Source organism: Siniperca chuatsi, linkage group LG14 (genome assembly GCF_020085105.1).
Source record: "Siniperca chuatsi isolate FFG_IHB_CAS linkage group LG14, ASM2008510v1, whole genome shotgun sequence".
In the NCBI taxonomy this organism is placed as follows: Eukaryota; Metazoa; Chordata; class Actinopteri; order Centrarchiformes; family Sinipercidae; genus Siniperca; species Siniperca chuatsi.
This window is the reverse complement of record NC_058055.1, coordinates 17,969,612-18,113,790: the sequence shown is the minus strand read 5'-3', so window position 1 is coordinate 18,113,790 and position 144,179 is coordinate 17,969,612. Positions and strand designations below refer to the sequence as shown.

General features: G+C 39.6%; 2 protein-coding genes and 1 long non-coding RNA gene across 5 annotated transcripts in view; 1 reads left to right on the top strand and 2 right to left on the bottom strand.

The window, feature by feature from the left end:
* Positions 1-8,577: 8,577 nt before the first annotated feature.
* yipf5 (Yip1 domain family, member 5) lies at positions 8,578-19,058 on the bottom strand. 2 transcript variants are annotated; one of them, XM_044222785.1, is made up of 6 exons: positions 18,901-19,058; positions 18,004-18,121; positions 16,778-16,950; positions 12,515-12,660; positions 11,807-11,988; positions 8,578-10,736 (listed from the first exon to the last, which is right to left on the bottom strand). In XM_044222785.1, exons 2-6 carry the CDS (start codon positions 18,111-18,113, stop codon positions 10,574-10,576), a joined length of 774 nt encoding a protein of 257 aa, XP_044078720.1. In that variant the 5' UTR covers positions 18,114-18,121; positions 18,901-19,058; the 3' UTR covers positions 8,578-10,573. The 2 variants fall into 2 exon arrangements, with proteins under 2 accessions (XP_044078720.1, XP_044078721.1); XM_044222786.1 differs by lacking the exon at positions 18,004-18,121 and having other exon boundaries at positions 18,901-18,979.
* A 15,481-nt stretch (positions 19,059-34,539) lies between these two features.
* Positions 34,540-122,048, top strand: kctd16b (potassium channel tetramerization domain containing 16b). Of its 2 annotated transcripts, none has more exons than XM_044223166.1 (2): positions 34,540-36,246; positions 115,977-122,048. In XM_044223166.1, exons 1-2 carry the CDS (start codon positions 35,409-35,411, stop codon positions 116,438-116,440), a joined length of 1,302 nt encoding a protein of 433 aa, XP_044079101.1. In that variant the 5' UTR covers positions 34,540-35,408; the 3' UTR covers positions 116,441-122,048. The 2 variants fall into 2 exon arrangements, 1 of the variants encoding a protein (XP_044079101.1); XR_006380724.1 differs by lacking the exon at positions 34,540-36,246 and adding an exon at positions 112,266-112,326 and having other exon boundaries at positions 115,977-116,114.
* Positions 122,049-143,509: 21,461 nt separating this feature from the next.
* The window catches only part of LOC122888335, a 13,268-nt gene continuing 12,598 nt past the window's right edge, over positions 143,510-144,179 (bottom strand). Inside the window, exon 4 of the long non-coding RNA XR_006380681.1 lies at positions 143,510-144,179. This exon is cut by the window's right edge and continues 747 nt beyond it. This is a non-coding gene — a long non-coding RNA (uncharacterized LOC122888335).

Below are 144,179 nucleotides of genomic sequence, written 5' to 3'. Positions count from 1 at the left end.
AGGTTTGCAGGTTATTTGGTTACATTATAACTACAACAATCTGGATATGAGACACATGTTAATGACAGGTGTAAAGGGGTCCTACTTACATAATATGCAGACTTACCCGACCCAGGACCCCTAGTACAATGACTATACGATAAGAATAAGATAAGGCTTTATAAAAATAGTGTATATCAGCAGGCAAAATGGAGTTGCAGCAGATCAGATTGTATCAGCTCCCTGTGGATGTCCTAAATTAATTTCGTTTTTTTGTTCTAGCTACACTTGACCTCTATCTAATGAAACCTGGACCTTGCAGCAATGGTTGACTCTATACTGTAGTTTTTACATTATCCACGTCATAAATCTGTATTTGTTTTTTGCAGTAGGCTGTAGATGATGCATAGGCTTGATTTCTGTCTGTCACTCTCATTTAATCTGTCTTTTTTTCTCTCTGGCTTGTCTTTGTCGTCCTCTGTGTCTTGGTCCAGCATGTCAAACCCGGTATTATGTTTGGTTGCTGGCCATTTTATAAATAATTAAAGCCACATGGTTATACAAGGCGCTGTCAGGATTTTTTTCTTCTGCTTGAGCTCTTCCCTTTGAGCTGCAATACGGTTCACAGATCCCTCTGCAGCTCCCTGACATGCTGCCAATTACTTCTAGGTTCCTGGAGGGAAGAGGGAGTGAACTACTGCTGCTGCCATCGCATATGCTACTTTTAAATACGGAGCTGATGACTCCTGAAATAATCATGATGTTATTCTTACCCCACTGAGCAGTATAGAATAAATTTGACTGCTATATCACGGGTAGGATTTGACAAAAAAAAAGTGATAGAAAAAAAAAGGAATTACAGTACAGTCTTCTTTATTTCATCCATTGGGGCAAAAGTTATTCATTCAGAGAATAAAAAAGCTCTGTGCTCTCTATTTACTACAGATCAACATGAAATTCCATTGCAGACCACCTGCATTACACCCTATTATGTAAGTTGTTGACAAGTTCAGGGTCATACCACTGTACACTAATGCTGCAATGACTATAATGTAAAAATACTCATTGCTAAAGATAATGAACACTATATATGTTATAATGCATTGCGTATTCAACATGCTGTATATTATAGCATGTAAGGACTGCTTCTAAAACTTCATAGGACAAATGATTATACACCAATAATGAGTCAGATCAGCGTAGAAACATATTTACCCTGTTCATTCTTCTATTTGTGAGTATATCTGATCGATCATCACGTAATGGTATAGGGGTTTTTACATAGTTTATAGAGAAACACAACCCTGTCTATAAATAGAGCAAATAGTTTTCATTAATTAATAAATAGGCAAGATGATTGAGTAAATTTACATTTTATTTCATTGGATACTGCAAGAAAAACGAGACAGGCAATGCTAGGTTTTTTAATGGAGGTCTATTATCCACAAAATATACAGTCAGGTGCATTTTAATGTGCAGGACTAATTCTAATACAAATCCCAGTATGTTTTAAAAGGGGATAAAATTCATAATATTTAATCACAGTAGAATCAAGTCATTAAGACTTTCTTCAATCCAATTTCGCACATTGGTGTAGGTACCATAAATGTGAGCAAAAGTTAGGGGAAAAAACACAAGAATGGAAAATAAATGAGTCACATTTCTACTAGTGAAAGCACAAATATGGAATGATGTTAGCTGAGTTGCTGCTTGCTATGCTGTGGTAAGCTGATGTTCTGTATTATTATGCTTATGTCATGCATATTGAATAAGAATGCCCCCAGCAAGACCAGATGGGTTTCCAGTCTTTATAGCTGCTCTGATCTGAAGCTGCACACAAGACGCAGCTTGGCTTACTCAGCTTCAGGTGCTCTAGTTTATCTTTCTTTATTCCTCTTTATTTCTTTCTAAGGAGTAATCTTATCATGATCCATTCAAAATCTGTTCATGATCCCTTCGTAATTCTTTCCTTTCATTTGCAACAGTGAAAACCTTCTTTGGTGGCGAGGAGACCGCTTTCACACACACAAACACAGAGACACATGCTACATACCTCAAACACACATTTTGTGACAAATCAAGAGTAGTCAGCGGAGATGTTGATTAGGGAATCGACCGAAGGAATGAAGTGTCTCTCCTCCTAGACTGAAGAGGCAAAGTACTATTTCTTTCAAGAAGTGGAACGGTGTCTCAGGAGTGAATTATCACACATTTTTATTTCTCCTTCAGACAGCGTGAAATAGAACCTGGAAATCTGTCCAGGTGAATTGATCCATTGCATCAAACCTGTGCGATGATGTTTTCCATGAATGGGTTTGCCTAGTTGACAAAATCTTTTTAATTCATTTTCATTTTTTTAATTGATTTTCTCTTGAGAATTAATTTAAGAATTCTTTTGAAAAAAAAATAGCTGCACAAATTCACCAGTTATACAAATTCCTCCCCAATTAATCATACGTTAAACACTGTACTCAAAAGAATTTGGACACTAAAGCATTTTATTCCTGTTTAGATGAAGTTATATATATATACACCTCCAAAGGTGGTAGAGAATGACCGAGCCAAGATCCTGTGGGACTTCCAGATTCAGACTGACAGAATGGTAATGGCGAACCAGCCTGACATCGTGGTGGTGGACAAACAGCAGAGGAAAGCCGTTGTGGTTGACGTGGCAATACCAAGTGATGGCAACATCAGGAAAAAGGAACACGAGAAACTAGAGAAGTACCAAGGGCTCAGAGAAGAGCTGGAGAAGACCTGGAAGGTGAAGGCAACAGTGGTGCCCGTGGTCATCGGAGCACTCGGGGCAGTGACCCCAAACTGGAGGAGTGGCTACAGCAGATCCCTGGAAGAACACCAGACATCTCGGTCCAGAAGAGCGCAGTACTAGGAACAGCAAAGATACTGCGCAGAACCCTCAAGCTCCCAGGCCTCTGGTAGAGGACCCGAGCTCGAAGGATGAGACCACCTGCGGAGGGTGAAGGACAAAGTTTTTATATATATGTTTTGTGCTACCTGCAACAATTCTTTCTTATACAGTTGTCAAGTAAAAGTTTTAAAAGCTTTTGTGGCTTGATTGAACAAACATTTAACTCAACTTTTTCTGAGGTATTGCACTGAAACTTTGTCTGATGGGCCTTTTTTAACGACAGGAAAAACACATGTCAAAGTAATAACATTAAAGAGGACTCCATTCCATTTAAATGTCCGAGTGAGCCATGCCAGTGAGTTAGCGTGCATAATGCCAGGGCCCTGGAACACCTAGTACATCTCACTTTTTCCTGCTATGACACATCACACTGTCAGCATCCACATTGCGGTCAGATTTGTTGTGATGAGTTAATCTGAAAAAAATCTGCACCATTTCTTCACTGTCAATTCAGAAATATAATTGTGACAACATTTCTTCTTTTCACTTTTCACATGGCGGCTGTTCTTAAACCCATATGTGAAAATAGTGTGCAGCTGTAGTTAGAGAAACATGATGACAGGCTACATAGTATGCAGCTCAGGCAACTGCACATTAATGATCTGAAATCAATGTAGCTTGACAATGAATTCCGTACTAATTACAGATCCCTCTTGTGTGTGTCTCTGCACATGCTTGTGCACATTTATCTGTTTATGGGTGCATGTGAAAAAGCACTGAGGGTGTCATATTTCTGCATTTTTGTGTCTGTGTGTGTTCAGACATGTTTAGTTTATGCAGGCATTTCTTTTTGCACACTGCAATAACATTCACATCTTTTAAATGATCTGTCAAGCACAGCATTACTATTTCCTGTGTGCACCTCCCCTCAGAAACACATAAACATACTGTATGTACACAGAAGCACATGCATAATATGTAATGCTTGTACAGCAATACATGCAGACACATTTCACACCCACCCACCCATTAATACACATGAGCATGCATTCATGTGCGCACACACACACACACACACACACACACACACACACACACACACACACACACACACACACACACACACACACACACACACACACACACACACAGGTTCACTCAGCTGGACTGCTAATCGTCCCTTGCAGTGTTTGTGTTAGTTCATTGAGTTCTGAATCAACTGTTAGAAGAGTTCGCAGTGCAACGAGGGGGGACAATTAGCCTAATGAAGTGCAGGAGCAAATCACACTCAGTGCTGTGCTAACAGTTGCTCAGTGAATATTCATGTGCTGTTGGCTTTGCAGATGCATTAAAAGGCGGCGCTGCGTTGCTGAATACCAATCGTTACATTTCCACCTGTCGCTCGTCTACTCCCTCAGTGAAGATAACATCCTAATCAGCCTCATTGCTGTGAGGCTTTTTGGAGCGCATCGTGTACACAGACCACATCTATTATACTATCCAGCTACATCTGCTGCTGCCCGCCATTTAAAAACAGAACCACCTTCTCACCTTTTAAAAAAGAATTAAAACACATCACAGTGGTTTTTAAAAGGTAGAGTAGATGATGTCAGACTGGGAAGTGGACTAAAGAATTTGATTTAAAGTGATTGTATGCTTTACTCCTGTTAAGATGATGTTTTAAATGTTAAAGCCCCTTTGTGTAGTATTTTATGCTATTATGGCATCTTTAAAACTATTTCAATTTCATAAGTGTGTAAATATTAGACAATCCCACTGAAAATGTCTTGCATTTTTTGCCTGAGCATTTTGACATTGTATTTTTTATATTACCACTAATATTATACATGCTACACATAGTGGGCTTTAACAAGTCAATTCTTTAATTCTCAGAAATCATTTAGCAAAGCTGTTAAGTGCAGTGTCTTTCTTTTGTTTTGAATTTCTTTCCATTCAGACTATCGCTGCTCATGCTAACCAACCAACTGTTCTTCTGTTTATTCTAAACAAAGTTCTTTTGTTGTGGGCATTAAACACAAAACACATAATTTCCTTTGTGGCTGTTTTTTTCCTCTGCAAATAAATTGAAACATTGAATCTTTACTGTGTTATATAGTGTGTATGAAAATGTTATATATTAACCTCCCAGACCTGTATTTTGTAAACGTAGCAAGGCACTGACAGGAATTACACCCACAGCACCGCTATCTTTCCAACCCAGTTATTTTATAAGTAGCAATTATTTACATAGTGAATTTTTACAGCTGCATTAATTATTTTTTTGGCCACTTGGAGGCAGAGGAACAAGTTTACAAACACAACATCTGGCTGGAAAAAAGATTGATAAGAGCGGAGTTTGTGGGTCGGAAAACCAAAACAATGAGCTAAATGAGACAAAAATTCTCCGTATAGCTGTGGGCCAATGCAGAGTTGGGTGATAATTCTCTGTGGGTTTGTTAATACTAGTGACTTTCACATTAGACATTTTATTAATTGTCATATAACAAATATTAATTAGTGCAGCTTTAAAATGTTCAAGCCCTCACCACTAATGTTATATGCATGCATTTGATAATTTTTAAAAAACTTTAATGATGAGTAATGCAGATCTAAAGACCTGATAGAAAATAGTGTCTGCCATGGCTTGGCTATAACAATGTAGTTAATGTAACTGTGCAAGTATGATGACAGGGGAATAGGATGGTAAATAAGAGGAAGAGGAAACTGTGCCATATTACAAAGTAATTTAATGTCATTAGAAATGCATATTGTCTTTACTTTAACTAGAGATTGATGTCACTTTATGTTATATGATACGCTCATGACTACTGTATGAGCTCACATTAAAAAAACATGCAAAATGTCATAAAAATGAATTATACAGCTTCCAGGCACAATAGTATATTTAGATTTTTCTGGATGCTGTGAAGGTGCATTTCTAATAATAAGACATACAGCCCTATAACCTGCTTATGCCAGATTTATGATTCGTTATAGAACACATTTTCTGATGCAGTTATTGTGCAAATCTCATTTTATGCTGTTTTATAACTAAGAATTTAGGTTGTGTTTTTTCTTTTTTTAGTCTTTAGTACAACTCCCGCCTGTTTCCCTCCTCACCTTCTCTCCGCCTCCATTCCTACAGCTTGTCTCGCACCGTGTATTTCTTCCTAGCAGAGCAGGAGACGGTTTCGTCATTAGCTGCTACTCAGTCAGTCAGCAGGGCCAGTTTGCTGGGCAGAACAGACTGTGGCTCAGGCTGGCCAGATGGAGGTGAGATTATCCCCCATTAGATAACATAATGGTACGGTGGCCCTTATTCCATAGAGACAAGCAGACCAGTCAACTTGTTTGCTATTCCTAAAATAGCTTGTAGGCGATGATGAGGATGCTGATGATGATTTGTTTGATTAGTTGCATTGTTAATACTAGCAGTAGTGACGGGAGGAACAGTGGTAGCGTGATGAGCATGGCAATTGGATATATCTATTCCAGTGATGACTAATATTAATATAACTTTCTTTCCAAGAAATAAAATGGTTTATACCATTAAGCAGTAGTGGTTTCTTTTATTGTTTTTCCATTCATCTCAATTAAATGTTCCAACCAAAATCATTTAAGCATAGTAAAAGTAATGGTCTTATATCGTGCAAAAGGTGTTTACAGGGACAAAATTAGGGCACTATTTGGGATTTTTCAGGGCCCACCCATGGTAAAAGTACAGTATGTGTATTTAGGATACTTGACACACTTAAATAAATGTGTCCACTAAATGGCATTTTCTGCTATGTTATGTAAGAGTAGCAGTAAGCCTACAAACTAAGCAACCAAGAGCCAACCAAACAAATGTGTAAACAAACAACCCATAAAACAGTCTGAGTAGAGAGCTGGGTGGGTTAGGCTGTAGCTCCTCATAGATGCGGATCTGGTCCAGAGTGAGCCGTAAATTTCCTGATAATGACTATAAGAAAGTTTCGAAAAAGAAGTGGGGATGTAGTCACTGGGGAAATGACAGGCCGTAGCCAATGAACATAGCAAAAACAATATTCAGTTGGCCAAGAGGACGGACTATATGTAACACAACACTGTCATCTGGAGGCGCTTGAGTGTAAATGTTTCAGGAGGTGACGAAAAACAGGAAGACACAGCTCTTCTCTTGTACTTTTATTGGTGTTGATTTTGTCATTTCAACAGCCATCTGTCTCCCATCACGATTTCCAAACTTTGAATACAGTAAATACTCCACATGGGAAAAGGAATGAACATCCCAAACAGTCAACTAGTTTGAGGTTAGCATTTCTGGCTTCAAGCTTCTATTATTGCATCCACTTTTGCTATTTTGAATCTGTGTTGTCAACACAACTGCTGAATCATTGTCTCCTCACTTGTTAGTGTTGTTAGAAATGGAAAGATACTGGCTAATTAGAACATAAATAATCAGTGGTAATATTGGATAAGTCTGGCTCACAGCAGCACATTCAGCAAATTCTGAGACCATATAGGCCCCATAAAATACTAAAACAGAGCTATAGGTGTGAAAACCAGTAATCAAAGTTCTCTATTGACACTGAATAAGATTTTCTAATCATATTTGTTACCTTTAATTTAGACATTTTTGTTCATATGTAGCACTACACTTTTCTGTACATACGGTATCGTAGGGATTTCAGCGCATCAAAAATAGTCCAGCATATTTTTGAATGTATCATAACTGAAATTTGACTGAAAACCACTGAATATTAGCTAAAAACGGGTTTAAAATCAGGTCTCCACACACGACCAGTTACCGTAAGTGTCACTAAGGCATTTTCTGCTGACTTTGTACTATAGAAACTTTTTCTACGGCTATGGCTGAGTCTAGGATAGGATATTTACTAATACAAGGAGATACGTTTTGTTTGGCTGATTGTTCTTTGCATCTTGGTGAATAGTGATCATCACCACATAGTTCATTATTCACTGTACCCACCTTTTAATTTTAATGTCTCTGAGTGCAACCTGTATATTTACATGGATCATGTAACTGTTGTCTGTTAAACTATTTACGAAGCAATCAAATGTACAGAAAATCTTTTTGTTGAGAGGCTGAACCTGAATGGTAATGTAACCTGTATCCTGTTAATATGCAACTTGTTTTATCAAAAATGTGGGCTTTTGTCATATTTAACCTGATTAGCTGATGTTAAAAACAGTCTCTGAAAAAAGAAACGGCTGATAAAACTTTGAGTGTAATAGGATTTTGAATTAAATTTTAAATCTTCAACAGTTTAGAACTATTTCACACACATAAAATGAGTCACACTATCTTCCTTCCCTAAACATTACCACAGGAATGCATTAAGTAAATGTATCTTAAATGTGAAGTCACAAGAGTTTTCTCACTTCAGCACCTACTGAAAAATTTGTGAACCCCAGGTTAAGGACAATGAGATGGTGAGGAGAAGCACAGCATTTTGTTATGAATTCCTTCTCCAGGCCCAAGAGAGAAAATGTGAGTGTTAGATGCCCCTGAATGAACTCAAATGCAAGATACTGAAACCAGATACTGTACATACACGAAGGGTGCATGAATGTTAACATCCTGCTCACTTCTATCCTACCCACAATGTCTTCAACTGTTTCTGTGATCCTCAGAGCTGAGAAGGCACAGAACTGCAGAATAATAATTTGAAGCACTCCAGACACTCACCACAGTCTGTGTGCACAAAATGAGTTGAGAAAGCAATTCATGACATATACAAGCAATGTTTTATTTAGAGAGAAAGTGTGACACTGAACACTTTCATACATAAAATAATGTAATTAACACTAAAATACAGGTTGATTTTACCTCCTATTTAAATCGATATACAAAACAGATTATACATAAACAAGATGCATATATTTAAACACTGGCCATATGAGAGAGTGGCCTGTGAGAGCAGACTGCTCCTATTAGGTTTGCTAAAAAGTATCTCCTTGATGTTGAGTTTGTTGGAATAGCATTCCATTTTCATTTTTGAATTATTCATTCCTCCTAAGTGGGTTATCCATTTAAGGAGCCCTTTTGTTTAACAGCTAATCCTGTTGCTACGGTCAAATGGCATCACTAAAGTAATCAAAATGGCATAAATGTCATACAGTGGTGTATCATAATTACATCATTATTTGTTATCAAGTTACAGTATTTTTACATTAGCTTGTGAATGAATAGGTCCTGTATTGCGTGCTACGGTGTAAAGAAGGTGATATTTTTACTGACAAACATGCACACGTCAATAACTACTCCCTAATTAATGAAAAAAAAACGTTTAACAGAAAAATGTAATGACATAGCCGCGAATTGCTCAGCAGAAAGCTTAGAAATAACCAAATGCCAATAACCAACCCATCCTGAACAGCCTGTAAGAGTACTTGCAGCTGATGACTTGAGAATTGGAAATGTTCTTAGGGTGATGTGTGGTTAACGTTGCCCTCACCTGAACAAGCTTTAGCGCTGGAGGTGCAAACATGTCCACAGACAAATGTCTGCACTCAATAAAAAGGACAATGGTGTCGATCAAAGCATGCAAATTATTTCCTTTGATCAACCAACCAGCTGTGATAAAATCTCCCCAGGCTGTTGAAAACTGTTATTATGCATCATACACCCACTTCATCCAGTGCACACAAGCCTTTCTTCTGCCACACAGCAGACAGCTAGAGGTCCATAGGCCAAATAAAATGTTTCAATCTCTTTTTACAATTATCTCCTTGACCATACAATGTACCTTTGAATATCACAAGGCAGATAACCTTCAAAGACAACTTTAATGTGCATGAGAAGACATGAACAGATGACACATCAAAGCATACAAAGCAAGTTGACTAGTTGTACCTAGAAATATACAGTATCTCTCAGACTATTAATTCTCAATATCTAATCAAATTTGTTTGGTTTTGAAAATTATAACAATGCTTTTGTGTAAACTGTACTTTTGTCTTCTTGAAAGGCATCAAAACTCAAATGAATTTCAAGAGAATATAATAAAACAATACATAAAGATATTGCAGAGCTGCTGTTTTTACATCAAAGATCATATAGAGGAGCAGACCCCCGTTTTCCTCTGCCTTTTCTGGGTAGAGAAGTAGAATGAGCTACTGTAGTCTTGTGCAGAAGGAACGTGGGTGTTTCCCTTAGACTTGCAGCTGTAGAATCTATTGGTGTTTGCCACAAATGGCTCACAGCTTTTGCAAAAATCATGATACGTGGCGTTTCAACTGGCTCCAAATTGGGCTGCAGGCTATGCTGAGGGTTGGTTGTCGCTCCTTCTTGGTAATCGAGAACCTCGTCTCCTCCGTGTGTGAACTAGTTGCTTGCTTCCTTCCCCTTCATGTCCTTAAAAATCATAGGACTGTACTAGGCCGTTAAAGGCTCAACTTGGTCCAGAGGAGAGTTACTTTTCACTAGGTTTATTTGACAGTCATCTCCTTTAAGATGTATGAGGGGACCGAGGTGGAGAGAAGACATGAGTGAGACAACACACTCCTGCCTGCAGATGGTCAAGTACGAATGTAGTGAGAGGTGGAGGCTTATAAAGGAAAAGGAAAACAAAACAAAAAACCCTTGGTGTCATTTTAGACAGGAGCTCCCATTTTTCTGAAATAACAGTGTAATTAGGCAATAATTACACAAATTACACTGAAATTACAGAAACTGGTGGGCAGTTATTTTAAACTGTGTCTCAATGATTTTTTTTTTTTTTTTTAGAAGACAGAGATGAGTGCAAAGACCCCATATAGGAGTGCACAGGGGTAAGCAACCAACAGCTGCTGCCCATCCATGGCCAACGCTGAGATGAAGATCTTTGAGGCTGACAAACTGCACCAGCCAATGATTGCTGCTGTTAGTATAATTCCGATCATGCCCCTAAAGAGGACAAGAAGGAAGCAGGAAGTTAGTTTTGATTATTTTCAGTTCCCTGTATGAAAGCAGCGTTTATACAGTTTTATTAAATGCACAATGTCTTTTGTGAAAATCCTATCAAACAAACAGCCCTAACCCTAAAGGTGGGCGGTATACCGGTTTCGTCACCGTCACCGGTGTCACGTTCTTCCACGACATGGATTTTACAATTCTGGCATTACCATGATAAATGTCTTAGCATATTAAAACTAAAGTGCTTTACTGTGGCTGCGATACCATGCAGGTAGAGGGCTACGCATGTACTCATAGAACTAGAGTTACATCCAGTAACTTACTATTTTCCTTGATAACGCCAACTGCGGTGTTGTGCACATGAAGATGTGTAAGCTAATGTTACGAGCAAAGCACGGCAATTGTTTGCAGCCAATCTCTGTTGTTGGCTGCAAAAACCAACACAAAAGTCTTCATCTACTCTCACCATTGGAGGAAGTGAAGACCCAGTGGATTAACTTTATTTTTGATGGATATGCCCCCACATCAACTGGAAAACTCTTATGTGTGCGCTAAGTTGACCATTTTACTTCGGACTGCTATGAGGGCCAGTACAAAACAGCTTAAGGATGGAACGATACAGACTTTGGCAGCTGTAAGTTTAGCCATTTTTATGTAGCTTCTCTGTTTATTTTGCAGGTTATCCTGATGAACTTGGCATTAGCATGGTGCAGGTGCCAATAGAGTGAAAAGTGGTAGAATCATGTTTTGAGTGGATTATCCCTTTTATTTTTGTAATACCGTGATATAATACCGTCACCGTAAAAACAAATAAAATACCGTGCTAAAAATTTTATCGCCCACCCCTACATAGTCCTACACATAAAAATCACACTTTAGCTAAGCTTGTTAAGCAACCAATAATCATTTTAAAGTTGTACTATACTAATACAACAAAACTATTTAGGATGTTTATACTACTAGACAGTGCCTAGTTGTATAGTCTTTAGACAAAGAAAAGCCTTTGCTTGATTTACAGGTTATATTAACATTCATAAGTTTCTGTTTTCCTGTGTACTCACTGTAAAGACAAGAGGACTCCAAAGCCGGAGAGGATGATCATGGGGAGGAGGCAGTATCCCAGCACACTGGCCACACAGCCGAAGGAGACGCCCGTCATACTCATTAGGTTGAGAAGGCAGTACATGCCAAGGCAGCCAATTGCACTTATACCGTACACGTAGCCAAACTGGATCTTACCTGACTGTGAATGGAAAGGAAATAAATAAATAAATAAAACATGCATCAGATATAGATATGCACACACCTACATGATGACAGCTGTACAGGCTGGTGTACAGATATATACAGTGGTGTGAAAAAGTGTTTGCCCCCTTCCTGATTTCTTTTTTTTTTTGCATGTTTGTCACACTTAAATGTTTCAGATCATCAAACAAATTTAAATTATAGTCAAAGATAACAGAAGTAAACACAAAATGCAGTTTTTAAATGAAGGTTGTTACACAGGGCCATGTAGGTTTGGATTTTGCTTTCACTTATAATAACAACATTCATTTAAAAACTGCATTTTGTGTTTACTTGAGTTATCTTTGACGAATATTTAAATTTGTTTGATGATCTGAAACATGACAAACATGCAAAAAAATAAGAAAGGGGGCAAACACTTTTCAAACCACTGTGTGTGTGTGTACCATAAGGTGTAGAAGTATGTTTTTACTAACTCAAGTTCTTAAGAATTATTATTCACCAACGTTAACCAAATAATTTACCAGGAGAAGTGTCGCTCCGAAGGCCAAACAGAAGACCATGGGGCCAGCCAGGTCTGTCTCATTCATGATGCTACCGTCTGCTGCCTTCAGCGGATGGAGCACAGTCAGAGTCTTCTGCCAGATGTGGTCAAAGTTGATTCCTAATTCTAAGATAGAGAAAATACACATCAGACACGTTGGATACTAGAACTATGATCAAACATACTGTAGTTGGTAGGAAAACATGACACAAAGTAAGTACACAAATGTTATACTGGAACTTTAAAAAGGATAGTAATGACAGCATTAAGCTTGGAACAGATGGTTTGCTACATTAACACTAGGCCTTTATAGTTACAAACAAAGAAACGTCTCAGTTGCAGGAATACTCAGACTTTTCAGTCAGTGCTTTGCATGAGCATGTAGACAGAAAGGACTCTCCCTGCAATAAAAGTGTGATTTCTTCTCAAAACAGCCTTGAGTTTTGCTGTCACTTTTCTAGGTCACACTTTAGTCTAAAGAGTGTGAAATAGGTTTGGGCAATCATCAACTTTTTCATTTTCATGGTCTCAGTGCATTTACTACAGCTCAGCTTTCAATTTGACATTGAGACATAGCTGTGTGGTGCCACACACGTATATATACAAGTACAGGAATGGACACAGTGAGAGCAATGGAGATTGACCTCTAGGTCAGCATGGTCTCAGCTGGATCAAACCGACTGAGTCTCTAGTTTAATAAAAAAAAAAAAATTACATCATTTTCTCAAAGTGTGAGAAGCAGGAGGTGTAACTATCATACATGGAACCCTGGATGGCTTGATCCAAAGACTCAATGTAAATCCAAACACAACACAATGTAAAAACAGCTCTGTGTTAGTCTGTAGTAAATGTTTGATAATTTATACCCAGAATTTGAGCATTTCCATAATGTCACCGTCCCTCACAGTGTACACTGCACAACTTCTGTAAGGAGAAAAAAATTGATTGAAATTTTGATTGAAAATTGATTATTTAAACTAAACATGACTTCAGCAGTTAAGAGTAGTGACCAGCCAGAGAGAAGTGGCAGCTGGTTGGTGCTTCAGGAGCCCTCCGTTAGATGTGTGAAGGTACCAACACACAGAAAATACACTGCAGGGAGCAGAGCTTAGGCAAGGGCAACAGCAATCTCCAGTTGTCTCTTTTGTTGTCGTTAGTCAATATAATCGTCGATCGACACAAACGTGGTGTGAATGATAAAGGGTTGTGTATGAAATTACCAAGTCTGTTGATGTCTTGTAATTGTATGTAGGGTTGCCACAAATTTTTTCATTATCATTTTCATTATCTATTTATCTGTTAGACGGTGTAGTCCCTCATTCGTCCAGGAGTGTTCTATCGTAGAAAAGGTTTCAGTCGTAGTCATCTGGTCACTGTTTTCAGAATCAAGACGTTTCGGCTCCCATCCGGAAATCATTCTCAATTGTGAAAAAATGTATCTGTTGACTATTGTTATGACTTGTTTTGCTGTACCAACAGTTTAACACCCAAAGATATTCTGTTTATAATGATGTATACAATAGAGAAATGCAGCATACTACAAACATAATGACAAGCTGGAAAAAGCTACAGTAATTCTTGAGGTTTCCTTAAAAAATTCAGTGTCCAACATAAAAATTTGGCCCACTTGGCCAGTAGATCAAAGTTGTTGTATATTTTCAGTGGCCTGGCAGCCAAAAAAATAAAACAACTCTTTTTTTCCCCATCACTTATTAATTATCGCGGGCCTATATTGCAACACTTACTGTAAGATGCCATTTAAATCATTCCCTTACACTATTAGGTAAATATTTACATTTTAATGACGCAAACAACATCTTGAATAATGAGGCAGTCCACAAATTTGGCAAGGATGGGAACAATTAGTCAAACACAACCTTCCAGGCACTCTGTTTAGGAAGTAGCTAACAACACCATCATCTGATGCCAGTCACAGCCCATGGAAGTCACATCACTGTTTAGACTGCTGTCCGTGTTGTTTGAATGAAACTGACCATGAAACATCATGACTTATTGTCTCTACTTGGGAGATTTGACATGGCTAGCTAGCCACAAGTACCTCAAAGTGTCTCATAAGCACTATAATGAGCAGATTTACAGTAGTTCTGAACTTTAATTTACCTTTGCTATGCCACACAATTTACCTTTGATATGCCACATTGGTAATATATTGGGATCCTGCATCCACTCCGTTCTTAAACCATTGGCCCAGACGGACCAGTGACTGGTTAATCAACTGCATGACTGCAACACGGCATAAACATTAACTGGACCTGGGCCATTGGCTATGTCAAACCCTGAAAATGGCTTAATCGATTACTGAAACCAACCAATTCATCAACCAATTATTTCAGCACTAATTGTATGCAACTTGATAATGGAGGCCTATACACTAGAGAGGCTCAAAGTACCTTGGAAAGCTGCTGATACCAAGCAGCGTTGCCCTCCACAAGTGGCTTCTTACATGTAATATCTTCACAGTTACAGGTACTCACTCTTAGTATCTCTCTCTCTAAAAATCCCACTTGTAAACCCTTTCTTCTGAATGAGCATGTAGAAAAATCTTAAGCTACAGTATAAGAGAACAGAAAAAATCTAAAAATCAAGGAGCCCTTAACATCACACACAGGTGAAGCTCTACTACTTTGGAGCTGAGGGTTAAGTAACTTAGAGGCAGACATATTTCAACTTCACACAGCAGAAAACACTTAACACATAATAAATCTTTTTGAGAATCCACATTACCAAACACTGCAATGCACACTTCACCACATGTCAAGTGTCAATAGGAGCATCTATTCCATTTTTTTTTTTTTTTTTTTTTAGGTTTCAGGAATAAAACCACTCAGCGATTCTGAGCATCCGTTTCATTTTTTAATATGAGTGCAGATACAGCACATGCATAGAGGGGGTCAAGATATGATGAGTAAAAGGCAATTTTTGAATCCAAAGATAAGCTGCAGAGCATGACTATAAACTGATTGAACAATTCGGCTACAACCATAAAACTGTTCTGCTGCAGTCACACCACAGAGCCCTTTTCATTAACATTGCTCCCAACTTTAGGTACAATCTACTGTATGGCGAGGATTTTGTTTTTTTACATACAAGCATGAGGCAACACTGAACAGACTGTACATCTGTACGAGCTAATATCACTATATAGACAGTTTATTTAAAATGGTAAAATTATCTTTATTGTTTAGTCTTTCGAGTCATACTTTTTTTACTGCAACGGTACAAACGCATAAGCCTGGGCGACAAAACGATAGTGATATGTACAGGCAATAGACACTTCATTAATAGCTATATGAAAATTGTTCGATAGTTTCACTTAAATGCAATAAATGCAAACAGCCATGAAAGTACATGACAAATATGGCCCGGCACATGAACAGCATATCATATCCCTTGATTATGTAGCTAGCTACGAGTGACATGCAAACAGTTAACAGGCGTTGTTTGGAATTCAGTTTTAAACTCTTAAGTCTTAAATTCTTAAATATTGGCGATTTTAAAAATAGGTCATGAAAAATTATCAATAATTATCAATAATTAATTTCCTCAGCGCTGGTTTGTGTGTAACTGCACAGCATGTTTGCCAAAGCTTTCTCATGTGTGTAAGTAGAGGGAAGATACTGCTAAATTTTAGAAAAGTCACTTTGTCAGGTAGCCTGCCTTTGATCTGTTAGTCCTTTCTTTTATATCAAAACCTTCTTGCAGCTAGATTCTCTGACTCTGCTAGCAACTCGAACAGGTGAATGAAACTTTCATTTCACGCCCTAAGAACAGATCTTAGGTTCATGTCCTAGAAGAGATACTGCAGACCGATTTCAACAGGAACACTACTATAATTTTATATTTTTTTAACTGGTGTCTTGTAAAAGTAACTTGCAATTATTCCAAAAGCTGGTAAACAGTGCAATTAATGATTATTTTCATTAAATGACTGATTATGTCTCCACTTTACTCCAAATTACCTGAGAAATCAAAGGTATTCAAATTTGCAGTAATATAAAGCAACTAACCAACTAATCATTTAAGCACAGTTAAAAATATACATTGTGAAATGTGCTATGCATATTGTTGATTATGCTAAACTGTGCTGTACTAGTCAGCTGTCTTGCAATAGTCCTGGACTCATGAATGTGAAATATAATAAGTAAGTATAGAAGTAAGAGGAGTTGTATAAGAGCCAAAGAGGCAGGAAGAAGACATAGCTTCCAGGTTGTGGTTCACCTACCTTCTAGCAGTGGCGGCTCATCATCGAAGCTGCTACTATACATGGATTGTGATGCGGATGGGGTGTAGGTCTGTGTGGGCTGGAAGATTTGTCCTGTGTATGGCTGCTGGGGTTGCATCATCCCTGGGGAAGAGTAGTCCATGGGCTGAGAGTAGTCATACTGACCGTATGGCCTGGGAAACACATAATGATAATTCTCAACTGTACTCTTTGACTGACATTAGATGACTTCTCAAACTGCCCATTTCTTCTTCAAATTGCAAGTTGCTTCCCAAGGTGTTGTTCCAATTAGGTAGTATTAACATTTTTAAAAGTATTACAAACACTGCAAGCTAGCCCATCAACTTGTCCTATTCTTGTTTAAACAAAACAATCTTTAATACCAAGTTGGATGTAATTTTCAAACTCACTTCAAACAAATGCACTTTCTGAGAGAAAGAGAGAGAGTGAGACTACCTCACCCCTGCTGCTTGTTCAAGTCACAGGGACACGTGTGTGCGTAGTGAGTGTGTGGTTGAACAAGAGAGAGAGCAAGAGGCAGAGCGTGACGGTGAAAGCGAGTGGTGCAAAGGAAAAGGTGAGCAGTGAAGTTGTCAATCTGGCAGTAAATGCATAGTGTAGGTTACAGTTTGTCAACGAATAAAGACTGCAGCTTCTCAAGACCAAAGTAAAGCTCTCGTGGTGTGTTTCCTAACTGCTGGAATAGTGTCGCTATCGTTGAGGGGCACTTTCCACTATCTAAATCACACACTGGGGCAACATTATACCAGGGTTGTTTGTTACAGTGTAAAAAAGCAAAGCAGGCATAATGACAGCTCTTCTTTACGGCAGTATTGCGGGATCTCTGTGTCAAAAAAGGGCTACTGAGTCAGGGCAATGGCGAGCTGAAATCGGTCACAAGTGTGGTTACACTTTTCAAAACTTGAGGCAGAAAACACTCACTGCATAAGCTGGCCAGGGCAACACATCTAACCTGAGGAAACACCTGGTCAAACACAAAATATAAAAAGCTGAAGAGGGTACTATGTTTGATAGCCTGAAAGCCAAGTTCCCCATAGCAGCTGCAGCTAAAGTTAACTTACCCTCCATGGAAGTGAGGCAGTGAGGTAAAATGTTCTAAATAAATAACAATGTTGAAATTGAAATGTGAACGGTACCCAACCCTACTCTTGGAGGTGAGGATGATCTCTGAGGAGTATCAGGTAAGGAGGGCTTTCTTCACTTACTTGTTGTAGGGATTTTCAGCATTGCTGTATTCATAGCCGCCCTGGCTTTGGTCATCTACACTGTAGCTGGACTGGTAAAAGTCTGTGTTGAAATTGTCAAACCCTGACATCTCTCACTCTGTCCGAAACACAGGGGAAGAAACAGGAACACAACTTATCAGCTAGGATGACTGATGGTCTACAGTGAAGTGGTACAATGAGTGTCAATATAAAAATGATATATTCTTAAGTGCCGTTATATTGAACAACTATGCTCTGTGAAGATAGTTCAATCGGCCATCAACAAGTGAAATCATATTATAGGCTTACACTAAGAGTCGTTCATAAAAACATTACATGCTCAGCTACATCTTGTAAACTGATGGGCAGTGGCCAAAACATTTGCGTAACTATCGTTAACTACGTGATAAAAGTCGTAGTCTCATATAAACCATTTGAACGTGTAACGCTATATATTTAACCACTAATCTAACGCTTAGGATAGCGGTAGCATTTACTGCACTGCCTAACTACAGTTAACATAGTTAGGGTAACGTTAACGGTACCTCCGTATGATTTTAGTACAACTGTGAGCTAAAGTAGTTAGCTAACGTAGTCAGCTTCACACACGAAAGCAAGATAAAACTGCATGTTGTTAGTGAAATTACTTGACAATCACACCTACCTAAAAGGATAAATTAACTAATCTTGTCAAAATACAGCCAAAGCTAACTAATCTTTGGGTGGCTAACGTACTCTGCTGCTAGTTGGTTAGCTAATGCTAGCTATTAACAATTGTGGAGACCTGGCTTTCACATCTTGCTCATAATGTCAGGAGTGGCTTTAATATTCCATTTAACGTTTCTTATATTATCATTGTTCCTACGCTATAAAAACATCGAATATGCTAACACTTACCTGTGATGTTTGACAAATCTACCCACAGCCCTGCCAACTTGGTTGCGGTTGCTACGTGTCAGGAGAAAGGTATATCTTCCGGGATGATACGTACCCGACGGGAAGCCGGTAAGGACACTCTCAAATTGCCCTTTGCAGAAAATGTGGCGCAATCCATAGACGACTGGCGGTATTACATAATAGTCACCAACTGCATGGACTGGTGCTCTTTAAATAAAGTTTTATTATTATTATTACTTACAAGCTGGGCTGTATGAATGTGTAAAAATAGTAAATACCATGATTTGTATGTGCTGTAGTACAATTTCCTGGTTGAAATAATTGCAGTGCTGAATGTTATAAGTGTGCTAAAAAAGTCAAACGTCCAAACACTTGAAGTGCTTGGACTTTCTAGTCTAATGGATTACCTTCATGAAAAAGACCATCAGCAAGTTCATGGATGCTGTGCAAATATCACAGGAATAGGCTATTAAGTGATTTTATAGTGACACATACACAATGCAATTACATAAAGCACTCAAAGGTCACTCACTAACCTGTACAGAATAATAATTTCTTATTAGAAATATTCAGTTCTTAGAATGATGCTAAATAAACAAATACAAGACTCGAAAAATAAAAAAACATGTTGAATTCACAAAGAGATATGGTTAGACATCTCAAACTACTGCCTGTTTTGCCCACCACAGGTAGGTATGAGACCCTACTGGGTTCTGACCCTTAGTTTGAGAAAACCAGGGTCTAATGGTAACAAATAGAGACAGAGGATGATTTAACAGGACAAGTGCTAGGCTCCCGGCAAGAACAAAGGTAGTCTCTTTCATTAGGAGGCAGAGGAGCAGATCAATCACTCTGCCTGTGCAGGAGAACTGCACCGCAACCAAATACTGCAGGTGGATCAATCCTCATTGATGATGACAGATAATGTAGAATAATAGGCTGATGACCTCTGCCGAGAGGAAATAGGGACAGGAGGGAATGAGAGATCACAGATGTAAGTTTGACCTGTAATGAATGGAAGAGAACAAATGAGGAACAGCAAGAAAAAAAAATCATTGTTCCTCTCTACTACTCTTTAATCTTTATATTTTAAAAGTCAAGAGAATACAAGAGAAATAGCCAGCCTAAAGAACAAAATAGATATGAATTCAGATGACAAAGAAATAAATATAGAATGATCAAATTGACTTTTTAATAATACTAGAAAACTAGGAAATTCATACCAATGTCATTCTTTTACATCTGTAAAAACTACTATCTTGGCCTCCTACTCAGGGCTTATTAAAACTAGATTATTTCTGCCTCAGTGCTGAAACAAAAACACATTTTGCTTCTGTAACAATAAAATGTTTGAATTTTAGCCATAGATGAACTGGTGCAGTGTGAAAAGGAACTAAATTATACAGACGTGGCTCAGCTTCTAGCCTGGAGTTACAGAATTCTTTACAGAAAGAGCAATGGGTAAAATAATACAGTGCAAAAAGGCATGGAGGAAAACTTTGTCATTATTCAGAGGAGGCATATTGAGCCTCTTCAATCTTTGACAGTGAAACTCTGAATGAGTTACGGGTCTCAGGGCAAAAATACAAAGAGAAACCTTTCAGTCAGTGCTGCACATGACAGTTGCCTCAGCAAGGTTGCATGTGTTAGGAAGAAATTTTCTTGCCAGGAAACTTTGTGACCATCTGTCACATTTTGTTTCCTGTTGAAGGCAATGCTGGCAGCTAAATTCCAGCCTTTATGTTAAATCACTTGTTCCAAGCTAGTTCTATTACAGGCGTCTTTTTATGCTGAAGGACAGGCAAATGCAACTCATGACACATGAAAAATTAGGGTGGGGTGAGAAAAAGGGCAAAAAAATAAAAAAAATAAAAGAAACAAAAGCAAATGCAAAAACCCAATAAACAAAAAAAAACGTCATTAACAAACCTTTCAGCTGTGTAGGCCCGGCATGGACCATTTCTCTGCCTCATAATGAACTAAATCAATTTGATGCATGAAACATGAATTCCTACAGCAAACACCCATGACTAATCATAAGCAGAAATTAGTCGTCTCCCCTCCATTGCCTCTCATCTTCCTTTAGACTTTTAATCATTTCTAAACTTGAAGAACATGTCTCTCTTCTTAATCCATTTAATGAAAGAAAATTGAAAAGTGCCAGAGAGGGTAATTGAATTTAGGGCAGTGTATTGCCATATGCTGTCATAATTGCCTTCTTTTATAAAGTCTCTGCTGTAATCCTGCTGTCACTGCCTGGGTGGATGAGTGGATTAAAACTACTGAATCTCCTCTATTGAAGCAACCCCTCGTCTCCAACCACCTACTGTACCCTCAATTAAGACGTGTCTCTCTCTCTGCCTCTCAGGCTCAAGGAGAGAGGAAAAAGCACTGGATCAAGCTTTCTTATTATATGTTGTTCTTGTCAACAAGAAATTATGCAGATGGGAGATATTTTTTCTCCTTCTGCACAGAACATATTGAAGATGTGAATGAGCGCAAAACACACGCAGCTTTATTTTTAGCAGAAATGGATGCACACATTTCCTCAGAACATTTACAAGATTAAATAAATTCCTTTAATTCATCTAATTCAATTTCCTGCCACCCCACTGATATGACTGCTGCACAGATCATACATTAGTAGGCATCTGGTACTTGCAAGGTCCTTTCTCTGGAGCAGCTTTCTTCACTCTGTGATTAAACTACATGAGCACTAAAATAACAATCAGCAGCTGAAGAGTTTGTGAAGTTTGTTTGTTCCAAAATGAGATTTCCACCCACTTGATATTTAACAGCATCTGACAAAATGATAGTCAACATGAAAATACAACTCATTCTGGAATATAGTGATGATACTGGTAATACCAGAGCATTTAAACAAGACAAAAATATAATAATAGGGTGCAATTGCTCTTATGTAAAACTATTTTGGACTGAAATCAGGTAACAATTGTTCTTCAAAATGAATATGGCTTTGTTTTTTTCAGGAATCAAATTATTTTGAGCAATTCATGCTGGAATAGATGCATTACTAAACAGAGACAAAAAATGTGTACACATACACAATAAAGTGCATAATATAAATGATAAAAATGTGTGTCACTGAGATGCCCATGCTTAATTTGTTAGTCTATATTTTATCCAAAATGAACACATTCACCATTAAATAAGTGTCATTTCATTTAAACCTTTAATTCTGAAATGGTAGGTATGAACCCCGATGCAGGACTGATGCTGTATGACGGAGTGTACTGTGGAGTTTTGCCATCCTTGTCTTATCTGCCTCTGGTTGGCATCAGGGACAGCACCAGTCAACCCACGAGTGTTCTACCTGTCAAAACAGATTTAGAGGCTTCTAAAATAAGTCTCATATTATAAACAGTAGCGTGACCTTGGCTCACCTTCTTCCACCCTACCCTAACAGCCACTCAGCCAAGTTTCACTTCCCAGTTCCTTTAACTTTTGTTACAGGATTTGGCCATACTGATTCTATTCACTCCCAGATATGTCATGCTGGACATAAATTAGTTTTGGCCCAGTGGATTAATGCTGAAGTATTTTGTCATTGCAGATCAAATAAAGTAGAGTCAATATTTTTTCCACATGACTGCATCTTGGGGGTTGCTAGCATTTCCAGAGTGCAGAATCAACATCCTACAATTAAAATCCAATATCATTCAAGTTCTTAAGTTGTTGATGCAATGATCAATTGAGATTGATCTTAGCATCAAGGTTGATGCAAATATCAATTTGTTTGGATAGAGAACTGCTAATAAGCAATATTCTGTACCAAAACATAATATCTTTAAACTAGTACTTTTCACAAGGTTTCAGTGTTCCCCATATTTGTTTCTTATAATGATGGAACAGACTCATAAAGAAAAGAACATAAGTGCATCTACAGTGCTGCAGTGCTCAACTATATAAATGAATATTCAATCATTCTGAACAGGCTGATTAAAGGCCAGTATCATCAGTCTAATTGTAAAGCTCTCCATCTGAAATGTTTCTCAATTCTTTCGGTTTATTTTTCCATCTAACTGAAACTAATGATTTAACAGAAGTAAGAGTGGGTCCAAGACTAAGAGGCAGAGATTTCTTTTGGGACTCTGCTGGAATTGCCAAGTTACATTATCTGATCATGGGTCTGGCCACTCAATGCCAGAAAATCCTCCCTCAGGTGCTCTCACATGGTTTTATAGTTTCAGAAGTTATGATGAAGTGTTGCAATTTCTTTTTTTTTTTTTTTTGTAGGCCTACACACTTTTCCACAAACTGCCTCCTCTATTTCTTCTTCATCCCATATTTCCCAGAATGCCTTTTGACAATCCTTTGAGAACAGGTATGATCTTGTTGCCTTCAGCTGTGTTTTCTTCTCTTACTGTAACTGGATGTACCGTTTCTTGAGCCTCCATTGCAATGTTGCATTATTGAAGCTACTGCCAATGGAGAAATAAATATCTGTCCTTTAATGACAGATTTATGAGATGAGTCTGGACAGACCTTGCTCAGACTCTGTGGGGTCGACACAAAACCTGCAGGTAGTATCTCAGTGAGATTTCACACCATCAGTGAGAATTCGATAAACCAAGGAAATAAATCCACAAATGCAAAGAACCTTGAAAATAACTGATTATCACAATATTTGGGGTGGTCTGTCCTTTAAGTGTTGATAAAGAAGATGAAAATGGAGGAAACTACACAGCAACTCCCAACATGCACAGTGAATGAGGTGTATTTCAAACTGCAAATGTAGCTGCAAACAGCCAAGATTTGTAATTCCTGTTGACGCTCGTTCTTTGTTTGGGGTGACTCCCCCACTGGACGCTCTGCTTTCCTGATGAAATTGCTGATGGCAGGAGTGAAGAGAGACCCACCACACATTCAATTATACATCATCTACTCACTATCTGTCATCTTCACTTTCTCATTCTGACAGAAATGATTCATTTTCCCTGTGTGTGCAAAGAACTTCGTACAGTTCTCGATTGCTCACTTCATTCATCTTACTTTATACTGTATTTTATCTCAGTCTGACAATGTTGTAGTAGACAGAAGGACGCTCTGGAAAGTTGCGCATATAAATTCTATGAGTATATATCTTAGATGAGGAGAAAAATTGGTTACACCATGCAACACATTTGCAGCATCAATCATACAGTATACTGAACATCCTTTAAAGCATTTACAACAAATTGCTGAGGGCATTAGCTAAAGAATAAAATTGGATACTACACCTTTAAAGGTTTTTACTGTTCTAGTTTCTTTAGGAGATTTGGCACCATCAAGAGATTTGTCACACATTGAGGACCTGTGAAAACCACCCTTTAATCCCAAGAGCCAGGGAGTAAAGCATGGAAAATACTGGAGGGAGGGAGCGAGAGAGATGTTGTGCTGTGACACACACACACACACACACACACACAGAGACACTAACACTCTCCTACATGCTCACAGAGACAGAAACACACACTGCAGGAGAGCTGACTATGGCAGTAAACTAGCACAGCTATCTACCTCTCCACAGTGTTCCCACATGGCCTTTACTCTGGCAGAGGGAGAGCGGGTGCTTAGCAACATCTCATCTGCATGGTTTGCCAAATCAACAGGGTCAGGATCCCTTTAGGCTTGGAGAACTCCACTGTGCGGTGCACAGCCAAAGGAGTGGCCTCAGAGATGGATGGAATGGTACGGATATGGGCTGACTCTCTTCTTGGCAAACATCGCTTCTTAAGTTTCTTAATCTCAGTCTTTAGCCTTCAGGATGTATTATTTTTAAAACAGGAAAAAGGCTGCCAATGTGAAGTGATCTGTACATCTGTTCCTGCCTTGATACAAGTGCCCAGATCAAGTGTCATTTTAATTCAAACTGATACTTGAATTAAAACAAAGATTTGAAACAAAATGGCATGTTTTAGAAGCAGGTTGACTTATTAATCTAAATCGTAGAATGTTTTATTTGTTTTAAGAAAATAAGTGACTGGTTAAGAGGTGTTTTCCCCTGGCTAGTTAACTTCTTCTTAATCATCTTTTTGGCAGTGGTGGAATGTAACTAAGTACATTTACTCAAGTACTCAACTTTATACTTCTACTCCATTACAATTATTTGACAGCTTTAGTTATTTTACAAATTAAGATTTTTGCATACAAAGCATACTAAGAGCATCTAAAATTGGATTTTTTGTAATAAATTAAACTACACAACTGTATATACAAGTACAGCTGAAACAATTGGTTGATTAATCAATTAGCTGATTGACAGAAAATTAATTGGCAACTATTTTGATAATCGTTTAAGTAATTTTTCATGCAAAACCATATCACAGTTCCAGCTTCACAAGTGTGAGGATTTGCTGCTTTTCCTTTTATTTATTTTAATAATTATGATTCTTATTTTTATTTTGATCATTCTGATTTACTATTGGTTGGACAAAACAAGCATTGTGAAAATGTCACTTTGGGCTCTGGTAATCAATTGATTAATTGAGAAAATAACCAGCAGATTAATGCATAATGAAAATAATATTTTGTTGCAGTCCTATACAAAATGACCCCCACCTCAACCAACTAAAACAGTAAAAGCTTGCTTTTATTTTAATGCATGAGTAATAATAATCTAATGATATAATATAATATATAATTATACAAAATACAGTCACAGGGACCATTTTTCTGCAGTGAGTACTTTTATTTTGAATACTTTAAGTACATTTTCCTGATTTTACTTACATACTTTTACTTAAGTAACATTTTCTGCTTTTATCTAAGTAAAGGATCTGAATACTTCCTCCACCATTGCTTTTAGGGTATAAACAGAGCACAGTCAGTACCACCCAAAGTCACAGATGAAATCCCCAAATCAAGACTGAATGGGAGACACTGGAAACAAATTATAGTTTTTATGGGCTGTCATCATCACATTTACACAACACAAACTTTGTCATCACCTCAAGAATGTCATTTCGAATAAGTGTTTTCATAATGTTAAATGAATCCTACAACACTACATTCAAATGAAAGCATGTACACTGTGTTTTATTTCAGTTGGGCTATATGGCATGATGCTGAACTGTAAACCACAAAATGCTGCAGATTTAATTTCACTTTTTGGCAGTGAGTTAATGTCCAGTAGTTATACAGTATGTGATTTGACATGGATCTGACTGAATACTCCATCCATGCTCATCACAGCTCATCTGCGTCTGATGCAGTCCAGATATAAAGATGAGTCAGTATACACTTACAAACACTCTGACTCAATGGATGTTTTTTTTTTAAACCAATGAGATTTTTTTCCTTCGTTGTGGAGCTGTCAGATCCTCCGCCCCCTCCCATCCTTTCACTACACCCACAACTTGATCCTGGCCAACTGCTTTCTGAGTCCCACATGGTGCAAATTGAATCAAACGCCAGCTACTGTAAGATACACACAAAACCTCCTGGTTTTATCACTGCGTACAAGTTTGATTATCTCTGTGAGTGCAAATGTGCTATTTCCCTTGTAACAACATGGAAAAGAACATTAGGAGAAAGGCCTGGCTGTTATTATCACTTTTCAGAAACATTACTGTTTGTCTCCATGTGGAAATAAAGACTTATTTCGCTGGTTAATCAGTTCTGTTTTATTTCTAAACCCCAGAATGATCTTTGTACTTAAAACACAAGCTGCAGAAAGGAAGAGTAAATCTGTCAGATATGGTTGCCCTAAAAATCCAAACAACTGATTCATCTACTGTCCATTTTTATAATAGTTGATTGCTTATATTTTAAACCTAAGGAAGCCAAAGCTCAGGGCTTCACAGGCAAAATCGTTAAATAAATAAATGTTCCATTACAATCCATCTCCCATGGGCATTGCAATCATTTCACACAATCACATTCCTGTATATCCAGTCATTGATAGACCCAGATGTTTTTTTAACCTGCTGCTGGAAGTTTTAACTATGAATGCAAAAACATACATTCTGGTTGTCATGAAATGATTTGTAAAGAAGAGAATGGTTTTACTTGTTTCTTCTTCATCGTGACTCAAGTACTGTGTGCCCACACACAAGACTGATATCACTATGTGCCTGAAAAATAAAAAGCATGAAGGGACTTATAACGGTAATCTTCCACTGCTTCATCAGCTGTGCCCGTGATAGTTTTGGCATATACTGACTTCTTCACGATAAAAGCCATACTATATGAGACAGTTGATTTGGATCAATGATCCAAGTCCATAGAGATGTCATTCATAGCCGAGAAAGGCTTCCAGCATAAAAGAAACATGTCCACGCTACACCAGCAAATACAAAACAAAGTTAAAGGGAACTGATTATGCTTTCCCTTATTTTCTGTCATATATAATGTTACAATTTTGGATGCTCATATTAAACATGGCCAAAGTTTAAAATAATGAGGCAAATTTATTTAAAAGTAATCCCTGTGAGGAAAAAGCTCAGGCTTCAGACTGCTCTGAATACTAGGTTTCCAATGTTTTTTTCTACTTTTGTGCCAAGCTGGATGTCCTTATACGGTCATCTGCTCATGATCCGCTCCAGTCACAGCACGCCCAAAGTACAGGCAGTAGGTGATTTGAGGGGGGGCAAGGGGGGATGCCACCCCCCATGTTAGCAAAATGAAAAAATCCATCACCCTTGAAAAAAGGGACAGTTCACCCCAAGAAATAAATTTGAAAAATTCAACAGCAATGTCTCTTTCCAGAAATCATGACCCGGTTACTCAAGATAATCTGCAGACCTTGTTGTGAGCAGTTTCATGTAGGAAATATCAGTAGAAAGAAAATAGTTCCTACATGAAACTGCGCACAACAAATCTGTGGATTATTGTGGGCCTCTAAACCAGAGAAAAGCTGCATCGGTTAAAATAGAAATGCTCCATCAAAACTGAATAATTCTCAACAATTTATCTATATTCGCTATGGCAGACAGGGGGAAAGAGAAAGTGCAGCAGCAACATGACAGAGGCCGGGTCAGAAATGAACAGAGCTTAGACCAGTGACTGCTAACTACTGCTAACTGCAGCTACTGTTAGCTAGTTAGCTGTGCAGTTAGCGGTCCTATTACTTAGCTGACTCTGCCTGGACTGGGAGCTCAGAACCCGGGCCTGAAAACCTCCTCCTGGCGGTCCAAAGCTCCTAGTGCTGTAAACACCAACACTCCCCTGAAATTTTCTTGTCTCATTTGTGGTCTGATAAACAGTAATTTCATCCAATTCAGTGCCCCATATCGCTATCGCTATTTTCCAAGCCTAGTTACTATACCTGTCATATGCCGTTGAGCAAGAAAATGAGACAGTGCAGACGGTGCTCATCCATGGATATATAATAAAACCTGGATACTGTGCCGCCACTCAGTCTTTTCTACCAATTTTGCCCAGTGGCCACATGCGATATTGTTGCAAAAAATTCCCCTGTGGCCCAAAAAGCATTTTCTCCATAGACCACCATTACAAAAGAGATGTCTGTAAAACTGTTGACAGGACACCTCAAACTGCAAACAAGGTCAATTATGACTCTTTCTATTATGAACTTTTTATCCATAGAGGTTTTATATTTGTAAAACTTTCCTCGAGCCAAGAAAAGCGATTAAAAAATTTGCGATGTCATCACAATGTATTCTATGGATTGAACGGGAACTTGCTGGTGGGACCAGCGGGAAAAACACTAATGCGCATATTCAGTGGGACGCATACCCCGGAAGTAAACCCGGAAGCTAGAAACTTCTTTGGCGTATGCGCCAGGTGAGCAATTCTTATTGGACTGAATAGGCGCAATCTCTGGGTCCAGTATCCAGGTCTTATTATACATCCATGTGTTCATCTCACAAGCACTGGGTGCTTCCCCTCGGCAGGCTAAGTTGGCTAATCAAAAGAAAGTGGCCGTTTAGGGAAGGGGCCTTAAAGAGACAGGAGCTAAAATGGCTTGTTTCAGACTGAGGGGCTGCATAAAGGGCCAGTATAAGATAAATAAGGATTTAAAACAAAACTGTGAATCTCTACTGGAGTCCCAAAATAAAAATACGGAGCTGTAAATAAGCATAATAGGTCCCCTTTAAAAAAAGGAAAAAAAATAACCAAGTAAAAAACATCTTGATGCTTACATTCAAATCAAGCAATAAATCTGCAAAACAACATAAATATGTATGAGTAACACACTGAACATAATAATTAATTCCAACTATCCTTTAAGTATTTGTTTAAAAATGTATGTACAAAATAGAGAATCTCAAGTATTTGGATGCATGTATATGTATAATATATATATATATATATATATATATATATATATATAACAGAAAAGACTCAAGAAAACACAGGAATTTTTGTCAAAACAACATCTATAAATCTCACATGCAGAAGTGTTTAAGACCCCGTTGTAAAAAGATAAGAACATTTGATACTACTGTCCTCCAATCAAACATGTGAACACTGAAAATTGTAGAGGATAAGTTATCAATTGGGTCTGAACCAACAAAAACATTATAGAAATGGTCCGAGCTTAATTAAGCATCAGCATCATCCCTGTTGTCAGCTCCACAAATTAGAGGTAACATATAAACACAAGAGTAACTCCTGGCTCAGCTGGCTGCATCCAAAATAGCTTTGGATCCACGTTTCCCTGCTCTGTTTAGACTTTGCGCCAAGGATACATCCTGTTTCTTGATGCCTTCCCCAGTACACAGTACAACACACACACAGAGACACCTGCCGAGTCGGTGTTAGTGAGTGGGATGACAGCTCTGCTGCTGTGTTGCTGGCCAGAAGACAAGCTAAGACGTTCAACTTCTCCGGCTCTCTGTGGTGTCTTGCAGGCTTGTACTTATCCAGGCTCCAGGAGTCGCCTTTCTGTCCCTCACCACCCAGCTCTGCTTCGGCTGCCAAAGCCCTGAATGTTTAGTGGGCTTCCTGTTAAATAGCCTTGTCTCCAGGGAGAGCAGTGGACCTAGTTTAGCAGGGAAAACTGCCTCGGCCTGTGCAGTGGATGAGGAGGGGATTGAGGGGGAGAGTAGCAAAGCGACACAAAGCAAGACGGAACTAATTTTTTGACCTGCTGGTATAGGCAGAAATACAAAGTTTTTGTAATTGTATTGCTCAGTACCCAAGAGAAAATTGCAGAAATACGCCCCCAATTTGTCAGTCTGCTGGCATTTAGTCTGTGTTTTGAGCCACGGAGGAAATTACTTTCCAGTAGAAACTGTTTGTAGATCATAATATTGATGCCATCGGAGAGATGAGATGTGATGATTACAGTGAAGCAACTAAATCTACTTCCTCAATTCAACTGACTCCTGTTGCAGATCTGAGTGAAAGCAATACGTGGCTCTATGTTTGTTAGAATGGGCTAAAAATATCTTGTTTTGATACCAAATCAGGGGCATTGGGACTTGTTGCTGATTACCACAAGGACTTCATAGAGTTTATGTTTGAAGATCAATATTGCATCAACAAGAATCCTCTTAATGATTATGAGTTAATCGTCAGACTTCTATAATAAGCTGAAAACCTTGCCGAGCGGTCTTTGCAGACACATTTCAGATTGATGACTCATTGCATCAGTAGCTGGAGGTGTTGGAGTGTACCAGCTCAGTGGGACAGTAGGAGCTCAGTCTGGTCACCAGTAAGATGATCTCTTGTGGACTGCGCATCAGAACGCTATTTTTGTACTCACGCAAAAACTGAATAAAAAACAAATAAAATGTATTTTTCAAGAAAGATGTGAGGTTCATTCATGGACTTCCTAAAAATAACCCCATAGAAGATTCCTTGACACAAGAACTGTATCTGCTTTAAAATACAAAGCACTGACTTACTGTAAGTTATGTAGTAAGTAGCTATGCACTATTAGTGACGATCTTATGTATTTATTCATATTGTTTATTCATATTGTTGTTTTAATTGTTTATTTTACTTTATTGTATTTGTTACACATTTTGCTGCTTTCCTCAGGGAAGTTTCACTGAGAGCAATTCTCCCTTTTGCAGGAATGCATCACACTCACACACACATTTTTTTGATAAGTGCTCTTTATAAATAAAGTTTTATTATTATTATTCACATGTGGAAGCTTCCCAGTGCTGACTCCACTGGAGTAGGAGGGGTTAAGGGCCTTGCTCAAGGGTAACTCCTTTTCCCCAAGATATATCTTGCCAGTCTGGGGATCGAACCAGCAATTCATTTCAGTCAAGTCAATCCACCTGACAAACACCTTATTCTGCTTTAGTCTCCACTCCTCTCCTCTGATTGGTTTTGTGTTACGTATTGTGGTTTCTCTCATTTTCCACAGCATTGTACCCTGTGTACTTTTTCTTACAAAATCCAAAGCTAACATTCAAAGTTGCTGCCTGTTGAAACATTTGCAAATTGACCAAGTTTACATATGAAATAATAAATGTCCAAGTTTGAGGGATAGCTGAGGCTTACATAGAAACTCATTTTGGTAAATACTCATACTCTCTGAGTCAACTGAATTTATGCATTGAATGTCTGCCCACTGTGCTTGCAGATTTCCCATCTAAGGTCTGGCATCATTCAGTGTGGCTGTAATGCGAGATGGAAGTGGAAGTAGTATGCTGTTTATTTCAACCATCTGTGACTGGCCTGAAAATTCCCTTTAATAGTTTTCTCTGCACTGCACAGGAAGAAAATGGCTGCGCTGTGAGTTGATCTGTGTCAAGGCAGTGAAGTCTTCATGATTTTACTTGGAGTATAAGAAGTGGATTTCTTTTGCAAGTGAAAAATTAAAAATCTCTCTGATATTGTCTGTCTTGGAAAAACAATAAATTATGAATCTTGCTGCTGTGCTTGTGGGGTAAATATTTCATCATATGTTTTGTATTGACTAATATGAAACTGAAATAAGTTTTCAAAGATATAAAACAGCAAAGAAACCAAAAAACCAAAATAGATGTTGCAGCCTGTTTGATGTAAATACTGTATATCTCTCCTTTTAGCTCTGGTATAATCTTTGTTTCACTGACTCAATAAATGGGAATTCTGAAAACTTAATTTCCAAAATGTCTTTTCTAGAATCCTTCTATTAAATAACCATCAACTAAGATGTGATTCAGCCTTTGTTGATATATTTTGAAATGCATACACAACAAAAACCATGGAGGAATGTGTTGTCTGCTTTGGTGATGGTCCTGCTGTTTGTTTTGCAAGCTTTTATGCCATTAAACCAAGTGCTCTATGGGGACAGAGAAAGCTGAGTTGAAATTAATTCTGTCAGCCCAAACAGGTTTAACTCCTTACAGGTGGTCAATCATCTGGTCTTTAAATAGCAGCGCAGCAGGGAGTGGTGTCGTGGCTACATGTATTTATGATGAAGCTACCAGTGTGGCCTACTTCTGGGTGACTGCTCAGGAACCAGCCAGGCATTCCTCCTCTCTCACTCTCTCTCTCTCTCTCTCTCTCCATGTATCTTTTATTCACTTTGTTATATCACTCAGTCGCTTGCCCCAGTTCTCTTCTGTAGTGTCAACTCTGTCTGACAGGATAGTGGGACTTTTTGTGAATAGTCTGGCTGACACAGACTACTTCCCACCTTCATGTTACTAATTCTATAAAGTTTATGCTGTGTTTTATTCTTAATAGTGTACTAGTTTGTCAGTTAGTGTGCAAGAAAATTATGTACTATTCTGTTTTGTGCAAGATATGATGCAATGTGTGTGTTGGCAGGTGTCATACTAGGCTGCAACTTTAGAATAACCACAAGTTTCAAAGTCACAAATAGCGTTTTTTGCCTTTTTTTTTTCTTTGAAACACCACATGACACCACGTCACAGATAAGCGCATTAATGGATCCACCCTTTTTGATAAGTCAGAGGATTCTAGGAGGCACATTTGGATTTTAAAATTTGTCCAGTGTGATTATACAAATTTAAAACATGATTAGAATTAGTATTACCATAAATACAGAGTTGGGAGGAAAGAGTTGTTCATAATTTATGCTACACACAGGGCAGGGCTGCTCAAGGGACATCACCAGAGTTGAGGTCTCGTTTGCTGATTTCCCAGTACAAGTGATGCCCAATATTGCTGAAGTGCCTCTGAGTAAGAGCAACAAATTCCTACTGATTCCTATGACGCAAGTGACTGCCACCATGGCTCTGGCTCTGGAAACTACAGTTAGTATTTGCAAAACAGACTAAAATATAATTTCATAATGTAAAGAGAAAAGCAGTAGCATCAAGTCCTCAGAGGTATAACACAGTTTTGCATGAGGCAAGGTTGGTTAAAAATGCACAGATGAAAGCCAAAGGAAAATAAAAGCAGGATACAGACAGAAGGCTGTAATAATAACACTGTTTAGAATGAACTAGACTTTCTGAGATACAGCAAACTTTGTATATTTTATACTTTTTCCCCCACAATATTTGTATTTAAGACAAGCTCTGATTTGGCCCTGCAGCTGGAGCATGTGCATATGGTGTGTTTGTGAGATCACACTATTTCTGCACTGGTTGTCTTGTTTTTGAATGATCACAAACTGAATTCTATAAAATATCTAATGCTTAATGTCCTGTCCCTGTTAAGTCAAGTCGTCTGGTCACTTTTGTCTTATGACCTCAATGAGTGTTTTCATTGTTTTTTTTTTTTTTTATATTTGTGTGAGGATGTAAAGCGTGATGTAGCAAGAAAATATACAGTAAATCAAATTTCCCTGGAAAATTCAATTGAAAATTCATATAATTTTGTAAATAGCTGTTGTTCCATCTGAAATGCTGCTGAAAACACCAACAGTAATACTTGCATATACACGTACATGCATTTATGCACACTGACTGTATGAGAAGTAAACCAGGTAAACAAAACAGCTCTGTCCATGGTGCTGGAAGAAGAAGTCTGGGCATGTCACAATACAAACAGAGGGAGGAGCTGTTGCTCATTTTACAAAGCCCAAGACAAAAATCTCACATAATGTTCCAACTCTGGCAGTTACAGCCGTTAATCAGGGTCTTGAATATAGTATTTTCGTTAAGAGGTTTTAATTTGTAAAAAGGGTTCCAGAATGAAAACTACAAACATGTTGCAGTCCAACTGTAAAACTGGGATCAAAACACACAGTTTGTATCATGGAAACCAAAAATGTGCCCTGCATGTATGTATTCAAACTAAATGTCATGCAAATTGATTCAAGCTGGGGGTCAAATTGCAGCATTGTGAGCGTTTAGCTTATTATAATAATGGCACAAAGATGGATGCAGCTTTCAATTGCTGTGAAAGTCTAAAAGTTAATTTTTAAACAGGGGCATCCAGTTCTTCTCTAACCTTTGACAGCACCACGTTTCCACATTTGCATGTAGTGAGGGGTAATAGTATACATTATATACATTAATATACCAAACCGATGAGTGATGTATATGAATACAGGGCTTTTCTGACAATATGACTGATTTCTGTTCAATTGGTTCTTGAGACTTGTTTTTGAATCTCCCGAAAAGTCTTTAGTAGCCTGTGTGTGTGTGTGTTATAGGAGGGAGCAGCCATGAAGACACCACCCAGCTCTGTAGGGGAAGGGAGGCGGTGCGAGTGTGTGGGGAAGGGAGGGTGAGGAGGGGGGGTGAGATGCTCGTTTCAGCACCGCGGACAACTCCCGGTAAAAGCAGCCAGCAGCAGCCGGTCGGTCCTGTCCTCTGCTCTGAAAAAAAGAGAACAATCTAAACTGAGATTATTATTTTTTTTTTTACACCTCCCGAAGACAGAAAATAAGATATGCTTTTCGAGGAGGGGATTTAGTTTAATGTAGTCCGGAGCAGGCGACATATTTGTAGTGACAGGCTACATACAAAACCATTACAGGACTCCCGAGGTTTGCGTGTGTAATCTCTGCGAAGTTTCTCGCCACTGAAAGGCATTCTGCCTCTTCCTCCCGCTGGTCTGCACATCCCGGAAAATCTGCTGGTGTTCAAGTGGAGTTGAAGAGAAAACAAAAGTGACAACACCACATCAGCACCTTCTTCTATTTGGACTATATCCTTAAAGAAGTTCTTGGACTTTTTCTTTTTTTTCCGTTTAGCCAGTTCCTGCATCATTTTCTGGTTGTGTTGTGTGCAGGAAGATTTCTATTTGTTGGATAATACTCCTAGTAGCAAAAGGGCAAGCAAGACAAGTTTCTTTTTCATTCGGTGCTATAGGCTTCTTTCAGCCTCCACCGGTTCCCCCAATGATGCAAGCTTTTGTTGCGCCCGGATACATCTCTCCTCTCTCGCAGCACTGATTTCCTTTCCTCCTCCAAGTCATCTCATCTGTACCATTCACAGAGGGACGCCCAGGACTGCCATTTTCGACAACTGCTTAAGACTGGTAGGTGATAATGGCCATGGATCGATGAAAAATGCTTATTGAGATTGCAGTGAGGTGAAGTTGGAGGCCCTGCGTCAACACAGAATAACCGAAGAAACAGTTTAACAACTTTTGACACTGATACATCGGCTTTTTTTTCCTTTTTCTTTTTTGAGACTTGCTGTAGAAATAGGTTTGTAGCCTGCTTGTAGCTGTTCATGACGGAAACGATGGCGCTGAGTGGAAACTGTAGGACTAACCCCAAAGAGCAAGCATCAGTTCAGAACAGTTTCCCAGATGTTGTTGAATTAAACGTAGGGGGGCAGGTTTATTACACGCGTCACTCAACTTTGGTGGGCACCCCGAATTCACTACTCGGTAAGCTATTCTCTTCCAAAAAAGACGCATCTAATGACTTGGCGAGAGACCCCAAGGGCCGTTTCTTCATCGACAGAGACGGGTTTTTATTCCGCTATGTGTTGGACTACCTCCGAGACAAGCAAGTCGTCCTCCCGGACCACTTCCCGGAGAAAGGGAGGCTCAGGAAAGAGGCGGAGTACTTCCAGCTGCCCGACTTAGTGAAGCTCCTGACCCCTGAGGATATCAAGCACAGCCCGGACGACTACTTCCACAGCGACTATGAAGATGGTTCCCAGGGCAGCGACCACCGGCAGTGTCCGCCGCCCTCTCTCGTCCCCGCGGACAGAAAGAGCGGCTTCATCACGGTGGGGTACCGGGGCTCGTGCACCATGGGCCGAGAGAGTCAGACCGATGCAAAGTTCAGGAGGGTACCTCGGATACTGATATGCGGGCGGGTGGCCCTCGCCAAAGAAGTTTTCGGGGAGACCCTGAACGAGAGCCGGGACCCGGACAGGACCCCGGATCGGTACACCTCCCGGTTTTACCTCAAGTTCAAGCACCTGGAGAGGGCTTTTGACATGCTGTCGGAGTGTGGTTTCCAAATGGTGGCCTGCAACTCGTCAGTCACCGCCTCGTTTGTCAACCAGCACACAGAGGACAAGATCTGGTCCAGCTACACAGAATACGTCTTCTACCGTAAGTGACACCTTTGCTTTTTATACAGCAGGTGGCACATGCACACGCACACACACATACAAAGTTGGAGTCACCACTAGAAGGCGCGCCTGGTTTACTCGTCCTGTGTGTGAGAGAGCCATTTGGATAGTGGAATGGATAGGCCTTTCTAGAAAAAGACCACCCTCCTTTTGAATGATGTGGGTGTGCTGAACACTTCAGTGTGGTGACTGCTACAGACAGTGTGATCAGAGCTGCTTCCACCTGTTTCTATGACCTACAGTTCCTGAATTTTTGTCAGTTTTTTACTTGGACAGGGTCAAAAAGACTTAAAGCAGCATAGTGCATTTCCATGGCGAGATTATAAAACTGCCTTGCACACGTTCCACTTGTCCATGACCTGTGGGTAGCCTCCATCACCTTCGTTAAAATGCAAACACAGAGTCAAACTCACACGCTGCCTTAGCATCTGAAGTTTTGTCAGAGCTCTGTGGAACAAAACCAATTAGAGATCACTCCTGGTAATTGGGGTTAAGCCAAGGTGTTGTTATCTCTCCCTGGAAGCAACATTTTGATCTCAGTGTGTTCAAACCTATTGCAGCATGTTGCAGCATTCACTAAGCTTTTGCAGACTAGTTTATATTACATAAGATTTAACCAGATTTGAATAATTTCACTCCCATCTGAGCCATGGCAATCGTCAGAGCAATGATTTGTCAATGCTCGCCATTTCTCATCTTGGTGCAATTTTCTACTCCACCTCCTCTGTGCTTTCATCCATCCCATCCTTTCAACTTCTTGCATTTCCTTCTGGCTTTCCTATTGCTTTCGCCACCTTTGCTGCTCACTGGCTGGTAGGAATGGTAACATGAGTGGAAGTGAAGAAGAGATCATCACGATTTTTATACTAGCTTTTGTAAGATTTTATGAGGCAACAAAATAATCCATATTCTCTGAACTGACAGTGTATAATTTATCCCAAACTCTTTGATAGCTGCACACAATGAAGCTGCCATAAAAGAGACAGAGTGTAAATGATACTGTGAATGTGCTTAAGTTCTTAGCACCTGTTTAAACTACTTAGATGTTATAAGTCAAAGTTTACAGGGGAATAACCCCTGAACCAGTAGCAATGGCCATTTTTGAGATGCCATGAAATATAACTCTATAACCTATAACTCTACAACCTATAAGACTGATTCACATTAATAGTGTCTGACCACATATTGATATTGGACAATGAATAGCTGCCAGACATATTTTTCTGGATTGTGAATCACAAAAAGCAGAATAAACAGTTTTTTTGTAATTTATAATTCATCTGACACTTACTAAACTGTGCAGATGTACTGTAGTAGATAATTCCCATTTGGCTCTCCAAGATAGTTGCAGCTGTCTGTAAATATGTCTTTTTTCCCCACACAAGCCCTTTGAAATGTATTTTTTACAGCAAGTACGCCATGGCTTTGTGAATGTTCGTAAATACTACTGGGCCCTTTTATGTTTTGGTCATAAATATAGTTCCCATAGCTACTACAGTGAAAGCATTTAAACACATATGTGAACATCTGTTAGTGGTTTTCTGTCTTAAAATTCCCAAAAGATTAAATCAAGTCTTGTTACATAAGTGAGATACATGCAATACAATGCACAATGTGCTGGCTATGGCTGCAAATAAAACTGGAGAAGCCACTGACAGTACTGAGATCAATGTGTTGAGGCAGCTATCATGATATTCACTAATAACACACAGAGCAAGAGTTTCTACTACCATTGGCACAGTGCTTGTAAAAATATGGTTTATTTGCCCTTTAAAACATTACACATCAAAAAGAGTTTTGGCAGTGACTGATCTCTCTGCTAACACTTGCATTACTGAAATCTTTCAGTTTTTGTGAAGTGTTCAGTACTGATTAGGTGTGTGTTTCATTGATATTTGATTATATTACTGTATGTAGACTTTATATGCAACATCCCTATGTGGTTCCAAACCGCTTATCAAACCTCAAAACACAGCAGCAATAGCGATTTATGGAGCATTTTGGCAATTGTAATGAAGCGGTGGACACTGTTTCATATTCATAGGAAACATTTGTCAGTTCAAGAAGGAGGACATCTAACCCAGTTTTTTTCACCACTGGCTTTGCTGTCTCATCTCAGTGCCCAAGCGTCCAGATGTTTGGCAAGTAAAAACAGCTATGGGCCGTTATGCAAACATCCTTAAAAGGGTCATTTCAAAGAAGGCTCAAGACTCAAAGAAGGCTCAAGTTATATTTTATGACATGTTAGCATTATCTGTAAAATTCTTCACATCCCAAAAATATCTCTTATTCTTCTTCCCAGATTTCCTTGTAATGACTGGGTTGGGGGCCAGGACTGCTGGTTAGAAACCACTGAGACGTGCGTTGGCCACCACCCTAGGGAAAACTACTGCCAGCCTCATAAATCACATAAGTCAAATGATCACATGGTCTCAGAGCAAACAAGAGTAAAAAAAAAAAAACACATGAGAGTTATTCGCTGGGCTGGGTCCAGGCTAAATGAGCTCTGCATTAATGGCCTGCATGAAGCAGCTACAATGACTGGATGGCTCTTGGCTCTTATCATCTCCAGAAGTAGCACTAACAAGCCAAATCAAGTGGTGGTGGGGGCTGCTGACACACACACTACACGTACACAGACACACACAGACACACACACACACACACCTTGCTTATGCCATATCTGGCAGTGTGTCTGTGGGCTGCCTCTGCAGGCTTCTTCTTGCTTACTGACAAACAACAACTGCTTCCTGGCTTTGTTGACAAATGTGCAGCTTGTTAGAGGGCGCACACTCAAAGGCGAGGGCACAAATGGTGGCAGATGTGCTGGGCCTATATATCTCAACACACATGTTCACACAAAAGCCTACGTGCAGCCGCGCAAATTAATACACACGCAGAGGCAAGAGTGTGCGCACAAATGCAGGCAACCATGCATAATCACAGAGGCAGGGGTGCACACAAGCACGCACTCAGAAAGACACACATACAGAGAGGTGAGCATGCATACACACACAGAATCAAGCAGGGAGCTTGTTTAATGCTACGGTCACCCAGTGGATTAAATGTAGTCACTGACAGTCTCTTGTTTATCTGCCTGTCACATTTTTGGCACGCTCATCTTTCCACTCTCCCCATGCTCCTTCTTCCTCGCCTTCCTTGTCTTTTCTCTCCGTCTTCTCCTTTCATGTCTTCTCATTTTGCTCTAGTCAATCATACCTGGCTTTTCTCTCTTGTCTTGGTTCCCGCCCTCCCTCTTTCTAGCTTCATTTTGCTCCGTGTGCCGCAGGGGCAAGGAGCAGCGCGGCGGTACCAGTTGCCTTTACATGCCTCACTGCACCATCACGCCTCCTGTCTCGCTTCTTATTCATATCTCTGTCTGTCTGCCTGTCCATCTCCATGATTGTTTATTTACCTTCATCTTCGGCTCTCTCATTCTACATTTTAGGCATTTTGTCTGCCTCTTTCTGTTTGTTCCTCTGCTTAATATACATATTAAGGTGAGTCTGTCTTTCTTACTTGTTGGCCCTCTATTGGCCATATTGGAGGTCCTAAGGTCTTGGGCGATGGTAGCAACTGATTGTGTCTCTCATGAGTGTTTGGATCTTGTCAACTTCTTGACAAGCTAAAGACAGTATATAGTCTTTACATACTTTTGATCTGTGGCTGCTTTCATGTTCTGGGCATGTTTTAGACAATAGTGGGCTTTTAACATTGTGCAGACAGTTTAGGAAAGGTTCCTGTTCCAACGTGACAATGCCCCTGTGTCCAAAGAGAGGACCATAAATAAATTATTTTCCCAGCTTGGTGTGCAAAAAACATGACTGGCCTGCACAGACCCCTGACCTTAACCTCATGGAACATCTTTATGATTAATTGGAACGTCAGCTCAGCCAGGCCTTATCCCAACATCAGTGGCCAACCTTGCTAATGCTCTTGTAGCTGAATGGGAGCAAATCCCTGCTGCCAGATTCAAAAATCTTTTGGAAAGAAGAGTGGAGGCTGTTTTGGCATCATATTAATGCCCATTGTTTTGTAATGAGATGTGCAACAACCACATATGGCTATAATGTTCATCTGTCCACATACTTTGACCACATAGTGTAATGTAGTGTAAGATAATGGTAAACATTATCTACAAAAAGCTAACATTAGCATTACTGTCTGCGAGTCATCTGCTATTAACGCTAACATTGGTTGAAGTGCTAAAGTAGTCTGCTGGACAGTAAGCTAGCTAATATGAACAAAACCTAGCTGTTTGTTTAGGTCAGCTGAGCAGACTCATCTTTTAAACATTCTAATGGCAAAACATTACAGATAAAAGAGAGGTCACTGTGTCACAGAAAGCTAATTTTGGGACCTGGTTAGAGGTCTAATCTTGGTCTAATTGTCATTAAAATGCAGCTAATAAATCTGCCTCCCCACCACAACTTTTTTCAGCTATCTCGTTATTATATATTTAGCACACATCCATTTCTCCATGGGACCTTCATAATGGAGCAATATAGTGCTTTGCTTAAGGGCACTACAACAGTAGTTCACTTTCCGTTTGCAATTTGACAGACACAACTTTGCCAACTTCCACTTACAAGCTTCATGTTTTTCTTGCCAGAAGCCTGAACCTACTTCATCTCTTTAAATCCTCTTTTTGCTTGTTATCTATTGCCCTGGATTCTCCACTCCTATGTACCTATCAGTATCTTTTCTGTTTGTGGCTCTAGATGGCCTCTGAAATCCCAGAAGGTAAATGTATTTACCAATTTGTTGCATGGCTGGAGTGACTGATAATTAATCATCACTGCTGACAGTTGGTTCTGTGGTATTTACCGCAGGGCCGGACTGAGCCTACCGCAACACAACCACCGAACAACACAGCATCCTCTGTGAGGCAAAACAAGGAAACATTTCTAAAGTCTGCAGAGAGGATAGGAAAATAATATTTTTTTGGCTCAGGATGTATTTCCCCAGGCTTTATTTTTTACCACAGCTGAACATGCCAGAGTGAAGTGCGTGTCATTACAAATGGCCATTTTGATTTGACCATGTGTGCTGGTGTGTGACACACTGTGCCATTAGCTTGTTACACACAGATGAGTAACTCCTTGTGTAGCAAATGTGTTTTGGCAGGTGGGAAGAAAGGGGTTATGGTAATGGTTATGGTGTTAGTGTGTGTGTGTGTGTGTTTGTGTGTATGTCAATGCGTGACCCATGTTGCACTACCTGAGGCATTTGCACACCCGTTGAGCCACTGGCTAAACACACCTGCACTCCACCAACCCCTCACACACACACACACACACACACACACACACACACACACAGACACATACACCCACTTGAAGACACACACACACTCATCACCATATGAAACATCACGCTCATCCCGGCCCAATCGGTGACAACATTAGCAGCGGCGGTCCCATGCTGCAGGCCTGTAGGAAGTGATTAGCCGAGGAGCAGACAGGCCGTGACAGCTCTGAGGAGAGTCTTGATAGGGACAGCTGCTACCCTGGCCTCAGCTCCACAGGGGAGTCCACCACCACACACCTCAACTCTGCATTATTCAGACTGAGACAAAAAGGAAAGAGAGAGGAAGCAGGTGGAGAAGTTTGATGTATGAAGGAGGAGAAAAACACTATTCTTCTTATTCATGCTTTTCTTACTATGACTACTGGTCTTTGACTAGTACTATTACAAGTTCTACTAGGAGTATCACTATTATTGTTATACTGCTGGATGCAACTACAAACAGGAGTACTTTGTTAATCCAAGTACTGTTATATTGCTACTGTTACAGTACCTACCATTAACATTACTACTGCTACTAGAACCACTGTATTACTATTACTTATCTTGCAATTTTCAAAAAACTTTTTAAAAAAATGTGCAAAAAACAAAGCCACATAAAATCAACAGCAAATGCAATAAAATCAAGGTTAAGAGTATAAAAGCAAGACCAGAACCACAAAAATGACACCATTAAGAATTAATTTCAAGTTATTTACATTGGAGTAAGGCTTCACATAAATGAGAATTTGAAAAGATGACACATATTTACCTTTAAAGGTGGGGTATGCGATTCTAATCCAATACACTTCTTTTTGTCAAATTCAGCGAACATCTCCTAACGGTCTGCTAGCTGTCCGTTCTGTGTGTGCGCTGACAAAAAATTCCAGTGTTTGTACACAGCCCTGGCTCTGTAAATGGGAAATACACAAAGTGGCTCGGATCGAGCCACACAACACTATTCCAGCCATGATTTGTGTGTTAGGTAACGTTAAATGACTTGCCCATGGACATTTAGCTTACTTTCTAGTTTGCCAAGATATGCTGTTGTTGTGATGTTTCCTATAGTAGCAGGAGAGTTGTGAGTATTGCTGTCTGGAGCTGGTTTGCTGGCTGGGACACCGTCTTGTCCTCTCTGGCTGTTAGCTTCGCAGCAGCAACTGTAGGGACAGTTTGCTAACCCACAACTTAGCTAATGTTAGTTATTTTACTTGCTCTGTCGTTGTTCGCTCTATATCATGGTATTTGTCCTGGTATTATACCGACCCTGAAAGCAACCTGGATGATGGTTTGCTATTATAGGTGCAGCCTCCAGCTGCAGTTATGTAGTCTATGTAGTACTCTACTGAATTTACAAATATACATATATATATATTTGCTTTTTGTTGCTGCCTTACCTAGTGATATGTTGCTCTGGAGAGTCAATATAGCTAGATAAAACTACCGTGAGCGTGCCTTTTTTCCAGGAAGATTTGGAGCTGCTGCATTTTGTACAAGCTGTAGACGAGGAAGAGACGTTTGACTGAGTCAAGAATACAGAGAGTTGTAAAGAAATGAAAGCACAGATGACCTTTTCCCTTCCTCACTGAAATGGTAAAAAAAATGCTTTTCACTGGGAATATTCTTCAGTTAGAAGAAACTGAATTATAAAAGTAACTGTTAAATCCTATTTGTCAAAAAAATAACGCCAAATTTAAAGCAGCAAACAGAGCTGTGGTAGAGAGAGAGCGAGAGACAGCGGGAGAAAGAAAAGAGAGTGAACACAGAAGTGTCAACAACAAGCTCCCCTAAGCCCTCTGCGTCTCCCTCCTCTCCTCACCGTCTATCAGCCCATTTTCTCCTCCTCTGTGACTCTTGACACTCTATTCTCTCTGCGGTGGTAGGCACAGTTGATATAATGCTGATGCTCTTCCCCTGTTGTGTTGGAGTAAGTGCTCTGCGGTGCGATGAGGTGTGGAGCGTTGCCATAATGACAGAAACTGCAGCTGGAGAGCCTCTTCACTCGCTCAACCCACCGGCTGGCTGCTGCAATGCATCAATGCTTTAATAGTCCCGCTGTGTGAGAGTCCAGATTGGCTGGAAACCCAATGTAAAGGATGCACAGAGTTACTATCACATCAGTAATTGCGATGCCTAATCATAGCAACGGCTGTTTCCACTGTGGGAGTGCATGTCACAGTTCAGATTAATGCCTGCTACCAAGTGTTAAAGTTTCTCAAACAGAGGATCTGATACTAAAGAGGAGCGACATCCTGTTTGAGAAATTCGAAGAATAATAGAGCACCTTCTGATTGCAGTGCTGTTCTGAAATACTGTGTGCTGTCTTGGGAATGATTCAAACATACCCACGAGTATGATTTACCTCATTTCTACAGGCAAGGTAAGAACATGTTTCTAAACATTTTATGTCAAATTCAGCCCAAATTGAAACTTCTCGAGCACCAATATTACTCATTTGTCATTTAAGCACATACTAATATAGGTACATTTGACCTGGGCATACTGATGGATACCAGCTGCTGTTAAAGCTAGGGTAGGTAATGTATTTGGGAAGAATTTTTTGTTAAATGTCTTTACATCCCGACAGCAATAAAAAAAAAAAAATCTGTTATCTGTTGCTGTCGCAGGCCTGTAATAAGCCCTAAGCCTACCTCCCTGTCTACATACCTACCTGCCTACCTGCACGCGCTCTGCCTGTGCACTTATTGTGCATGAAAATGTGTTTTGGGCGAGTGGCTTTGGAGGGAGGCCTGAAGGGAGGAGGTTGGATTTCTTCAGTTGGATACTTTCCAAATCTAGCTGTCTCTTGTTAGTTTCTTCAGTGTTACCTACCCTAGCTTTAAGTTGCATTTACATGAATATCTTTTATACAGGGGTCAAACAGCACGTTCACATGCAGCAATGAACATCTGATGTTTTCAGGGCACATTTTTACTAGGATGTTAGCTTAAACCCAACTTTCCTGGTTGTGCCGTTGTGTCGGTTCTTGCTATGCCAACACACTGCTAAATTGTGACTATTAGTCTCTTGACAGCAGAGATAACAGAGTTCATAAAACTCTCATGACAGGCCAACAAAAACACAAAATACACATCTACACAAGTGTTTTGGGAGTGTTATTTTCTGTGGGCGCTTTGGGCAAGTCTTTGCTTTACTGGTGTGTGTGTTTTTTTTCTCTCCTCAGTTAGCTCAGCTCCTCATTTACCTCTACCTGCCCCTTCATTCATCTTCTTTAGTCTGAAGATAGTGTGACTGATGAAACTGTCGTTCAGTATTCAGACTATTAGTACTTAAACTTCATGAAACTTCACAGTTTGATCGTGTTTTGGATCATTCCTCAATTCCTCTGTGCCTCATTAGAATCACACATTGTCACTCACGCAGCAGTGGTCCACAGCTTGATAGAGCATGTGGTCATACTGCTGTAATTTCATTCCACAGTGCTTTATAGCTTCCTTGGGCAGAATGTCAGTGGCATTTCATTTGTAAGTGGCAATGAAGTCTTTATGTCCATTAAGAAAGCTAGAGGCACTAATGTAGCAACTCCAGAGGAAATTAACTCAGGAGGAAATTACTGAAACCACCAATGGTAACTTGTGATAAAAGCCTAATGTGTCTTGATGTTTCATACAAATATAATATCACAGTTCTTTTTTTTCATTTGTAGTAAAGGAGAGAGGGCAAGTTTGCTTCAAATTTATTTGTTTTCATTATTGACACAGGGAAGGATAGAATTAAAAGATCATACAAAGACATAAAACTGGCAGGATTTGATTTTTATAAAACTTATTTTTAACATTTCTGCCTGTATTTAATAGACAGAGAGGAGAGAGAATGGAAACATAGGAGGCAGATTTGGGAAGGATTTGTCAAATAATTGATCTCTGGCTGTTGCAGTTACATTGCATGCATCTTAACCAACTGAGACCTGAGATTGATTATTAGTCAATACAGGTTTACTTCCAGAGAACAGTGTCTAGGCACTTTATAACAAATTTTGATAATCACAAAGGACTGTATACTGTATTAAAATAGTTAAATAGTCTTGAGTATGATATAAAACAGTACCTGAAGTTATGACACTGCAGAGGATTATTCCAGACTCCAATACTGTGTCTCATTAGTAATCCCTCGGTGTCATTTCAGATGCTTGCTAGAGCATACTGTCATCACCATTTCATTCCTAAGTGGCTGTGAAGCTCCCTGTCCATTAAAGCACACACATATACTGTAGGCATAAGCATGCCATGCAGGCACACACATGCCCCCTCTCTCACACACATTTGGAGGTGAACTTATACAAACAGCTAACTGATGAAAAATGATTCTCATTAGAAGGGAGATTATATATCAGAACGCTCACTTAAACACACTTGCTCTGTCTATAGATATCTGAAATATCTCTCACTGTTGTGTGGAATCCCTCTTACCTATTAATGTAAAGCAGGAACAGTGAGAGCTTTAACTCTTACAACCCATTTGACCTTGATGGATAAGATGGGTTTTGTTTAATTCTCCTGGATTCATAGCAAAGTGATACACACCAAGCACACACAATATGAGGAACACCATCTTATTACTGAGCTGCACCTCAAGCCACCTCATGGCCCAAAATTTCTACTTTAATCTGTTTCATTTGCTTTCTTCTGTAGCTCCCATTTAAGACTGAAGGCGATTTACTGGGCAAATATATTAGAGTGAGATCAGAGTTATCACCTGAGCCCGTGAGTTCAGCCCTCCCCATTCCATAGAAAGCGCAGATACTGTTGTACTTTATAATATGGTACATCAATCATGGGTACAACTTAACAGCCACATGGTGGTTTTTGAAAACCTAGCTCAGAGTAAAAGAGTACTCAGCCGATTTAGCATTGCACTTTTATAACGGATTCACGATGGATTATTGTAAAAGAAAGGATCCAAATCGACAGCAGATTCAGACTATTCCATGCATTCTTCTCCCTTGTCAAAACCTGGCGACACATTTCATTGCCCAAATGCAACTGGAGATTCAGGTGTGTTATGCTAGTAGCGGCTAATGTAGCCTTGAGCCACTAACCTCAGGCAAAGATGAGCAGCAGGCTACAGAGGTCTGGTAAGCTCACTACTTTCCAACTCCACACCCCCAGTTTTTTTATTTTAATTTCAAACTTGTAGTCTTCAGCCCCAACTGACGTTGCCTCCACTGACATCACTTTGTCAGATTTCGTGCAGCTCCCTCTGGAGGCTTTATACAACTTATACAACAGCAACTAGGCTGACGTAGGCTGTAGCCTGGTTGCCCCATGTGTGCAGGAGCCCATTTTGGCCAGATTTTTTAAAAATTATTTACATTTGGTGAATGGATTTGTGCAAATTGGGAGTGTCCTATATCTGATGATGCTAAATGGGGGAATACCTACAGTCAGTACTAAGGCTTTCAAAAAACAAGTTAGAACTAATGAGAACCAGTTAAAATCAATTTGAATGCAACCCACATAGTCCGCTGGGTTTTTACTTGTCACAGGGATTTTTCCATCCACACATTACGTCCCAGATGGTTTGGTAACAGGATTTTCCATTCAGCATGGCTCACCAGTTTTCTTTGTTTAGCGTTAGCAAATAGTCTAGTTTACTGATGGTTACAGCGGATGCATTGCTTCAGACAAATGTATTTTGGGAATTCCCCCCGCTGGAGTACAAGGCATGACCTGTTGTGTTTACACACTTCGTATTAGAACAGATAATTATGGATTGAATATTTATTTTCATCACATTTGAACGTCAGTTTGAATTTTACATTTAGAAGAGATGCTTTGCAATGATATGCAAGATATGCCTGCACTCACAGGGAGTTGGCTGGGCTAAAACTTGCATAGTTTTGGAAATTAATTAAATCATTAGACCTGGAGACATTGCATAACAGCCTTTCACACCATGACAATATAACATTTTTCAGAGTTATCGTTTCTAATGCTCTAAATACAATTCAGTTAACAACAAAGAAAGCATCACACACGTAAGAGTAAAAATCAGAAGAATGACTCCTTGGTTATGACATTAGTTGGGATTGTAATGAATAAAGAAGGAAACATCAGTGTCAGATTGGTTGGTGTCATCTGGCTGTGATTCATCAAACATCCAGTGGATTTGAAGAGTTTGTGGTTAATGATGTTTTCTGTCTCATAGCGATGATGATTTATAGAAAAAGAGAGTGTCCGCTATCATCCCATCAAGCCCACACTCCTGTATATTATTCATGGTGTAATGAATTACTGAGTGCTGTTCACAGCGGACTGCAAAGTCTGTGGCAGCCACACAGAAGGCCCGGCTGTTTGTTTGCAAAAGTAATGGGTCACTGCTCGGGGTCCTATGTACACATACTACCTGCATAATGGTCTCCTAATCAGATAAGCCTGTATTAGCTGTGTGTAGATGATGATTTGCTGGCTGTGAACCTGTGTGATTATGGTCTGCAGACAGGAGGTCTGTTGGTAAATTGGTTTTGCAGGACAACAGCAAATGCATCAGGACTTAAGCACTCGACAGTAGATATACACTAACACACATGTACACACTCACACATTATGTAGATAAGATCAGACAGCACAGTCACATTGTTTACTACAAGATTAACCTGGCTAAAGCTTTAGAGGGATTAGTAAGCAGGGTGTGTCTCTCTACGGCAACACAACCAATGTACTAACACAAACTAAAAGTTTTCTAATCTTTAGACCTATGTTTGTGCCTGCATGCACAATGAGGAAGACTCTGTGTTTATGTAAATCACAGCATACAGCTTGAGAGCCATATATTGATTTTCCAGGACGAAACAGCGAAATACGCTAGCATATGTAGCTAATGTTATCCTTGTTATGCAGTGTGTCCATGCTTCGTAACTTACGTTACGTTAAACATTTGCAGATGCAGCCGCTGCACAGATTGAAATAAAAAAACTGTCAGATTGTAGAAATGAGACTATCCCGTTAAAGTTGATTAGCTGAGAAGCCCCCACCCCGGCCCAGGTAATGCATACTCTGAGTTAGGAGAAATTGGTGCTATACATGTCTAAATGTTTCTGTGTGGATGCTCCAACAGTTTATGATGTATGATCTGAGCTGTTGAATTAAAATCTCTCTTTTCCCTCACAAATTGTAATCTGAAAAGTAACTAGTTGTCAGACAAATGTATTGGAGTAAAAAGTACAATATTTCCCTCTGCGATGTAGTGGAGTAGAAGTATAAAATTGCAGAAAATGGAAATACTCATAAGTAAAGTACAAGTGCCTCAAATTTGTTACAGTACTTCAGTAAATGTACTTATATTACATGATTGAAATGACAATGATAACCCTTACTGCAAGCTGTTACAGTTGTTAATTTCTTGAATATGCTGTTGAACGTACTGTTGAGTATATTGTGTGGAAGCATATGTTGAGATGCTTAAGAGGATTATTGCCTCAGATTGTTTAGAATTAAACAAGTTTACTGCAAGACATGCCCTTTGTGTGTGACACAAAACAATTAGCAACATTAATCATTACAAGACTGGGCTTCATTTCCCAAAATCATATCACATCAGGCTAAAGTGATCTTAGTCCATGGAGTTACAATGGGACTAAGATCGTCTCAGCCTTGCCAGGAACACTCACCAAGAAAGTGAGAATATCAGTCATATATACGTTTGTGAAAACTGAATGCTGTTAAGTTTTTCTAATTTAACTTGTAACAGTAGCTGCTTTTGAACTAGGCTCAGAACAGGGTGAAAGAAAAGGCATGAGACTGGAGGCATCATTTCATTTGTTTGTTTTTCATTGGCAAAAAACCTGTACAAAATCAAAGTCTGTGTCTGCCTAACACTGTAAAGGACAAAGGATGGGTCAACATTGCAGCTACTGAAACATGTTTATAAAGACAGTTGTAAATGTTGAGTGTTGCAGAGGAGTGTTGAAGGATGTCCCGAGTTGAGAGGTCAGCTGCACAGCCAGGGAGCAGGATGACAACAGCATCACTACAGGAGACATGTGAGGGAAAAGAGGGATTTTAATTCAACAGCTCAGATCATACATCACTAAGCTGCTGGAGCATCTATACAGAAACATTTAAACATGTATAGCACCAATTTCTCGACGGTAGGCAAGACAAGCGGCCCCCGCCCGCCAATCACAAGAAAGTTGAGTCCCCGCCTCCAAAGTCTCAAAAGTCAACTTGCACATGTTGAGCAATTGCAGCGCGTAGGGAGGGTCGAGGGAGTGCTCGTCACAGCCCCGTGCTCTCGGGACTGCATTCGTGCATGTGGAGCAGAAATGCTCCCTCGCGAGGATGGTTTTCCTCTCGCAGATACTGTTCTGTGCACTTGTATCACACGTACGCGCCTTCTTTTTATGTGTGCAGGTTTTGAGACTAATTAAACGCCATAAAAAGTCTAGATCAGATCCTTGGAGGCCTCATTTGTACATGTACAAACTCATGTGTTGGGATGAGAAACAAGCAAATGGAACAAGACAATTATCAATATCCATCACATTCACATACAGTACATACAAGCACGAACACACTACACTTCAAGCTGTTAAAATGGTGGGATGAGAGCAATAATGTAGTTGTCTCATAATATAATGACATGTCCTTGTTAAAGAGCAAATCTCATTCATCTTGATTAGGACTTTGTGTGTGTTGTATGTGTATGCTTTTGAGTGTGTGTGAGGTGAAATAGAGGACACAAGCCTTTTCAGATCTCACTCTCCTGTTTTCATGCAACACTCAATAACAAACAAATGTCACTTTGCCTTTCACCCCTCAGACATCCCTTACCCTTTGGAGAAGTTCTTCTCTTCTCTTCTTCTATACGTCACCCAGCTTCACTTCTCTTTCACGCATGTCCCTCCAGTTTAAATTCCCCTCATGAATAAACTATTAGCTATGCCTTGTTTTGTTTCAGAGCAAAAGATTGAACGGTTGGAGAGATGTGCCAGATTGTGCAGGCAAACAAACCAAAAACAGACAAAGTCAAAGAAAAATATGCATATTGAGTTAGTCAACCAATGAGCCAAAACTGAAGATTTAGAATAAATAATCAGGACTTGTTTGTCAAAGCGAGTTTGCTTTGGAACTCAGAGTCTTTTCAAAGTTTTTTTGGCTCATCTGTTAATACCTTAACTCCTCAAGGGCATTAGAGGGCTTTGCCTTGTTTGGTTTTTGATTACAAGCTCGTTTTAATGATCAGGTGGTTTGTGTTCTCGCTGTAACACTTAGAGCATCAAAATCCTGTGCTGTTGGATACACCACATGGGCCTTCTGGGTATTCGTTAACAAAGTGTCCAGTATACAGCAAGTAATATATTAAATGACACCAAATGACACATTATGTGCCATGAGAGAGGAAAAATTTCAGAGCAGAAAGGAGAACAGGAAATGATGGTAAAAGGAGGAAGAGAGGGTGGGAGCAAGAAGAGCAGAGGAGAAAAGAGCATTACACACACACACACACCAGATACACACAGGATATCTATGGGGCACAGCTTAATCTCTAGTGATGGTATCAGTGTATCTCTGTGCCTGTTGGCATCGCAAAGTTATCAGTTCTTGCCATTTTAAAAGCTATGGGCAGTGGAGACAGCTGAGTGTGAACAAATCCATCATGATAAACAAACAGGTTTACAAAAATACAAATAGATGCTTAGATTTGGCTCACTGGCAACATAGAAATATGTTTTGGATTGAAATCTACAAGTGGGCGTCAAGTATGTATGCCACAAGCATGTTTTTTCAGATTTTTTAAAAATTTTCTTCTTGGGTCTCACCTTCCTGTTCTGTATCTGATGCTGCTTTGAGCATTTGATTCTCTGCCAGTTGTGCACATCAGATATTTTTCAATTTTCTCTGGAGCATTTAAAGCATCAAGGTGTTGAGAGCCAAGAGCTCAGCCTTTTGTCTTCCATAAACAATCTCTGGCTGGTGTTTTGCTGATTTCAAACATCTCTCCTGGAGTGCACAGAGTGGCATAGCTGCCAGTGCTGAAGCTGCTGGCAGATGTTTGTGATTGCTGTTGCTTTCGCTGCTCTTACTGCTCTGAGCTTCTGTGCCCTTCTCTTATTAACCCTTCTTTATCCCTTTTTTCTTTTCCTGTATGTCCCCCTCTGACAGCTGGAGTGGAGTGTTTGGTTAGTGCTGTTTTCACTTCTCCAGGCCTTTGTCTCTTTCTGCCTGTCCTTCTTTCTGTATCTGTTCTCTGCTTTTTCTTTTTTCTTCCTGCAAGATCTGGTGTTTGCTGTGATTTTCTGTAAACGTTGTTACCATTGCTTTCAATGTTCCGTCTTTATCTTCCTGTTTCTCTTTATTCGGTTGGTGTCTCTATCTCTTTTTCTCTCCAAGCGCCTGAGGAGTAAAATCATCTGCAGCCAAAACAACAGCACTGTTGGTCCTTTTCATTCTGTTGCATTTTATTTTCTGCTCCACTCTCACTCTACACTATTGGCTCTATTTTTTTTCAGTTGTTTCTTGACTAAATCCTCATATCTTCTCTATTGGTTACTACTACCAAGGAGAAATAAAGAGAGACTCACAGCAAATAAGAGCAATGGAAATAGAGTTACCCTCAGCACAGGCGATGCACACTTGGCCGTTTGCTGCTATTAAACTTATATAAAATAAATACTCGTCCTAACCGACCGTACATTTCGGTTGTCCACAAGACCGTAAAATAAACCTCTAAAGGTCAGCACAAGAAGGATGAGTGGGACTGGGAGTCATTTGTATGTGAGGGTGCGTGCCTTGTTAGGTGTATTCTATACTCAATTAGGAGGCACCACTGCCCAAGTGTGAAAAGAGAAAAGTTGGTCAAAAAAGGTCACATTTTGAACAATTTCTTAGGTCCCTCTGGCGACTGTTAAAATTTATTTTATTGTATTTAAGCTTATTTGCACCCTAGGGCACCTTCCACTGCAAAACGACTTCATTAGTTTTGGTTTCTACTAAATGAATCTATTGTTTTGGTAGAGAGAAATCTGACTTTATAATCCAGTGACCCGAGTGTGATCTCTGAGCCTCCATTTTGGAATAGCTTGTGTACACCCTGCCTACATGAAAGCACAGCAGAAAAAAAAAAAAAAAAAGAGCAAGAGTTTGTGTGTCTCTGCAACATCACCTCCCAGTGGAGTTCCTGCTACAGAAAGCAGTTCTTTACAGGCCATCTGACCCTGTAGGAAAATGCCCCTTGACTGCCTTTTGACCTTCAAACTTTGACTTTTGTAATGATGACCTAAGGCAGCGTTTCCCAAACCTCTCCTGAAGTATCCCCTGTCCAGCATGTTATAAATCTCTCCCTACTCCAGCAGAGGTTTGGGAAAAGCTGACCTAAGGCATGCTGAGTGGTTTCAGTGTTCACAGGGTTTCCTTCCACATGCAAGCATAGATGCAAATTTATACTCTGTCTCTGTTTTATTTGTTTTCATGCACACATACACACACCCTGTAGAATTGATAAAGGACAATAAGACCTAGCATGCATCTCAACAGATCCATCCAGTGCAGCTGAAGCAAACCATGCATGTAGCCCAGACGACCGTTTCCCCACCCATGTCCTCCATCCCTTCCTAGGGGATCATGGGGTGTTTCCAGGCCAGATGGGTTATGTAATCCCTCCAGCATGTTCTGGGTCTGCCCCAGGGTCTCCTATCAGTTGGACGTGCCCAGAATATCTCCACAGGGAGGCATCCTACTGGCATCCCAATCAGATACCCAACCACTTGAACTGGTTCCTTTTAATGCAAAGTAGCAGCGGTTCTACTCCGAGCTCCTTTCACATATCTGAGCTTCTGTTCTGAAGGGAAACCCCTGACACGCCGTAAAGTAAACTGAATTATAAGTGTGTGTCACGGTGTACGGCGGCCCCACCACATGCCCCTGGTGTAGGAACTGATTTAGAGTTGAGAGTTGGATTTCATCCATTGATAGCACTGCAACACTCGAAGAAGATGTGTTGTACATCGTCAAGCCATGTGGCTGAAGACTACAAGTATGCAATGGCACTGGCACAATGTTGTCTTATAATAGCCTGTCATCTCTGTTTTTCTTTTTTCTCCTGTGAACATGTAGATTTTTGTTGGTTAGCTTTGTAGATTTTGTTCTTTTATTGCTCTTAAGATTTCTGAATACAAGTCTAGAATTTAGGATTGTTTCACTTTGTGCGTCTGTTTCTTCCATGCTGTCTCAGTGGTACTGATTTATTCCTGTCTTCTTCACACAGATAGAAATGCCTCCTACTGTAACCTTCAATCTCAGGATGAAATTGTCAGCCTGTGTATTTGTGTGCGTCTGTCTGTAGCATACACTAAATAACCGACAGAGATTGTGTCATGTTTCAGGCCTGTTTGTATTTATTACATTTCTAGTTTATGTTTCGGTTTGCATCTGTGCTTGCATGTAATAATGTGTGTTTTTCATGTGACTCAGGCACTGAATGACCACAGGAGGAGTCATAGTGACATCCAGATATTGAAATCAAAACACTTTACACTGCCATCCAAACATCCAGGAAATGAGGCAGGACATTTAACACATTGCTTTACTGGGCGCACTCACACACATACACCCCGATGCTTACGGTAAGACAGGAATCCATTATCAATATGGAGTAGCCCAGAGAGAGCGTGAGTGATGTGGGATGAGTGGGTGGGGAGCTAATGTGAATGGATGCCTCTCATATACTGCATGCAGCTACAAGCCAACTGAAGTGATGACTTTGTGCATTCATGCTGAGCGGAGGACTTCCTGTGATCAACTTGGTTACGGTGTGATGAATGCGAGTCAGTACGACTTCATTTTGGGGATGTGCTGGAAACCTCTGCGGCAGGATATGATGACTGATTCTGAATTTAGTTGAGAACAACTTTGAAACTGACAGACTAGCTGCAGGTTCTCACTTTGTTTCACCTGTATGGATACATACTTTATTATGTCATGGCTGGAATATTAACGAGACACTTTATCTATTAATATCTTTCATTAGTAAAATGGTTCAGGTAAAAGCTTAGTTCTGATTGGCTGGACCGATGTTATTTTATTCAGACTGCTGCATGTCTCTGGTGCCTGTTCATTTGAAGAGAGTTTATGATGAGTCATTTGTGTCACATTTTAGTATTTCAAGTAAGTTTTATTAGTGCAAACATACAGGGATTCAATCATACTACGTTGCTTTTAGCAAAAGGCTACAGTATTCTCCACAGTGCTTTTCACTCACTTACTCACCCACTTATCTAGTTAAGGCCTAGACACACCAGGGTTTAAACCGCGGAATTTAGCTGTGAAATCAGCTCATTTCAATGGAATCGCTGCAATAAGAGGATCCGCTCAAGGAGATTATATTAATCCACACAAATGTTCCATGTAGAGTTCAACTTTGGTGAACTTTGAGAAGCAAATTTGTGCCGTTGACCAATAGCAAGCCGTCTTAACAGTGCCCTTGAGACCTTTGAGGGGACGGAGAGTCTAAAATAGAGCTAAAAGCTATTGTAGTTTATTAGCTGTGTTGCACAATTCACGTTTATTTAACGTTCCTCTGTTGGAGTAAAAACTGACCACTAACAAACAAACAACAAAAGAGCAATGGTTTGCAGACAGTTATGGGATAGGAGTCGATTGTACAAATATGTCTTTTGAATAAACCTAAATGTGAACTTATTGTCCTGTTAGTGACTAAGCTAATCTAATGAGCTAAAATGTTTACTAACTGACCATTAGCAATCTTGTTATTTTGGAGAGCTTTAATTTTCCTCTTCAATAACCTTTTATTTAAAATGGTGTGCAATGGTGAAGAAAATGACAGAGAGAGAAACCACTAGCCCAGCCGGGCTGGTCAAAAATCACTTAATGCAGCTAACAAGTAAATGTTTGGTTGACAAAATGCTAATCTTTTTGAGAAATCATTAGGTAGTTTTAAGTCAAAATTATTGTCCAAATTTAATTTCAGGTCATATTAGACTTCCGAAATGGATATTACATTTTTTGGAAGTGGTTGTAATTGCTTAGCTCTGTAGGCTACTCAATTTGACCTGCTGTCATTCTGTGAATCAAGTGACCACTGGACACACTGTCAGCATCTTGGCCAATAGCTTTTTAGGACTGTCACCACTGCAGCGCTGCTCAAAATGCATGATGGGATGTTGTTGTATAGCTAAATGTGCTTGGGATTTTATAATATTGCCAAGTGGCTTTTAGAAAGAAAGTTGTGCACAGTTTAAATTTTATATTTAACACCATAGCAGCACAATAATTAAGTCTTAAGAACATGATGATTTATCAAGAAAATGTTTTAGCCTTTATTTACTGAGAAAATAACTATTTCTGCTGCAGCTGGGTGCAAACAGTTGTCTTCCATTTGCATCTAAGACACTCCACTTGGGCAGTTATTAGTTACAAGCATTTCTCAAAGGCACCTCAGCAGTGGGGGAGAGAATTACTCATTCACTTCTACCTTTTAGTTTTTTTTCCAGTTCACACAAACATCCGTCCAAGCCAACCTATATAATCTCTGTCTCACCTGGAAGTTTCCCCCATGCATCGCCAGCATAATATAAACCATAAATTGCAAGGTCATGTGTTATGAAAGAGGGGATCTGATCTGGTACTATCAAGTGATATTTCCACTCCATGAACTGTCTTTTGCTTCACACGCTCATGGATCATCAGATAAGGCAGCACTCTGACAAGGAAGCTATTGGCTGGCAGTGCCTCTGGAGACTCTACCACTCCACAGGTGACACTAGCAGCAGAAATGGCACACATACTGTATGCACACACATACACACACAGATACATAAGAATTCACATGTACAATGCAGAGAAGCAGACGGAAATGCAGATACACAAACACAGAAAGCCAGATACGCAATGTTATGTATCATATTACAACACTTTCTATTTTTGAAATTGTCTATATAATGTAAGCAAGTGGCTCAGGAAGTAGAGCAGGTCATACATTAATCATTTGGTTTGTGGATCGATCCTCGGCTCCTTTCCACATGTCGAAGTGTCCTTGAGCATGACGCTGAACCTCAAATTGCTTCCGATGGTTTGGCCAATGCCTTGCATGGTATCTCTCTGCCATCAGTGTGTGAATGTGTGTGTGAATTGATGAGTATTTATCAGGATGTATACAAAATCCAGCTATTTTCCCAAATACACTCTAATATATTATTTATTAATATGTTTTAGTTACTAAGTCATACCTTTAAAATATGACAGTTGAAATGTAAAGGTATGTTTAGATAATAAAATGCAGGTGTTACTAAATCTTTTTATACACTGCATTTCACATGCAGATATGAAGACGCTGAAAACCAGCAAGGAATCATATGTAACCCAGAGAGTTATTGGCAAATGGCAACTGTCAGGTAACCAGAGACGTGACCTTTACACCTGTGACATCTCATCTGAAACTCTTAGATTCACAGTTGAGAAGGCCGCTTGGAGATTTCAAATGTTTCTCCACTTCTTATTGTCAGAAGGTACACCACATGGCCAGGGATCCAGTAGGACATTGTGAAGAGAACATGAATAGAGAAAATAATGACTCTTGTTTTCACCAGCGTTCATTTAAAGGCAGTCTGTAAGCATCCAAAAGAAACTCTTCAATATATGACCTCTCAGAGAGACATGACCTTGAGGTTTGCTTGAAAATTAATTTTCACAGTCGCTTTCTGGGTGGGGGCCTTTGAAGTTATGATTGTTCTGGCTGAAATGTACTGGGTGTCTTTTGTACATTATGATACCAGTGCTGATGGCTCCAGGAAATGTCTGGTCCCAAATGGAATTCTCTATTGAATTCAATTTATGTGTGTCTCAGCGTGCTCTGGGGACCTCTAGCTCCATAGCATACAGTAAAAGAGATATATGGTATGGATGTTTCATCCTGATTTTGCAGCACCCAGCTTGGGGCCCAGAATTTAAATGAAAAGAAAGGAGATCGCCTGGTATGTAAGTAAACACACGTTAGAAAGAGTTGTTGAAGGTTAATTTTTAGCATTAATATTTTCAATCCCCTGAATGTCAATTGTGATGATTTTTACATGAATGCACCATGATTAAAGATATCTTTATATTAGCGTTGTGTTCATTCTGTCATTCCTCAATTACAGCTTAAAATTGTCGCCCTCTTTGATACGAGCAGTGCCTCATAATATTTAGCTTGAGTATATTAAAAACTGAATAAAAATAGACAACATCTGATAAGGTCATAAAAGCACTACAAAGGATGCAGGAAATGAGCTCCAGTCACACAAGCACATGTGATGCTTTCAAAGTTAAAAAATTCCTGAGCCCAATGTGAACATCTGCTGCAGGAGGTTAACAGCAGGTTTTCTTGCGAATAGTTGATAAATCAAGTGTCAGGAGAGCTACAAATGCCTCTAAAACCCTGAAACTGCCTTTATTGTGTTGAAACATTCTAAATACCAGTGAAGTACCTGGCTAGCAGTCCTTACATATGTTGAGAATTTAATCTTAGCAGTCATATTTCAAACCTCGAGCTAATTCACTCTCTGACAGTAATGCTTTTGTGATTTAACAAAAAAGTCGAGCTTTTAAAAGTTTTCATGTCATAATAAAGCACAGAATTGTAGATTTAATGCAAAATACAATATGTCTTTTGAAATAAAAACACATTAGCATGAGCAAACATTATATATCTGCCATCCTAATAGTGCCAGGTCCTTAATTATTTATTTGAATAGGAAAGCCTGCTCTGCTCTGATTAATTCAGTGAACCGTTTTGACCTGCGGTTTTGTGTAATCGATTGCAAGGTGCTCTGTCAGGAAAGCAAAAAGCGAAAGAGGGATTCAGGGAAAGAGGCAGATATTGGATTGGGAGTGGATATTTGATTGGATAGTCCTGCCGAAATAGTGCAATACTTCATCCTAAAACATACAGCTGTAATCAGTAAATTGTTATGGTAAAATGGAAAGCTATTATGCACTCTGGCTGCTCTCATATATTTCAGTTTTTCTACATATTTCTTCAAATGGAATTTGCAACTGATTAAGTAGGCCATTAAATCCTCATGAATTAAAGACTTGGTTCCACAGTGAACCTAATGTACTGTATGTTGTTAGCCTATTGCCTCTGTCATTCTATGCCATCAAGAAAAATGCAAGTTGTAATTACTGCGTGTGTCCTCACCTCTGTATTTGGTGATTGTGTGATGTCTGCTGAACTATGAGGTTGGTTCAACTCTTGAATTTCATGTGAACTTGATTTGCATAAAAGCACACAATTACCCAAGCCACTGTCACCAATGGACAAGAAAATTTGCATCTAAATACATGATTGGATAAACACTGACTGTCTGCTTGATGTCAATGAATGACTAGATGACCACATTTGATGAATGTTAGCCCACAGTGTAAGTCTATAGTGCCAAGAAAAGACATGATTTTGTGCCATTACCTGACCAGCTTGTCCAGAGTGCTCTCTTAAGAGAGAGTCTACCTTTTAGCAACACTTTATGAAGGATAGTTAGACAGAATGTGAGGCTGTCGCTTAAAGGGCAGTCTAACCATGCTGTCACCCTGTCACTGTGATTTAAAGCAAAAAGTGAAAAATGTCTCACAGCTCAAGCTCTGACAGAGGTGCATTCTGTCAGGCTTTGCATTGAATTTGCAGGTTTGTGTTTTACGTCTTCTGCATTTTACTTTGACTTTGTTGCATGATGTTTATTACAGCTCAATGTATATACATACCTAACTGAGGAATGTACTTTATGCTCTTTTCTGCCTTCTTCCTTTCCTTTCCATGGCTTTTACCAAATCATGGACAGCTTCACCAGATTGTCATGCTAATCAATGATCATATAAATATCGATTAGGTGTTGTTCAATTTTGAGCACGCGAAAGGACTATGACTACTGCCACCTGGGTACAGAGCTTTTAATAGGTGTTTAGGGTCTAATTTTGCCTGGGCAAAGGCCAATAAACATTTCCCAATAATTGGCATCGCCCTCAGTGAGGGGCAGGGACTGCATTGACAAAAACACAAGTGAAAGATGATGCTCAAAGATGTGTATTAACACTGCAAACCAGCAGTAATTCAAGCAACAACAATTTGTAGCAATTAGCAGTATATGTATACCCTACTATAAGATATATAGTATGGTATATATACAGTATATGTATACAGTATATTTCCTAGTATGATATGATGCAATATGATACAATTCAATGTGATACCTTAATACTTAATTACTTACTTACTTAGAGAAGTCTTTGTTGCACTTTCAGTGGCAACACATAAAAGACATAACCAATCCATACATTAATAACAATCATTACCTAAGAACTTAAGAAACACCAATACTAGATTTGGCTTTAACTGAGTAAGCCTGCTAACTCGGCCGACTGTTTGTCGACATCATGTATTTATAAGCACAGGTTATCATCGATTTGAAAATGGAGTCTGGTGCCCTTATAGCTATGCATCACCTTCAGACCATCACAAAGGAAATATGTAATTCCAGCGTCATTAAGATTAGTAAGTGGTGATGTATGAATGAAGAGATTTAGTGAAGACAAAATATTCATAATGATTGTTACTACAGAGATTTCTAAGTGAAGCACCAGCTGTTTTTACAGATGTTCCAGCAAAATATTTTTTACACAGTGTTTAGTATTTGTATTTTAGTACAATGTCAAATTACTATGTGTCATTTGAAGGTGTCCCTCATAGTGAAGAACCCACAAAAAATAATCATTTGACTCTGCAGTTCCCCTTAGCTATACAAAGCTTTGTGTCTTTCAGCTCACTTATTTTGTTTTACGGCTGCAACTTTAGTGTTTTGATTCACTCTCATGGCTCTCATCAGGCATGGCGCCAGGATTTCAATTTTGGATGGGCCTTTTAATTACAAAGTTAATACTGTTTGCATTGCTTTGATGGTTTCCAACTAATAGTCTTGCCTAAACAGAAATGACTGATATCAGGCTGTGAAAGGCAACTAGTGCATTGTTATTATTATGACACTTTTTAAACCTTTTTCTAAAGCTTATTATTTACCTGCAACAGTTTGTATTTATTAAAAGCAGCACACATGGGTATATTGTTCAAATCGTGCGAAAATGAACATAGCATCCTATCTATCATGTTTATTTTTTGCTGTGGATTATGTAGACCAATACATCCATTCATTTAGAACACTGGCAATTTCCTTCTATTTAAGGAAATACCATCTTGTTTGGATGATCTGGCTGGATTATTATTTGTTTAAGTTGATTGCAGGGAGAGAGAGAGATTGACTGCTGGGTGAGCTAGATTGACTTTTAACAAGAGAGAAAGCGGCGCACTGCACTGTCAATTCATAAGCTTGTCTCAACAGAATCGGTCTATGCTTTCAAGGTAATATAGAGACAATCAAGTCAGGCTGGAATTTTCAGCTCTACCTCAGGTCTTGCCTACACTGTTTAGGTTCTTCTAAACTCAATAGGAAATGCATTTGCAACTATGAAATTAGACAGTGACTACATCTGTGTTCTAAAACATTGATACACGCATTCTACACAGCAGAAAAAACTGGGCTGGAAACCGAGCTGGAAACCGAGCTGGAAACTGACGTGTTACTTATAGCCAACATAGAACGGTGGGCGAATGCCTGAATAAAAATGTACAAATAATATTAATTTTAATGAATAAAAATAAAAGTTAAGAAAATATATATTCTCACAGTCATTTAGGATGGGTCACTTATACAAGTGGGCGGGCCCAGGCCTGTTAGCCCCACCCACAACGCCGTGCCTGGTTCTCATCACTGCTTTCTATGAACAGCAGTCAGCTGTTTTCAGCAAAAAAAGAAGCTCTGATTAATCCACTGTCAGCTAGTGAACATAGTGGAACATTTAACAGCCAACTTTTAACAGACTAAAATGGAGCGAAAAGGAGGATGAATATTGGAACTACATTCAGGTGGACAAAATCATCACTCCAAATTAATGCTAATGTCACTCTATGTCTGTTGAAATAGGAAACATGTTCACCATATCAACTTCATAAGGTGATAATAAACCAATGTTGTGCTGCTTGTTGCATGGACCCCATATGGCCAAAAATTATTGGAGGTTTAATTATACCTTCACTGCACAAACTCACATTTGCTTATAGGCTATGTGCACACACACACACACACACACACACACACACACACACACACACACACACAAAACACTTAGCATAATACACAATATGAAAGCTCTGAAGATGAATCAGAATACACAAAAGAAAGTAGTTAAGGTAATAACTATGTAGCTAATGCTCAATCATTTCTCTGACAATACCAAAGAAAATATAATTGCTGCAGAGACTTGGCATTACACACAATAGAGAACTCTGGGTGGAAGCAATTTTACAGTTGCATGCTATTAATTAATTAGAGACTGCTCTCCACAAGAGGAAGAGAGACACACATAGTTTAAATTTATTTTAAGCAAAATGCCACTGATAGCCTTTGTGACTGGAGTGTGAATCCTCTCTCTAGAACAGTGAAGAGTGAGTGAAGCTGTTGTCCTTTATAATCAGCAACCTTCATTTATCCAGGAAATTAATCTTAATTTTCCTCCCCAAAGCATGCTCTTTACAGCAGCACACTTTATATTCATATCATCACCTCAGGGAGTCTTCCAGAACAACTTGTGACTGAGCAGCATCACTGGAGCAATTGGATGCAATGTGCCTTGCTTAAGGGCACCTTGAGTGTAACCACCTAACCAGTGTAACCATCTAACCTTTAGGCTACACCTCCAGCTGGGTGTGTTGTACTATGATCAAGGAAAAGGTTAAATGGAACATGGAACTTGTGGAAGTACCACAGTAAAAATCAGAAATTTCAAATAAAACGAAATAAGCAGGACTCACTGTGTTCCTTATGTTTTTATTGACATGTTAACCCCACATGACGAAGATTATGTCCTGCAGTCCAAGACCAGTCATCTCCACTTTTACTCAGACTATAGTAAAGCTTTTTTGTTTCAACTCCTATTTCTAAAACTTAGAATTATGAAACTTCAAAGACTTGGACTTGAAAGACAGTTTGAGGCTTTGAGGCTTAATTCGATACATAGCATGTCTTGGAATTTGTTTGCTTTGCGCTTAATGCACAGAGGGAACTTTTGAAATTCAATGTTTGCTATATTAGAATGTAGATGAATGCACTTATACATCCTTTCCTCGCTGTGCTTTGCAAGAATTAGCTTGAGTCAACAGACCCGTGGTGACAACACATTTGCCAGTGAGCCATGTCCTGAAAAACTGCATATATAAAACAATCAGTAGGACTGATGTCCTACTTATCTTGCCATATTGACCAACAGTATCAGTGGTGGAAGAAATACTGGAAATATTATGTACAAGCAGCATTACCACAGTGATCATTAGAAGTGCTAATGACATAAAACAATAAATAACATTAAAATAAACTAACAAATATTAAAATAAATGGCTTACCAGTAAAATGGATGATGGTGAAGAAGAGTACATTTGGTTACAATGCCAGGTTTTTGTTGCTTTTATCTCATGTAAAATCTGAAACTGCATGTAAGTAGTAACTAAGGACGTCAGATAAATGTAGTGGAATGAAAAGTGCAATATTAGCCATCTGAAATGTAGAAATGTAGACATAGAAAGCCTCACAAAATGTAAACACAGTAAACTACCAGTGCCTTTTTACTTAAGGCCTGTTACTTTACTAAATCAATGTAGTTCCTTTCCACCTCTGGTTTAAATTAAAGGCAAATAGATGATGACAAAGTCTCTCAGAGTGTCCTCTGAATTTCTGCTGCTACCTTTAAAAATGATTTAAATTCACCATGTTTGAGACATTTTCCTGTACATTTTTAATGTGCATCTTGGTGCTCCATGTTACAAAATCTACAACAAATAGTCTATTTGATGAGTTTTTTATTGAAACAAAGAAACACATAGAGAAAGAACCTTCAGGATTTCCTGGTATGGTCTTTATGTAATGTTTATGGATCTTACGTCACTGTGATGCCAATGGATTTCAACCTTTTTTAGGCCACAGTTAGTTTCTGGGGTAAGTTAGCATAGTGAATTGCCAAGGTGAGTTACCAGGGTGGGTTGCAAGGGCCCAGAGTCCCATTTTGATCGACAGGGATGCAGATTATGCAGAGCATTCTTCAGTGACAGTTCAGTGCTCTCTGGGATGCTGCCTCCAAGCAGATATCCAGTAAGGCAAAGGGGACAGGATGATGACAAAGAAAACACTAAGCTGACTCAAACAGGAGGAGAGTGCAATCACTCCCCAGAGGGACAAGCACCTTAACTTGTTCCCTGTGCAGGATGATGGCATAATGAACGTAGACATATGCGACTTGGCAAAAGGTGAAGCTTAAAGTTACCACTGGCTCATGTGTAGTTCAGAGGGACAGATCTGTAGACTGCATTCATTCACTGGAAAGAAAAGATTTAACAACCAGACAAGTGGAGAGGATGCATCCAGAGAGAGAGATCCTTACTATCTTCCTTGTTTTTTATTTCTGAGTCATAGTAGAAAACAATGAAGCACAAGCTCCCATGAAGACCACAATGCTTCATTAGATGAATGAATAACATCTATTGTTTTGGTAGACTTTACATTTAGATATGGCCATTGTTAATAATAATAACACGCTTCTGGGAGTACATACGCTTTTAATGCTGTGTTTTACTCAATGGCATTTCCTGAAAGACTATGAGGCTGTTGGGATAGTGACATGTTTTTGTTAATGAGCTACACTGGATGTAAGAACAGGAGCACTAGTTTACATGAACACTGAGCTTTCAGTTGCTTTTTTGGAGGCTCTGATGCTTAATGGCTATTAGCTTTTCAGTGTGCTTGATATTACCGTACTGCGTAATGATTTGTCCATCTTTTAGTTTCCTTCAGGACACTTTTCTAGCGTGCTACTCCTTTCACAGTTATGGCACCATGTAAACACACTGAGGACATTTGTGATATGACTTCTGGTAGGAATTTGTCATTGTTGTTGACACTTGTCCCCACACAGAGTAATGGGATGCTAGTGGGATTTGTTGGGTCTCTGTAATTAATATTATAAAGAGTATGGTCTAGACCTGCTCTATAGGAAAAGTGCAATGAAGTGCAATAAAATTGAATTGAAGTAATGCTAAAACCCACTCCTTTTTGAAGTTCTACAGCCTTGTCATACTATAAGCTAGAAGCAATTAAAACTCTAAACAAGTTACCTCCTTCTGAGCATTATTAATTAAAAATGTTGCCACCTTTTGTGAAATCAGTTGAGGTTTTATGCGACTTTCAGACCTTTTCAGACTTTATAATGGGACTCATTGGAGTCTGCTGGGAAGTGGGTTATGTCATCAATGACATCACTGACATCTCATTATCATTGTTTACCAGTGTGAATGCACTACACACTCTAAACCCCATTTGAAATTACTTTGTAGTTTGTAATTGGGGCACATCTCCTTTATCTGGCTCTCTGTCTCTCTCCATGGTGCTGAAATATTCAAACAGTCTCTCTCTCCATGGTGCTGACACATTCAAATGCTGTCTGTTTGTAGTGTCTAAACATTCAAACCTAGTCTTTCTTCCTGTGTCTTGGTGTGTCAGAATGTGTGTGGGGGGAGGTATATGAGCATACATAACCACACATATATTATGAGGCATTTACTGATTTGAACATTCTGAACCTCAAGCATAGTGTTGAATAAAAATATGTTTCAAATGAGCAGTACAATTATATCATGGATTTCACCTGCGTTTATATTACAGCATAAATATAATTTTGCTTTTATAGCCAGTGTGCTTTCCACTCACCCACACACCATTAGGCAAGTTTGCCTTCTCTCTTCAAACGTTTCTTCCCCTGTTTGGGGCCTTTGGAAGGAGCTGAAGTTTTTTCCTCCGAGTCTCACGCACATCAAAGTAGTCAGGTTACACACAGATAGAAGAAGAGAGAGAAAGAGAGAGCTCAGAGAAAGAGCGAAGGAGAGGAAGAGAGAGAATGTGCTGCAGATCTCACCAGTTGGATGTATTTCTGTTTCCACATTCACTCACATGCTGAGGAACGGCACACCGCCTCTTCATTTCCACACCATCCACTCCTCCACACACACACACACACACACACACACACACAATATATACCAAAATGTAGCTACATAGTAGCAGAAAAGAATGTCACTCCATCACTAGTAGTGTGGAAAGACAGTAGTAGACAGAGTATAGCTGAGAGAAAACCTCTCCAACGGTCTTCAGTGATTTAGGACTAACAAGTTGATCCTGCTAACAAGAATCAACAAAGCTGCAAACTCACTAGTGATTATTTGTCATTTGTTTTCCCACTTCTGTTAACGTTTCCCTTTTGCTTCCCATCTATCCATCTCCCTATCCTCCTCTGCTCTGCCACTTTTTCCTCTTCATGTCTGTTTGTTTTCTGTCCTTATTTAACCTCAGTTGTGCCACTCCCTTTTCCAGCTCTCTATTACCCTATCATCCTTTCTGTCTATCTTTCTTTGCCCATCTTTCCCACTGCATCTGTCTCCTCATTATCCTTTCTCCTTCTCCATCACCCATGATGCTCAAGTTCAGCCCACTGCACCAATTTGCCCTGACAGTGAATTGTGTCGAAAATAATTCCCATTGCTGAGCGGCCTGTCCTGGGCTGGGGTTCTGACAGATAGGACATGATGGGAAGAGCCGTCAGCCTAAAAATTGTGTGTCCAGGGAAAACACAGAACCAGGACAGGACAAAGCAAAATAATTACACTACTGGCTACTGGTACAGTATTAAAAAAAATACAGTGTACTGGATGAAAACAAAAAGTCAGCTTACTTTATTTATCAACCGTGTATAGCAAGCTTTAAAGCAACATATCTACTTATTAAATATAACTACAAAATGCATAATGAATTAATGAGTCTTTTACAAAAATACGTACTGTACAGGACTCCCTTTTGTAATATTAATAACAGCAAGCAATGACTAAATTGAATTCCATGTTACTGTAGCTGTTTCCTACACATTTAAGAACAATGTACTCCACAACCCGCATCTTATCTCTTTTTCAACACAAGCATTACAAATACGCTAAACTAATTTATTTAATCCGCTAATCTTGCCAGCAGCGTTCTCATCTCACAACACACACATAAATACAAAAACCCACAGGGGCTCACACACACACACACACACACACACACACACACACACACACACACACACACACACAGAAACGGCATAGATTCACCTGACAATCCCACATGCATTCCCCAAAATTCACGTACTTGCACACACACACACACACACACACACACACACACACACACACACACACACACAGAAATGGCATAGATTCACCTGACAATCCCACATGCATTCCCAAAATTCACGTACTTGCACACACACACACACACACACACACACACACACACACACACACACACACACACACACACACGACTGGTTTCTGGGGTGTCCTTAACCACAGTGTTGTCTGGCTGACACAGATCCAACTGTACTTGGGTGTTGGATGCTGCTTGTGTCTGGTCGTACTGTAGCCAAGAAGGCTTTGGGGCCAAAGTCTAATTCCTGCACATTCAATAGCAATCTGATTAGAGCTCTAAATGGCTTTTCCGCTCAACCTCTTAGCGCTTTCACATTTTCTCTCTCCCCCAACACCCTATCTCAGTTCCTTTCACCGTCTCGCTTTTTCTCCCTCACCCGCCTTCTATCTTTATAATTACTGTTTCTATCTCTCTTTTTATTTCCTTATCCCTCTCACTCTTCTACTACTACTATACTGTCTCTATTACTGCTGCGCATCTCACTTCCTTTTTACTTTCAAATCTTTCAATTTCTTGCCCTTACTTTATCTCGCTCACATTGTCTTTCTCTCTCACTCCATTTCTTTCCTTCTCCAATTTGCACTCCCTCACTTTCATCTGTTATTCTCACCACCACCACCACCTCTGTTTCTCTGGGTTTCTCTTTATCCTTACCAGTCTGAGTGGAGGCTGTTCTCCATTCTTTTTCACACTCACCCCATTAGCCCATTAGAAGCCAGAGCAAGATGTACATTACACTGGTCTCAGGGGACAGCCTATCACTTTCACTATAGCCAGAGAGCCATAGAGAATGGCGTGTACTCAAGGCAAGGGGCACGCCTTGTTAGGTGTGTCTCAAGCTTGAACGATTAGCAATTACACTGTCTGGCTAAACTTCTTGGGACTTGGTGGAGTCAGCACTCTTGTCCAATCAGACATCAGAATGAAGCTGCCCCCCCAAAAGGTGACTAAGCATTTGGTGGTGGGTGTTACTGTGTTTTAAAGCGAGAGTGTGGGCCTACATCGAAGACTGGATAATGCAGGTTGTTTTCTCCTTTTAACAGAATAAAAGTCATCATTCTTTGTATGAAGAAATTTAGAACTTAGCCTTGCCACCCTTAATTTAGTACTCACATGCACTGCTGTAAAACCACGGTACACAAAGGTGAGGTACGAGACATAATCAATGTTTTTATGTGCCTGTCTGAGAGCTTCAAATGCTGCATCTCTATTATATTTCTTTATGTGCCTCCTGTATAAGCTGTTACAACACTCCTTTCTTTAATTTGTCACTAACCCACATTTGATAATTTTCATTTGTAAAGCATTTCTGCTTCATCTAGCAATATGCAGAGAGTAATAAAAGAGGTAGTAGAATGGTCTAAGAGATGTAAATTGAATGAGTCATATTCCTTTAACAATGATAATGTGATACCTTGATGATCACTATTGGGAAGTTCTCTTTTCGCCAGTCACCCTCCAGCAAGGTTAGAGCTACAACAAGGTATTCTACAGTACACAAGCTGTAGAGACGCAGCTTGTAGTACATTGTTGGTCCACATGTAGACATTGTCTTTGTGTATGAATCACAACTGCCAGAATTGTAAGACTTTAGAGTCATGCTCAAGAACATACCAACAGTCCTGTTTTACACATAATCACTGGAAGAATCGCTTTGCACTGGCTTGAGCCATTGTTTTTCTATGGTAATTGAGATGTTGCCAAACTTCTTGGCAGTGTTATATAGTGTATTGTAAACCACTCAGATTTTGGTTCAAGAGACAGACCCTAGCTGTACAATGCGTCTTAAAAAAGACCCTGGGCTGAGACATTGAGCATTAATGTGTAAAAGCAATGTTTGTGTTAATGTGCAACACCCTTTGATCTCTGACAGGCATGAATGTATTTTTCTGTACAACTATTACAATGTGTGATGTGTGTTTGAATAGTGTTACGGAGCGTTTCTGGTAAAGTTTTTTCTTCTTATCCCAGATTGTGGATCATAGAGAACTCTGATCACAGGCAAATAGGGAGGCTTGGCTGTGATAATCTCCATGCCTCTTCGTCCCTGACTTTAAACATCCTCTGCCTGCGGCCTTCTATGACCAGCTCAGCCTTGCTTAGCATCATCCCAACACCACACAAACACAAACACCCACAACTTCCTTTCATCCCTGTCCAACCGTCCCTCTGCCTCCGTAACCTAAAGCTCTTCTGCACCCCTGTAAACCTTCAGCTCTCTGGCCTGTTACCCGGCCAGCAAAGTGATGGATTTGTTTTCATCAGACCTTGTGACCTCCCCTCTGGCCATGCACTGGCTACACTGCCCAGACTGTGACTGACATTTAGCTCTCAGCCACCCACCCCCACCCCCACCCCGCCTCTGCAAGGACTGTAGATGACCTTTAAACTCTCAATCACCACCGGCATATTTACTCTGCTGATACAACACATATACAGGCACCGACGGAGGGAGGGTAGAAATTAAGAGAAGGGAGGGTGGTAACTTTAGAGGTAAGGGTTTATAAGCTAGGGCAAGTTCATGTCTTACCCATTGATCACTGTCAGCAGTTTGCTGAGATGATAGAATCGGACAGCTAAGCATCAACTGAAATAAAAAAAGTAAAGGGGCATCAGCATAAATTCTGCATTCATGGGGTCTTCATTATTGGCTTTATATTTTGTTAGTTTGTTGTCAGTTGATGTATCTTAAGAGCCCTATTGTGTCTTCATGAGTCTGGCTTCCAAGGCAATAATACATTTATTCAATTTGGACTGTAAGCTGAAACCTTTGATGACTGTGGTCAGACAACACAAGCCACCCAGTACTGGTGGTCTCCAAGAATGTGTTGTCTAGCTGTAATGAATGGTCTTGGGGAGGTACAAAAGTGTTGTTTGAGCATCTCCTCTCTAATCAGCTTACTGTAGATGCAGATACAGCAGCACACACTTGTTACTAATGGATAGACCACACACAAACATTTCTGCAGCCATGAAACAAGGAGACCATGGCTGAAATCTACCAGTCTATCTGGTAGACAACCTGTTCGGTTTCTTAAAGGGGAACTCCATTAATTTCACAAATCAAAATTTGTTTAGTCATGGTTAGACTACCTCATCTGTGAAAACAGTTTTAGAATGTTTTTTGTGGCTCAGAAGGGAGATTTATCAAGTCTGAGAGAATATCACCAAGGTTGTCTGGGCTTGGGCCTGCAGTCTACAAATTAATAACATCAAGTTTAGCTTGAAAGATGTGGCCTTGAACCATCTTAGGAGGAACCAGTGTTTTTGGAGCTTGACCCACACTAAGACTCAGGATATCTCAGCTTCTGTTGTTCATGGAAGTGCAATATGACTTGCTGCAATACTATTTGATAGGTATTTGAAACAATCATCAATCAGTTTGAAAGTTAATGTTGGTATGTTACTAACACAGAGCATCTCAATTTAATTAGATTGATGAAATAAGCAGTGGGTGCTAATATGTAGTGAGTGTAGCAAAATTTTCTCTTTGTGCAACATCTCAACTTCTTCTTTTCCTTTCGGCTGTTCCCTTTCAGGGGTCGCCACAGCGAATCATGTGCCTCCATCTAACCCTGTCCTCTGCATCCTCTTCACTCACACCAATTAACTTCATGTCCTCTCTCCAACTACATCCATAAATCTCCTCTTTGGTCTTCCTCTAGCCTGGCAGCTCCAACCTCAGCATCCTTCTACTAACATATTCACAGTCTCTCCTCTGACCAAACCACCTCAATCTGGCCTCTCTGACTTTATCTCCGAAACATCTAACATGAGCTGTCCCTCTGATGTACTCATTCCTGATCCTGTCCATCCTCGTCACTCCCAAAGAGAACCTCAACATCTTAAGCTCTGCTACCTCCAGCTCTGCCTCTTGTCTTTTCTTCAGTGCCACTGTCTCTAAGCTGTACAATATCGCTGGTCTCAACACCGTCTTGAACACCTTTCCTTTCATTCTTGCTGATACTCTGTTATCACACAACACAACTGACACTTTTCTCCACCCGTTCCAACCTGCTTGCACTCGCCTCTTCACCTCTTTTCCACAGTCTCCATTTCTCTGAACCGTTGACCCTAAGTACTTAAAGTCCTGCACCTTCTTCACCTCTGCTCCCTGTAACCTCACCGTTCCACCTGGGTCCCTCTCATTGACACACATGTATTCTGTCTTATTGCGGCTAAGCTTCATTCCTCTGTTTTCCAGAGCAGACCTCCATCTCTCTAGATTTTCCTCCACCTGCTCCCTGCTCTCACTACAAATCACAATGTCATCCGCAAACAACATAGTCCATGGAGATTCCTGTCTAACCTCATCTGTCAGTCTGTCCATCACCAGAGCAAACAAGAAGGGGCTCAGAGCCGATCCTTGATGCAAACCCACCTCCACCTTGAACTCCTCTGTCACACCTACAGCACACCTCACCACGGTCTTACAGCTCTCATATATGTCCTGCACCACTCTAACATACTTCTCTGCCACTCCAGACTTCCTCATACAATACCACAGCTCCTCTCTCAGCACCCTGTCATACGCTTTCTCTAAATCTACGAAGACACAATGCAACTCCCTATGACCTTCTCTGTACTTCTCCATCAGCATCCTCAAAGCAAATACAGCATCTGTTGTACTCTTTCTAGGCATGAAACCATATTGCTGCTCACAAATGCTCACCTCTGTTCTTAGCCTAGCTTCCACTACTCTTTCCCACAACTTCATTCTATGACTCATCAGCTTTATTCCTCTGTAGTTGCCACAGCTTTGCACATCTCCCTTGTTCTTAAAAATTGGCACCAGTACACTTCTCCTCCATTCCTCGGGCATCCTCTCACTCTCCAAGATCTTGGTAAACAAACTAGTCAGAAACTCTACTGCCACCTCTCCTAGACACTTCCATACCTCCACAGGTATGTCATCAGGACCAACTGCCTTTCCGCTCTTCATCCTCTTCAACGTCCTCCTCACTTCACTCTTGCTAATCTTTGCAACTTCCTGCTCCACACCAGTCACCTCTTCTACTCTTCGTTCCCTTTCATTTTCCTCATTCATCAACTCTTCAAAGTACTCCTTCCATCTTCCCATCACACTCCTGGCACCTGTCAATACATTTCCATCCTTATCTTTAATCACCCTAACCTGCTGCACATCCTTCCCATCTCTATCTCTTTGTCTGGCCAACCTGTACAAATCCATCTCTCCCTCTTTAGTGTCCAACCTAGCATACAAGTCCTCATATGCTCTTTGTTTGGCCTTTGCCACCTCTACCTTCACCTTATGCTGCATCTCCCTGTACTCCTGTCTACTCTCTTCAGTCCTCTCAGTGTCCCACTTCTTCTTAGCTAACCTCTTTCTTTGTATACACTCCTGCACTTCCTCGTTCCACCACCAAGTCTCCTTGTCCGTTTTCCTCTTTCCAGATGACACACCGAGTACCCTCCTACCTGTCTCCCTGATCACATTAGCTGTAGTGGTCCAGTCATCTGGGAGCACTTCCTGACCACCCAGAGTCTGTCTCAGCTCCTCCCTGAAAACTACACGACATTCTTCCTTTTTCAACTTCCACCACTTCGTCCTCTGCTCTGCCTTTGTCCTCTTCATCTTCCTCACCACCAGAGTCATTTTACACACTACCATCCTGTGTTGTCTGGCTACACTCTCCCCTACCACTACTTTACAGTCACTGGTCTCTTTCAGATTACAACGTCTACACAAGATGTAGTCCATTTGAGTGCTTCTACCTCCGCTCTTATATGTCACCCTATGTTCCTGCCTCTTCTGGAAGAAAGTGTTCACTACAGCCATTTCCATCCTCTTTGCAAAGTCTACCACCATCTGTCCTTCTGCATTCCTGTCCTGAAGACCAAACCTGCCCATGACATTCTCATCACCTCTGTTCCCTTCACCTACATGCCCATTGAAATCTGCACCAATCACCACTCTCTCACCTCTGGGGATGCTCTGCATCACTTCATCTAACTCACTCCAGAATTTCTCCTTCTCTTCTAACTCAAATCCTACCTGTGGGGCATAAACACTCACAACATTGAACATCACCCCTTCAATTTCCAGCTTCAACTCCTACTCCGTTTCTCTTCCTATCTGACCCATGGTAGAACAACTTCAACCCTGCTCCTAAGCTTCTAGCCTTGCTACCTTTCCACCTGGTCTCCTGGACACACAGTATGTCCACCTTCCTTCTCTGCATCATGTCAATCAACTCTCTAGCCTTCCCTATCATAGTCCCAACATTCAAAGGCCCTACTGTCAGTCCTACATTCTTAGCTTTCCTCTTCTCTCTCTGCCTACGAACACACCTTCCTCCTCTCCTTCTTCGTCTTTGACCAACAGTAGTCCAATTTCCACCGGTACCGTGTAGGTCAACAGCACCGGTGGCGGTCGTTGTTAACCCGGGCCCCGACCGATCCGGTATGGAAGTCATTTTCACGATTTTTAATTTGGCATGTGTTTTACGTCGGATGCCCTTCCTGACACAACCCTCTGCATTTATCCAGACTTGGGACTGGCACAAAAAGACACTGGCTTGTGCCCCCTTGCGGTTGCATTTTGTGCAACATCTCAACAGGGCTTCAAAATCACCAAAGTACACATTCCTAAAAGGATAGAGACACAATGCTGTGAAACTGCAGTGGTCACACAGTGGAAGACAGGACCACTTAGTCTTATATAAAAGCATTGTGATCCACTGTTGTAGAAGAACAAATACTTCTCAGGTTTTCCCCCTACTCCATGTAGTGTCAACTGTCCAATAGCAGGCATGCAGATTTTACATCCCTGGTATTGCCCCCTGCAGCGACACAAGATGTGTTCTTCATCATGACAAGCCCTTAGACCCTTGCATTTGATCTTACTTGAGCTCTTTGTCTTATTCCGTCTCTCACTCTCTCCTATCTGTCTCTCTCTTTTTCTCTGTGTCGCTTACTTGCTCTGTGTTTCTGAGCTACGCAAAGACAAGTCCTCGACCTCCCTGCATGCTTTATTGGTTCAGGCATGTCATTGCGAAGATGCCCCAAACAAATGTTAAAGAGGGATGTGTGGGTGCATTGAGGAGGAATGGAGACTTCTTCAGATCCATTCCCTCTAGGTCTCCTCATGTAGCAAAATTCCGGCGCTAGAAATGTCAGACACACTTGCTGCTCTCTCTCTCTCTCTCTTTTTCTGTGTGTTTGTCTGGCTCTCTCTGCGGAGGTACATTCCCCACTCCTTTTTTCCAGCTACCGGTCTCCCGCTGTCCACGGTTTTGACATGCACCAAGCTTGTTCAGGCCATTGATAAGGAGGCTTGTCATTGATGTGTGGTCAAAGTGTTTCTCTGTGGAAGTTAGAGGTGGCTGTTTTGACAGCAGATAAGGTGGAAGGTGGGTGTCTGAATTCTAATGCATGCCAAAGAAGTCAGCAGCTCTTTTCATCTATGGAGAGCAGGGATGAAGCACAGGAGGTGAGCTGAGGTGTCTGGTACAACACAGGGCAAAAACTTCAGTTGGTGTTTATTTATACACATCTTTTAACTGCTTTTTGACCCATTTATGTCTGCTTGTACACTGTAAGTAATATCTAATCTTCCCAAACACTTATTATTGTGTGTTTGTATGCTATGAGCACCCAAATAAAGGACTGTGTTTGTTTTTGTGTAAACATACATGCAGACGCATCTGAATGTATCTCTTTGTGTGCCACTGTGCATTATACACAACGATAATTACTATAAACAGTCCTATTACTTTCTCTTTGTATTTTAGTCAGTTTTCCTATTTCCCTGTAATATTCTGAGAAAGGCAAGCCAATTACAAGGGCGCACTGTTCCAATTACATAAACACTGATATCTAGCTTTGCGGTGGCAGCTGGTTCTTGTTATGCTTAGCTGTTGTTTCATTCCTCTCCTCACTAATTGCATCCCCAGAAAACAGGAAATTCAAGTAGAAGAAGGTCAAGTGCCTCCTAAAATAACCCCTGACGTTCTGCCGCTCTCATTGGTAACAAGTAATAAGTGTCAAGGCCAGGAGAAAAGGAAGGATCAAAGGAATAGTGAAAGAAACAAATAAAGGAATATGAGGGAAGGGAGCTGGGAAAGACAAGAAGACAATTAGACAGTGAGCTAAAACTGGGCAAAAAGTGAGAACGATAGAAAGACAGAGGGAGACACAAATGGAAAAAAAAGACCTGCATGGCTCATCAAGTTGCCCCCAGCAAACCTGCAGGTGTGACATCTAAACACTTACCATTATCACTGCAACCTCGCTTCCCCAGGTCCGCTGATAGCTTCTTGAAGGCAACATATTGGGGTCAAGGAGGATGTTGCACCAGCAGTGGAGGCTGTGTCTGTGGCCGTACCCCAGGTGTGCCGAGCTAGAGATGAGCTCAGGGCCTGGTTCTCGGCAGGGCTGTGGAGAGGTAAGCAAGAAGATGACTCAGGGGAGACAGGATCACAGTGGCAGGTTTACTCAGTCTTATGCAGCCAGTCGATGGCCTCGCTCACACTGATCTATCCAGACATACACACACACACACACACACACACACACGTACTGCAGTGAAAACATCATAATAACCAGCAGTAGTTGCCTCACAAGAATCAATTTTCTTGTTGAAGCTCGGTGAAGGAATAGCTCATTCCATTTCCTAAATGTTCTCATCATTGATCTGGGTCTTGACGACTTTCTGATAAATGGCCTAAGCCAGTAAGGTGCACACACACACACACACAGGTTGCATAACATGACAAGGCATTGAAAGTATATCTATTTTAATAAAGAAAGAATGTTTTCCTTGTATTTAAAAAAATGTCTTTCTCAGTTAGCAAATTTTATAGATATAATCATATTTATGATATAAGTATCATACCTGATTTTGTATCGATGATAACAAAACAGATGAAAATGTACAATTAAACTGGTTTGTCCTCATTAGATTAGAATTTTATTTGATCCAATATTGTTGACTAATACTGTACATAAGATGAGTTCTTGAATGTGAAGATGAAACAGTCTTTGAAGGGTGAAATGTGGAGCATTTGTTTTTACATGATTGTGAGATTAACAGCGATGGCATGAAATAGTCAGTAAAAGACTGGTGGTGGAACAGCACTAACTATTTTCTGGTATTATGATGATTTTCCATTAAACCTGCTGCAAAGATGATTTTTGCTAAAAGGCTTTCTGTTTTGCTATCAAAGGTAAACATACTGGAAGTGGTTTTTACATTAGCGTAGAGTGTAGTGTGTAGTCCCTCATTCGTCCAGGAGTGTTCTATCGTAGAAAAGGTTTCAGTCGTAGTCATCTGGACACTGTTTTCAGAATCAAGACGTTTCGCTCCCATCCGGAAGTCATTTTCAATTGAGAAACGTCTTGATTCTGAAAAACAGTGTCCAGATGACTACGACTGAAACCTTTTCTACGATAGAACACTCCTGGACGAATGAGGGACTACACCGTCTCATTTTTACATTAGCCTTTTACACATTCCACTACCTCTCTTTGTGAGAAACTGAAATGTTGAGTGCCCTGAAAGAACAGGGTTGTATTCTGTAACTCAATGCAGTATATTTCCTTTGAAATCCAGTGACACTGTAAAAATGCAGTGTAGAGGTTGATATAGACTGGCGATCTTTTTATAATTAGTCTACTGTCAAAATGATTGAATGATGCTAGAATGCTACACATACTGCTGATATTTAATAGCAACTGCAGTTCAGTCAGAAAATATTCTGCTGCAATGAGCAAGTAGACATAAGACATAAAGTAGTTGAAATACTATTTAACTAGATTGGTTAGTGATACAGAGAAAACGCACCATACACATTACCCAGTGAGTTTACTAGATGGTAATTGAGAGGTAGAGAGCAGAGTGATGAGAAAATTAGAATGGTAATTCCCTTCCTGCTTGAACTTGAATTAAAAGCTTAATTCCCACAATTAGTGCTGGTATCCATCCAATTTCCAGAATTTAAGGACCTTCCATGCCCTCACCTGTGGAGGAAAATAACATGAAAGCTAAAAAATTCTAACACCTGCAGATGAACAGCAGTGTTGGTGAAAATGTCATATATACTTAGCCAAGCATCTGTTTGAAGAATAGCTTTCACTGTGCTTTCGTATTCGCCGTTGAAACACATGAGGATCCATCAAATACAACTCTGTGATAAAATTGAACTTGATCCTGACAAAAAAAAATCGTAATTCAAGGTCCACTTACTTGTTTTTTTCTGGCACTTTCAACTCTCGCAGATAACTGTATGCTTGGATGCACAGTATGCACAGTTTCTCCTAATGAAATAGATAAGATAATTTGCCAACATTTCTGTTGGTCGTTTGTTAAAGGCCATCTGCAGTTAGAATCTTGATTCCCTTGACCTTTACTTTTTTGCATACTGCAACTGGAGTTTTGCATATTTCCCACTAGACTTCTCAAAAAGTTGACTTATAGTTCACTTTTGAGTGGTGTCCAATCATGGCAGGCAATCACTGGGACAGTCAGACAATCAAGGTTTTCAGTCACTCACATCATAAATTGGTGACCTATTCACGGTCTAACCTGCTGTATGTCCAACCCTGGACTCCAGCTCACTGCAACCCTGAAGTGAATAAAGGGGTATAGAAAATGGACGGATGAATGTATATTAATTCAACATGCCAAGAGTGACAAGAGTTATCATTCAACAAGAGAGGCCAGTTAAATATGCTGAAATATTTGACAGTCTTCTTAGAAATCACACATATATATGCATTATATGACAAGGATTTATGGGACATGAATTCCCAGAGCAGGACTTTATACAGTATGCAGAAGTGCAACTACACCATTACTTAGAAAAGGAAAAATAGATTGCTGTAATCATAACCCTGGACCCCAAAATTACAGTGCTATTGTGCCATGGTCAGTTCTGGTTGAGTGGCTGATGTGGTGAGATGATGGTTCTGAAAAATGGGATGACTATTAACATCAGCTAATGGTTCTGTATGTGAAGAAAATGTGTGAAAGTCAGTATTGCAGCAACATTAATAAACACTATGATCATCATAAAAGTGTGTGTGTGCATGACCGAAAGAAAGGTGCATGAGTCCCTGTGCTGTATCGGCTCCTGTAGTGAAAATATTGCACCACAGAGTAGAGTGAACTGTGGCTCCAATCACAGAACTGACAACTGCGCAAAACACATGAATACACAGTACATCTAAATGGAAAAAAAACACGAGCAATTTGAACTAGTGCCACTGTGTCTCCGCAAACACAATATCTGTGCTGTGCCTCCAAGCCACTTCCACTGTAAATGAACAATTTCAGTGGTGTGTTAAAGTCTGTGTGGGATCTCTGCCCCACTCTTTCTTGTTTTCATTTTTTCCCATTTCCCCTTTTTTTTCTTAATCGCTGGTTTCTTTTTTCTACCTCTATTTCTTAATTTTCTCTTGTCCACTCCCTTTCTCCATCTGTCTCTGCCTCACACATGAATATGAAAACCTTTCTTCCTCTCCCTCCCTCTTGCTCTCAGTCCTCTGTATAGCTGCAGAAGTAAACCTGACATTATTTGCATTCTTAATGAGTGCTCTTTGAAAGACATTCTGCTGTAACAGCACAGCCTGGTGCAATAAAAAATACATTATAAACAAAAACATACATAGCCTGCTATTTTGAGAGAAGTCCTCTGTAAAGAGTCACTGGGGGGAGGGGCATCGCCAAGATGTTCTTTTCCAATTAATAATTCAATATTTTTTTTTAATTAGGGCATAGAGTATAATCTTGGTCCATCTTGATGCCTAACTTGCCTGAATTACAGCCTCCAAACTCCTCATTTACATCAAAATACTCTGTGACAAGCAGAGCTGCAGAGGCCTGAAGAATGATACGACTAGCATACAAAATGCAAGACGCTAAATGTTTGCATTGTCCTGGGGGAAACTCTGTTTTCAAGCCTGGTAAAGAAAACAGTGTGAGTAATATGTAACAGTAGACAACATACACCATGCTCAATGGTAAACATGGTAAAGATTTCAGTTTAGTAATGCCAACTCCCTACTAAGCTTATTTTACAGGATTATTGCAGACGTGGTGAATGTTAAGCCCTGTCTCCTTCATGAAATTCCTGTATATTTTTTGGTAAATCTAGTAAGAATTTTATACATGTCCTATATTTTATTTAAATAATTTCAACTGTAGCAGTTAAAGGCAAGCTTAACTGCCACAAAATCCTATTATAACAAGATCCAACTGATGTTTGCATCTACTGTACACATCAAAGCATAAAACCTATTTACTAACAGTAGCACCATATTCTAACACATTTTACTGGAACTTAACAACGTGACAATGTGATGTATTATTGATTAGTTTGACCTTAAAAAGCTGTTTTCTTTCCCTGCAAAGGCCTTGAGACATGAGTATGATAATGAGCTACATAAAAATAATAAATGTTATCTTGGAATCTTGGCAGAAATGGCTTGGCAACCAAAGTGTCACTTGTTCTGTATTTGAAAATGAAAACTTCTTGAAACTAGTTCAGGTGTAGGGGGCAAGAATTAGATTTAGCCAACCAAAACATCATGAAGAGTAGTTTAAGCTTTTATTCATGATGAAATACAAAGCCTTTTGCTAAAAAAAAAAAAAAAAACAAAGCTGCTCTAACGAATACTTTTATATTAACAATGGTTCAAATGACTCTGTATGTGAAAGGTGTCCCTAGTAGAGAGTTTAATTAAAACCCAACTGAGTGTCACTCAGCTGTACAATGTTTATGGCATCTTTCAAGTCATTGTTTTGGTTTACTGTTTTGGTTCACTCTCAATGCTCTCATCAGCGTTGTTTCCAGAGGCAGCAGGCAACTGCAGTGAAAAAAGTTCTAAAGACCCACTGTACGCCATGTGCCCAGCACCAAATGATAGACAGTTAGCAACTAGCTGGTGAAACCAGAGCTAAAAGGAAATTGAATACTGGACTTAAACTCGTCAGGTGGCCAGAAACACGATTCTCAATTAATGCTAATGTTGCTCTGTATCTGCTGCATGTGTAAGCAAGCTACTGTTTGCTCACAAGTTTGCTATATCAACTTTATAAGGTACAGTATGTCAAAGTGTGTACAACTTGTTTCTGCTGCCCCCAAGTGGCCAAAAAAATCTGTTAATGCAGGTTTGAGTCATGGTAGGAAATGTATTTTCAAATCCCAATATTGTTGTGATGGCACAGCAATTCTTATTTACCCTGTGCTGAGGGCTTTCTGAATGTGTGCATTTAGTGTAACAATGAAATTCCTTTGACAAAACACTGCATTTTTAGTTTCACTAACTGAATTCTAACATGTTCTTTAAGACATATCCTTTATGGGTTACCGACGATATTACACCTAGATTTTTCAGATTATTAGTTATTTAGAAAATGAATGACAGCAAATTTCATGTATGGATATAAACAGTCACTGCCACTGGTGAGAGGCTGTTCAGTAGGAAAAACACAACCATCAAACAGGTAAATAGTACTGGGAAGATGGGGTATATCAAACAGTCCTATATTTTAGCATATCATTTGGACAAATTGAATCACTCCTCTGCACAAATTAATTTTTTCACTCCATTTCCCAGAGCCCATCCAAACAGGAAGGAAGCCTTGACCTCCTCTACCTATAATAAATCAAGAGTAGGTACTATAGAGTCCATCCACTCAAACATTTTAATGAGGGTCTTAATGTGAAATAAAATATTTTTTTGTGACTTTTTGTTTTGATAAATTGATTGTTCCTAAGAAAAAGGACCGTTCCTTTTCATTGTTTTCCAACATTGTAAAGCATCAATATGCCAGTGAGAGGGAAGGGAATTGTCCTGCTGCAGTTTGTCTATTTCTATCACCATGCATAATTTAAAACATGGGGCTATTTTAGGGGCATTGTGCAGGCTGGCAAGAGTGCGGGCAGAGTATGAGCCAAGTGAATCTGAGTACAAGACTAATGATGGTAATGGCTGCAATTATATATATGGCCATGTTCTCATTTGGCTCACAAAATCACTCCCTTTTCCTATCTCTCCCCCTGCCTATCTCCTTTTATCTTTAGCTCACTTTGAAAGACAGCCACCAGATCTGCTCTAAGTCACCTCAGTTCTGCTAACCTATCTATAGCCACAGTGACACTGCCGTCACAATGACAAAAATCCCAGAGTGCTTGACACCAAACCGATGGAGCTGCACTGTCAACCGTCACCTGGCTCACTCTTTGACATCTTTAGTGTGCTTGTTCCAAAGTTTAAAAAAGCACTCTTTGGAGACATAAACATTTTGAAATTGTCACAGCCATTTCAGGAAAAGTTTTATAGCGTTTTATAGGAGTTGGCCTTTAAAACTACACTTGACAGGATTTATGTAGAAGCGCATAGACATATTATAAACCTTAATCAGGAAGTGGGGCTGTAAATGCCATACATTCACCTTATCTGCCTGAACAGAATTAAGCTGTTGGCTACAGTAATCTCCGCTCAAAGTAAGAGAGAAAATTTAAGTTAAAAGTGAAAAAAATGGTCACCTTAACAGCAGTGAGCAAAGCTTTGTTCTCACCTATTGTTAGTTTATGTTTTGTTTGATCACAGAGTCATGGTGGTAAACATGAGCATGTCGTGTTTAGTTCACCGTTGTAGCTCACTTCTGGTAACTGAATTCCTTTAATTATAAAGATACATGATGCACTGTTGTTCAATATTGCCTAGTGCAACTTAGTTTTTTCTGCTTGCTCTTTGGCTGAACAAAGCCTGAGTAAAATTCTTCTTTTTTCTTTTTGCTTCATTCTTCTCCTACCTTTTCCAGCTTCCTTTTCATTAAAGTAATTATTCATACATAATTTAAATATTTTAAACTGTTATATACATTCCAGTACACCTCTGCACTCGTCACGATATTATAATACTGAATGTGCTCTGTACATCAGCCTAGTTTTATGAGTATGCTGTGCAAGCTATGAAATTTTCAGGTTTGGCCTTCTTACGCTTTTCAACATTCAGGTTTTTCTCTAAAGGAAGACGTTAGCTCATCACTGAAGCTAACAGCCCGGCTGTCACAGTGTTCTAGAGGGAGCAAATGCTCTCTGCACACACACGCACACGCACACGCACACGCACACACACACACACATGTTCATATATCTCTCGCTCTCTCCTTCAGTAAGCATCACATCCTGGTCAGGCTGACGTGATTTATAGAGTTCTCTCTGAATAAATAATCCATTGCAGTACTGGGGAATCAGTAATAGGTGATGCATAGGCTTAGATTGATGGAGAGGAGTGGGAATGGGACAGTATAGAAGAAGAGGTGAAGAGAAAGAGTAGTGGGAGGGACGAAGGTTAAGATAAGGAGAGAAGTGGGAGGCTCAATGAGGTTGTTTATTCACTTTTTAAAAGCAGTTTGTCTGTCAGCCTGTTACTTATGCAATTCTAGTGAGTCAACAATACAATCTTACATGTAATTGGATTGCTTTCAGTGGCTTTTGGATTGGTTTTCCTTCACAACCTATAACATATTAAGTTTAAACTAACAAATGTTGTGAAACAGCAATTAACTTCTGCATAATGTTGTTTGGGTCCACAATCTAACTTCAACCCACAAAATGATTAAATCTATAGGAAAAGAAAATAAGAGGGACAGTATGTACCTGTTACTGATGTTTGTAAAAGTTTAATGAGATGGAAGATGGGTGGAAGTAGACTTCATTGCAGCAACTTTAAAAAAAACCTGTTCAAACAGTTATACAATTCTGTAAACATAGTTCTTACAAAAAAGGGATCAGGTATTCTCAGCCTCTGGAAATTTTGCATAATCTGCAATAGTTTCAGCATGTCCTTCATGACTGTAGCCCTGAGCAGATGAAATGTGAAGGTGACAGGAAAAAAGCTGCTGCACAAATGGGCAAGGTTGTGAATGAAGTGGAGTGATAAACATGAACATGTGATATGAAGCAGTGGCAAATATGGTGTGAGGAATGGGAGCACAGTACAGGTAAGTAAGGATAACAATGTACAGAGAGAGTGTTGAAAGAAATATGAGAAGCACATAAGATGAGTGACGGTAGTTACACAAAACAAAAAACAATTACTGTCGTGAAGCCCTCAACCCAAACACGTACACAGGATATTTTTAGTTTAACAAACATACATTAGAACTTTTACTGGTGTTTGCATGTACTGTACTTCTATTCAATTCCATTGTGAAGCTGCAGTTGTTTGGGCTCTGTGCATGTGCATACATGTTACGAGGGTGGTTGCAAAGCATTAATATGCAAATTAAACTCATGAGCATCTGGCTAGTTCAAAGGTAGCTAAGGTGAAGGTGATGGTAGTAGAAGCTACAGCAGTGATTAGAGGGTAATACGAGTTAGGGAGATGAAGGCCACCTTCTTTTTTTTATGCTAAGTAAAAGGTAAAGTAAAAGGATTATGAGGAAAAAAAATGGAAAGCTGCCACATGCACCTTCATCTTTCTCTGAAGTGAGCACTTTGGACATGTCTTTGATGTCAAATTGAGCCCTTGAACTCTGCAGTAATCTGCATTACAAATAAACCCAACATAATGCTAGATAGGGTGCATGCAACATATAGTCATAACCGAACAAGGCACAGAAAAGTATGCAGAGTTTGCTATACAAGTTCATGTGTATCACTAACTCAGTTATGTAATACTTTCTTCAGTTGATAGTACTGTGGGCAAGAGCACTGAACAGAACTATTTATTGAAGGCACAGATTTTTTAGGTGCCAATCCTCTTTAAGTCTGAGTGGTGTTAAATGGAAATAGAGAAATGATCCAAGTCTCTTTTTCATAGATGAAACCCCAAATTCCAAATAGATATTTTGGAATAGTTACTCAAGTTATGTAATAGATTAATTATTCATTGCTCGGTTTAAAAGTGATACTATTGCATTACTTATTATGTCCTAATGTAGAAGGAGTTATTCATTACACGAACTTAAAATTCAGGAGAACTCAAAAATCTCTACTGTACAAGCCTGTGAATGATCAAGGAAACCAGATAGCTCTGATGCACAATGTTACTGTAAATGTTCTGCTCAGTTAGAGCAAGGAGTAGAGAATGCCAAAGTGTTTTTTTTTTATCTAGGCCAGCTGGATGTGTGTGGGAAGGCAACTAATTATGCAAAATGAAATTTCACGCAAAAAGTAAGTTCATGGTAAACTTTAGAGAGGGCAATTAAATGCAGTATTTTTTTGATAGGTAACTATTAATGTATCAATATAGTATCAATAACTGATTTGTTACTGTTCCATGTTTTTTTCTTTCAGGAAGACCACTAACTTCCTGGAATGTCCCCTGGATTCCCAGCCAAGAACTTTGGCACAAAACTCCTGTAATTAATTAGTGATCTTTAAATGTGCTTTAGGCGACTTTTGGAACTGTTTGGTAGAGCCAGACCAGCTGTTTCCCCCTGTTTCCAGTCTTTGTGCAAAGCTAAGGTAATCAGCTGCAGGCTGTAGCTTCACATGTTTCACACAGACATGACATTTAATGTTAGCAAAAACTATTCTGGTTTAGGTCACCAGGTTTTAGGTGGGATATTTATGGCAATATATAGAACAGTGGTTACAAAAATACCAAGAAGGGTACTGAGTTATTTAAATCATCTCTAACTGGTTTTATCCACCATTTCCCTGTCAAGCTGCATAAACAGAAGGAGTTGACAGTTCAGTTGACAGATCTTGTGATCAGATGAAGTTCATCATTTTGCAGTTGTTATATTCTAGCTAAATTTTCCTAATTATTATCAGCAATTTAGCACATCTATGTCTATATATGGTCACCTTGGGATAACATTTGTGGTTAGAGGCTGAATTTGTATCCCGGTGGATCCAGCTGTTTGATGTGAAAACCCTATCCCTTGCCTTATCAGCAACTGTGTGCACCTTTCTGACCTACATGAAGTTATATAAGGACTTGTCGTTTAATGTGGTGGACCCTCCGTTTTCCATCTCTGCTGGGACTTTAAAACTCTCTCTTAAAGGAGAAATTGTCCAACATTTCCAGCCGGTTCTTCAGGGAGACCAATCAGAGTGTTTTGGGTGTCTTACAGTCTCTCATTACAGTGATGGAAGACCAGATCAATCTCTCTGTCCCTGAGATCATTATCCAGTCATTCTGATTCCGGTGTTGCTTCCAGGCAGACTATTGCTAACAGACGCATGTAACTCATCTCACCTCTGAAATTTCGGTTGCATCATTACGCTTCACAAAGTCATTTGGTCAAATCAGTGCATTTCAAATGAGTCTGTTCATGTAGATATCTAAGGATATCCTTTGAAGAAAGCGTTGTGTAATATCCAAATTAATATGCAGCCCTGTTAACTGGACTTTGGCAACAGTTGTTGCAGAGATGTGAAAGGTGGATATGATAAGCATTCTAAAGGGTACATCAGTCATTCATGCTTTCTCCTAAAAAAAACACACACATTACACTACAACAAATCACAATCATTGCCCGCCAATATTGGATGTGATTTCAATTCCCGAATGGTTTACCTGACCTGTGTTTCACATTCAAGCTGTTATTGGAGTGGGGCAGTAACGCATCACTGGGAACCAATGATATGTCGACAGAGAGCACTGAAGCGTGTTAACGTCAAACCGAAACCACCCACACTGACCGACCTTAGACAAAGCAGAACAGAAAGTCAGGGAAACAAACTGTGGTCCAGGGATGTAATGTGTTCTTGTTGTTCTTTTATATCCCCTTCAGGAGAATCCGGTGTTCTCTTTGATATTCGTCCCACATGTTCTTCAGATGAGCACAAGAGTGGAGTGGAGTGTGTTTGAGAGCCCTCTGTGATTGTCTGTTCTGCTTTGTCTGACCCACAATCCTCCATGTGTACACACGGACACACCCTCTCTCCTCTTTCTCTCTCTCCATATATCTCGCTCAATTGATTGCTGTAATCAAACAGCAGGCTGTAGCCAGGTCGTATGAGAGTGCCATGCTATTTTCCACTTCTCCAACTCATGCTGGGTGGAATACTCCCATTTTCTGCACAACCAGGCCACAGTGAATGAGGTCACTGGCAAAAGGGGAAACAAAAGGCGAACACAAAAGCATTACCGTAGTAAAAGAGTAGGACAGATGTGTTTTGATAGAGTTTATGTGGGTGGCAGAGAAAATGACACAGAGAGGAAAGGAAAAAGGTAAACTGTGAAAATGATTAGGCCTTACTGTGTGTTTATTTATTCCATCACATAGTGCAGTGTTTTTCTTCTTTGAAAGAGAGAAAATATTTCTTCCTGGCATGAAGAAAGACAAGTGACAGTAAGTGCACGCAGGTTAATCAGCTGGCAGAGAGACGAGGTGGCAACAGATAGGAAGTCAGAGCAGACAAGGTGCTTCGCAGCAGAGATAGACAAAGACTGCATTCAGACTGCAGACCTTCAGGCTCAAGTTTGAAAAAAAATAAATAGTCAATTTGCCAATAAAAAATAATGTAAAACCCAATGAAAATTCTAGGGAAAAAACCTGTAGATGATAATGAAAACGTTTTTTTACACTTGGCTAAGGTGTGAAAGTTGACATATCAATAAAAGGAAGCCTAAAGCAAAAAAAATAAAAAATAGCAGCAGATGGCAACCCCATATTACATACAGACAGAGGAAAGAAGCTGCAGTAATTAATAAAGGTAACAGATGGGAAGCAACAATGACATGCCATGATCTACTGTATAGTTACAAAAGAACTGTATGTACAGACATTTGTTTGTTGTGTAATCTTGTGGTACCCTCTTCTGAATGCTGAAGCAAACACACATTGACTTGCATTGTCTTTTGGTAACTATGGTCTTAAGTATTTTTTTAGGCTGAAATGCATAAACCGCAAGTCAAAGAATATCCTTTTTCTTTTTTGTTTTGTTTTTGCCAATGGGGCTGCAAACAAGCTGAAAACATCTGACATATTATCACTTTATAAAGTTATGGCAAACTTGTTAGCAAACAGTTGCCTACTGACACATCCAGAAGACACAAAGTAACATTAACATTCATTTGGAGTCATGTTTCTGGGCATCTGATGAATAAGTCCAACAGTCACTTCCCTTTAGCTCTGTTTTGTTTTCCACCAAGTCCTGAGAGAAATATCCAGCTCTTTAGCTAGTCACTAACGTTGTCCGTCTGTCCTTTGGGGCTGGGCAGGTAGCGTACAGTGAGTTTATTAGAGCTTTTTCCCTGAAAACAGCTGCCAGCTTCAGCAGGAAACAAGGTTGCTGAGGGCGAAAACAAGCAGAATGAAAACAATGAGCCAACGGAGGCCAGAAAGTTTTGAAAAAAGGAAAAATTCTCTGCGGGTTTGACACTACAAGCTACACCTTTTAGATTAGATGTAACCATTTGATCCAATTGTTAAATTACTGCCAAATTACCAAAGGGTAATATGGGTGTATATTATTGCAGCTTTAATGTCTTGCAGAACAGCTAAATTCTTATTTGAGTGTTTCAATACAACTTCAATAAATGTCATACATTGGAGCACTTTCAGCTGCACTATGAATGTAGCCAAACAGATAGGCTAATAGATAAACTAATGGAAATGGAGCAGACAGCCAGGATGAAAGACAGACATGTGAGACGCGATTCTTTTTAGTACAGGCAGACAACTGCATACTTAAGTCATATGGTATTGAATTATCTAATGCACTAAAGTAGAAATATGCTACTTTTTATTTGTGTATGTGTTTGTTTGTATGAATATTTTGTGTCCTTGACACAAAGTAGTGGTTGTTTGAGCTTGTGAAATGATTATAGGAATCTGCGTGTTTGTCAGCATGTTGGTGTGTGCAAACAAGGACAGACAGAGCAGCAGCAGAGTTGAAGGGAGAGGCAAAGCAAGAGAGTGTGATCGAGGCGCAGAACAGTCAAACAAATAAATGAGACAACATAAGACCCCATAAGGACATGATGAGAGATGAGCTAGTGACCTATAATAAAGGAAGAAAAGAGAGATGAGAGAGAGCAGAGACAAAAAGTATGAGTCAGAGCAGAACTGAGAAAGCAAGAAAGAAAGAGGGAGATGGAGGAGTGAGAGGGACACAGATAAATGTGTGTGTGTGTGTGTGTGTGTGTGTGTGTGTGTGAGAGAGAGAGAGAGAGAGAGAGAGAGAGAGAGAGAGAGAGAGAGAGAGAGAGAGACTGAGTGGAGGCAAGATTAGGGAGGCAATATCAGACTGTCCATCAATGTCACAGCGCTTGTGTCCTCTGTAAGCCATTTCATCCATCAGCCTGGAAGGCCTAGCTGTGTGTAGATGGCAGTCCCCGCCTGTTTACCTATTCTACATTGTGGCACTCAAATCCCTTTCTCTAATACCTGGTCTAGATTAGGGCTTTCTGGAATAATGCTGCTGATGCTATTACTGATGAAGTATTGAAAATACTCCCCAGATCCAAAATTAGAATATTTTGGAATATAGGCAACTAAATGTGTAGTATGTTGTAGGACGACAACAGCTTGGAGCTATTTCTTGACAAACAACAGTTTCATCCACCCAGTACCTCTGTGCAGCATCTCAAGCTATAACACAGGTTCAAATAGGGTAGGTACAATGGTCCCAAACCTGACAACCTCACTTTGATGACAAGACAAGTCACTGCTCTTGGCTGTTGTCCGCCAAGAAATAACTCCAACACATTACTCCTCCTAAACCCATATTTTGTTGTTTTGACATTTCTTTTTCTGTATGAGTTGAACAAAAAGGATACAACATTAATTTTAGAGGCGTTGGTAGTCATATTTTTGGCTGGACCGCAGCAAAGTGGGGCCAGCCCTGTAAATGCAAAAGTCTGTCCCTGACTTACTGAGTGATGAAGTTACACCATTGGTCACTCGAGTGTCGGAGTTACCCCATTGGCATCCCATCTTTCAAAATGAATAGGCACCGACAGTCCTCAGTGGTTTTACTCATTGACTCCTGCAGAGTATGTCATTGGTCTGGATACTAATTCACATTAGAGACACTAGCACTCACTATCCGTGTAACAATTGGCCACAATTTAGCACACTGACGGTCATACACGGTCCAGCCAGGTTTCTACCTAGTCTTGTTTAAACTTTGGACAGGGCCAGGCTAGCTATTTCCCCACTGCTTCCAGTCTTTATGCTAAGCTAAGCTAAACATGCCCTGATTCCAGCTCCGTACTTAACGTGCAGACATAAGATTGACATCGATCTCATCTCACTCTCAGAAAAATGGCAAATATCCTTTTTTGCTAAAATGTTGAACTATTCCTTTGAAGTAAAATGCAGAATGTTTGAAGCTTAAAATAAAGAGCAAAATGTAAAATGTAACATTCTTTATTACTCCACTGCATGACACACACCTTTAGATCTATCATTTAATTTTTGTGAGCATCTAGGAAAGTAGAATGAAGTTCGTAGAAAATATAATTTAGACAATACAATATCAAATCTTGAGTGAATAATGTACAAAATACAATGTTAAAAGCAGAATGTGCAGTGTACATGTCAACTTACCACCCAGCTCAACATTTATTCTCTGTTAAGTTTTGACAAGGTGATTAGAGCTCAATTAACACAAGCTTTAATGACTGACTGATTCTGTCAGCATGCTCTTAACACTGATGCAAATAAAAAATCTGAAGGGCTTCTGCTGCAAAAATCCCCTGTGTACCACTGTCTAAAAGTGACATTGCTTTGAAAATGGAGTAAGGGCTTTTGTAGGTTACAAGTGCTACAGAGTGAGTCTGGGCTGATCCAGCTGCTGTGATTAACCCCACCCTCTTCCCCCCTTAATACAGAAGTACTGGATCAGTATCAGTATAATGATATCGGCTCAATATGTAAATATCTTCTGCTCTGCCAGGCAAGTTTTGACAGAGAGCCTGTCGAGCACAAGGCAAGACTACCTAAGGGGCCCTTCGAGGCCGTTTTGTACGCTGTATTTTAATTGGTCTGGAGAACAGTAAGAGCTTTTCAGGAATATTCACAGATTACCAGGCTGAAACTCAGAAAATGTCCTAATTAAAAGACAACATGCAAGCCGGAGTTTCAGCAGCCTGTTCCAAATAAAGGCGCTACTATTATTAACTTGCAAAGATATACGCAAGGTTCAAATGTAATTCTGGTAGTAATAGAAAGGCAATACTTATAACATTGGATAAATGTGCTTGTTTTACAGTCCTTGTAGTGTTCTATCAAGATCTCTCTGTCTGTTTATCTTGCTGTTTTGAAAGCAGGGCGCCATGTAAATTTTTTTCACCTCTGGCTGTTTGTTTTCTTATCATATGGAGTACAATCTGTAATGACGGATTGGTGCTGTTACATGCCAGGAGATTGATTGACAAAATCTCATGTTAAGTAAATATGGAGCAGAAAAACTAAATTGGGTTTCTTATTCTGGGGCACAGCAGCTCCAGTCTGTCCACCTCTATTTATTTTCATGTTATATCTGGCATTTAACTGACAGGTTTTAGGATTTAATTTAAATAAAGGTAAGCCAAAGTGTATATTATATCATATATTATGTTTTCTCTCAAATGTCACAGATGACAAGCTGTTGCCACAAGATGTCAAATCCGTTCACATTGACAGATATTAACCATAGGATAAAAGTATTTTTATAAACTTTATGAATTTCTCCCTCACTCTCATCCATCATCTTTTTTTTTTGTTTACTGGTATTTGGTCGACCATGACAGAGCTTTATGAAGTTCTGCCCTGTGCTAGAAATCACTGATTGTCACCATTTTCTGTCTCCGCTTAGGAGAATAATCTAGTGGGACCGCTCACTGCAGGCTTCAAATAAGATTTTCAACCCTACATAATTCTCCCTAGGGAATTTATTCATTTTCTGCACTGTATGCACGCACATATTCGAGAAGCTCAGACGTGACAATGGTCCAAGAAGTGCAGTCTATTCGCACAGCTTGGAACGACGGTGCGTTTATTTATATGGTGTGTGTAAAATGCTGCATTGCAAAGAAAGACAGACATATTTTTACCCACAGCAAGGTGCTACTCTGCTTTTATTTGTCTCTAAATGAATGCCGCTAAATTGTCTGATAATGATGATGATGATGATGATGATGATGATGATGATGATGATGATGATGATGATGATGATGATGATACTCATTTGCTTATTATACACTGAAAAGAAGGATGAACAGAAAGTGGAAATGATGAGCAACTCTGAAACCAGCACAGACATTTTTTTTCTTTCCTTGTCTATATCTTTGTCAGTTTGTCTTTCTCCATCTCTGGTGGCGAAAACATTAATACAACCATCCTCATTTTGCTAAATAGGCATGTGCTATCTGACCTCTCTCTCTTTTCCAGTCGCCTCTTCTCTCCATTTTTCCAGCAAGATGTTCCCTCCATTTACATCTGTCATCAAAGTCCATAAAAGAACTGTTCATCAAACAAGCCGCACTATGTAATGCAGTGACACACAATGAATAATGCATCATTTGAGACCAGTGGGGGCTGGTGGGGGTAAATTAGTGGCATTGATTGAGAACCAGGTTTCATTTGATTAAGTCTAAGCTGATGTAGCATGGAGAGACATTTTGCAAACCTTGCTCGCTGTTTCATATGTATTGTAAGAAATACGGAAAGAAGATGAAGAATAGAACAACAGGGCAGTAATAAAGACAAATTAAAGGAGTGTTCATTTCACCGGCGTGTTGAGATTGAATGGCTGTTGCCTTGGATACCATGAATTTAAACAGAGAGGGTGATAGAGAGAGGTAAATGGGCAGAGACTGAGAAATAGGCAGAGAGAAATAGAGAAAGAGAGAGAAACAGCGGGACACATCGTTTAACATTGTGCCTCTTATCGATTCCACCCTGTCATTGCTCAGGTAATGGCCGAGACTACCTACCAATTAGAAGATTAGGGATGTGCTATATCTCACATGGACAGCTGGATGACTGGAGAGTGAAGGGGTGGAGGGAGAGTTGTGTTTGGAATGGCCAGTAAGAGTCCTCATAATCCAATCCAACACGAAAAGCAACATATGGTTAGCAGAGCATAACAGTAAAAGAGAAAGACGGGAGTGATTTCATTCCCTGTGTTGTCCTGCTGAGTCACAAGTATTGCTGAAGGGAGCTGACATCTGGCACATGAAATCCTTCAAGCGCACATGCAAACACAGCCACCAACACCTGCCTCCTGCAATCAACATTTACGCTGAAAGTGTTTGATGAGCCTCAGAAAGCTTCAACTTTCTCTTTAACACATATAGAAGGCTTATAGACACATATAGAAATGGCTGTAGGGATAGTTTTTCGTCAATAAATAACACACAAAAAGGTTAAAACAGATAAAACAGAAACAATAATCCTGAATGCCTTTACAATGATGTTATGACTGGCACAGTACATTGACAAGTTAGAAAAAGATAGTTTTAGCAATAATAGGCCTTGTCAATGTCAATGGACATTTTCAATTGTCACAGTAGGAAAATCACAGGTATTACTAACAACAAAAACAATGGCTCTATTCAATTCAAGTGTCTCAGTAAGCCATGACTGTAGTCTAATCAGGAGAGACTTCATCATGAGTGAAGAATTTTAATTTGACATGTGCATAACAAAGATGAGAAATGTGAAGAGTCTTTGGCAACTAGACATTTTCATATTTTAAGAGGGTAGTGAAGTCGTGAGTAGTATAGGATACTCCCCCGATGAACACTGGTGGTGGTGGTGGGAGGTGAATGGGGTGGAGGAGGGTTGCAACGATTCCGCACTGAAATGATAGCTGACAGCAGGCAGAGAGAAGTACAGATTTTATAGTTTGACAGCAGCAATTGGCTAATGGAGATTGTGGCAAAATCTGGTCGGTTAACTGAAAAAGTAAATGCCCATATCAGCTGCTTAAGAAAATCAGGAAGAGAGAGAGAGAGTGGGAGAGAGAGAGATGTGAATGAATGATGCATAAAGATACGCTTCCTGATTGAACTTACGTATTCTGAGCTGCATTAGGTAAGTCCATCCAAATGTAACGCAAATTTTAACCTAATTTACAGAAAATCGTCAGAAGAAAATGCAAATTAATATACATTTCCATCCACTACTGTTATGCTAATATTAGGAGTTGGGCGCATTGAGATAAACAGATGGTGGCGCTAATTCTCCAGATGGGTGCCATCAAACCATTACAAAGAAGAGGGCCAGTCAAACCTGATATGAACAAAAACAATGTGGAAATGTGATGGAAATACGGCATTTATGTTTTTTTCATGTATTAATCTGAAGAACGTTACAGTCACCTTATCATTCCACACCCGGTCCACACAGATCTGATGTTTTTGTCTGCCAATTTTTCATCTCTTCATTGGAGCAGAAGCTTAAGTCTCACGCGTCCTGTCGTGATTTATTCGCTAAGTCTGTTTCCATTACACTCTGTCGCATTTTGCTTCTATCGAAACACCAATTTTTCCACCTCAGCTGAGTGTAAAACCTTTTTTGCGATATTTTGACTTTTTTCCACTCAGGTTTTTTTATGCGCTAATTGAAAATGCACATAATAACAGGTGGATGGAAAAGCACTTAGTGTGAGCCAACATGCACAATGCAGGACCCTGAAACTGAAGCAGCTAAATGGAATTCAGTCATCGTTAATTTTATTATTTATTTTTTCCTACTGTGACATGTCAAAATGTCCTCTGTGAAAAAAGCCTATATTTCAGCCAATGTCACTGTTCCGCTGTTTTGCTTGTTTACCTCCCTAAGAGTATGTTGCTGCTACTAGGGGTAGTATGATAAACTGTGAATGCTTTTACTCCTGGTGGGGATGAGAGGAATACAGACCCTCCTGCTGTGCTCTGGGCTCATTATAGGATAATTTCTTGTATGTTATTGAACAGTAGGTATTGACCTGAGGGAAACTGACAATAAAGCCTAACTGTGTGTATACTGTATCTGTATGCCAGAAATGACTGGTTATTTATATATATATATATATATATATATATATATATATATATATATATATATATATATATATATATGCATTAGCATGTCTTTGCATATACACTATGTGTCATTTTACGCTGCAGATCTGATTGGATGCCATCATAAGTAGCTTTGAGGCATAAAATACCTCTGTGCTGCTTTTTTCTCAGCCACAGATGCTTAGGTAACAGATTCTCCACATAGGCCTACTCTGCATGTAGAGTATGGATATTTAGATCAATTAATAGACTGGAGATAAACACTATAAAACTCACCATCTTCAGCCATTAAATAGCAACAGTTTATATTATACTATCACATGTATTTTTAATTGACATATTTAGCCACAGTGGAGAAATAACCTTTAGGAGTTTTTGGACAGTTCCGTTTTAATCTAGTGGTTTTCATTTGAAATTGGATTTCTTTTGCTTGAAACCTGTTTCAATATAAAATAAAATAAACTATAAATATTATTCCAATCACAATTTGAGAAGCATTGACAACTTACATAACTAACAACAATGAGTTATTTGATAGCATGTTAAATGATAGTTGAGTGAGTCTTCTTGTTCTGTTGTCAAAGAAACACTTGTTACACTTGTTATTTTGTTAGAGTACATACAATATATCATACTTCTGTCTACTCAAGAATGACATATATTCCTATATGTTGAAACAAATCAATAATTTACATTCAAATCCCTTAAAAACATATTTCAGCAATGGTAAGTGATTCTATTTGCAGTATATTAAATAGAATTACACATGACATTCCTACAGTATCTATCTTTGTATATCTCAAAGTGAAGAGTGACAGGAATTATATGTGAGGGAGAGCAGATGATTATGTGGGTTGGATTTAATCTATGACATCGTGAGCAAATGGCCCTTTACACTCATGCTTAAGCATGATGAGCCAAAAGATCTCCATGTCATATATTAGAAATATGATTACTTTTTTTCTCGGTATAAAGGAAAGCAGGTATTTGCTTACTTAGTTGACTTCCTCACCAGCTGTGACAGTCTTGGATATACAGTATATGTGGTTGTTTGTCTCTTTTTGTATCACCAATGCCACGACCTCCTAAGGAAAATTGTTATTTTAGGGGGAAATTCTTTTTTTTTTTACTTAATCATTAATAAATTGTGTGTCCTGTCGGTATGTGTGTGTGTGTGTGTGTGTGTGTGTGTGTGTGTATGGCTACCTGCCTATTAAAAAAGCATAAATCACACGTTGTGGTAGGTGTATGAGGTAGAAACTGAGATACACCATATGGAGCTCAGTCAGTGAGCTGTAGAAGAGCTAAATGTAGGGTGTCAGAAAGCAGCCTGTTCCCAGTATATGCGCGTGCACACACACACACACGTGCACAGTGAGACGTACACACTCATGCTCACCAGCTGCGTGAAAAGACGAGTGGCTTAATGACACTTTGCGTGAGATCAAGTCTGGAGACGCTCTAAAAGTCACAATGAGCCAAAGCTGTTGTAGCTAATGACCCAACACACACGCACACACAGACACACGGATGTATACACGTGCATACCCATGAACACACACACAAAAACACATGAAATTAATTATCTAAACTGACAAAATAACAACACTGCAACAAACAAACACGGGGATTTCAATGAGCTCCTTTGGCTATTGCAGTAAAGAAATTTCAAGTGACACTGTTAATTTTTTTTTTTTTTTTCTGTCTAAACTTGTTTCTGCCATTTGCATGACACTTGGTGTACACAGTGGTCCTGACACATCACTGCCAATTACTTTTGCACTCTGTCATGCTCTAAGGCCCTCCCTCGTCCCCTGCTATGGGTCTGCATGTATGAATGTGTGTGGGCAAGAGAGAGAGAAACAGCATATGTGTGTTCACCAGCATAGGTGTGCGAGAACATGTATGATTTTGTGTTTGTGTGTTTGGTAGCCGTGCCCCACTTCCTCCATACCCATCATGCACAGTCCCTAATGAGGCCCCTGGGAAACTGTCCAGAGTTTGTGGTTCTCCAAAACTGCTCCTGTTCCAACTCTATTTCAAAGCCGTTGTCTTCAAGGCTGCACAAACTTTGAACTGCCATGATTTGTAACCAGCAGTCCAGCTTTGTCATTGTCCTTCCTGACATTAACACCATTAGATTTGGCCTATATTCCCTGATGATGTTGTACGCCCATTTGTTCACAATTTGCACAAACTGAGAGACTGCCCAGACAGGCAAGCTAACACTCACACACAAAACTGCTTACAGCCATTTGCTTGATGTGGATTTTGTTTGCAGACGCTGTTTCTTTTTCATTTTTCCCTCATTTCTCTCTTCTTTGTCTGTCATCATGAGCGGCACTAGAGAGAGAATCACTGGTGACAAAACAGAGCGACCACACATAGAGAAAAATAATGTCTCTAGTTTTAACAAAAATTCTGCAAATGGGCAACACAATGAATGACTGTCAGGGAAGCACAAAGACAAATGAAAAAATAAATGAGAAAATGAAGGAGAAAGAGACTGCAAAATGTACCTAGCTGTAGAGAGACAGAGAAAGAGAGAGCATTCACATGTAGAGATTTACAGTAGGTTATGTTAAAGAATGTCACTTCCCCTCCGGGAACGTCCTTTTCCTTTTGGTTCACCAACCATGCTTTTTCTTGCACATTCTGTCCTGTGCTGTTTTCTTTAAATCCTCCCTGCTGGGAGTACTCCAGGTAAAATGGGACAACTGCGATGAGCCATTTACAGATGATGCTCCAGACTGAGACACTTAACATGGAGTAGATGCTTGGAGTGGAGTGTAAAGAGGGAAAAGCAGTTCTCAGGTTCACATAGTGTTTTGTTTTTGCAGAGTTCATGGGGATGAGATGTTAAACTCTCATAAGCATGCACTCTCACATCCACCTGCACAGAGAGAAAGCATTAAAGAGAGAGATTCACAATACCAAAACATGGTGTGATGGTAAAACCCTGCCTAAATCCCTAAATTGAAAATTATCCTTGCTGGCCTCAGACCAAATCTCTCCAGAGCTCATCGCATCTGTTTCCTCTCTCAGCTTTTCCTCTCAATAAAGAAAAACAATTCTGGACCATGTGGCCGCCCTCTTAAAAAGAGTAAAACAGATTGAGTAAAAAAGAGAGCGTGATGGAATCAGAGATAAAGAGGCCAAGTACAGAGAGTCCTGCCAGGATGTGAGAGGACTTAACACCAAGGTTGTATTGATCAGATGCCTTTCAGTCTGTGTACCTTTCCGACCCAACAACAGCCTTTCTTAATCTTTTGATTCCTCTACTTTTCAGTCAATCCTTTCATCCCTCTGACCATCCATCCTGGACATCCAGAATTGCTCATGTTTGTTTTAAACTCTTATTTGGTCACAAAATGGACAATGCATTCGCTGCTCAAGCACTTGAGATGTCTGGCTGCAGACTCATCATGGGAAATCAGTTCCAGTCCCATAAATTGGTAAATTCAAGTGGTCACACAAGGCTGTAGCTGACTTTTATAAACAGTCTAAGGGGTAGGCCAAGGCTGACACTCATTATCATGGACACCCAAAAAGGCTGTCACAGCTCTTACTGCTGCATCCAGCATCACAGGTGCCATCATCAGTTTTCATCGAGGGTAGAGCTAGAAAGCACAGTTAGACTTACTTATACCTGATCAAAGAAAGAGAACAAGTGACTGGGAAAGATGTCGAGAAAAAGAACTAAAGAGTGAGAGTGAGCCTAAAGAAAGAAAAAGAGACAGACAGAAAAGTCTGTAAAGGCACTCCATTATGTTGGCAGAAAGGGGTAAGAGGGGTCAGATGACAGATTGGGGAGACAAAGAGTGGAGCTTGATTGAGAATGGATGAAACAAGTGAATGGAAACCGAGCAAAAAAATGAGACAGATAGTGACCGGAGGGAAAAAGGAAAAGAAGAGAAAATGAGAGGCCTTGATGTTGCTAAAGATGAAAAAAATTAATAGTCATCTTTTAAAAGATGAAAAATGGATGGCCATTGTTGCAAATGATGATAATGGTGGAATTAAAATGAAATTAAGCGCCATTTAACCCCAGACTCCAGAGTCATCCGGTGCAACCATCACAGAGTCAGCGTAGTGTCTGGATTACAGTCATGAGGAAACATTCAGGAATCTGTAAGCAATTACATTTTGAAAGTAACCTTCCCAACCTTGTGTGTGTGTGTGTGTGTGTGTGTGTGTGTGTGTGTGTGTGTGTGTGTGTGTGTGTGTGTGTGTGTGTAACAGATGGCTAATGAGTGAATGTGTGTGACTCAGTGACAGAGATAGTGGCTGGTGAGTGCTCTGCTGGGCAGTGATAATGCTCGTGCAATTGTTTGCCGATTACAGCCTGTTTGTTGATGCTGACATCATAGATAATTCATCACTGGACACTGTACCAGAGCATTTCTGTTTGTCAGGAGCAATATGCAGTGTGCACTTTTATTACCACAAATATAACGTAAACGTACTGTATACATAACTGTTGTGTGTACACATGTCTTCACACATTGTACAAAAACACAGTGTGTAAGCTCTTAAACTTCACTGTTTTGTCTTTAAATTTTTGACACAACGCCAAAACAGAACTTTTTTCAGGGGGCATTGGTCTGATTTTTTCTCTATGAAATTATGTTTTGTTCCATTTTAGATCATACCAATACTTATACTAAAGTGTAAATTTGGCTAAATAGGCCTTTCAGAAGTTGTAACCCCCCCACACACCGGCTGCATAGCATAGCACATAGCACTATACTGTACGCGTTGTCTATATTTCCTTCTACTGCTGGCTGCATGGTGCCAAAATTTTCTGCTGCTTCAGGCTGCTCGCTCGGTTGCTTTCAGATTAAAAAGAACTCTTTTCATTTTGCTGTAAAGAATCACCTGGTCATAGGCTCTCATTAATCACCCATGTTAGCCCACAGGTGACATAGTCACATTCACATGTGAATATTTGAAACCAGTACAAAGGAACTGGCCAAACCAAAATGTATATATTAAATCTCTATCTGCAGGTAAACTGCTGCTGCTATTACTGCTATTTATTACTGCTATTATATAGATTTTCTCCCATTTTTAATTTTACCAGCATTGTTAAATTTGAGGGACATTTTTACTTTGCATCAATGTTGTGTTGATATTTACTATTTTTACACACATTTTAAGTAGCATCCAATTTACAAACATACTAATGCACTGTATATATAGAGGAATCAATATGAAAGGAGAGATGGGTAGATGGATGATTAATCAATGTATGGGTCAAAGGTAAAGTAGTAATGGAGAGTTAGTAAAGGGATGTGGATTGACGGATAGCTGTGAATAGAATGTGACAAAATAACAGACCCCCCAAAACTAACAAGTTAGTTAAACTAGGTATTAAGAGTTATACTGTCAACCATCAATACATATTTTACATATGGCTAGTTCATCCAATAAGCATGTATTATCATGCAATAATAACGTGTATTAAAGTCTTACTGGCTGTAACATTGCTCTGTGTGACCTTTATGTATTCTGAAAGACCAAAAAGGGAGTATGCATGAAGCTACTGATTCCTCTCTACAACTTATGAAAGAAATGCTACAGTTTCTACTTTGATTTTGTTTTTTTCGAACATTTATTAATATAAGCAGGCTAATTAAAAGAAAATCCAAAATACAAACAGAAACAGTGTGAGCAGTGATGGCCTGGCGTTCAGTGTGAGCTGCTACCAGAGTTGGTGGTTTCTCAGAGGAGGATCATTAATTTGCATCATGATGAATGCTTAAGAGAGCAGTCTGGACATGGCGGTTTGAAAGTGATAATTTGCACAAGTATTATTAATGAATGCTAACAGAGGCTGGGGCCTGTCAAAAAAGTCTAAAATGGAAACTTTTTGAACATTTGGAGAGGAGGCTTGATTAGTAATCAGTAGGATTGGTCTTCAAGAGGAAAGTTTCACAGTGCCTGCATCAGCACAGCTACAATACTCAAACATAGCAAATCCCCATTGTTACAATTAGTTTTAGTGCATGTGAGGACAGGGCACTGTTGGTCTATGCCAGACATTAATTGGTCATGTTCAAACTATCTAGAACTTCCCACCATATACTCTAGAAAATTACAAACTCTCTTTCTATATCTATTTTTTCTTGCTGCTTCTTTGCATCGTTCTGTTCTCCGCCTCCCTTACTACTCCCTATAGTTTCTTGTACACATTCAACGTGAAATGAGAATAAAAGCAAGTGCCAGTGGTATCACATTTGTTTTCGGAAGTTGTGCCAATTTGCTAAAGTGCCTCTTGTAATCTCAGAGGAAAAAGCCTGCCAGTGTGCTTCTGTAACATATGGTGAATTCTATATGCATTGGCATGTGTTATATACATTTTTAGACCAAGTGTTTTAGATTACTGTGGCTTTATACAGAAAGAATTACAGTACAGGGGAGGAGTGCAGTTAATCAATAGACAGAAACGATCAGGGATAGAAAGAGGGCAAGAGGGAAAGAAATGTGCTGCTAGAAATGAAAACTACTGTCACCATGTAGTGTCACTCTCTGAAGCGAAATGTAACACCTGCTTGTAGGGAAGAGAGGCGTTTTCTCTCAGCAAACACACAAAACAAAACAAGTGCAAGTGCCGAAACACACTCACCCAGGCATACAGGGGAGAGAAAATGCTGGCATAAAATAAGTGGTTGGTTTCAAAAAGATGAACAGTCAAACATCATTTCACACTGCCTTGCGAGGGACTAATTATGCTGTATCAAGAGAAAGACAGGGAGAAGAAGAAAGGGGGAATTGGGGAAGGATAAGAAATGCTTCATTCTTGTTATCTGTTATGCCAACCTTGCAAATATAGCGCAAACCAACAATCTGTTTAAGAATACATGCCTCTTGCATTCTGAATATGTGCTGAATTTTCATTTGACAGCAGCATCTTAGAACTCATTCCCAGGGCCAGGGACAGTTTAATCAATATCTGACCAACAGAGCTTCTTCCCACAGCTAAAAACCAGACAGCTGAGATGTAAAGCAAGCTCCTGCAGGTTCAGACTCCTGACTTGACCAGCATCTGTCAAGCTGAAGTGTCCTTGGGCAAGACACTGAATCACTGCCAACTTTAGTTGCTGTTCTTCTGACCTCTTAATGGAGGAGGACATTTGAAAAAACACAACACATTATAAAATTTGTGTTACATTTTACCTGCAATGGCATCAGGCTGTGCCTTAGCGCTGGAATCTGCTCCGCTAACAGTGAAAAGAAGACTGACTTTATGGACCCAAAGAGCGTTTGTCTGAGCTTTTGAACTAAAATAAAATCCATTACATTGCAGTGATATCAGCTCTGAACCAGAAAATAGACTCATATGCCCAGAGAATCACACAGGGTACAGCCAGCGTCTCATTTTCCCTCTTTTCTGATTGATTCTCTATGGTGCTACACATCGGTCTGATGCTCAAGGGAGGAACAAATTCTTTCTTTCTGTCTATCACTTTGTTTTTGTTAGGGTAGACTGAACACTCAACAGTCATATAATCTCAACTTTCCTTGGGATTGTAATAGCATATAGGGCTGAATTCCATTTGCAATTCAGTTTTAAATTGTAGCATGGTAACCGATCAAAACCACTAGTCTTCTGCTTGTTAAAAACGTTAGAAACCACGATTTGAGGCATACGCAGTATAGGCAATGACGTTTATTCAGAAAGGCTTTTGGCTTATATTTTATCCTTGTGGTATTATGTTGTTATGGCACCCTTTTACAAAGACTATATACCATAGTCTGATCCATTCCCATCCAAAAAAAAACAAAAAAAACATACAGCATTATTGATATGAAGCATCCAAACCAGGCCCAGTCAATTTCAGAAGTGCCGTCTTAAAACTTGGATATTGAAATAATTTACATACATGTTGTATATTGATAGAATAGCTCTGACTTTTTGTACAGACATTTGGGCTAACTGACTGGTAGGCACAGAAATTAAGGCTAACATTTTGGGTGTCTTGTTTTATGATTCAGTGCCTGATAAAGGTTAATGTTAGGCCAGAGTCATAGATGTTTAGAGAGGGAAATAAATGATACATGTATTCACAAAATCCTCAAAAGCTAACATTTGGTATTTTACAGCAGGTTTTTTTATAAATCTAGGGTCGTGTGACAAAATGATGTTAAATTTTGTATTCATTTTATTTTTGCTAATAGGTGGTACAAGTGTTAGAAACCTCTGAAACACACACAAATAAAGAAATAAAAATAAAATGGAAAATAAAATAGAAATAGTACAAGCTTCAACACTCCTGCAAGTGGGAGTGTTAAAACTATTGCAGCTTCCACTTTCTTTGCCTATGTGGCGACATGGACATGTCCGCTTCTGCAGGTCTATGCTGCTGCTGTTACTTTCCTATCCTTTCAGTGGGGCAGGTTGGCATATGTTGAAATAATCTCACAATGACTGAACAGACTCCTCATGTTAAGACTCTGCATCCTGCTGAACATAACTGAGAGACTTTTTTACAGCTACAGTCGGTATTAATCATAGAAAAATTGGTTGCAAAGTTTACAATTATCTCAAACACGACCAGGTTACGGAGTCACTCCCTGAGACTCACAAGGGCCTTTGTCATTCACTCTTCCATTGCACACCAGTGTTCAACATTCATACAGGAAGACATCCATCATAAAAGAGTAATGGATGCAGCCAGAGTTTGACTTAATTTTTCTCAAGCGACATATACATTTATGCAATAAGTTCAGAGACAGTCTCTGGGCGTTTCTGAAGGTTTTATTCAAAATGCTGCTATTAAAGGCAGAATGAGTAGGATTTGTTGATTGCGGTTTGTAAACACAACATTCAAAGTTGACCCCTCCTACGTCAACGACACCAGAAGCGCATGCCCGATGCTGTATATGACAACGTTGCTGTATCAGTTCTTCAACGTTAGGAAACAAAAATACACTGCCAACAGTTATGTTATCTATTGTCAGCTGTACCAGCTCATTACAGACACTTGCAATGAGTCTACGACGAACAACTTACTACATTGGTTTGGGACTGACGTGGTAACTGGTGTGGCTTGGGTGATAGTGGGTGGATAGTGGTGCTAGCTACTATTTTTGGAACATTACATTTTGGAACATTTGTTGTAATGGAAAAGCTGATACTTTAGCAAGCTAACTAAGCACCTACCTGTCCAACAGAAAACAAGCCCACCCCACGTCGCTCTTCATCCCCATCCTCCCCTTCAGTGCTCACCAATGGGTGTAAGCCAACCCCAGATTAATTCTCATTTTGGAATAAGCTTTGTCAGCTTAGCGTTTCGCCTCGCTATATTTGCGTTTTTTCACCGCTGTGTCCTCACATGCTGTGGGGTATTATTGACTGTGGGCTACACACACACTGCCCAAAGGTTGATGCCCAGAAACGTCCCAAATACAGCAAAATAGGAAAATACAGGTAGGGCATGGTCTCTGCAGACACAGAAACCGCCACACACTTCTAGTGGGTCATGAGTAACTACTGAGAGGGATTATTTTTGTATGTCTGTACATTGCTTTGTAGTAAAATCCTACTCATTCTGCCTTCAATTAATTGAATAGACATAGATGAGAAGAGGCAGGTTTAAGGGAGGTGGATACATGAAAAAATGTAAATTGCAACACTTCAAAATAAGGTTTGATGGTATGTAACTAGTGTCTGAGTGCATATAGTTCCTTCATTATTTTGCTTAAATCAGTGATTTTGCTTAATCAATGATAATCACTTTCAAAACAAATGCTGAAGACTTGATTTAAATTATGTCCAATCAGTGAGCTCATGTTTATGTTTTCTTTTTTATTTAGAGCTGTTCGTCTGGCCATATTGGTAGTTCTCCAAGCTAATTTGCATTATTTCTCTGTTCTTCTGTTGTCTGTTCAATACAAATTTAACTATAACACTGGACTGAACTGCTGCATTAGAAAGGTTTAGGAGCAGAGCAGGAATCTGACCCACAGAACCTTCTACCAGGGCTTGTTGACTTGCCAAAATTAAGCAAATACAAAGAACAGAAAACTAGAGAGAATAAACTGAAAAAAACATAGGATAGAGAAAAAAATGTAAAGAGAAAACAGAAACCTCAATCTGAGCGAGAAAGACAGAAAAAGATGAGAGAGACAGGAAGGCGGGAAGAGGAGGGGTAGGGAGCGAGACACAATGGGAGATGGCAGAGCTGAGGTGGGATTCAGAAAAAAACTGACAGAGAGAGAGAGAATTTATGATATATAGAAGAGGTTTATTTGCTTTTGTTGTGTCAACATCATTTATCTCTGGTGAACAGCCTCCCAGTGCTGAGAGGCTGTATGACAGAAATCAATCAGAGGGCAATCGTCCATACTCTTCCACTGATGCGCCAACCCATCGATACAGGCATTAGGAGTGGAATGGAGAGAGAGAGAGATAAAAAGAGAGGAGAAGAAGGAAGAGAGGAGAAGAGAAGAAAAGAGAAGGGAACGCTTTTCTCCAAAATGAATGTTCTGCATGTGTTTATCTACTCATTCAAGTGTTTGTCAAAAGTCCTTTCATGACCAATAAATACTCCAGCAGTTGAAGCCTTTCCCTTGTTTTGAAACTCTACTGAAGAAAAGATAATTATTTTTCCCAGAATAACCGAACATGCTCTTATGAGGTAAATATCTGAGTCTGCTTGGACTCACCTTGCAATATTTTGGGAACAGAAGAGTTGAATCATACTGCATGAGTTGTTTAAAGACATTTGAAAGTAATTTTTTTGTGCTTTCTGGATCTCTACTCTCTTTCATTTCAAATGGAGATGGACGAACATAATAGAATTAAAGTCACACTGAGTCATTAATTTGATAATTTTCTCAGTTAGTGCTTACCTCCAGTGTGTACTGATGTTGACAAATGGTTATGTTTAGGTTAATAGATAATATGGTTAGAGTTAGGGTCAGTGGTTGGGGTTCTTCTAATCCTAGCAAAGGATGCAAAATTTGTACCCACCTGAGAGTCCGAAATCAGGGTGATAAAGCACCAATTATCAAATTCCAAAGGTATATTGAGTGTAATGTCAGCCAACACGGTAACAGTCGACAAAATAACATTAAATGTATTAATTTTGAGGCTTATAGTGTCAGTGTTTTGTTTTGGAATACATACGTTTGAATTTTAATTGCATGACCATCATAAATATTGACAAAAAATGAAACTGTCTACATGAATATATTAGATACCATGTAAGTCATGTTAGCTTTAGCTGCTCGCTCAAGGAAACAAGTGAACCTTTAAATAGTAGCTGAAATGATCGATAGATGATAGATATGGATAGATATTTGGTTTGCACTGAATGCATGTGTGTGGTTTTTCCCCCCAGAAGTGACCTAAGTAAATGTGTGTGCATTGTGTGTGTGTGTGAGTTTGTTTAATCTATTTCATTGTGTGTGTAGTGTGAGTCAGCCAGGTCTTTTTACCGACCAGAGCTAACACAAGTTGTGGAAGTCCCTGCTGAGATCAATACATCAGAGCCTGGAGCACCTGTCAAGAAGTATTGTGTGTGTGAGTGGTGAGTGTGTGTGTGTGTGTGTGTGTGTGTGTGTGTGTGTGTGTGTGTGTGTGTATGTATGTGTGTGTGTGTAATAGCATGTGACAGTCATTAGACTTCAGTCAGACCTCCTGCCCACCTCCCTGGAAGAGAAACAACATGAGATCACATGAATCAACTGATGCACATACTGTGTAACACAACACACACAGACACACACAAGGGTGGGTGGGTGTGTTGAGTGATGCTGGCCAGAGGCACGGCCGACAGTCTGACACCTCTGATGACATGAATGGGAACCCCACCTGACATCAGCCTCCCTTTCTCTGCCCAACGGCATACAGATAATAGTTCCAAGGCCAATGTCACTTACACACTGAGGGATGACCACAGGCGTGCACACACACGCTGTTGGTGCATACCACACACACACACACACACACACACACACACACACACACACACACACACACACACACACACACACACACACACACACACACAGACGCCACATGTATGATGTATGTGGAGGAAAGGAGGCCACAGTGAAGTACACAAACGGACCTACATCAGGCTCTCACTTTTGGTGCATCATCTTACACATGTTACATGCATGTGCATGTACACATATGCTTTCCCATGTGCACTTACACATAGACCCACGCAAACACGCTCTCAGCCCTGAAGGAAAGAATGGCCTTACTCTCACAAGAGCACAGCATGCCACAGATAGTAATAATAATAATAATAATAATAATAATAATAATTATAAAAATAGTAATAATAATAATAATTTATGCAGTTTAAACACAATCTCACCCTGGAGCAGCTCAACCAAAGTCTTTTATATTGGTCCCAGGAGCAGTATGAGGATTTAGTGCCTTGCTCAAGACTCAAGGCAAGGGCTCCTGATTCACTTTCTTGCCCAATTTTATCCTGAGGGTCTGGGTTTGAAGCTGCTTTCCAATCACAGGCCCACTTCTCTACCTTTAGGCTGCTGTTTTTGCCTCAAACAGTGCAGGAGATCTATTGGACTCTGCTCCAATGTACAGTATATAGATATGTGCAGTCTAGTGTGAATAGATTACTCTTAGTTACTAGTTTGTGAGGTTGTTTGATATCATTAGAAGACATGTTTATCTTCAGTATTCTTGTTACATGTTGTTTCCCGGCTTGTTGATATTTTAATTCATTTGATATATTATTCATTGAGGTTATATTAGCAAGAGGTAGCTGGGAACATTTAGTGGTTGAAAATAGTCGTAATGGAGAGAGAACTCTGCCTTAAGAAGGGCACATACCATAAATCTGGCCTGGAATCATCCCAGACACCTCTGTGTTTACCTGTCCTGTTAGTAGACTTTAGTTATATCATGTCCTAAATAATTAGCTTTTCCCCTTACAAATCCTTTTGTAAGTGGCACTGTAAGTGGTAAATTAGAAAAGAAATGAAAATAAATAATACATAAATAAATTGTTGAAAATTGTACATCTCTAATTTTATGCTGTTTTTAGCCTTATGTTGATTGAACAAGCAATGAGTAAGAGACAAGATTTTATCATTTAAATGTTAAAGGTGCCATAAGTCACAAAAAATAACATTAGTATTCATTTAAAATTCAGACACATTCTTGCTACAGTAACTGCACCTCCTCCTCCTCACCACCTATGATTTATTCTACATCTTTCCAAAAATGCTGACATGCATGTGGGTGTGATTGACAGGAAGTGGGGATGCACTCTCCCCAAGACATCTCCAGATTGGTATGAACAATGATCATCAGGTTATTTTTTGAGTGAGTGGATCATTCAGGAGAGTCGCCTACCTGTCACAGAAAGAAACTGTCAAATTCTTGGCATTTAAAGAGCTAAAATATCTCTTCCATGACAATAACTAGACAGGAAATTGGTCCTTTTTTAATAATCATGTATGCTTTTTTCATAAGAGGAAATACGGCTTTATTTGAGTCAGAACACATGCAAGATCTGTACATGCATGCTCCCTGTTATACAGCACGTGTCAAACCACTGACTAAGAGAACTACAATACATGGACAAGATATTGCCCCAGTAAGTGGATTGCTCAGGCATGATGCAGGGATATTCATCACCGTTCTTGCAGTTTTAATGACATCAGGTGCAGAGGAACAAGCAAACTTTCAATTAAAAATGTTCACCTAGAGTGATGGATGCAGGCATCCTTTGGGCCATTCAGTAACAAGATGCATCATTCCTCCCCAGTATAATTAGAATCAAACAGTTTGTGTGGCAGCTATAGCCTTTAGACTCTGAAACCTTGACCTTTATTATGGCACCTCCATCAGTGTAAATTTGGAAGCTCCAGAGCACTCTGCCAAAATGCATCATTCATCTACAGTTAGACTAAACTTCACTGGAGACTGTCTGAGATATGAAGTTTGAGGTAAATGTTTAGACCCTTAATTGTTGATCAGACCAACTGGGGAAAATAATAATAATAATAAAACTTTATTTATAGAGCACTTATCAAAACAAAGTACAAAGTGCTTCACAACAAGAAAAATAAAATAACACAGTGAATGACGAAATATAAAGAAATAAAACACATGAAATACAGAAAAGCAATAAAATAAACATTAAAATAAACAGCCAGTTCACGTAAAATCAGGATATGCTTTCAGATAAAAATGTGTTTTGAGACGAGATTTAAACGAAGACACTGACTCAGACAACCTAATTTCTTCGGGCAAGTTGTTCCAGAGCCTTGGGGCCCTGATAGCAAAAGCTCTGTCCCCCTTAGTTTTCATCCTGGACTCAGGAACAGACAGGAGACCCCTGCCCGAAGATCTCAAACTACATGAAGGTTCATAAGGGATTACAAGGTCTAAAATATAATCTGGGGCCAGGCCATGAAGAGCCTTAAAAGTAATCAACAAGATCTTAAAATCAATCCTAAAACCAACAGGGAGCCAGTGTAAAGAGGCTAAAACAGGTGTTATGTGGTCATACTTCTTGGTCCTGGTTAACAGCCTAGCAGCTGAGTTTTGTACAGTCTGCAGTCGTGTCAGAGCTTTTGATTAAGACAAGTGAACAGGCTGTTACAATAATCAAGGCGTGAGGAGATAAAAGCATGCACAACAGTTTCTGCATCACTAAGATTTAAAATAGATCGTATTTTTGCAATGTTTCTGAGGTGATAGAAGCATGATTGGACAAGCTTAGTGATATGTTGCTCAAAACATAAATTGCTATCAAACAGGACACCAAGATTTCGTGCAACAGGCTTGATATGTTGTGACAGGTTACCAGTGGATGGCAGTATTTGTTTAGTGATGTGTTGGGGCCCAATAACAAGGATTTCAGTTTTATTTGAGTTGAGCTGAAGAAAATTTATCGACATCCAATTTTTTATGTCAGACAGGCAGTCCTGCAGAGAACTCAGCATACTAAGGTCAGTGGGCTTGACAGGGAGGTACAACTGTGTGTCATCCGCATAACAATGAAAAGAAATACCATGTCTGCGGATTACATCACCCAAGGGAAGCATGTATAAGGAGAACAATATTGGTCCCAGAATTGAACCTTGAGGCACACCATACTTGATATGGGAAAAGGATGACTTGAAGTTATTAATGCTAACACAGAATTTCCTATTGGACAGGTAAGATGCGAACCAGTCTAGTGCAGTTCCACATATGCCCACCCAGTGCCTCAGTCTGTCTAAAAGAATGCCATGATCAATTGTATCAAAGGCAGCACTTATGTCCAACAGCACAAGAATTGAACACATGCCTGCGTCTGCATTCATTAAAAGGTCATTAGTGACTTTGAGAAGGGCTGTCTCAGTGCTGTGGTGTTGACGAAAGCCAGATTGGAACTTTTCAAAGGTATTATTGTTTTCCACAGCAGCAAGGAGCTGCTTAGATACAAGTTTTTCGAGAATCTTCGAAATAAAAGGCAATTTGGATATTGGGCGGTAGTTATCCAGGAGGGTGGGATCAAGCCCAGGTTTTTTTAAGACTGGCTGGACACAAGCTGTTTTAAAGAAATCAGGGACGCAGCCAGTAGACAGCGAGCTGTTAAAAATGATTTGTAAAAGGGGCGCAATACAATCCATAACTTCCAATAGAAACCTAGTTGGGATTTTGTCCAGAGGGCTGGAGGATACTCTCATAAGAGACATGATGTCTGCAAGTTCGGGCAGAGTAACAGCAGAAAAATTGCTCAAAGAAGCCCTGAGCGGGTGATCCACATCTAAAAAGGCAGGATTGGGGTGATATCAGATCTTATTAACTCCACCTTACCAGCAAAGTGCAAAAGAAACTTTTCACAATCAGCATCACACTCAGCAGGGGCACAAGGAGAGGCAGGGTTAACTAACTGATCCACAGTCTTAAACAGGAATCTGGGGTTGTGCTGATGGGCAGAGATAAGTGCAGAGAAATGGCATGTTCTTGCATCCTTCACCATCCTATTATAAAGGCGTAATAACTCTTTCATGGCCACAAAGTGGACCTGGAGACGTGATTTCTTCCATCTGCGTTCTGCTCTTCTGCAATTCTTTTTACAGCTTCGAATACTGTCATTTAACCATGGCTGTTTTCTAGTCTTTGAGTTTTGTCTATTTTTAAGAGGAGCTATGAGATCTAAGGTTGAAGAACACTGGTAGTTAAAATAATCAACCAAATCGTTGGTGTTGGAGGAATCGGGAACACACTGCCCGGAGGATTGAACCGTGTACAGAATTTTGAGGCACTATGCTCATTAAGGACGCGCGTGTGTACTTAGAGCGGGATAAGACAGAACTGGCAGCCTCTAATTCACAATTGAAAACAATGCAAAGGTGATCAGATACAAACATGTCCCTGGTTTCCACAGATGGGGTTTTCAGGCCCAAAGTAAAGACTAGGTCTAAGGTGTGGCCACGGGAATGAGTTTGGCCAGACACATGTTGTTGTAAGTTGAAAGAGTTAGTGATATTTAAAAAAGCAGCAGCAAGGGCATTAGAGGAGTCATCAACGTGAATATTAAAGTCACCACAAAGAACAATTCTATCATAATTTAACACAAGACTGGATAAAAACTCAGGGAGTTCCAACAAGAAGGAGCCAGCTGGTTTAGGGGGGCGATATATAATAGCAAATAGCAAATATGACTGGGAGGGGGCCACCAAGTTTAAACATGAGCACTTCAAAGGAGGAAAAATCATTGCAAGCTATGAGGTCACACTTAAAATGCTTCTTATCGACAGTAACAAGGCCCCCACCTCGACCACAGACCCTAGGGCAACTAAAGCAGTCATAATCAGGAGGGCACAATTCAGCCAGCTGACTGTGATCACCAGGATGTAGCCAGGATTCAATTAAAAACATAAAGTCTAACTCAGTGGAAGAGATAAAGTCATTTAAAATAAACGTTTTGTTAGAGAGGGATCTTACATTCAGAAGAGCCATCTTAAAAAGTCTGTGCTGGTTCAGATTTGATGTTGAGACTGGAGGTCGGGTTCTGGCCCGGATCTTTATTAAGTTATTATTGTCGCTGTGTCGGTTGTGTCTGTTTCGCACTAAGGACCTGTCCGAAATTACCACAGGAATGTTAAAGGTGGCACTAGAGGCATCCGGGCTCCAGATAGCAGCACTATGATCAGTCCACAAGGGGGCGGTAGTGACAGCAGAGAGTACGTGGCTGTTTATTGTGGGCAGAGTAGAGGAAGAAGAAGAGCTAGGGGAAACAGGTGATGTAAATAGTCTACGTGAGGAGGACAGCACAGCGTGCTGCAGGTTAGCCGCCAACATGCGACTACCTGACTTGTTTGGGTGAAGACCATCTCGTGCAAACAAGGAAGAACGATCCCAGAATAAGTTAAAGTTGTGAATAAAACCAACGTCATGGGTGCTGCAGACAGACTGGAGCCAGGTATGAAGGCTGAGGATCCTGCTAAAACGGCCAATTCCCCGACCCAGTGTAGGAATTGGACCCGAAATGAAAGCATGCTTTCCGGTGCTGTTGAGCAGGTCAAAGAGGCGGATGAAGTCTGCTTTCGTCAGCTCCGATTGCTGATGGGCGGTGTCATTGGTGCCGACATGGACTATGATTTTCGTGATAGTCGCCGGGAGTGCAGCCAGAAGTCCGGGAGCTTTTCGAGGATGTCGGGGTCGTTGCTCGGGAAAGCAGCGTGTGGCGCGTAGCGAAACGGATATTCCTCACTATGGAGTCTCCAACGATCAGCGTGGTTGGGGGGATGAGAGGAGGCAGAGTCGATGATCGTGGAGCCCGCCGAGTCCCATCAGCCGTCCCTGGGATAGCTGTGGCCGGGGACTGCTGCGGCGAGGGGCGCGCGTCCTCCTCAGCAGAGGTGTTCGCTGCCGTCTCAGGACGAATGAGACCCCCAGAGCTTCTCCTGATCACGGCCTCTTTCAGTAACTTGCGGCGAGAGGAGGAGGAAGACTTGGCTGCTGGAAGATGGGAGCGTCCCTCCAGTGGAGGAAAGTCCTGCGTATCCAGGATGTCAAACCTGTTGGCCAGCGGGAGGTCCCGATGTGAAGGTGGAGGAGTTGGGCGCTTTGCACCATGTCTGTCCTTACAGGCTACGGTCCAGTGCTCCGGTTGGCGTGGAGTCGAACTCACCGGAGCCTTCTCATCACCCCCGCCGGCGAGTGACCGTGCATCCACTGGGGCTCGGCACGGGGTAGAAATGGCCATGGCTTTGTGCTTCGCACCCATGAGGAGCCACGGGTCATCAGGCTTAGCTGAAGCGGCCTCATGCTCCGGGGCGCCAGTGATGATGGAGCCGAGCCACGGAAGAGTGGGATCATTGTCCAGTGCTGGAGTGGAGCAGTCCGGGGAGTGAGATGGGATGGTCGCATTCCGGCTTGCGCAGCCAGAGGAGCTGAGGACCGCCAGGTGTTTTGCCTGGGCCGAGGCGACGGTGGAGAACTCCAGGATGAGCTTGTCTTTTTCTCTGAGCTCGGCTTCCAGACAGGCGATACTTTTCCTCAGCTTTGAGACGGTAAGGTGACAAGGTCCACACTCAGCCATTATTTAGTCTGTGAGAGTGCTTCAGAGCTTAAAGTCCACAGTAAAGTCCATAAAAGTGCTACAAGCTTAAAATCCTTGGTAAAACCGACCGGCTAGCCTAGCCGCCGGGCTAAAAACAAACCTAGCTAAGCTAGCAGCAGTGGAGGCAGTCCGGTAAACCACGTGGAGTTGCAGCCAGCTTAAAATTTTTCCAAGTTAGAACATATAGGTAAAGCGGTGGCCAGGAAAGCAGTGTGGCCTAGAAAACCTGGCTTAAAAACTCGATAAAATATCAATTTATGATGGTTTAAGACGAAGTTTCTAGCGACGCTTCTGCCGGGTACACAAAAACGCCGACACATGCGCCCGACACATGCGACATAATGAATTTTTTATTGCAAAATTAGTGGTGTTATTACAGTATTACCTGAGATTTTATAAATGTATATATAGACACAGCCTGAACTTTAGGGCCCTTTCATTGGATCGGGATCAATTTATTAGACAGTTTCCTTTGTGGTTTCTTATAATGGAGAGGAGTTATGGTGTGATGCAGTAACTTCAGTGATTTGGCTGGGAGGAGCAATAAAGAAAGATAGAAATTAGTTAAAACATACAGAAATAAACAGTGTTTTTTTCCTTTTACCTCAATTAGCAGAATATTATAACCAGACAGAGTAAATAACAATGAGAAAATGAACATCTACACATTTACACTTTTTTTCCCACTTCAATTAGCAGAGGAAATTGGTTTTACTACCAACATGCCTCAATGTGCTACGAAGCATCAACACTGCACACTGATATATCCTTTTGGGAACGTAATTACAGTATCACTGTGTAGATGAGGATAGAGACACCACTCAATGACTAATTACAAATCTCAGTTATCAGTGCTTGGATTTTAAAGTCCCTGTAAGTGGTGTCCTCAATTGAATTATTTGCCAGCCAATTTGTCATGAAGCTAAAGGTTTGACAGGAAATCCAACTGGTCAAAATGATAAATCAGATCCGTGCCCGGTTGTATTTAGTGTTAGCGAGGCTAATAGCCATCCCAATACCTGTAAATTAATGCAGCTTATCACTGTCAAGACTTACAGTATGAAGAGCTATATGGGGGTGGTTATAAATACTAGACGCCAAAGTTTAATCAGAATGTTATATATCAGATGTACAGATGCAAGGCTGCACACACACACATAACAAAGCCCTTTAAGACATTTGTTACAGCAGCTTTGCCCGTCTCATCGTGTTAATTTTATTTGGACAGGCAGATTGGCTACTGGCAGATTTAACAATTCACCACAGTCTGGGGCCATTTTTCAAAACACCAATTACGAGTCTGCATCTCATCGATCAGAGGGCTACCTATTTACTCAGTGACATAAATAAAATTGTGTGTCCTTAAACAAAGGTTGGGAAGACACGTAATTGCGCCTATCATGGGGTTACATTCTTTAGCCTGCAACTGTAAAATGAATACATCTTTTTTATCTGAGGCTGATACATTTCTCCTTGTGTGTGTACATTCAGATTACACTATTATAGTATGATAGTGTATTCTCTGTCTATGTCTGAAGCCAGTGAATGTGTGCATAGAAACGTGTTTGTGCACATGAAAGCTGATCCAGAGCTGCTATGAGTGAACGAGTGTTGCGTTCCATTTCTGTCACTGTCTTTGATGGGTGTTTATTTCACATACAGTAGACAGCCATGTATGTGTATGTGTGTGCATGTATGTATATTTAGTTCTGTACTGAATATTAGTCCTCCTGCAGTTTATACTAACAGTGGGAGACAGTGTCAAAACTGTCCAATATTTCTTCTATTTATACTCACATAAATGTAGTTACGATATGTGGTAGCTGTTTATGAGTGGTACTCAGAGGCACAAATATTGTTTGGATGAATTGGTTTCTCTTCTGCTGTCTCTCTATAAACAAGCCAAACATGCAGCTGTGGACAAAGGGAAGTAAAAGCCGGGGGGCATTTATTTTAAGCAGTGTTATTTAAAGTCTTGTACTATCTTGTTTGAAGCAAAATGCTCAGCAGCATATGAAAATAAGTAATGGTACTATTGAACTTGATGCGGAAGCCTGTGCTTGTGTGTGTGGTAGTGTTGATGGTGAGGGGCGGGGCTCGAAATCAGAAAGGGAGGGAGTGTTGCATGTGTGTGTGTGTCTCAAGGGTTTTGATCTCTCTCCTCACTAAACAGAGATGAGTCCATCAGCCACAGATACCACTTCAATTATTCAGGAGGTTAGCATGAAAAATAAATGGCTGCTTCCTGCAGTGAGAGGTGTGGTGCTGCTCTGGTTCCTCTGAGTCTTTCGGCCTACTGTACTCTCACACAGAGGTTAGACTGGGCAATCGATTCTTTTCAGCGATGATTGCAAATCACTGCTTTTGTCTTGTTATTGGTCGAGACCACAGCTACTGGGCAGCTGCCTCAACCTCATCAATACTGAGGAACTCTGCTACTTTTTTGGCACAAATTCCTGTTCAGTGTAAGCTCCAGGTCAGGTGAAAACAACTGTGGTACTCTACTCTACTGATCGTGTGTTTGAGAGAAAAGCAGTTCAATTGAAACTCCCCTCTGACCTGTACCACTTTAATTTCTAAGCATTGCATAGAATTTCAAAACATTTTAGAGGGGGATGAAAAATACTCCAGAAGGTGTTTTTACTGCTAACCTAAATCAGCTTGTTTGCCAAGTAAGCACTGATTTGATGATTTGCAGTTAGGACCCGCAATACATTGAAATGTAGTCATTTGAATGCTGCTGAAACGATATGTAACCTAGACATCTTTTGACCTGCAAAACATTCATTTCATTTCACATTTCATTCAATTTTAAGTTTCAAATGAATCACACCGATTATTGGTCTAACACAATTCTTCTAATGATTTTGATTTGAAAGTGGTTTTCAGTGTTGGATCTCAGCATGAATGTGTATTGTTCCAGAGTTTTATAGTCCTTGCTAAGAACTGCAGTTAGAGATTAATAAAGTGGCTGGTGAACAGGACAGCAGGCTTCGGACAAATCAAGCTGGACAGACAGTATTTATACAGTTTGACCTCTATTCATCTTAAAATTGACAGACTCCAGTTTGCCACATTGTTTGTCTGTATCAATATTGCTACCATTTCTCCTTGTGGAGTTAAAAATCTTTGCAAAATTATTTTTCCATTTGTACCGCAGTGGCAGTTCAAAAGCATTGCCTTCAGTGTTTTCCTATGAATACATTTACAGCATGTAAATCTGGACCTTCATTTTGTCTTTGCAAGTGGTTTAAACTATTCCACTTGTTTCATGTGACAGCATGGATCTATCAGGGTAGTTCTCTGAACAATACAGGTTTGCCACACAGTCAGCCAGCTCACGTCCATGATTAGACTGGAAACAAGCCAGTTGTCCCTGATGCCATGTCACTTTGTTCTAGGTGATAGCCATTGGGCATTAGCTGAATTCTCTTCTTTGTCTGGCTTCAGTGCTTCTTACTTTGCCTTTTTTTCCCTGTCTGACTAATTTGTGTCACTGTCTTGTTTTTCTCTTCATGATGATTGGCCCTGAAAGAAAGAAAACATGGAAAAAATATCTCTGCATAGACTCTAATGTTAGCTCCCTCTATCTCTTTCCAGGTGGTCCATCACGTTGGTCCTCTCCTCCATGTGACTGCTGCTGCAAGAACCACAAGGGTGACGGCGAGGGCGAGAGCGGCACCTCCTTCAATGAGCTCTCCACCTCCAGCTCTGAGAGCCAGTCAGAAGCAAGCTCTCCCCAGGGAACAGTCATTTGCGGCCCGATCAACCGCCAGTCACACCCCCACGCCAATGTCCAAACCCTGGACAGGCCGCCAAAAAAGGGCCCCATCGCCATGCTCCAGCAGTCCGAACAGCGGCGGAAGAGTGACTTGCTACGCACGCTTACGGCAAGCTCCCGCGACACCAGCACCTGCAAGAAAAGGCCGGCGAAAGAGAAGCCGACGGTCGAGGAAGAGCTGGAAAAGTGCATTCAAGACTTCCGCAAGATCAAGATCCCAGAGAGGTTCCCTGAGAGGAAGTACATGTGGCAGGCCGACCTGCTGAGAAAATATCGCCTCTGAGCCAGGAAACAGGACAGAGGGAGCTGACACATGAGGCCAAGGATCAGTTTACATGTTTTTCGATCTTGACTTTTGCAGCAAAAGGGAAATAACACTAAACTTGTTTGATTCCAGTTTCTGGGGGAAACTTCACCTTTATACCAGTAGGTTGTGTAAGTCTACACAGAAGCTAGTAAGAAGCATTAAAACCAGACTGTTCCCTTATTGACATATGTAATACGTATGTGTATGTATGTAGTTTAGGCCTACTGTATGCACTGTAAGTATGTGCTGTACCTTGCTGAATGCCTCAGAGCTTTGAATAATTTATCCCTGAGGAGAATCTAAGTGGGCGAAAGACATCCTCTATGAACTCATCAACCAACCGAAGGCTTGCTAATGGCTTCACTAGGGGTTACTGAGGGTCACTGGACTGCACACACTGTCATCTGTCATCATTTCACTGAAAAACCACAAAGACAAACACTGATTTAGTATGTGAATGTGTGTGTTTATGTGTGTGTTTGTGTGTGTTCGCACCCAGGTGGCCTAGAGGTCACAGATAAATCTGCATCAGGACCCATTAATAATTCATGCTGTCCCGACAGTGCTCTCACTATAAATACACCCAGAGCTCTGTGCTGCCAGTTTGGCGTACACAGCTAGGATGATTACTTTACTTTTAAGCAACATTTGGGGACTTCTGAGGCAGGAGGAGGTACAATTTCATCAGCACTACAATTCATTTTCTTCATGTATTGTCAGTTATATTGCAGACGCACCCCAAGGGAATCAAACTGTCCTGCATTGCATAGATTTTTGCCGATTTTTGGCTAGATTTGTAGCGATACCCAGGTTACTGTGTGAAGGACAAGAGAAACGGTGAAGGATTTGATTTGATGGTCAAACCATGGGGAAATACAGAGGCTCAATGAAGAAAAGTCCTGATTTAACACACCTACACACACACACTTTTCCATTTACTGTAGATAATAGGCATTTTGGCAAATTACAACAACAAAATGAACAGGACACTCAACTCACATACATTCATTCCCACATACAAACACGCAGAGCGATCAGTCATGAGGTCATTTAAACCAAGCTCAATACGACACCTACAGTACATACAGACAGAATGGGACAGGATTGCTACACAGGCTAACCTCGTCAACACAGACAGATGCTTTCAACCCTGACTGTTGACACAGTGATCAATAGTTATTGATGATACGGTCCGGTGATAGAGCTGATAGATGTGGTTCTTGTTTACAGTTATTAATGAAGCCCGGGTCAACGGGATATAACCTATTGTGATGTAGTTACAGGAACCAAGATGTCAGACAGCTCTTTTAAAAGAGCGCAATTCAATAACACAATTTAATTTCCCCAGGAGGTTGATAGTTATTACTTGCTGGATGACATGTTACTGACAGAATGATATAGAAATTATTTCAGGGTGCAAATTCAATTATTGACCACCGTTAATGGCAAAAGCACACAAACATTCAGTGGTCTTTTTAGAGTTATGATGGTAAACTTAAATATTATAAATGCCATTCAACGCAGTCATTGTCAGATTAGTTGATTGTTTATTTGAACAGGTAGTGTTATTGACATCACATTCTCTGTTTTAGGAGAGACATATGTAAAAGAGAGAACATATATATATAAAAAAAGATTCAACATATAGTACAGTGGATTGTTAAAACAACAGTTAAAATGAGAAAGGAAACAAATATATGATGCAGTGAGAATTAGAGTTCAAGATGTTCAAATCTTTTATTGGTACTAACTTCAGTGTTGAGGGGCAAATTAAAAGCATGCTGTCAATGTACTGTAAAAGGAAGCTTCCAAACACTGATCATGTCCAATGTATGAGACAAATTTGATCAGATGTAGTTTAAGTTTCCATAAGAGGAAGTAGCTGATAAGATTGGTAAATGGCTGAATAACAGCTTCAGGTAAAAAACAAGGTATTTATGAATAGTGTGATAGACAGCTGTGATGAAAGATGTAGTTTGGGTTAGGGAGTTATAAATATTGATGAACTGACTTGTATAGATGAAAGTTCAGAATGACCTTGGTAGTAGAATAATAAAAAGAGAGGAGACAGCAGAAAGCATTTTCACAGAGGAACTTCATTAAAACTTGTCATTATTTGCTATTGCAGCTCATGAAAGTGCAGAGGAGTGGGCTTTATAAACAATCATAGCTTTTACAAAGCACAAAATATAAAGAATTAAAAGCACACACAAATGAGAATGGCATATGCATAGTACAAACTTATTCAAAGATCAGTTTATTTAAAAATATCCCTGATATGTTAATAGAAATTGATAATTAAAGAATATGTTCTATTATACTTATTTTTCTATTTAAAGGCTTTTAAATTCATAGATTATCAAATACCCTTGCCCATGTTGCCCATAAAATGTATTTACTGTGAGAGAAGTGGTTCATGGGTAGTAAGAAAGTTATATTCAGTGGTGCCCGTATATGTCTGTTGCAGGTTTATTATAGTATAAAGTAACATGGTTGCAATAGGTGCTAGATACAAACCAACCATTTTCCTCATGTCAATACAATGAATATGACTTATTTTTCTACATTACTGGAATATTACATTTTCATTTTAAAGTAATTTATCTTATCAGTTGAATTAATATGTTAATCCAGACTACATATCATATGTAAATACACACCATAAATCATACCTAACCAGAATAATGTATTATACTCTCTGTATATAACATGCAAATCCATGAGGTGTGGCTGCTACGCTGTTCTTAGTGATGCAGTAGACTGACGCTAATGTAATACAGCCATTCTTGTTTTATCATCTGTTGGGCCATCAGGGATGAGGGAAAATATAATACATACTTATTACATATTATATATTTACCACTATGATAAGCTACTCACTTTTCAAGACAACAGTGTCATAAAAAGACTATCAGCACATTTGTCTGACAGTGCCACAGAGGCAGGCTCTGGTGACTAAGACATTTCAGCAATGCTGAATTGCAATCAATAGATTTAAAAATGTGTGTTCAGGCCTTAAAAAAAGCATCCAAAAGAAAAGTTTGTTCAAAACTCAAAAAGGTACAAAGTGTTCAGCAGCTGTAACCCTGAAGCTTTTGTTACTGTACAGTGGAGTCAGAAAGTGTTAGGATAGTGATATGTTTTTTGTAGTTTTGGATCTGTACTCCAGAACATTGGATTTGAAGTGGTGAAACAATGACTATGAGGTGAAAGTGCTGACTTTCAACTACTAACAGAGTTTGAGGGTAATTACATCCATACAGGTATAAGTTGAATAGTGTAGGATTCATAGTCCCCCCCCCAACAATTATAAGACAATACAGCAGGTCAATGATTCTAAACATACAGGCAAGGAAACAGGAGTTTTTATGGCCAGTGACTTCACCTCAATCCAACTGATCGTGTGTTTAATGCTGAATACCCAACTAAATGCAAAAAGCCCCTAAAACCAGCAATGAGTGACAGCTGCAGTATAGGGCTAGCAGAGTGGGCGGCATTGACTGCAAAGGATTTGCAACCAAATATTGAATAAGACAACTTCATTTGGGGGCCACATTTCTGCATTTCCCAACCTGTTATCTTGTGTAGATGTAAACACTCTCAAGTTAACTTGAGCTGACAATCAGAACTTTAACATCACAGTCTGTTTCATTTCAAATCGCATGTGCTGGAGTAAAGACTCAAATAATTGTACAGGTATTGTATTCCCCGTTAGTTTTCCTGGTCTGAACCAAAGGAAAAATGAAAAATGTTCACCTTTTCACACATTTTTGTTGTTGAATTGTATACAGTACAGTAGGTTCACATTGACCAGTTACAAACAATAAAGACTTATGATTAAAAGTCACATATATGTTTCCTACATCTAATAAATACAGGAGGAAATAGATGAATTTGAGCATTAGACTAGACAATAGTTTGCCTTGTGTTGATTTTTGTTTGTTAAGCTTTCTGAAAACAGCATGCTGACTTAAGATACTCTATCAAGATTCTACTCCTTTTCCCCATAAAACATGTGTTTTCAGTTGCTGGTACAATTATTATCTGGCCAAACAATCCAAACACAGTAAACAGTCTGAATAAACTGGTGCAAAAATGATTCATGTTAAAGGTGAAAGTCTCTGATTGTCGAGAGAGAATTGTTGCATAGCTTTTTGCATAGTTATTTTTGACATCTGCAGTAGTTAGTCTTGTGCTGTCATATTCAGCCCAGTTTAGGCGAGAAAACAAGCTGATATTAGGGATCGTGTTTGCTTGACTTTGCCTGCCATTTTATAAATGTGTTGTGTTTGTTTACTTTGAGATGATTCAACAACAAGGTCGATCAGTCAATCTATCTGAGAGCATTTTCAAACACAGATTTGTCATAAGAGATGATTAGAAATTCCGCTGAAAAGACAAAATGAATATCAAGACACCCGGTGGCCTTCTAGAGTAGACTACAGCTGTTTTTTGCACAATGTATAAAGTTAATAAAGAAACACAAATAAGTATTTGAAAAAGAGATAAATATGCTATAATCACCTTACATGCACAACACAGCCACAGTGTGTCTGTCATGAGAGCGAAAGACTGCAGATAAAGCTGACCAGTTTTCACCTTCAGAGCACATGAGATGATATTCAGTTATTTGGGCCTGAAAAGAACAACAGATGATGTAAATCTTGATAAATGACTGCAATATTGTTTTAAGTCAAATGTGATGTATGAAAAGGAAGAGAGACTGTGAATTGATGTTAAGTTTGTCAATTTATGTCGTTTTGGAGTGCCCGACTACAGTCTGTGATTTTCTCTCCTGAAGTTATAGTCATGCCCTGCAAGTAAAGCCTGCGTACATGACGGCAGGCCCTGTTATTTTCCTCCTGCCTTTGATGAGCTTGCGAACCACGAAGAAAATCACATTATCCTGATACCACCAAGGTAGACCTGGCAAATACTGTTTGAAACAAAAGGGCGTCTGTTTTGATTATTGTTGTTCTGACACTAAAAAGAAAAAGAAAAAATGGTTCAGAAACATTGTGAGCATGTTGATATACAAAACTTATAACAGATTTAACTTAGTCTGTTCTTGTGAAAAAGATTATGTCAAAAACAGATATTTAACAGAAAAAAGAAAACTTGCAAAAAAAGAAAAAAAGATAAGCACAAATGTGTTGATAGTGTCTGCTGTTCCTCCACAGGTGTATAACATTATCAAATAAAAAGTCAACTCTGCAGTGTGACCGAGCTCCTGAAAAACAGAGTGATTCTCACCAGGGGCAAAATAACTTAGTTCATGGAAATACTTGTTTCATCATGAATCATTCAGACAATATTAATTAAATACTATTTTGGTAATTGTGGAATTATGAAAACCTGTCAAAGTTTTTCTGGTCTTAAAATGATACATAGATTTACTTCCATAAATTAAATTGAATGTTGTCAATAGCCAAACATCCGTGGTGAGAGTTGCCCTGTATTCCAGGTGTTACTACGTCTGCCTTTAGAGACAGTACAATTCATCTGAGAGTCTTTAGATACAAAGCATATAGTAATTTTGAAAATGTATGACAAAAACAAATAAACAAGACATTCTGTACAGCGACTAAGACTTGTATTTATTCTCACTTCTTATTGGCTTTTTTATGAGTTCAGTGTGTGCTCATTTCATGAAATAAAATAACATTAGTATTGACATTGATGATGACTTGCGGTACTGCAATCTACAGGAATATATTTTTTATATTTTTGTTATACAGGTGCAGGAAGGAAAGGTGAGTTGTGGGCTGTGTCCAAAATCACTTTCTATTTACTGCAAATATAGTGTACATAGTACTATAGTACCATATTTATATACTTTACTATAGTACTATATTTACTTTCAATCCATTTTATAGTGTGAAATTGTGTGAAATATGCACTGCCTCAAAAATTCCCAAAATGAAATGAAAAAAGGTGATGGCATGTGCACTATTTTATGCTCATTATCTCTCAAGGCAATGCTTCCCATTGTATACAGGACTCCACAAATATCAGTGATGACACAAAGTGACGATGATTCAAAGCATCTGAAATCTCAATTTACCGCTCACTATAGAGTAAACTTGTGTACTCTATAGAGAAGTGAATGAGTGGACAAAACACTGCCATGAATTAATATTCCACAGTTAATATAAAGCCCAGTATAATGTGTTCTTTATACATAACATGTATCATTGATTGAGCGTGGCATTCTTCTTCTGCCCCAAGTTATGACAGAACTTGGACCCACAAGCAGACTGTCTAGATGAAACAGGTACAGATAAGAGCCTTCACTTTACGGTCAGGCAGGCTTACAGTTGGCAACAAGCTGACAGTAAGAAGGACAGAAAAAACGAAAGGCTGGCAGGAAACAGACAGAAGGTGAGGCAAGAACAGGTAATCAAGCATTAAACCAACAGCTAAAGTGCTAAGGCAAGTTGAACAATTTGACAAACAAAAGGGTAAACTGCCCACTGTATGTACACAGAGGCTAATGAGGAAAAGAGAGGCAGCTGTGCAGGCGTTGAATCAGGTGACCTGCAGGAACAGGAAAGCTTGACAGAGTGCTGTCTGCTGGGCAGATGAGCGAGGCAGGGTTGGAAATAACACGTGTGTAAAGTACACAAAAACACAAGCTGTGTCTTACATCCACATTATATAGTCACACACTACTAAGTTCACATGTTACCTGTCACCATAGTGTTTTCAAGTACAAGAAATGAATGTACTGTATCATGTTGCACTAACAGGTATTGAACCAAGACATCAGCCAAAGGATGTCAGTCGTCAGCATCAACAGTGGGACAGTGCTGTCAGTATAAAAACAGGAAACATATGATGAGGAAGCAAACAAATGGTGCAAGCATTAATGCCACTGTCCACATTTAGGTTTAATTGTTTTCAGCTGTGAGTGGCTCCTTTATTTTCTTTATGCTATGCACTGCAGGACACTAGTGGTGTCCACTAACATTGCACTCAAATATTGAGCAAATTTAGTCCACATACAGTACATGACATCTTTTAATAATCTTAATTAAATCATTTTCCAGTGTGAACACACTACATAGCCTACTCAGAACCCAGTGAAAATTAATAAAATCAGTACCATATGTAATATGGGATAGGGACACAGTGGCCTTCAAGTCCATGAAGGCTCAGGGTTTTCCCACTCTGAATTCAACAGTGCTTCAGGACTTTATAAGCCCTTTTTTGTTGTGCAAGTCTGCAATGCTGCAGAAATTCACAGCATTCCAATGTTAATAGGGGAAGTCAGACATAATAACAAATGCAAATATTTCTGTGCTGTCCCAGTCTTCATACAGAAACCTTTTTCACTTAAGGCTCTTTCACTGATCATGCATTTTTTTATGTCCTACAACTAATCAGACATAGGAGATGGAAATGGAGCAAGAATCACGATGACATTTTTCACCTCACTGAATGATGACACACACTGTTAAGAAAATCCACATGAACCATAAAAAAGTCCTTTGACAAAACTTCAAGACAATTAAATAGTCTATTTAGCAACGGCATATGGAGAGAAATCTGCTATTTCTGTCAGACTGGCTCGTCCCCTGACAATACACTTAATTATACTGATTTCAAAGTCACAATCAGGAAGAGAAAGTCTGGTTGTGAGGGAAGAATGCTAGTTTCATGTCCCTATTTGTGGCTGCCAGCTCTCAGTGGAAGAGAAGAGGAGGGAGAGTATGCATGGCAGGCTTAAAATAGCATCAGTGGGATCAGCTATCTTCCCAAGATCAGGCGATGGGGGCTACATGTGGCTCTTAGAGCTGGCCTGAGCCAGCGATGAAGAGACTGATAAAACAAGAAATGAGTGGATGCTGGGTGTGGATGGAAGTGTAAGGGAGAGGTGACGAAGAGTGTTGAAAGTGGGAAAGGTATTGAATTAGGATGAAAGGTGAGAAAATGAGGGAAATGATGACACAGAAGGACAGACGGAGGGAGAGGCTAGAGGATGGAAAAGATAGATGCGAAGCAAGCTGGTTAGATGGAAGGAATGAAGATTGAAGGGAGAAAAGGTAAAGGGAAGAAATAAGAGATAAGTCACAGAAATTATGGATAAGAAAAGGCACTTTGTAGGCAGAGAAGGAGCATAAAGACAACAAGACGCAGGTATAGAGACAGGTGGGGGAGTAAGGGAGGAAAGTAAGGAGCAAACGAACAACGCCATTGGGAGAAAGATGCAGAAGAGGAAATAAAAGATTAAGCGCTAGGAGAAAAAAAAAAGGAGGAAGTGCACAGAGCCTGTGTTGGCTGTCAGCATTCATCTACAAGATAAGAGCTCCAGTGACATGATCTGTTTTCCAGCATTACAGATGAAAGAGAGCGCTCCTGCACTGCAATCAGATCAGCCGTGTGTATCGCCATTGTTGCTAGTAGCCGGGATGATTTTCTCAGCAACACAGCTGAATGATGCACACTGCCAGGCATTGTGGAGCAAACAATGGTACAAGCCTTTGTGCACAATAGGCTGATCCAGCTTCAGCTGTGTCCTGGAGCCACTATCGCATTGACAAGATTAGTAAAAGAACATTTAATGTGTTATCTCTTTTTCTCTGTGAACTGAACCCAGTCAAACTTTACTTGAGGTCCTGCTGTGCAATGAAAGTCACACAATAGATACAGCAAGCTTGTTAATATACAGTATAGCAGACATGTCACTGAAGGGCTAACAATGGCAATTTTAACACAGGAAGCTTTGCAAGACTTGAGAGCTGCTGAGCTATTTATCCATCTTCTCAGTGTTGGACATAACACATTTTCCTGACCTTCAGTCAGTCTATATCTTTTAGGTGTCCCTCCATCAGATTAAAGTCCAAATGAAATTAAACTGCATGTTATTTTCCTGCTACTGTGTACATATCTGCTCTGTACATCACATGTTCTGTGTACAAATGTAAGTCAATGAGGTCATTTTGAAATGTTGCCTAACGTTAGCTAGCTAGCTAACTAACCTCCTAGTATTTGCTTGCAAGACCCAATTAAACACAGAGTCCCTTTTAGTGTCTGTGTACATGTTTTGACAAACACCGGTCTCAATTTGACACCTGGTCTGATTTTTATAGAAGTTTTTTGGATGTATAACATCTCTTAAAGCTCACCGGGTCGCCCGCTTGAGCTAGTTCCAAGCTGCTTAGATCGTGCATATTTGTCAAAATGGACATGCTACACATCGTTAGATCAGTTAGATTCCCCACAATTCAATCGTTCAGTTCATTTTAAGTGGAAACCATGAGCCCCAAAGTATAATTCATTCTGAAAGTGGTGACTCCCTGCCTTTGAAGTGGTCATAAAGTCCTAATATATGTCCATTCCTCGATTATTTATATTCCTTTATTCCATAAGTGTCCACCGATTAAAAGAATTAAAATGGTGTTTCATAAAAATGACTCCAAGTTGAAATAACTATAGTTTTCATCCTTTCTAAAGTAGGCTACCGGTATTTTGATACAGGTCTCTCTCTCTCTCTCTCTCTCTCTCTCTCTCTCTCAATCTCTCTCTCTCAATCTCTCGCTCTCTCTATCTCTGCATGAGGTTGGCCTAGATGCGCTGTCTCTCTGAGCTAGATCAAATGAATGATTCCTAATTGATATATAAAGGAGGCAAATTAATTGTAAGACTGAATAAGATAGGCATGTCAATTTGTATAGCACATTTCAAACACAAAGGCATTCAAAGTATTTTACATAATGCATTAAAAACATTAAAAGGAGAAATAAAAACAGCATAAAAACATTAAAATGCAAATTAAGATAATAGAAAACTTTTTAAAGGAAATTCAAACTTAAAAAATTACAAACTAATTAGTTATAAGAATGTATCATTTAAAAACATAATTAAATGATTTTCTTTGTTTTTAATGCATTATTTAAATGCACATTTAATTAAGCAATGTCTCAATTTCTTATAATTAAACACTGAAAAAGTCTGTAATTATTCCAGTGGCACACTCCAGACTGCATAATGTATCAGTCAGATGTAGGATAATGGGTAACTTTTAAAAACATAAAAAGCTTCTATTTATAGCATTAATTATTGTTGCTGGAAATAAGTGTTTTCACTTTAACATGTTATTCTGATGTGTCTGGTAATCCATAAATAAAATCAATCAATCAATCAATTTAGTGATGGGATTAACACTGGCATCATGCTTTCTGATGTGGCTGATCATTGCTTTAAATGATTTACCTGTAAATAGCCAACACTTCTAACATTTCTCATTACTGATTTTCAAGCTAACAGGATCATTTATCACTTTAGTGCCTGTTTGTACAGTGTGTTGTCGCAAATGAGTGAAAATTGAGTCACAACCCCAGTCCATTAGCCTGCTGTTGTTCAGACTGATGTCGAAATTATAGGGTGACATGTGTGAGTGTTAAATGTATCTGCAGTGTTGTTGTTGTGTAAATGGAAGATTCATTTTTGTCTTCAGTGCGTTGAGTGTGGGTAGAAAGAGCTAGAGCTTTTATGGGGGTGATGAATTTCTCTCTCTGTGCTTCTTTTCGTCATCTTCATCCCTCCTCACTATCAATCTATTGATCTTGAATTGAGTTAGACAAAATCAATAGATACTCAAACTTACAACTTAATTTGACTAAAATTGAATTTAATTTAGTAATCAATAAAAATTACGGACTTTTGATGATTTGAAGACGAAAGGGGTTGCTTTGTTCCCTGCTGTAAAATTATTTTAGTGTCAGTATTCAAAAAAACAAATCTTTGAGGGTTTAAAGCCCTGCAAACCTACATTAAAATTGGGATCTGATTAGTTTTATCACTTTAATCTGAGAGGAAGAACTAAAGTGAAAAAATAAGTCACTGTGAAAGTATACAGTCATATCTCCAGTTACACTCCAAACTACTATCTATTTTTATCTCATTATTGACCTCGTATATTTTTAGATATGTTGACTCATAATATTTGGCTGCGTCTGCTGTCAACAGCTTGTGTATCTTTGCTGCTGATGCCGGATGAACGAAGCCAATCAGCTCATGACAGCTCAATCAGGAAAACATGTCATTAGCGCTGTTTGAAGGCCTTGGATATTGGACCGTATTGTTATTCCACAGAATGTGTTCCAGAAGCATCTATTATTCCATCCCAAGACAGAACGGCAAATTTCACAAGTGCCAAAACAAAATTAAAAACAAAAATCAGCCACCATTTCTGCAATGCTTTTGGCAGTTGGCTCTAACTGCAGTAGACATGTTTCCAACACCTCATTAGTTCAAACAATAAAAGAAATCCTCAAAAGCAGTTTATATACAAACAAACACACACACACACACACACACACACACACACACACACACACACTCACACGTAGTCGGTCTTTATGCAAACACCATGAAGGGAGTAGAGGGGGGCAGCACTATGTGTGAGACATTAATTTTATACCATGTTGTAATATTTAATGTGTTAATTAAAGTGCCCTGTGGGAATACAATCTAACATGCTTCATCGACTTGGTGCAAAATCACATTTAAATCTCTCAAGTCAGCAAGGTCTGTGCATACTTGTGTTTATGTGTGTGTAACCATGTGTATAATGTGCATTATTATATGATAAATTTAGTGTTAATTTTACACGTTGTGATCAGGCCCTGTTAGCTACGCTACAAGGCTGTAACTATTTATGTAACACTCTGTTGGAATAATAGAGGATGCTCATTAATACAAGCACTGTAATTAATTGTGCTATGTGCATGGCTGGAAACAAATACAGTATCACACAAATAAGTTTAGTCTTGTCTTGCATAATAAATCATTTTAGATCTGTACTGTCGAAGCTCCACATTTTTTTAATTTTAGCTTCAATATGTGCTGTATGTTTCCTTCAAAATGCCTTTCATTTCACTTTATTTTACCAAAACATTCTACTCTACAGTCTATGGCTCTCAATTAAAAACATATCACATACCAATAATAGTCTGCATTATTGGTCTAATCAAATTTCTGGATTTGAGTTTGCATTTGAAAGCCTGCAGAGTGATGTGTTCCCTCATTAGGAGCCCACCTAAAAAGAATGAGTAATGTGACTTTAACACAACTATCAATATAGATCCTGTAAAGTGTGGTGTCCTGATCACTTGCTGAATCAGCGCTAGCCCTGTTTTGTTGCACTGCAGCCGTGAATGGAGCCAGTGAGTAAGAAAAATAATATTGTACATGGCTGTGAGAACTTTTCTGTTTGGTCTACATAGAATGCCCAAACCAGCTGCCAGTTTTTTAATAACCTTTGTCATCGTCACACCTAAATATATGAAGAACCTGCTAATGTTGTTGTGACCCCACAGCTGATAGTTAAAGACTTTCCACTGTATCAAAGTTTTTGAGAAAGCCCAAACAGCATGGATTTAGATTTTGGAGGATTTAGGGAAAGCCCGTTAACCCTAAACCATGAGCCAGCCCTGTCCACACAGTGTTTCCTCTAGAAATTTTGATAGCGGGGGGGGGGGAGGGTTTTGTTGTATCTGCGTGGTTACTCTCGAATTTCTTAATGGTAAGTACTAATTTGTCAGTAATCATAACCATTCATGCATAACAATGAGTTCATAACAATGAAAAGTGACAATGGCAAGTGCATCGACTTTATGAAAAGTTGAACACGTTTCAACAAAAGGCACCTGATATAGCTAAATAGCCAGCTAGCCAAACCCAAACCTTGCTTATCTTATCCCAACTGTCTTCTGCTGGGATTTCGCCCGGTGCTCCTGATGGCCAGTCCGACTATGCTCTGCCCTGTTTGTCACTCTGCCTGAGGAGAAAATGCTGTACTCCGAGCTGTTGTTTATTTTGTTGTCATGACTTTGCGAGTGATTGACGTCCTGTCACTGGTAGTTGCTTATCCTCAAAGTGTAGAGAGACCATTTGTTCAGTGGAGTGGATAGCTCTGCAGAGTCGTGTAATTGCGACTTCTTGACATTTCATATAATTCTGAAGCAGCAGTGGCAATAATTTTGGATTGGAGGGGTTCAAAATGTATATAGTGGAAACACTGCCACATCCTCTGTTAGAGACTGCTGACACAACTCTGTCATTCTCCCTGAGTAGTAAATAACTGTGTCATCTGCATACATATGGATTATGCACTTAAAAGTTTGTGTTGGAAAGTCATTCATATATGCAAAACAATAAAGGTCCAACTACATTTACCTATGGCATGCCATATCAACATGGTAAAAGGTTGAACAGGTTATTTTGGAAATGAACATACAGACTCCTTTCCAAGTCCAAAATTTCATAATTTCCCAAATACTGCGAGATTATCATTGTTCTACTTTACAAATATGTGACAAACCTTTCTGATGTTATCTTCTTTGTTTCTGATGTTACACCAGAAGAACTCACTTCACTGACGAGCACACAATGCCAGGTGAAAAACAACAGGACCACATACATAAACACTGAATAATGAGAGTGACCCGTATGCACTGAAATACTGTTTTGAGTTCCAGCACTGCCAAGGCTACTGAGTGGCAAAACGACCTTTCAGAGAAAAAATATAGAAAATAGAGGATGGTGAAAAAACTAGATCACATGGGGAAGAAAACAAGATAAATTGTTGACACATGAGAGGAAAAATAGCAGTAGAGGCTCATTACTCCCCAAAATATGAAAGTGTTTAAATGAAAAACTGACATTTGTTTATTTTTAAAGCCTCAGCTGGAACATGGGAAAATGGAGTTGCTCAGTAAATTTCACAGCAAACTTTAAATTGTTTAAATTAATTTCTTGTAAACATTTGGGAACGCCAACCTGATAGCAGTGCTAGATTTAAGGTCAGATGATAATTACAAATCATTTTCTGGGGGCCATGAGATTCCTTTTTGGGGACCAAATCCAATGTCACCCTGGTCAGTAATTGTCAACAGTGTTGGACAGACCAGCTGACTGACCAAACAACATTGCCACTCTTATTGTAGTTAGGCCATGTTGCTAGCAGGGCAAATATGCATCTGTAGTTTACAAATGTCCATGTCAATGTTTTTATGAAAATTTGATTCCAAAGTGTTTAAAAATACTTAGACTAATTGCCATCAGCAATTGCCCAATTCATGATTTACATTGCTTGATCCATCAGTGGGCTTGCGCAGTCACTTTGCACAGCTCTTAATTGTAGAAAATGCACAAAAAGCCTACAAACTCTAAAATAGACTATTTTCCCCTTCCTGGGCAGAGGGACAACAACGTCAAACTTAAGTCTGGCCAATGATTAAAAAGTGTGAAGCCTGAAAGCCAACATGTTAAAGCAACAGAAGCAGAAGAGAGAATCTGACTAGAGAGATCTGGAAACAGACTTTTTTTTTATGTGGATACCTGTTAACCGCTGCCAAGAAGGCCACTAGTGATTTTAATGGTGGAGAACACTGGAGCCTGCCAACATGGCAGTCCAGTTATTATCTTGTATGAAACCTGAAAGCCGAGTGTGGCTCTGTGGAGAGCATGAGGGGCCTGTGTTAGGTTGGCAAGGTGAGTGCTGTTGAGATTAAGAGACGCTCAACTCCCCAAGCATCAAACCAGGGTCAGCAGCTCAGGGCAGACAGGTGCAAGCAGACAAATGGGTTATTTCTTCATGCGTGGAGCTCATTAGTCAAGTTGGTTCCCTATACAGTGGTATGAAATCCAAAACGAATGTCAGCTCAAATCCTTACAAATTGTATTCACAGCATGAGTGCACGTTTTTTTTACATTATGATTTAAATCCATGCATTAAGATTTTGAGGGACCAGAGGGAACCATCATATTGGTATTGAAATAGTTATAGTCAGGATTCTGCATTGGTCCTGTCATGGTGAATAAACACAAAGTAACTTTTTTACTATATAGCACCCAAGAGCTATACTTTTGGACTTCTGTACTATTCAGCACACATAATATAGCTGCTACTTAAGTTGTGTAAAAGTGCAAAATACACTTTCTACATTTGAACACCATCATTTAGCGACAGCCCTTTGTTGCATTTTTCAGTCTGCCACATATTATGACATTTCAGTTAGCCACCACTTTATACTTTACAATAAGGTACACAAAATCCTGAGCACCCTGTCTAATTAATTTCTTTCATTCAATTAAGCTATAGGTATGTAAGAGTCGCTAAAGACCCCAGGTATGCATCTTAATCAACTTTTATGGTTCTGAAAATAATAATAAAAAAAATACAGACAAAAAAAAAGACAAAAAAGTCAGACATTACCTGTGTCCTCAATGGCTGCTACAGTCCTGCCATCTGTCCATCGATTCAAACTTCACTGAATCCCATCAATACATCTGCAAGCTGCCAGTGGATTTGTTGCATCTCCTCAGAAGCAATAACAGAATAGAAATGGGAATTGCTTTTGATTCAGTGCAGATTTTTATTTTACTGAAAGTCAATATTAACCCAGTAAATGCAATAGAAAGTCTTGCAATACTCCAGGCCTTCATAATGAGCTTGTATGTGCTGTTGTTGGGGCAAAGCAGATGCTTTTTTATTTATTTCAAATGCAAGTCTGCCTTTAGTATTCTGTAGTTATTTCATCCTGGCAGCAATGCTAAGAATTCTAGGGGAAATTGTTCATATGGCTTGTGTTAGCTTGCATTTAGTATTTTATTTGTGTCAGTGAACACGCTGCACAATCAGCACAATAGAGAGAAATAGACAAAAACAAAAAAACAACAACTTAAAAGTCAGAGTGGTTAACTGCACTTAACTATCTGCACTATGCATAATTCTGCCGGTCTGTTAAAACAAAGCCTAAGAAATATTTAAAAAAGTTGACCCTGCTGTGTTTTCTGATATGAACAGGAGATCAAGGACAGAGTGCTGCGGCAGGATTACTTGGAGATGGCAGTCAAATCCTTTCAGCACCAAGCAAAAAGGCATTTTCTAATCAAAATATTCTGACTGTGAAATGCCCCATAAAATCACACACATTCTAATACCTGGAACTGAAAATGGAAAAAGTTTGCTTTGAAAGAAAAGTGCTTTGAGAGTTGCTGTTTGAAATTTTAAACTGTTAGAGTTGTTTAAGTTTTACAGTGTTTGACAGAAATTAAATAAAAAAACACAAACTACTTTAGTGTTTTCTGTCCTTTGGTAATTTCAGACCGAGACTGAAGCTCATTTCTTTTGACATAAAAAATGCCATTGTGTTTGGATTTGAAAATAGATAACACTGGACTGCCACAGTGCCACACAGTCATCAGCCATCAGATTCACCAATTACATTTATTCCAGTCAGTGATTACACTGAGGAAGCTGGTAAAAAAAGGAAGCTTTTTATTCTAGCAACCCCAGGCGCCTCCAACATGTGATGCTTTCTTGCTGCCACTGGGTGACAAATCAGACATAATAACTCCAACTATTAGGATACAGTGGCAGAGCTCTCGCTTTCATCCATCCAATTAAATTGGCTCAGTCATTAGAGGAATGAGATGTACTAGAGGTTAGATGCAGCTGCACAAATCCAGCCAATCACATTTAATGTATTCACTGATTAAGTCTGTACCCTAAAGAGACGGGAATGGATGGGACAGGCATGTCTGTTGACAGGGCTTCATTTTTACAGGAGAAATATTCTAACAAGGCCCAACCCTATGATCTCCTTCTGAATGCCTTGGTCGCTGCTCTGACTCCATTTCAAGCCATCACAGAGGAAGTTCCAATCTTTCTGCTCCAGCAAATCTACTCCTTTCAACTATTGTTAGAGACTAATGCACCATGCCACACACAGAATAGCCCCCTCTTATACAGTGAACTATAAATAGCCTTTCCCTTAATCTATCCAAGATTTCATAGATTCATTTCAGATATCTGCTTGCAAGCAGCTGAATTATGGCTGTGAAAGGCAATGCTCAACTCATTCACCAGTCATATTGAAATCATTTCTACATTCTTATATCAAAATGTTGGTTTATTTCTCCTTGGGTCTTATTTTCTTAGTCTTAGTCTTGTTCTGATATGATAACATTATACTCACCAAAATAATTGCTGACATCTGGTAACACAGTGACATCGCTACAACAAATCCCATGAAAGCAAGAAAAGCGAACAGACGGACGATTAGCCAACAGCTAAATAACTGTATTTGTAGGTAAAACCGGAAGTGAGCACACCCAAAATGTCCTCAGTAATACCTAAGTACACAGGAAAACTGTGTGCACAAAAGTACGGTAAGTATGGTAAGTTGAAGCAGAACATCACTCTGTAAACTGTGATGGATATTTAAAATAAGTCCTCAGGAACAGCGCTGGGCTGTGAGGCGATTTTAGTGTAGTGGCAACAGTCAGAACTACAGGTCACGAGATGCCTGTCCCAGAAAGACTTTTTTTCCCACAAAAGAAACAGCTATAAAATAATAAATATTTGTCTCTGAGAGTCACACTCTGAAAGGACTATTAGTATTTTCACAATTTGAGCTACTAGGTCCAATAAAAATTTAAAAGCCGAGCCAAAACAACAAATTATTTTTTGTTTCTCACAGTATCCAGTTCTCTTTATACATCCATGGTTTACAATGGAAAGTTTAATAATTTTACAGGTTGCCTTCATTTTCTCTTCCAAATGGGACCAGGGGTTAAAAACTGTCTGACTGCTTGCGCTTCTTGCCGTTAGATCTCGCTTTTTAACTTGGTGAGTACGACATTATTATAGTATTACCAATGGGAATGACTGCCAAAACTATGAAAATAAGAACCACATTATTATAAAATGGAATTTTCCTTAAAATGAGAATTTTCATGGTGAAATCTGAACATAAATATCAGCAGTTTACTTGAGTACTTGTGGGCAGGAATTACATTGCCACATTTTTCATTGTAGCTCATGTAATATTAAAACTTTAATATGCTTCTTGCCTCTGACTGCAACATCATTGCAGACCATTTTAAATGTACAGCCTGGACATTCATGAATGAAAACAAAGCCAATTGTTTCAGTAATAATGGCTTGAACTTTTACCAAAGATTTCTGATTTTAGTTCCCCATATATTCCCGTACCTGCCATGGGAAAGTAGGACATATTTTTGCTTTGTTGTACAGAAAATGGAACACAAAAAGATGAACGGAGTTCATGGAGTGTATGGCATTTGGCAGTGGGTGACAAATACATTATTGCTCTGCACACAGCAGCAAACAATCCAAGTGCTGCTTTGGAGAGTGAGCTGTCACACTCCCCGCACCCAGACAGCATCACACCATAAATATCAATAAAAGAGAGAAAGAGAGATGTCCTCAGGGAGACTGCAGCAAGGTAAATCAATTAGAAATGTCACCAATAAGTTTGGGAAAAGGGGAGCAGGTTTACAGTGTGGTTTTCAATTCATTCCTGCACAAAACAAATTTTACCTTGAGGGAGATATCATCAAATGATAGCAGACTGTGGACTCATGTCAGCTGTAATGGGAACAACTGGATAACCATCAATCTAGAGCCTATATAAAAATTTAAATAAATAAATAAATAAAATAAACTGATGTAAAAAAAAGAGCTATACTACCCTTGTAAAGAGCAAGAAATTGGTGTATTATATACTATAATTTAGGGCCGCAGCTAATGATTATTTTCACTATTTATTGATTATTTTTCAAAATAATCTTTTAATCAATAATCTATAAAATGTCAGAAAATAGTGAAAGAAGAATGGAATAGGAAAGCTGACTATCACAATTTCCCACTCTGAGATGTCCTCAGATTGGTAGTTTATGACCAACAGTTCAAAACCCAAAGATATTCAGTTTACAAGCTGAAAAAATACAACCAATCTTTACCCTTGAGAAGATCAATAATGTTTGCCATTATTGCTTGATAAATGACATAAGGGATTAACCAATTATCAAAACAGTTGCTGATTAATTTTCTGTACATCAGCTTATTCATTTATCAACTAATCTTTTCAGCACCACAACAATATTGAAGCTTGTGATACAGTTGAAAGCTCTGCAAAAAGCTAATAAGTGGACTATGAATTAGGATTGTTTTGTCAAATAAGTATTATACATCCAAAATATGAGACGATTTGTGCAAAATAGAAGTAGGTTAGATTTATGGCAAAGTAGAAATTTCACAACAGCACATTTTCTACTGTTTTAATTAATATTAAGTAAATAGATAAAATATAAATAGTACTTAAATAGTCTTGAGAAAAAGAAAAGTGTTGCATTGTTTGTATTTACTTACAAATTTATGTAGCACCCTGGTATAAAGAAGTGATGGGTGACAGACCACTGGTAAAATAAATATAATATAATAATAATAATAAAACTTATAGCTGAGCTCAGTGAGTGTTCATACAGAACTCCAATTCAGATGCTGTGCAAAGTTCTAATTATCAGTTTGTGTGTTTGGAAGCTTACTAATCAAAATGCAGCCTCTAACTCCACTGTCTGTGGTCAGGCGTATGCAGTAATATATCATCCTTACATTCATTGACTCAGGCTTTAATTAGTAGATGTTCACAGCTTTCCCCACAATTCTAATGGGTAAAAACACATCTATATTCATACCAAAGCCCATTGAGACGTAAGAAGCATTTGAACTCGAAAGGCCTTATCAATTAGTTTTGTTATTTCCTCCCAGGCACGAAATAAAGAGGTATTATGAGCCACACCTGGCAAGACAGATGTCTGGATGAGGGCTGTCTAGAAGCCTTTCATCCCCTTCTGGTGACTTCACCACTGAGACGCACTCATAACTGAGATGGATCAGCTTGACGACTGTTGATTTGTCATATGCTGTATCACTGAGAAGCTGGAAAACTAAACTTTTACCTATTGAGCTGAAGACTGATGCGTTCTCTTTTTGGCTAGTCCTGGTGTAGCATTCCCTGTGCTATTGTTGTAAAGAATTGGTAATAAAAATATATAGATCAAGCTGACTGGTTATTTAGAAATGCATTTTGGGTTTGGGAGTTGGGAAGAGAGAAAAACAACTCTTGGCTCATTAAATCTTGGATTTTGAACGATTTTAAATTTTATAAATTTCTTTTGCATGTTCAGCATCTGGTACACTAGCATACAATGTAGTGTTATTGTTAAATATTAATAATATTGTGATATTCTGTCTGCTAACCAATTTCTCCAGCAGCTGCTCATTTATTAGCTATCCAAGGGAGGTTAGCCACAGACCTCCTGATCTTTGCACATCACTGTGGTGAATTCCTGGGCTTTTTCTTCGCTGTGTTCCTTTTCATAAGATTCCTCATCTGGTTAACAAGTCTGTAATGTCACCTGCTGGGAAAGTGCACCACACACCTTCTGACCTGCAGCTTATTTTGGTTCGATGGGCTCCGCTCTCAAAAAGACCCAAGGATGCATAGAGTCATAACAAAGACGGCACACATAGCTAGACGACTATTTATTAGGCTCTATTGTTTCCTTTCTAGGGAGACTTGGAAAACCACCTTTCTGACCTGCAGCCTGATTTTGCTTTGCAGTGCCTATACATAAAGATTGCTAATAGTGCTGCAGTTGAAAAAAAAATGGAGAGCAAGTGAACAATGCATACTATGAAAAATAGCTTAAGCCCTTTGTTGTAGGAAAAAAAACCCAAAACAGGTGGGACCAGTGTTTTCCTCTAATAGACATATTTTCCATTTGAAGATTATTCCTGCAGTGGTGTAATGTGCTGTCTGACAGCTCAGTTCTTTTTTCTTCAGCTTAAAGCAATGCATTGTAAACGTTTCCCCCTATGGTTCATATTGAAGGTATTATAAGTAGTTTTTAACCACTGCTTCTCTGCATATTGAGAAATAACATAAGAGAGTTTGTATGTTTGGTTGTTGAGACATTGTGGATTTTAACCTTGAAATATTAGTTACCTCAAATGTTTGCAAGAATTTGAGATTATTTCAATCTTGTACACATTGCATATTGTAAGTGGTAAATATTTTAAATGCCTGAATGTTTTTATTTATTTTTTGAATTTATTTTTGAGGCCCTTTGACATTTGTCAATACTTAGATATACACTGATTAAAATATTTATTATTAATTATCATAAACCCAGTTTTAGTCATGGCTATTTCAGCCCAGTCACCAGAATAAAATGTAGCCATTTTATGTTTCTGCAAACCAAAGACAAGTTGAATGTCTACGTTTTAATACCTATAATACGTATCATATCAACATTTCTACAATAACTATCATATGGAAAGTGACATAGTTCAGATGACATCCTCTAGGACAGAATTCCATACGTGGTGGTGAAGAGGAGGTTGGTGAGATTAGTAGTCAGATGACCACTGTTAGCTTCCCGTTTCAACTGACAAAACCGGACATTTGTAGCCGTTTGTGGGGCAACAAAATCGGTATTTTAACCCAAATCATGATCTTTTCCTAAGCCTAACCAAGTGGTTTTTGTGCCTAAACATAACGAGACCTTAACCACAGCATTTGAAGCGTAGAGATTCAATGTATCTGTGGTTTGCAGAAATGTAAAATGGCTACATTTTATTCTGCGATTGGGTTTGCTATTTGGTAATGGGCAGTACACATAGATGCAATGTTTACTTCAAAACACTTTGCTAAGTGTTGCTAACCCCATTAAGCTAGATATCTCATTTACTTGATGTGTAGCAGTCACACTCACCCACTTCAACTGATGTGTAGCAGCCAATTTCTGGCACCAAGGTATGTAATTATCTATTTTAGCTGCCCAGGATAGACGAATCAAGACAGCACCAGCCATCTGGCTGTGTGAGAATTCAAGTCTCTGCTGGCAGAAACACAAATGTGTTTTCACCCTCCCTGTTCAAACGCCCACCATAAAAACCTCCGCTGTTCTTGTTTTACAGATTGAATATTTGTCACGGTCACTTGGACGCTGTCTCAGAGATTTCGTGTGCTCCTTTATTCCAGCTGCCAGTCAAACGGCTGGCCTGGCTTGTTTTACTCCTCCTGGCCTGACAAGAATTTATAGAGCATCACTGTAATTTTCAGATAAAAGACGACTTCTTTCAAATCTTTGTAATGTTCAAAGTGGAGGCTCTTCATTAAACATGGTGAACAGGGAATTTAAATGCAGGAACAACATGGTACATTGTTTAAAAATCCTCTGAATAGAATAATACGGTCATCTTTGCATATGGTTAGGTTAATCTGTCTCTTTACAATTAGGTTTTAGAAAAGGAGCATGTAGAATTTAGGGTTTCCATTAATCTAAAAAACAAAAGCATGCAACATTTCTTTCTGAGTCCTGAACTCATTCTTGAAACTGCGTTAATGTATGTTGTTGTGTTCCTTTTAACATAGCTATGGGGGCAAACCAATTACCCTAGACAAGAGCCACACTGACCTTAAGTGACCTTGTAACATAGCCCACTGCCCAATATTTGCACATGTAAGCAATATATCACCAAATAAAGCAATTTTGCTGTGTGTGATGGAAAAAAAGACTTGATCTTAGGGACATATGCATAGGTCATAGCTATCTTTAGTTGAGATGAAGGCCCATTGCAGTTATTATCTGTGTGAAACAGGGCCAGATGGGGCCTAACCTTGGCTCATTCCCCACTGGGCATTCATCTTAGCTCTAATTAGCTGCTTTTAGAAGCTTGCTAGGCTAGTTATATCACTCTGGACACAGACACCTCTGCCTCTCACACCCTAGGTCACAGTAGAGATCAGGTTGTGTTCGTAATAAGAAATCTCAACCGTTTTGGAACTGATGACATTCACTGATCAAACAAAATGTTAATAGATGTGACTGGCATTCATTACACTGCTTAAATGTGTGATTTTCCATTTAAGTCAATGAAACTCAATACAAGTATGTTCTACTTCATACTGTACATTGGTCTGACAGGTTTTAGCAAAAACACAGTTTCAAGTTTACAGTGTTACATACTTCTATACAATATAATGCAATTCAATATTCAACTCTTATGATAGACAAGAACATAAATCATTACATTCAATGACATTTTTAAAACTCTACAATATCTGTGCATGGCAACTAGGGTATGGTAGGATAGGGGAAAGATTGTAAATAAACAATGGTTAAGGTTAGGGAAAGATCGTAGTTCTATTCTATTGTGAGGTGTAGAATTGTTCAATATTAACGTAATACCTGGGGACAATGGGCTGCAATACAAAAGCCCCACAATAAACCCTATAAAGCTTATATTATTCAGTTTTTGCTGACATCATGTCAGTGAGGTTCAACGTTTTGTTAGTTTTTGTAATTTTGTCAGTGGACAGTGGTCTGTAGGGACTGATGCACTGATTCAATAATGTCTTGAATGCTAGAGCAGTGTGTTTTTTTACAAGATATTGAGCTCCTCTCTGACACACTTGCATAAGGAATACTGGATCTTCAAGTCTTTTCCCAGCTGTAACAAAAAAAGGCACCTTTCAGCATAATGCAGTCCATTATAACGCCATCACAATGAGAAGCCTCAAAAAAACTGCAATGGAGTTGACCTCTCTGACACAGTGTCAACAAAAATTGAACTTCACAAATGATTTACTTCAGGCAAGCTATATTGGAAAAAGTAGATTGTCAATTGGCTGTTGTACTGGAAGGTTAAGGCTGGTCAGGTGCACCTAATATAGTAATTAGGTGCACCTGACCAGCCCTTGAGTTACCTGAAACAGCCCTTTAAGACTAAAGAGGGCTTTACAATTGTTCCATTAATGATACTGGCATTTTAACACACATACAGTTCCTAAGAAAGTATAAAAGAAACTAAATAAAAAAAATAAAAAAAATCTTATTATGGATACACTTGATATGACTGTCACACAGGAGCACTGTTTTGCTATATTTACAGTGAAACATCCCTCTCTAACTGACTGAGTTGATATTATGACTCATTCAACGATGCTAAACACTGGAAAAGCAGCATTGCATTTTCATGTCATCTAGGTGAAAGCATTTATGGGGGCAAATATTCAACCATGTAGTGCAAAAAGAGACTCATTCACATTTTTTCAGCCTAATTTTTTGGATTCAGTGTGGCCTTTTCACTCAGAGTCACTTGATTTACCCCACAAAAGCACAAACTGTTTTAATTAGGCCACAGCCACCAGCTGCGGCAGTATTGATCGTCATTTCTGCAGCTGATGATGGATTATAGATCTGATAGATTTTAGCCCTTAGACAGGCAAGACATGACAAGGTATTCTGTTAACACGGAGAAATCCATTCTAACATTCAATTGAACACCTCCCTCCCTCTCTATCTTACTCCTTCCATCCATCATCCCTCCTTTCTTTCTGTCGCTTGTTCTCCTCCATCCCACCATCATATTATTCTCCTCCCCTCTTCTCTCTGTTTCCTTATGTTTTTTTAATTCCGTGCATCTGTCTCTTCCCTTTTCTCTCCATTCTCTTTGCTTCCCTCTATTTCTCTTCTTTCCGGTATTTCTTAAAAACAATAGAATTTTATTCAGTCCTGTTGTTTTGAGATTAACCATACAGGCCTAATACAGAAAATAGTATAAAATAAAATAGTATTCATCAAGGATGTGAGATGTAACAAGAAGCAAGCCAGCGTTCAACACATTCTGTGCATCTGTCTCTTCCCTCTTCTCTCCATTCTCTTTGCTTCCCTCTATTTTCTCTTCTTTCAGGCCTCCATCAATTCCCTCCATCACATCATTCTCTCTTCTTCCTCTTTCCACCTCTCTTTACTTGCTTTCCAAAAATGTTCTTTTCCTTTTTCCTTTCCTCACTTTTGCATTAAACCGTTGCCACCTCAAAAATCTGAATTTAGTTACAGTGATATTTACAGTGCAGTTCTTGAAATAACCACTCAAAACAAATTTGTAAGACCATGCCTGTCTTTCTCTGTGTGACGGTGGTTGATAGGAGGAAAGGAAATAACCGTGCGGATGTGTTTTCTAGTTCAGTTGTATACAGTATGTGCATATGTGTAGAAATAATTACATTTAACTTGGTATGGTGAAGGAAAGCATAATGCAGAAAATGTACTGGCGATAGAAATATGCAGAACAACGTGTGTGAGTATAAATTTCATTTCAAAATGTACACACCTATCCAGTTTCCAGACACAGTTTGGGTGGGGTTTTGAATGAAATGGCTCTCCATATGCGAGAAGGAAAAAAGCCCAGTTGTCATTTCATCTCTCCAGGATTAAGATGAGAACAACACAATGCCCGGCTCATAGCTGTGCTGCAAGGACGAGAAACCAGTAATTTTCTGTCATTTTAAATGTGGCTGAATTGGCCATTGATCCATAACCTATAATAAAGAGTAAAATACATCACTAAGATTTTATCTGGGTCAATGCTAAAGTGCTGTGCATTTGTGATTGCTGTATTGATATAGAATATGAACATGTGTGTGTGTGCAATGTAAAAAGGGCTTTGCTTCAAAATTAGATATCCACACTTAAATAAAAGACACCACTGTCATGGTGACTGAAAGTGAGGTGAAATATCAATTATCACTGATATTCTGAGTCAATTTTTTTTACATTGTTTTCTTTCTTTATACCATTTTTTGGTCAAATATCACCTAATGCCTTTTGGTAAATCTATATTGTAAATTTTTTAATGAAACCTTTTGACCTCGGTGACCCCGGTTTCGATCCAGGGGGTCAATGTGGACACTGTAGAGGACTACAAGTACTTGGGAGTACACTTAGACAATAAACTGGACTGGGCTAAGAACACTCAGGCTGTTTACAGGAAGGGCCAGAGCCGCCTCTGTTTTCTGAGGAGGCTGAGGTCCTTCAACATCTGCCGGACAATGCTGAGGATGTTTTATGAGTCTGTGGTGGCCAGTGTTATCCTGTATGCTGTTGCATGCTGGGGCATGCTGGGGCAGCAGGTTGAGGGTAGCGGACGCCAACAGACTCAACAAACTGATCCGTAAGGGCAGTGACATTGTGGGGGTGGAGCTGGACTCTCTGGCGGTGATGTCAGAGAGGAGAATACTGGCCAAACTTCATGCCATCTTGGACAGTGTCTCCCACCCGCTCCATGACGTGCTGGTCAAGCAAAGGAGCACCTTCAGCGGAAGACTCATCCCCCCAAAAAGCACCACAGAGCGCCACAGGAAGTCATTCCTGCCTGTGGCCATCAAACTCTTTAACTCCTCCCTCTAAGGGTTAGTCTGTATGACCCTAGGTCACTAAACTGGACATTGATCATTACATCTCTGCAATACTTGAACAATTGTGCAATATCCGTGTAATACTCATGTGCAATATTTAGTTTTTTCCTATTTATTATTCATACTTCTATTACTGCTATTGCAATACTACTTGTTACTTATATTATTACATTGCATTACTATACCGGTAAACCCACTTGGTACTTCACACTTATTTTATTTTATACTTATACCCACTTGGTACTTAATTTATTTTCTGACCTGTTTTTATAGTTTTTATAGTGCATTGTATTATATTTTTTTACTAGTACTTTCTCCTGTGTACACTGACGTAAAGGCAAGCTGCTGTAACAAAGAGTTTCCCTTCGGGGATCAATAAAGTATTTCTGATTCTCATAGTTCTCATAGTTTGCTGCATATATGACGTAAGATGTTGCTTTGAACTTTGAACTGTTTCTATTGTCTGCACTATAATATGTCATTGTATGCCATCTTTACAGTATCACTAAGAAAAATGTTCCCTGTATTTCATATTTCAACCTAATCTAATTTAATATGTTTTATATAGATCCCATATATTCTATGACATTTAGACAGGGATTTTCCTTCAGAGAATGTCATGGTACAGCGTACCATTCCTAGTGTTTGTCTGTTTGTCCCCTATTCGTCCTTCCTGTGTGGGTGTGTGTGTGTGTGTGCGTGTGTGTGGCTGGCGGGGTGCGGCCTCCCAAGTAAACCTCCAATCAAGAACTGACACACCTGCTACACTCCTGCTGTTACTCACCTGATCTCCATCCAGTAATCAACACCTGGCAGTATATATTCTCAGCTCTTCTCTGACAGATTGTCAGTTTGCCCACGTGGTATTGAAGCGTGGCATCTATCTGTACTCAACGGAAGATCATCTTGCTTAAAGCAGTAAAACAATGGCTTACAAGATTTCTTAAAAACAACAGAATTTTATTCAGTCCTGTTGTTTTGAGATTAACCATACAGGCCTAATACAGAAAATAGTATAAAATAAAATAGTATTCATCAAGGATGTGAGATGTAACAAGAAGCAAGCCAGCGTTCAACACCTGTGAAGTGTGGTGACTGATAATGACCACTTGCTGGTTGAATCTAAGCTGGCCTGATTTCCAATTAGACAAACAAAGCTTAATGAGACATTATCACAAGTACAGGTTCACAAGGGCATGCAAGTAGTGTGTGGTTTCTATTGAGAAATGAAATATCCACATATGTAAACAGCTGATAATTATCCTTAACAAAGTAGTTTAAACACACAAGCTCTATTTCAAGCCTAAAAAGTAAATATATCAAAGTAATTATCACAACACCATTGGTAACTTAACCTGATCCAGAGCAGGTGGCCGGTTAGCATAAGCATCATCCTCCATGCTGCGCAGCCCGGCACCCATGCCAGGATCCAGTCCAAGATGAGCGGAGTGCAGCAGCATGTCGGGCCGTCGCACGCCACCATAGTCCTGCCGTGGGTCAAGCCCGGATAGCTGCGCTCCCCCCCCCCAGTCCAGCTCCGTTCTCGCTGTTAGCTTAACAGTCCTTCTGAGCTGCTACAACAAGCTAACTGTTAACTGCTAACACAAGTAGCTAGCTAGCTACTACTCGAT

What these genes read in the sequence shown, in the direction of transcription:
- yipf5 (XM_044222785.1), bottom strand. Translation starts at nt 18,113, where the DNA reads ATGTCAGGGTTTGACAATTTCAACACAGACTTTTACCAGTCCAGCTAC. An exon ending in TGAGCCGCCACTGCTAGAAG is followed by an intron (nt 12,661 to 16,777) that starts GTAGGTGAACCA and finishes TCTCTATCTTAG; the next exon opens with AATTAGGAATCAACTTTGAC. An exon ending in GGAGTCCTCTTGTCTTTACA is followed by an intron (nt 10,737 to 11,806) that starts GTGAGTACACAG and finishes TGTCCTCTTTAG; the next exon opens with GGGCATGATCGGAATTATAC.
- kctd16b (XM_044223166.1), top strand. Translation starts at nt 35,409, where the DNA reads ATGACGGAAACGATGGCGCTGAGTGGAAACTGTAGGACTAACCCCAAA. An exon ending in CACAGAATACGTCTTCTACC is followed by an intron (nt 36,247 to 115,976) that starts GTAAGTGACACC and finishes ATCTCTTTCCAG; the next exon opens with GTGGTCCATCACGTTGGTCC.